This window comes from Thermobia domestica, chromosome 3, assembly GCF_964235325.1.
Source record: "Thermobia domestica chromosome 3, izTheDome1.hap1.1, whole genome shotgun sequence".
Classification (NCBI taxonomy): domain Eukaryota; kingdom Metazoa; phylum Arthropoda; class Insecta; order Zygentoma; family Lepismatidae; genus Thermobia; species Thermobia domestica.
Window position 1 is genome coordinate 83,545,372 of NC_137456.1, and position 144,179 is coordinate 83,689,550.

The following is a 144,179-nucleotide window of genomic DNA, read 5'->3' on the forward strand; positions in this document are numbered from 1 at the left end:
TCCTGGTTTTGATAGAGGTTTTACACGCAATTGGAGTACAGAAATTTTTCGAATTGCTAAAGTTTTCTTAACTAATCCTCCGACATATCACTTAGTAGACTCAAATAATAAACCTATTGAAGGAAGATTTTACGGACACGAATTACAATTAACGAAATTTCCAAAAACATATTTAATTGAAAAAGTGTTGCGAAAGAAAAATAATAAGGCCTATGTGAAATGGTTAGGTCTGCCAAAAAGTGAAAATCCTTGGATCGATTTAAAACATACTATATTGTAAAAAAAAGAAGTCAAGAATTTATAGATGAAGCATGTCGTCTCAAGTATTTCTTGTAGATTTTATAATTTCAAAAGGTGAATTTTATATTTTAGATTCTAGCAACACTGTAAATTTTCGTTGCTTAGTTAAATTGTCATCATCATCATCACGAGGTCTACCAGTATCACAAGTAAAAAGTATATTAAATCAAATTTGTTCTTCCACAAACGCTGTTTTTTTTATGTAAATGAGAAAAGAAAGCAAAATATTTAAAAACGCTATTTAAAATAAATGCAATATATCTGTAATAGAGATGGAATGGAAAATTCCTTTTACATGTATGGTAGCAGGTCCTACAGGTTGTGGAAAATCATATTTTGTTAAAACATTTCTTGACCATTATAGTAAGTTATTTAAAAATATTGTATGGTGTTATGGTGAATCGCAGCCGTTGTATGATGCTCTTTCAGACTGTACGTTTAAAGAAGGTTTACCTCAAAATAATGAATTTCAAGCACATGAGGGTCCACATCTTGTCATTATTGATGATTTAATGCGTGAGTGTGACCATCGGATTGTAGATATTTTTACTAAGGGTAGCCATCATAGAAATATAAGTGTAATATTTATAACACAGAATATTTTTCATCAACAAAAAGGAATGCGGGATATTTCGTTAAATTGTCATTATATTGTTTGTTTTAAAAATCCTAGAGACCAAGCTCAAATTAATTATCTCGCACGACAATTGTATCCAGGTAATACAAAATTTATTCAAGAAGCATATCAAGATGCAACTCGAATTGCACATGGTTATTTACTTTTTGATTTAAAACAAAATACTCCTGATGAGCAGCAAGTTCGAACAAATATCTTTCCAACAGATTCTTTTAATTATGTTTATGTACCTGTAAAAAAATAATTGTAATATGGTTTATTTTCTAACAACTATTTGTGCTTTAATAGCCGTAAAAAAATGATTAGTAAGGAAAATGCACATTTGTTAAAACTTTTAGCAAAGTCAAAACCGAAAGCACGTAAGGCAATTTTACAAAATGCAGATCCTGATTTAATTCGCTCTATTTGTGAATGTTCCTATAACGTATTACAGGGAAATTTTCCATTAAATAAAACAGAGATAAATAACCTAAAAAAATATAAAAAGGAACTGAGATATTTGGTGAAAAAAGGTCCGTCATTAAAACAAAAGAAAAAACGAATAATTATACAAAAAGGTGGTTTCCTTACTGCTTTGCTTGCACCTATTATTGAAGGTATACTATCTAGTTTAATTAAATAATTATGCAAAACGCACAAAAACTTAATTTAATCTCACCAGAAAAATTACATCATTATCAAACGATATCTAATCTTGATGATGAAATGAAAGAAATTTGAAATAATAAAAGTTTAAATGCAGAAGAAAAATGGACAAGATATAGAGAAGTCTTACAAAAATATTTAAATATTATTCAAAAACCGGCAGCAGTTACAACAACAGCAACTACTACTAATACGGAGGAAGAAGAAGAAGAGGATGGTGAGGAGGATGATGATGATGAAATAATATCTACTCTCCCTGAAATTTGTAAACGTAAAGCAAGACCTTTATTACGTAAATTGAAACAAAATCCAAATATTCAATGGGACGATAATGGAAATGTGAATATTAATAATAAATTAATTCCAGGTGCAAATATAGTGGATTTGATATCCGATTTTGTTAGATGTCGTAAGAAAAATATTTCAGTTGCCGGCTGGAAACCTTTTGCTACATTATTAGCAAAAGCCAATATACCCTTAGAGTACATTGGTAATCCTCAACGAATAGATTATATTAGAAAACTAACAGAAGACGAAGAGGACGAAGAAGATGGTCCTCCACCCCGTAAACGCAAATGGTGTACTTATAAGCAATAATACTAATATTCTATTGTAATCTATTGATATATTTAAGTATATAGAAAGATGAATGAGCCCTACCTTAATTATTACATACATCAAGCAGGAGGTAATTATAACGTGTATAGAGGTACAGCATATCAAGAAGGTTATGGCATTGGTAGTTTTCTAGGAGGTTTATTTCGTACTGTATTTCCTTTATTAAAACAAGGTGCAAAAACTGTTGGTAAAGAATTGATACGTACAGGAATTAATGTAGCAGGAGATGTACTAGATAATAATAGACCTATTGAAGATTCTTTGCATTATCGATGGCAAGAAGCTAAAACAAATTTAAAAAATAAAGCTCAAAATAAATTAAATCAAGTGTTGGAAGGATCTGGAAGAAGAAAAAGAAAGAAAGTTCATTTTAGTGGTGGTGGTGTGAAATGGATAAAAAGATCCAAAGATATTTTTGATTGATTAATTATGGAGCAAAGTGATAGTTTTTATCTCACACTTCCTAGCAATAGTTCTATGAAATATTTTCCTCAAAATACTCTTGCTTGTTATACTACTAAATTATATCAACCTATTGTACTGGAGAAGGGAGTGTGGGAAACAGCTGTTGTTGAAGTACAGTATACAAGTTCATTTCAGAATGTTTCCAAATATACAAATAATATTTATTATCGTCTCATGAATACAAAAAACTGGAACATAACTCAAATTTTACCAGGCCACTATTGTCATGTTGATGATATTCTATCTCAAATTAATCATAAAAGTTATATATTAAATTTACAATTAAAAGTCAAAACATCAGTGAAACGAATTGAGGTTAATAGAGTAATAAAAGATCAAGAGAAGCATATACAAGTACGCCTATCTCCTGAACTAGCCAGAATACTAGGTTTTGATCATATTCAACAAGAAGATATTGCAGTTGTTCATCATGCTCGTTATCCACCTGATTTGCAAAAAAAGCTACCTACACTTATGTATATTTACAGTGATATTGTAGAACCACAAATGGCGGGTGACACCGTAGCTCCATTGTTACGTATTATAAATACAAATATTACAGAGCATGGTATTAATAATGTACATATTTTTGATAATCCTCATTATGTCACTGTGCAACGTAAACAATTTAATCAAATTATTATTGATTTAAGAGATAGTACAGGTAATCCACTTCCTTTCCAATATGGCAGTGTATGTGTAAAATTACATTTTCGTAGACGTAATATGGTATTGTAAATTTTACCATGTGTGAATATTAATAGTAAGAAAAATGCAGTGTGAGTGTATGAAATCAGAATTATATTTATTTGCTGGTTTACCCACTCAAACCAGTATTATAGGTAATAAAATAGTTCCATATAAGCCTGTGGCTTCAATAGCTGATAATGCACCAATAGAATTTGTAGTCCCCGGTCATGGGGATGACTATATTGACTTACCGCACACAATGTTATATGTTAAAGGTAAAATTACTAAATCAGATGGTTCTAATTTAACCTCTGCCGATAAGAAAATCGGCCCTGTAAATGATTTTCTCAATGCAATGTTCAGTGAAGTGCAATTATATTTAAATAATCAAATTATTTCCTACTCTTCACATACATATCCATATCGATCGTATATTGAAAAACTACTAAATTATAATGCTGAAGCTAAAACAATGCATCTTCAAACATCAATGTGGTTTAAAGATACTGCAGGGCATATGGACAGTGTGGCCGATGCTAATGTAGGATTTAAACAACGTTTTCTTCTCACTGCTTTAAGTCAGTCATTTGAATTATTGGGTTATATTCATGCTGATATTTTCAATCAGGAGAAATTTTTACTGAATGGTCTACAATTGCGTATTAAACTAATTCCAGCTAAACCTACATTTTGTCTAATGGGTGACGCAGATGCTGATGGAAAAGTTGTAATTACAGATGCAACATTGCTTGTGAAAAAGGTTGATGTATCACCAGCAGTTAAAATAGCACAAAATAAAGTATTACAAAATCCTAAATTTAGAATAAAATATCCTATAACAAAAGTGCAGGTGAAGACAGAAACTCTGCCACAAGGAATTATGGATAGTACACTTCCAGATCTGTTTTCAGGCATAGTGCCTAAACGTATTATTATTGGTTTTGTTACTAATACTGCTTTCAATGGTACTTATCAAACAAATCCATTCAAATTTCAACATTTTAATGTCATTTTTTACATTGTATGTTGATGGAAATCCAATGCCCTTCAAACCTTTACAACCAGATTTTGATAATAAGCCATATATACAAGCATATTCTACGTTATTTACAGGTTCAGGTATTTATTATTCTAATCAAGGTAATAATATTTCACTCGCTGAATATCCTAATGGTTATACTCTACTGGTGTTTGATTTAACTCCTGATTCAAGCGCAAGTGCTGCATTTCATACTAGTCCACAACGGCAAGGAAGTGTACGTTTAGAGGTTCATTTTAAAGAAGCACTGCCATCTCCTGTAACAACAATTATTTATGGTGAATTCTCTTCAGAATTAGAAATTGATTTCCAGAGAAAAATATATATTAATTAAAGAAAATGTTAAATACAATTGAGCTTTATGAAGCATTACAACAAAATTTGCCTAAAGATCATTTTATTGGTGTGTATGCTGCTGATGAGTTACCTTTGTTTATTCATACATTTCCAGCCGCCATAATTATAAATACTGATTCTAGTGATAAGCCTGGTGAACATTGGGTTGCTGTTTATATATCTAATATGTGTGTGGGAGAGTATTTCGATAGCTATGGTATACCTCCCTATATACAACATCATATAAGGTTTTTAAAACGAAACTGTCTGCATTATACATGGAATAATAGACGTATTCAAGGTGATTTATCTCAATTTTGTGGACATTACTGTTTCCTATATCTAGCATGTCGTGCATCTGGTTATTCACTGCACGATTTTTTAAACAAATTCTCACTCACTACTATTGATGCTAATGATATTATGCTTTATTCATTTATGAGAGTATGATGATGTTATTTTTTTAAACTCCGCCATTGCCGGTCCCGAGCCCTGGATGAGAAAGGAGGAGGGTTGGGGGTGTTGCTACCCCCGTAAAAGAAAATAATGTTACATTAAAATAGGGGTTGGAAACGAGTACACTTCTATTCTCTGCTATGTTAAAATAAGGGTTGGAAAATATGCTCATAAAAGGGAACGAGTACACCCTTGTTATGTTACGTATTCTTTTGTGTTATCTGCTTTGCTGTGTGTTCATAGTCTCCATGTAAATAAGGGTTGAAAAATATGCTCATAAAAGGGAACGAGTTCACCCCTTAAAAAGTGGTCATAAAAGGGAACGAGTCTTATGTATTATCTGTTCTGCTGTATGTTCATAGTCTCAGTGTAATTTGTGCTATGTTAAAATAAGGGTTGGAAAATAAGCCATGCTCTTTTATTAGCTGTGCTATGTTAAAATAGGGGTTGAAAAATGTGCTCATAAAAGAGAACGAGTCTTATGTATTATCTGTTCTGTTTTGTGTTCGTAATTTCTGCTATGTTCAAATAGGGGTTGAAAAATATGCTCATAAAAGGGAACGAGTTCACCCCTTAAAATGTGCTCGTAAAAGAGAACGAATACACCCCCTAAAAAGTGCTCATAAAAGGGAACAAATTCACCCCTAAAATGGAGGTCGTAAAAGACCGTGGGCTCACGGTGTACGGTTGTCAATTTCCCAGGGGCTTCTGAGTTGTCCTAGGTTGTCCTATGTTGTCCTATGTTGTTCCAGATCGATCCATTTTCTACTACTCACCAGTTCTTTCCAACTATGCAAAGATTTTCCTAAGTACATCATAATATGTTTCTGAGGAGAAATAAATGAATAGTTCATATACCTATAAGTATTATATATGTAAAGTACTGAAACATGTATTAAATTATTTTAAATGAAAAACCAAATGCAATTTCGTAACTAATTTTAAGGAATTCCAATATATGAAAATCTAATTATACTTCCAATCCCCACATCACCCTCGAATTTCCATTTTTTTTCCTTGTAGATCATATATATATGGTCATCATATCATCATCATCATCATCATAGATCATCATATATATAGATCATATATATATACAGTATTAAAAAACAGAATCATAGATAAATTATTGAGACGTTCAAATGCCAAATAGCGTATCTTAACACAAATATGTCTAAAGGATATCTCAGTCCTTTAAACATTTTAAGAATATTCTTGAATGCTCTACCGGTCTTATTTTTATTCAATTCTAAAGTTCAACAAATACATTCACACTGACACACACTACGTAAGCACAAAATAACAATATTGGAATACCATCGTGCTCTGTAACACACCTCTGAGTTGAAAAGTCAGATGCGTATAATATTCTTGTTCAGTATTCCTCCCTTCTTTCTACCTTCTTTTTGACTTTTAGTTCCATTACAACCTTTTAATATACGTAGTTATGTAAGTCTAAATAAAGTACGAAGCTTTAACAATACAATTAAGTGAAGAGCTATCAAACGCTGTAAGATACACAAGAGACCAAGTGAAGAAAGACGAAACATAATTGAAGACTTTGCGACGAAAAGCCGTCAAGTCCAAAAACTGAAAGTGTAAAGGAGATAGCTTCACAAGGGTTTCTCGTTGTCCGAATTTCTTCAAACTTACCACATATATTCTAGACCGAAAATTAATCGATGTGTATTTTTTGTTGTTGTTGTTTCTTTCGGAACATAGGTTAAGGGGAGCAAAGACTCACCTTGACTAAAAGGGCCACACTAAAGAAACGAAACTCCCGATTTAAAGATGACTTCAAAGTAGGAAATACGGTTTTGTCGTTTTCGCGAGAAAAGGCATTCAGGCGGCAATGGCTACCTTCGATGACAAAGGACCCCGCACAATCCTTACGGAAATTAGATTTCGATGGAATTGCTTAATACCGTGATATGTTGTAAATATTGTGTACCAGAGAAAAAGTATCTCTGGGCACAACCAAAAATCACTGATCGTTTGGCCACTTTTTTAAAAAGAGCTGAAGATAACGATATTCTGGATTTCAGTAAAAATGACAAACGGTGATATGTTGTAGATATTTTGATAATGAGAAAATTTTTTAACAGACAGAACCACCAATCGTTGACCGTTTGGCCACTACAGGACCACTTTTTTGAAAGCAGCTGAAGAAAGTGATATTCTGGATTTCGATGAAAATGACTGAAACTATGGTATATTGTAGATATTGTGATCCTGAGAAAAAGTCTCAATAGGCACAGCCACCAATCACTGACCGTTTGGCCACTACAGGGCCACTTTTTTTTTTTAAAAAAAAAAAAAAAGAGCCGAAGGTAACGATATTCTGGATTTAGGTAAAAATGGCTGAAATCGTGATATGCTGTAGATATTGTGATCCTGAGAAAAATTCTCAATGGACACAACTACCAATCACTGACCATTTGGCCACTGCAGAGCGACTTTTAAAAAAGAGAAGAAGGTAATGGTATTCTGAATTTCGTTGGAGTTGCTTGAAAGTGTTATATGTTGTAGATATTGTGATCCTGAGAAAACGTCTTAATGGGTAAAACCACCAATTACTGACCGTTTGGCCAGTACGTGGCCTGTTTTATTAAAGCAGCCCTGCCGCAGATAGTAATATGCTGGATTTCGGACAAAATGACAGAAACCGTGATATGTTGTAGATATTGTCATGCTGAGAAACAGTCTTAATACACACAACCACAAGTCACTAATCGTTTGGTTACCACAGGGTTACTTTCTTGAAAACAGCCAAATATAACGATGTTCTGGATTTCTGTAAGAATGAGTAAATTTGTGATATATCGTAGATCTTCTCAAAGCGAGAGACAGTGTTAATGGACACAACCATCAATTGTTGACCTATGGCCACTACAAGTCCAGATTTTTGAAAACAGCCGGGTATAACGATATCTTTGATTACTGTGTAAATGAATGAAACTGTGATGCGTTGTAGATGTCATGATCCTGAGAAAAATTGTCGAGTGCTTTCCAGGGTTTTCATTTGTCTTTCAAGATGAACATCGAGATATTGTCTATGCTTAAATGATGTTAGCCGCTACTCTCCTCATCCCTTTTCTGGGTTGTTAAATAGAACTTTTCGTGGCTTCATACAATTCCCCCAAAATTCCAGAATATTCTTATTTTCAGCTGTTTTAAGAAATGTGGTCCTGTAGTTGCCAAATGGTCAGTGATTGTGGTTGTGTCCATTGAGACGTTTCCTCAGGATCACAATATCTACAATATTTCACAGTTTAAACCAATTCCACCGCAATCCAGACCTACCTTCTGCTGTTGTCAAAAAACGTGGCCCGTAAGTGGTCAAACGGTCAGTGATGGGTGGTTGTGCCCATTGAAACTTTTTCTCAGGATCCAATATTAACAACATATTATGGATTCAAGCAATTCCACCTAAACTCAGAATACCTTCCAGTTACCTTCTACTGTTTTCCAAAAAGTTGCCTCGTGGTGGCCAAACGGTCAACAACATATCACAGTTTCAAGCAATTACACCGAAATCCAGAATACATCTTTTGCAGGACAAACGGCTCAAATGTTGAGCCAGCGGTTTAAACCTCCATCACTTCCCTCCTAATTAACCTAAAGAGATGATTTTAGATGTCTATCGTTTTAGGAAGGATCATACTTTCCAACGGTGTTCATTTCGTCCACATCGGGAGTCCAGCGGCGGAAGGGTAAGGGGAGAAGTTGGATGTTCTAGTTGCCCCTCTCCCTCAGCATTTGGAGGAGGAAGACTCTCCCTCCAAAGGAGCTATACCTTAAAAGTGTTATCAATAAAGATAAATAAACATACTAACTAATGATACCCTGTGTATGGTCATTCTTCCACACAATAAATAACAGTGTTGCCAAATTCGAGAAAATGTATTTTTTATTTCAAATTTTTTGAATATCTTCTTGTTCTTCTTTTACGGGTTGGACACGAGGGGCACAAAAGTTTCCTCGTTGCAATCTATGTATCATAAGCTTTAAAACGAGGTATGGTTTGTATCTCTGTAATGATTAGGGGCGTCGGGGTAAAGGAAAATATTTCGAATAATATGTACAGGGTGATTCTCGTAGGAAACACATTAGGCATTTTTTCTCACTTGGTATTGACTTTCGAACTTCACTTTCTTTTTACATGATTGTACCCCATGTCTGGCGTACACGAGAAAATATTTTTCCTGCGTACGATAAGTAACAGTATCGCCAGCTTTTGACAAATTTCCAAAAACAAAAAAAAAAAATCTCATTTTCATCATTAAAGGTTTCGTCTTCTTCTTGTTCTACAAGTTTGGTGCGAGGAGCACAAAAGTTAGCTTGTTGGATTCTGCATTCCATAAACTTTACAACGAGGTGTAGTGCATGTCTCTGTTACAAGCAGAAGGGGTATTAGGGCCGCTAACGTAAAGGTCTACGATTTTCTTGAAATTCCTATCCGTCCCTTAAAAATGTGGAACTATAGTGGCCAAACGGTCAGTGATTGGTGGCTATGCCTATTGAGACTTTTTCTCAGGATCACAATATCTACAACATGTCACGGTTTCAGCCATTTTTACTTAAATCCAGAATATCGTTACCTTCGGCTTTTTTAAAAAAAGTGGCCCTGTAGTATCCAAACGATCAGTGATTTTTGTTTGTGCCCATTGAGACTTTTCTCAACTACACAATATCTACAACATATGACGATTTCAAGCAATTCCATCGAAATCTAATTTCCGTAAGGATTTGCGGGGTGTTTTGTCATTTCGAAGGAAGCCATTGCCCCCTGAAACTCTTTTCTCGCAAAAACTATAAAACCCGTATTTCATTCTTTGAAGGAAATCTTTGCATCGGGATAGTTTCCTTTCTTTAATGTTGTCCTTTTAGTCAAGGTGACCTTTTTCTGCAAAGGGGCCCTTTGCCCCCCTTAACCTATTTTCCGAAAGAAAAAATACGTGTCTAATGCGGTCAATATCTTTACTTTTAGTTTGGAGTTTAATCTGGTTGCTCTTCTTGAATGAACAGAGTATGTCTGTGACCATTAATATCCTATAACAGTCTACAAATTCTAGGCAAACTGAAGTCTAACCAAGTTTTATAAATATATCATTTAAATTACAAAATATCGTTGGATATAATTTATTTCTTCAGATCTGTTTGGTTCTTACCCAAAGTAAGAGGTGATGTTGTTGCATGTATTTTCCAGTGGAAATTATAGGTTGTCTCTCGTATTAAAACAAAGAAAAAGGTGAACTATTGTAAGTATAATCTTATTACCTAATAGCAGAAACATGACTATTCATGTTGCACCAATCACTATTCACATCTCTTCTAAGATTGAATGACGATTTGGAAAGCGTGAATGCTTCGAGTGATTGGGAAGAATCCATTAATTTTTCTGTATATATGAATAAAAGTTATCTTTTATTCATATTATAAATGGTTTACTCGATACTTCAGATTAACTCCAAATTTTCAATATAAAACCCTTAGAGCTCTTTGAACGAAATGATATTTTATGATCAGACAGCCTGCCTGCTCTGCCAAATTGAATCCCACCGAGCATTATAAGTATTCTAAGAAGAGACGTTCCAATATACTAAGCATAATCCATAATTCTCAAAATGCTAGCTAAGTAATGAAATTCCATATCACAAGAACTACCTACTATTGAACAACATCGTAGTGTATTGAACAACTCGCTGTGGTGGTCAAGCAGCATTTAGAGGACAATTTCACTTCTCCTGTCAAGGATTATTGCGAGTTACAGTGTTTTTAAGTGAAATTACTACCTACGTACAAAAGTGCTAATTTCTTTCTTATAATTACGTGTTCCTTAGTGTTGTTTCCTGTATTATGTTGTAAGTCCAACTTTGTGTGTAAGCATGACATTTTACGTCCTAAGGTTGTGAACATTAGTGTATTTCTTAATGACTAAAATGCAAAAAATAATAAAAATAGTATAAACAAGCACATAAATTTCGTTATTCTGATAGTTAAAGAAATAAATATATATACAAAAAAGTAAAAATTAAACATTAAAGATGCAGACATTAGATTATTTGAGAGAGTTAAATTAGGTTTTGCTTATGAGTATTTAAAAATTATTTTGTACTATTTTAATGCACATTGCATTTGGTGAAATCATTCTGCATATATTCTTAATAGCATTTCCAGCTTCAAATGCATACAAATTTGTCTGACCTAAAGATGTATTTGCAAATCTATTTATTTTTATAGCTGTACAAGATACAAGAACATTTTGTACGACTTACACTCTACTTATGATATTTCATAAGTAACTTATTATTATACATAAGCAATATGAGCTAATGGAAACTTTCGTTCTCAAATGTGAAACAATCATAATTTTTGGATGTACTCATAAGATTTGTGATGCCTCCAAATGATAAAGAAAGAAAGAATTATTTAAATTTCTTATAATTTGAACATTATCAGTTAAAGGTTTATGATATTGAAAACTTAGCAGAAAGCTTAGGTAAATTTGACATTTATCACACCTAATTCTTTAGATATTATTTGCAAAATTATACATATATCTTACCATATACAAACACATATTTTAGCTTTTCCAACCTGAAAGTAATATTTAGTTATAATTATGTATGAAAATATTACAAAATTTACTTCCAACATTATTCTAAATGTTTATTGATGTTTTACATAACTTAAGAGAAATTACAAGGATATTGTAAGCAATGCATTTCATTACTTAGCACCATTTTATATATAAATCATGATATTCAGTATGTTATAACAAAATTCTATTTAAATTAAGTAGTAAATTAAATGAATAAAAATTTGGTTTAGAGTTTAAAGCAGTTTCGTTCTTGTTTTTTTCGAATATGATATGCCACATTTACCTTTGAATGTTAACGGAAGGTCCTCTGATGAGAATTTGTTTCCTTCACACTAGATAATTTATTTGTACTACTCCATTAAAGGAACTAAAAAGAACTCAATTTCTCATGCAGAGATTTAATTACAAATATCAAGTGTGTTTTATAGTATTAAAGACTGACTAAAACTGGATGTTTTAATAGTGATTGGGCTCAGCACACTATTGTTCTGGAGGATTGTATTGCTCTGTACTATCGTCTAATACTGAAGGATCGTTTTGAAGTTCAGGATTGTATTTTAAGGAAGTAGTGTATTGTACACATGGCTGTTGCCCAGTTTTAGAAGAATGCAGTGATTCTTCAAGTTCCTTATAGAAACTAAACACAACATAAGTCATATATAAAAATACACCTGAAAAAAAAAACAAAAAAATATAAAATGAGCATAGTGAAATAAATTACTAAATCAAATTATTATTTTCGTCGAAGTTTCTTCATAATTCGTGACAGGTGTAATATATTTTATACTAGCCTATCAACATATATTTAAAAAGCCTTTAGACACTACGTGACTGGAAAATGGGGAGTGATAGTCTAAGATGTTACAATAAACTTCTAATAGCAGAAGTAATGACCAGGGTAGGTTATTTCTCTTGATTTCATCCGAATTTTAGTTAGGATAGTTAGGAAGAAAATAACTAAACGCTGAAAGAGTGTACTATGCAAGAATACACATTAAAGAATATCGTTTGTTATACTCAGTAATACCACAAGATTAACTGATTGCGAACCAAGCACAAAAACAATCTATTCAATCGGTTCTTTCTTTGTTTCCTAATATTATTGATTTCAGTATTTCTTTTATTATAGTGATTAGTGTCTCATAGCCTGTGATACATAAACTAAAACTAATTAAAGAGAGCTTTCATAATCTATATTTGTTTTAAACACTTGTTCTCCGCATAAATATAGTAGGCTTAAACAGACTTCCCTATATGAGTCGCTCAGTTCCGAAACGACTTTTGTCCACTTACAACAAATCCCAGTCTGTTTGGTTTGTAGAACTGGGAACACCTCAGTGTGTTCATGTAAAAAACTTGAACATCCTCAAATATTTCCATTTCTTCAAAACACATCTATCCCACAGTTTTTCCATCTGTTTTCTGGGATTTGATATAAATGAAGAAGAACCATGTAGGAACTCAACGTCTCATACATGGACACAAATAACGTTTCAGTGTTTTAACGTGAGGGAAATATATTCACCAAACTTTTTGTGGTAGCGATCGATTAAATATTTTAAAAAAGAAAACAGTTTACAATACAAATCGAATAAGCAATTAAAATTTTATCATTATATTTTACCCCACTCATCAACATTGGAAATCCGTTGCTATGAAGATACCCTGAATCTGGGAACTCTGGGAACTCTCTAAGAAACTTAGAAGTAAACCGTAAAGTGAGTCACAGTGTATTCGTGTACTAAACATCATCAAAATATGTGCAACAGCCTGAGACAAGTACATCTCTAAAGATATTAGAACAGTAGTTAGTTTCAATATGAAGACCGTGAATGAGAATATGCGCAGCGTAATCATCGGCAACTGCTATTGGTGTTAGAGTAGGCAAATGCTACAAATGGAGTTAGGTAATAACCATTCATGCAATATTCCAATAATGTTTATTTAAATAATATCATTCTTTTTAAATAATATCAATACTTTTTCTTCCCTGTGCTTGTAGAGAAAACTGTCCTGCTCTTATCAGTAAGTGCGTTGTCTGATATAAGGGAGCAAGGCGAAGGCTGCATTCCCAAGCTCTGATCGAACATCTTACCGCTTACCTTATTCTTTCACGTTTTTCCTTTGATAGTAAGACGTTCAATAAGGCTAAACTTAAATGCAGTCATTGAAGTCATTTTTGCGTAAGGATTATTTTCCAAAGAAAAAAGAATTATTTATTTATTATGATTTTTTATTTATTTATTAACTTTTATTTTTATTAAAGATATACATATTGTGTATTAATCTTTTTGGCAATCATAACTGATTGCTCCCTTTGTCAAATCTGATAACTGATATCACTCCGCGCTAGAAGCTGGCATTGTACGTATCAAATGGGAAGATAAATAGTATCTCTTAGGATTGCCATATTCTTAAGAGCGAGAGAAGGAATAACTTCGACTGTTAAATAAAAAACAAGGTATATAAAATTGAAAGTGTACATAAACCAAAACATATGGTTACCAGAGGTAACTTACAAAAATATTGAAAACTGTTGCACTTCCATCAGACACAATTGCAAGATATAAAAAAACATCTCTGATGAATGTCACGTTAAGTCGTAGGTCCCGGTCGTGTATATTCTCCGAGCAGAGGTTATGGTCAAATCCAGCAAACCAAGTATACTTGAGAAACTGTCGGTGCCATTGAAAGGTGTTTAAAAAATGATTGCTTCTCAAGAAACCTACATCCTTTCTCCAACGTTCTAAAATCCTTGGAGGGAATATCGAAATTACAGGAAATTGGAAATCTTTCTTAATACGTAGTAAATTGTGTTTTTGACATTGGTATATAACGATCGTTATAAGCTGTTGTATGATCAGGAAGATATTACAACGCTAACGTTGTATGTTTCATTGGCAATCTGTGCCTATTCTCAGAAAGGGGATCAGAGGCGAATTATGTGAACATTATAATGTATAAAAGAGAAAGAAAGATATATAGAGATTATTATTTATGTAATTAGTAACAAAAATAAGTGTTGATGTTTCTATAGTAACGACATAAAATAACTGTACTAATACGTAGGCATCTTGTGTAGAAAAGTCGATTATGTACGCTTACAAGTGATCAAATATTAAACGACAGTTAAGAAAGTGATACAAGGCGTGTAAATTATTATGAAGATTAACTTTTAAGATTAATTACGAACCAGGTGACCCCTTACAAAAATTGGTGCCTCACCACGGGAGTTGTATAAGTGTCGTTTCGAAGATCAGTAAAAACGGTATTTCAACACATTACAAAATTGCGAAGTGGAAAAATAATTAGTCGAAATATGAATATGAGTACTGAAAGTAATTACATGACTGGTGAACAGAATGTGACTGGTGAACAGAATGTATATCCCAAATCAACTTCGAGTGACAATTTGGTTGATATCCTAAAAGATTTGGGTCAACAGATGAAAAATCAATCGGAACAAATTCAAGAAAAATTGGACCAGAAATTATCCCAGTTAGCCCAGGACTTTGATGAAAAATTAGTGAAATTAAGTCAACGTAATGAAGACAAATGGGAGCATGTGTATCATCAACTAAGTCAGATCAACCTGCAGGTGACGGAAAAATTCGAGAAATACGAAGAGAAGATAGAAAAGGTGGTACAAAGAAGTACAGAAATAGAAGAATCCATGGATGTTTTAAAATCAACTATCAACGTCCATGATAATCATATTAAAGTGTTGCGAGATGAAGTTAATTTCCTCAAATAAAAATGTATTCCCGGAACTTCATTCCAGGATACCGAAGGCGCGAGTCATCATATAGATACAGGTTGGGTACCTGATCACCATCCAAGAACAAAATTGGAATTAGAGGGATCATCCAGCGATGCCGAGGGTAGTGACAGAGAAGAACAAGAGAGACACATATCCAAGCGGCGACACATCTCCAGTAGAGGTTCGAAGACATCCACAGGTAATCGGTTACGGTTTAGCGAAGTAAAATCGCTCACCAAGTTTAGTGGCGTGCCAGGAGATATACCTGCTAGGTCATTTCTCGAAAAATTCCAAGATGAATGCGAGGTCATCGGTGTAAATGAGTCTCAATACTTAAAATTATTATCCCATATCTTGTTGCCACCTTGCCTAACGTGGTTTAAGGCTATTAGAGGTAGTATTCATTCGTATTCAGATTTTAAAAATGCTCTTTTGTCAAACTACGAAAATGATTTTATGGTAGCAAATAGAGATGTTGTTTTGAGAACGAACCACTACAATCCTAAGCTACACCGTAGTATTACTGAATTTGTAGTGTCGACATATCATGAGCTAAGATCATTAAATCCTAACCATCCTGAATCACGAATTATAGCTTCGATTAGGATCTTGTTGCCATTTAGACTACAACAGTTGCTAATGTCAGCTCAGTGCATTAATTTCAATCACTTAATTATGCTCACTCAAAGTTTTGAGAGTCAATCTGCAATTCAAAATAACAATAAGATGCAGGATAGAGGTCAGGGTAATTATGCACGTAATCAAACACAATATGTATCTGTACGTAATGTAGATATACAACCTGCAAATGATTCTAATGTTCGTAGCCTGAATAATAGAATGAATAGTTATAATGGTACCGGAAACCAAACACAACCTAACTATAGAAATGGAGCTAGGAATTTCAGTAGGAATAATAGTTATCGCCGATTCTCACAAAACCAATTTGCAGATGGCAGAAATTTCGTAAACAGGAATCAAAATATGGTATAATCTTATGAAAGACAAGCACGTACACAAGATTATGCTATACAATGTTCCTTAAATGAACCCTTCGAACGTATAACTTGAATTGACAAAAAGGCGTCCGATGGATTTGTATTAAATTGACCTTTGCTTACGTCTATGGTTAATGTGTTCTTCGTTTGATTTATTATTAAAATGTACGTTGAAAACATATGTAATTATGAAATAGTTTGATTATGGGTAAAACTCATTATTTACGGAATGTTGACGAAGTTAATTTATGGTAGTTAACTGAAAATATTATCGAGTTAATTCCTTAATGTTTTATTGCAATTTCCTTTTTATAGCATTAACTGAGAAAATGTTAATTCGTGTTTCATGATAAGAAATTTATCTAAGAGCTTTATTGTAAGAAGCTATTATTGTTTTCGTGTTTTTATTCCATTCGGATTTCATTTGAATATTATGAATATTTAAAATTAAAAGATCATAATTTTAATGTAAACTTATGAAAGTAATGACAGATATATCAAATAGATACACCTTATTATATGGAAAGAATAAGAATAATGAATATCAAATCTCTTGATTTTTCAAAGTTTATTAATGTGTGTATGACATCAATGCGTTTATATGTTTCAACTTTGTTGATTTCTGATCCTGTCAATATTTAATATTATGAAGATCTTTTGTTTGTGAAGGAATAGTTAATTTTGTACCCTAGAAGAAAACTACCAATTAGGTTCAATTTGTGAATAGCCTTACTTATGATAATTGGTAATGCGTCGTTATTAATATTGAGATATTTTGACAGATATGAAAATGTGTTATATTATAGTATATTATATATGGAAAAGTAGATTATGTATATTAAAGGTGACATTATATATATGAGGGGTATTCGAAAGATAAATGTTATATGGTAGTTAACTCAGGGTTCTTTCCTTCATAGTAAATCTATTATGAAAGTCCCGTTCGAGGCGACATCTACAACGCTAACGTTGTGTGTTTCATTGACAATCTGCGCCTATTCTCAGAAAGGGAATCAGAGGCGAATTATGTGAACATTATAATGTATAAAAGAGAAAGAAAGATATATAGAGATTATTATTTATGTAATCAGTAACAAAAATAAGTGTTGATGTTTCTATAGTAACGACATAAAATAACTGTACTAATACGTAGACATCTTGTGTAGAAAAGTCGATTATGTACGCTTACAAGTGATCAAATATTAAACGACGGTTAAGAAAGTGATACAAGGCGTGTAAATTATTATGAAAATTAACTTTTAAGATTAATTACGAACCAGGTGACCCCTTACAATGTTCAGAAACGAAAGCTAAGTTATAGAACCAAATTGTTCTTAGTCTAATGGTTGAGATGGCCGCTGGATAAAGGTAAAAGCCCTAAACTTTTGCATTTTCTCTTTGGCTACCGACTTTCACTTTCGGTCTGCTTTTGTTGATAATGTATGAGAAATGAAAATATAAGTTGGCCAAATGAAAATAGAGGTTACACAAACAAAATCTAATAAAACGTATTTAAAAGGTGCAGGGCTTATGATTTATTTTACTTATTGAAAACGGAATAAATAGTTTTATGAGGAAAACATAAAGGTATAACATAGTACATGAAAAAAACAGAAATTACAAGGAAGATGTAATAATTGGCAATTTTAATAATATAGAAAATAATTTATAACTGTTAGAAACATTAGTATTTTTTCAAGGAAAGAATATTTCAATTATCTACCGGTATATTGTAAAAATTTAACTATATTCTTATGTTTTTCAGTCCTAAAAGCTTACGTAACTGAAACAAGTGTATTCCTTTGCTTTCCAATTGCAGACATATCCGCATAACCTAAACAAAACAATATCGTTGAAGAACATATCCGCTCACGCAAGTAACACTTAATTTTTCCACTATATTTCAACACCATAGAGTAGTCAAACTGCAAGAATTAAAATACGCGTACCTCACGTCTTTTGCGCAGTCCTTTCAGTAAAACAAATCACAAATATTGCAGTTAAATAATTTTCTGTAAACTAAAGCTGTCAGTGACAATTAACTCATGAAAGAATAGTTTGACGTTTTAGCGGAATATTATACATGAATACGCATAGGTTATTAGCGCTTGAAATAATTCACACAGCAACACGAATATGATTCCACGCCACTCCAAAGTGACGAAAACAGTGTTTATACGTGTAATCTAAAATTGTACAACTCATCTCACTCAAGATGTATTATGATTACCCCACTTTTCAGTTACTTTCTGTTACTTACGAGAAAGCATACAAATATGGATAGCATTTGAAGGGTTAGACAAGAGTTTTTTTTTTTTTTTTTTTTTTGAAAATCCGTTAATATTTACAAGCAATTCTCAGTTGCGTAATGGAATGGGAGCGGGTCTTTGTTGCGTGATAGCCCCGGATCACGGTGGAGAAGCGTTGAACACAAGACAGTGGTTCGAATTCCATCTCAAACTGTATATTTCCGTTTCGAATTTTCCATGTCCAAAAGAAATTACAAACTTTAATATACGACGACTATCATTTTCATTATCATATTCAAAAGTCGTAGGAACGTTTCAGTGTAGATTTGCTATTTAGACAGCACGAATACACATAGAATATTTGGAGGTTACTTGAGGAAACTTTTGTGTCGCTAGGTACATTGCTGACGTGGGGTGGGCATGGAGTATATACTTCATAGAACCATCTCTCATCAAAATTTTGGGGATATGCAAGTTGCTCCACTCAAGAGGAGTGCATATAACTGCTTATGTATCAACAGAAATTTCTATGTAATCTTCTTCCTTTTAAGGGTGTAAAATTATGAAAATTTCTAATATAAATATTTTTGACATAATATATCCTGTTTGACGATATTTCGTTTATGATTGAGCATACTGATTCATTGAATTTAATAATATAAGGACAAATTAACATATCCCTCAAAAATTTCAGGACTACAATTTTTAGAACTACTGTTTACCCATTCGGCTGAGACCTCTAGTTGGAAGAGTGCCAAGGAGAGCCTATCTTAATGAAAGGAATCGACTGTAAAAGAAAAAGAAAAGGAAGGAAGGCGTTGGTTATTCGAGTCGGCGGTAAAGGTATTGTTTGCAGTGTTACCAACCCGGTGCAGTAAATCTATACCTGATAAGATTTTATAAGTAATAATATGAGAATGAAATCAAAGTGGGCTACAGCACTGAAAGCAGATAACCGATTATTATTGTCCGTAGGGCATGACTGGAGATCTACGGTGCAAGATGGACAAAAAAATAGAGGAATCCAAAATTTGGAGGAGGGGATAAGTACAATACTTTGCCTTCACTGGTTGACGGTATTTGCTCCATCATAATAAAATAACAAAACGACGCGCATACACACACACGCTCACGCAAGCATAACCACGAAACAGGTAAGGAAAAGAACTAGCAAAATACAGTAAACTGCACACGCACAAGCATATGTGTACTGTAAAGAAAGACAATAACTGAAGTTCTCCCGCGGGTTGTTGGCGCGATCAAGCGAATGTCGAAGCTCTTAAAACACAATGCTAGGCTGCATTTAAAATGCGCGCGCTCTGTTCACTGTGTGACATCATCACCTGACCAGAATGCATTGCTGACCTGGGACCAATTTACGTAAGGTGGCAACTATGTTTAAGCTTCCAACCTTGTTTCTCTCGCTCCCAGAGGAGAAAACGAACACATGTTGTCCGTACATATTCATACCCATTTTTCGTAATGAACTCTTCTACTTGTGTCATGCGCAGAAGTGTCGAGGGACCTAATGTCCGAGGGTAAACAGTACAATTAAGTTTGGAAATTGCCAAATCGCAGTATAAGGCTGTAGCACTTATCTCTATAAATGTGGTTGGGGGTGTGGTAGAGCGTTCACCTCCGGTTCTTGAGGTTCCTGGTTCGATCCCAGCTCACGCCGTGTGGATTTTGTGGTGGAGAAACACCGTGCTCTTGGGTTTTCTCGGGGCTCTCCCGTTTCCTCCCACTTTCTTCATTCCACCATTTCACTCATCTGTCATCATCACACTCTTCTTAAGCCTAACCGGCATAATCGTGGCACGTAAAACTTAAAGATTTCATTTAATTTTTTCTCTATAAAATTGGGTAATTCATATCGATCCTTCTCATATGTAAGAAAATGTTGAAATATTTTGTCAATTTAACAGCTGATAAGAAATAATATGTTCCTGGTATTACAAGAGAAGGTCCCTAGGTATCGACAAAACGGAAAGAAAAAATGGGTTATATTCATGTTGGTAACTTTGAGAAGTACTAGCGCGGTTTTCTGTTAGATTAGAGCAAATGTTAATCTATTATTTAATTTCTCTTACTCAAAGGAGCTGGAAAGACGCGTAAGACGTAAAGTCAATCACTTATTAAAAATATATTTTTTTATTTCTTCTTTAAGTTTGTTATTTTTTTTATTATCCTTATTAAAATACATAATCATCTGATTTTTCTATTCTGGTTTCTATGCGACAATTATATAGTGTTTCTGGCTGTTAAGATTAGCCTTTGAAGGAAAACCTATATATGTATTGCTGTTTTCGTGTGGTCCATTAATTGCACTGCTAAAGGTTTATTAATTAATGGAATTCACAGCACAAAAGGAATTATACAAATATGGCCCTATTTTTTTAGATCTCTGTATTTAGAAATGTAATAATTAACGTAGACTCATTGTTTAATTTTAATGAGTGGTATTACGATATAGTCCAGGAAATCTAGAGCAATTTTACCCTCAACCTGGGCAAAATTGCAACACAAGCTTTTTAAACAATTTTCGATTCAGGAATTACTACTGAATAACATATTCAAAATCCGACAAAATCGGACCACGGGAACACCCCCAAAAACGGTTTTCAAAATGGCGGACCATGGTTTTTCGAAAAAATCGTAGACCTTTACGTTAGCGGCTCTAGTAGCCCTCTTAAATGACACAGAGACATGAATGATACCTCGTTGGAACGCTCATAGACCACAAATTCCAATGAAGTCACTTTTGTACCCATCATGCCCAACCCGTAGAAGAAGAAGAAAAAGAAATTCGACTTTTGTTTTTTTAATTGATATTTCTTAGACCCTGGCAACACTGTACGTCCTCATACGCCGGCAGAAAAATTCCCACGCGTAGACCAGAGTTTGGTAACAATGATATAAAGAAATGAAGGACGTAGGTTCAACAGTAAGGGAGATAAAAATTCGAAACCGGGCACCAAGGAGGGTCACTCTGAATATTTTCTACTGTGGTCTAACTTCTGTTTCTTAGATCTAGCATCCTCCCTAATTGTCACAGAGGCATGAAGCATACCGCGTTGAAAAGCTTATGGAATCCACTTGCCAACGACGTATCGTTTGTGCCCCCTGTACCCAACCTGTAGAAAAAGAAGGAGAAGAAACCTTGAAAAAATTGGGAAAATTTACACTTTTACCTTTCTTGGGCTCTGGCAACCCTGATAATGGTTGGGTACAGGGGGCACAAACGATACGTCGTTGGAAATTGGGTTTCATAAGCTTTTCTACATGTTATAGTCTTGCATGAACCTAGGCACTGAAGAACCATGGCTGATTCCCTTACTCGTTTGTGTATCATCTGCAGAAGCCTAGATCCTGACGATAACCTCATCACACTTCAAGAAAAGGGAGCTGAAGGAGTGAACAATGTCAGTAAGGCTCGCGGTAGTAACATTCTCGCCGCTGCAGATATGGTGGTTCATGTCTCTTGTCATCGCCGATTCAAAAACGAGTTACTCGCTCGTTGGATGGGTCCTTCAACAGCAACAGTGACTGCCTGTTTTGCTTAGCGTCTGTCTTATTTGATGACCGTCACGTGTTGAAATCAGAAAATGTGCGAGTGAAAACACAAGCATTTCCACAGAGCATTTTAAAGTGTTGCAATGAACGAAATGATACCTGGTGACAAACTGTCCGAGGTCGAATTGAGTACTTCTCATCTGATCTTCATGCAGCAGATTGTGTCTATCACAATTCATATAGTATCAACTTTCGAACAGATAGAGCAATTCCTCAACAATACTGCACCGATAGTCAGTCAGCGTCAAAAAAAATTCCAGGCTAGGCGACCTACAAATGATGAGAGAATCCGAGCATTTCAGTGCATCTGTAGTTATTTGGAAGAGCACGATGATGAGCAACTAACTGTGGGAGAACTTGTTACAAAAATGGGCACATTTCTCGAAGGGACTGATCACATTGCATATGACAGACGGCACATGAAGCGTCAACTAATGGAGTACTTTGGTGAAAAAATTATAATTTCAAGTGACAGTGGAAAAAACGACTTCATTACACTTCGAGAAACTGCCGATCACATTCTACGGGCATATCGTGATTTACCACGGGAGTATGATCAAGAAAAGGAAAAATAGAATAATAGAAACCGTAGCTCGACTGATCAAAAGCGACATAAAATCCAAACTACAAACTGGAAGTAAAACATATCCTTCACCGCAGCGACTTGACCATTCAGGAATCCCTTCAGTACATTCCACCTTTCCTTAAACTATTCTGTTCCACACTTTTTGCCGGAAAGGACAATGAAAACAAAATAGCATCGATTGGCCAGTGTTTGATGCAAGCAGCCAGACCAAGAGCTATATTAACTCCTCTGCAGTTAGATGCTGCTTTGCAGCTGCACCACCACTATCGATCGAAACATCTGATTGACACGCTGCATCACCTGGGATTTTGCTCTTCATACGTGGAAGTGCAGCGGTTTGAACGCTGTGCTGCATGCACATTTGGTACTCATGTGATCGAAATGTCAGCAGACCAGACTCTCCTCTTTGCAGTGGATAATGTAGACCATAATCTCCAAACGCTGAGTGGTTTAGGCACATTCCATGGTATGGAAATGTTGGCGGCCATTACTCCATCCACTACTACCAGTCTAACCATTCTTCGGAAGCCATGTCTCTGATGCTGATGTGAAGTCCATTGCCAGTGTTCCCATTCATGCATACACTGAAGCTAAAGCTATTCTTGAAAAGGTGAACTGTGAACTGGTAACAACACCATCACCGAACGAAAGCTCCCAGGATATTTTTTGGAAACTTTCCTGGCACTTTCCGTCAAGCACACCAAACTGGTCAGGAATGATGCAGGCCATTCACGCAGATCCATCTCTTCATCATCTAGGGAAATCCACTGTTCTCTGCTTACCGATTATTGACCTCCATCCATCTGATATGTCATGCATCTATTCCACTTTAGTGTACCTGAATAATCTTGCGAGAAAATATAAAGTCACACCAATCATCACCTTAGACCAACCACTGTTTTGGAAAGTTACACGTATCCTGCATCACAGAGCACATAACACCAGTATTAAGGACACGGTTCTCCTGTTGGGCTTATTTCATACTCTGATGAACCTTCTAGGAGCAATTGGTTCCCTGATGGATAGTATAGGCTTACGTGAAATCTTGCATGAGGTTTATGGAGAAAATTCGGTTGTACATATGTTAAGTGGCAAGTCCGTAGCAAGAGCCTTCCGTGCGCGCATGATGGTTGGCCTCGCATTAAGTGCATTGCTTATGGAGAATGTTTTTCTGGAGACCGATAACGGAACACACAGAACTATCAACGATGCTTACTCTCTCTACCAGAGCCTGATGTCGGGTTAGATTACTGTAACTGGAGCTAGTTCTTCACCTCTTCTTCAAGAAGCCCGAAAAAAATAGAAGAACGAAAGTCAAAACTTATTAACACATCAAAAACAAGTCAGTTGTGGCTTGCATATCAGGGCATGTTGACTACAGCAAGGAAACTTGTGGCAGCAGACCGAACAGGAAGCTGGGAGGATCACCTTGATGCTATAGCAGAGTGCATTCCCATATTCGCTGCAGCAGGACACTTCAATTATTTGAAGTCGACGTGCTTGTACCTGCAAACAATATTAACGCTGTCATCGGTTAATCCAACAGTTCGCGAAAGCTTTCAAAATAGGTTCGGAGTTATTAGAAGAAGCAACGGTTATTGGGCTGGGTTGTCCTTTGATCTAGTCATAGAGCAGGTTCTGATGAGATCGCTAAAATCTACTGGGGGTCTAACCCATGAGAGTGGAATGTCGGAGATGCAACGATCTTTGTGGGTGCTCTCAATGCCAGCATGCTCCGAGTACAATCTGGCGATGCAAACTCTTACTCACACAGCATATGTCACTAGCGAACAACATAAAGAAGCCAAAACGTCAAGAATGTCACGTGATATCAGTGACACACGTCGCATTCTTGCACGACTGCAACCCATCTCACCATTTGACGGAGACAAATCGTTGAGAAACATTGCCACTGGCGTCACAGCGGATTCCTCGGTCAACGTCCATAATTTATTTTCAGTTGGGGCAGAGGTTGCGAAGAAACTATCTGGCAAAGACCTGTTCACTGTGAAGTGGAAACGTGAAGATAAAGTCAAAACTCTAGCATCCCGGAGTAGTGTTAATATCAGCAGCAATATCTCCGACGATTCGAATATTTTGATTCAAAGACTGTTAGTTGTCGCTAATGCAGGCAGCACATCTTTAGAGGAGACCTTAGCGCATGAATTATGTGCCTATCTACCAGCTTTATTTGAGTCACCCAGCATGATGCGTAAGGCAGACAAAGCCCCACTGACCCATGCGATACTAGAGTTCAGCAAGCAGCAAACCGCACAGTTTGAGGAAATGGAGCCAGACAATATTCTGTATATCTTAGACGGAGGATCTCTGTTACATAGACTACCATGGTGTAAAGGCAGTTCGTACGACAATATCGCTACATCATTTGCTGAGTATACGGTTCATAAATATGGCACATCAACCATCGTGTTTGATGGGTATGGAATTTGCTCACCATTGTTCATTGCAACTGTGCTACCAGGTGTGCAAGAACGTATTGTACTTGCAGAAAGCATGGCCTTCCATGTGCTATTGCTTGTGATGAGTGCCAACAAACTGAATGTTTTAACTGTTTAAATGAATATGGTGAGGACAGTGTTAGCGTAGGCGATGACGAAGTATATGTGTAATTTGCCTCCCAAAGTCTTTCGTCTTCCCATTCTTTTGCTTTATATATCGGTGTTATGTTTCTATAAAACGAATTGTCTTGTACACTGTATTATGGTATGACCTTCTATTTCCTATTGCTTGTGGTGTGTGACAAGAAACTGAATGTTTTAACTGTTTAAATGAATATGGTGAGGACAGTGTTAGCGTAGGCAATGACAATGTAGATGTGTAATTTGCCTCCCAAAGTCATTTTATGTATAGTACTTATATTAAAGCGACCTTTAATTTAAAGAAAGAAACAAGATTTTTTCATGCGTAGAACGATTATCAGGGTTGCCAGAGCCCAAGAAAGGTAAAAGTGTAGATTTTCCCAATTCTTTTTCAAGGTTTCTTCTTCTTCTTTTTCTATAGGTTGGGTACAGGGGCACAAACGATACGTCGTTGACAAGTGGATTCCATAAGCCTTCCAATGCGGTATGCTTCATGTCTCTGTGACAATTAGGGAGGATGCTAGATCTAAGAAACAGAAGTTAGACCACAGTAGAAAATATTCAGAGTGACCCTCCTTGGTCCGCGGTTCCGAATTTTTATCTCCCTTACTGTTGAACCTACGTCCTTCATTTTTTATATTGTTGTTATCAATGTCTGTTCTACGCGTGGGAATTTTTCTGCCGGCGTATGAGGACGTACAGTGTTGCCAGGGTCCAAGAAATATCAATTAAAAAACAAAAATCGAATTTCTTCTTCTTCTTCTTCTACGGGTTGGGCATGATGGGTACAAAAGTGACTTCGTTGGAATTTATTGTCTATGAGCGTTCCAACGAGGTATCATTCATGTCTCTGTGTCAATTAAGATGGCTACTAGAGCCGCTAACGTAAAGGTCTACGATTTTTTCGAAAAACCATGGTCCGCCATTTTGAAAACCGTTTTTGAGGGTGTTCCCGTGGTCCGATTTTGTCGAATTTTGGATATTTTCATCAGGTGAGGTACCTAAACAAAATACAGATGTAAAACTAAAGGTTGCAATTTTGCATAGGTCAAACCGTATTTTGACTCGACTAATATAGATGAGCGTCTCACCGAAACTAAAATCTATAACTACAATAATTAATAGCTATTAAAATGTTAACAATGTTTGCTTATTTTTATTTTTTTTTCAGTGTTCCAGCACTATTTCTTATAAGAATTATTCAATTCACCTGTCCGGAGTAGTTAGATTCTCCCATGACGAAAACATTAAACGAAAACATTTTTCGAAACCTTTTTGAAACTTTTTCTTAACCAAAGTCTTCTTCTTATGGGAAAAATTTTAATAGGAAACATTTTCTGAATTTTAAAAAAGCAAACTAGAAGTTTTTGAACAAAATTTTAGTTTTGAAAAAATGCTTGTGACATTCTAGATTTTTTCATAATTAAGAAAATGATTTTTTTAATTAAAAATTTGAAAAATATATTTTGCTCAATATTGACATTTCAAATATATCAATTCAGGAAATTTTATATATCCAAAATTCTGTTACTTAAATCTTAAAGTACATGTTCTACTTTTTTGTGGTTAAATATGGTTCAGAAAAACTAAATTAATTTTATTTTAGGTTTAATTCGAGTTTTGTGACATGAAATGGAGCAGGTCAAAACTGCCACGCTCAAGAAATGTCAAAACGCCCACACAAACGGTCATAACCCCCACACAAATGGACAAATCTCACAAATTTACGAACGGCCATTACTCCCACAGCTAAAACTCCCACACAGGTAAGCGGTCATAACCTTCAACGGCCATAACTCCCACACAAATGAACAAATCTCCCAAGTCCACGAACGGTCATTACTCCCACAGCCAAAACTTCCACAGAGGTAAGCGGTCATAACTCCCGAACGGCCATAACTCCCATACAAATGGACAAAAATCCCACATATACCAATGGTCACAACCCTCACACTTTGAAATGATCCTGGTTGCCAATGAAATGATCCAAAAAGCGCTTATGATCCAAAGTGGACAAGATGATAGGTGGCCAAATCCCTTGGAATTTTGATCATAAGCGTTTTTTGACTTCTTTTTTATTATTTTCAGCGTGTGAAACTTACAAGACGTGCAACCAAGATCATTTCAAAGTGTGGGAGATTTGTCCGATTGTGTGGGAGTTTTGTCCATTTGTGTGGCGTTTGTGACAATTTCTGCGTGTGGGAGTTTTGTCCATTTATGTGGGGATTGCGACCGTTGCTATGTGTGGCTGTTTTGTCCATATGTGTGGGAGTTATGACTGATTTTGTGGGCGTTTTGACATTTCTTGAGTACGGGTTTTGGCTGTGGGAGTTATAATCGTTCGTGCATTTGGGAGATTTGGCCGTTTGTGTGGGAGTTATGACCGATTGTGTGGGCGTTTTGACATGTCTTGATTGTGGGAGTTTCGGCTGTGGGAGTTTTGACCGTTTGTGCATTTAGGAGATTTGTCCATTTGTGTGGGAATTATGACCGATTTTGTGAGCGTTTTGACATTTCTTGAGTGTGGGAATTTTGGCTGTGATTGTTTTGACCTAAACCCCTATGAAAGAGAATATGGAATTTTCTTAGGTGTTTGCTAAAAGAAAACCTGCTAGTTCTTCTTTATTCTAGTCAACAGCAATTTGAAATGTTAAAAATAGGATAATTCTGTTTCTCCGTACTTGTTGAATCGTATATAGAGGGAAGGGGGGCAAGAGTACGCAAATTTCAATTAAATTTATATATTTTGCTAAAAAAAATAGTTACAACGGAAAACTTTTACATGAAACACAAAGCTTGAGCTCTGCTTTGCAAAATGTGAACTCAAGTTTCACATACCTCTGTCCTTGGAGGAACTAGAACTCATAAAATAAAAATATTCAAATTCGTACTCTTGCCCAAGTATGTGGGGCAAGAGTACGAAATCAAAGGGACAAGAGTATGCACCCGAAGGAACATTAACACATCACAGATGAAGGTGCCCACTCCTTCATATGAAGTGCATTGTTCATGCCACTATTCATTGCATCTTGGCACTGTATCCAATCTTCTGTTGGAGGATTGCTTTAGATGATATTGCATAATGGACACTTGTACAATACTCTTTCACTGACCTGAGGAGTTATCTTCGGTTGTAGTTTTCTTGGCGTAAGTTGATGTTTGACTTTGCTTTTTGGAGGGCGCCGTTTCAGAAGTAAGTTCTGTTTGAAAGGAGAGCATGTCAGACTCTCTAATTGACCTGTAGAAGATCAAGATTTACAGGTTGAGGGCTTGGTGGCAGACGGAGAAGGATTAAAAATTACAGAGGAGTGTATGATGTGGACTGTCAGCATGGGCTCCTGACTACTTCTAGTGAAGATCCAACTTTACTGATTTAAGGTTTGATAACAGATAAACGAGCAACCGGCAGAGGAGTGTTTGATGTGGACAGCCCGCATGAGTTCCTGCTTGCTTCTTGTGAGAATCCTGCGTTACTGGTTGAAATTTTGGTAACAGATGGGAAAGAATGAGCAACCGGCAGAGAAGTGTTTGAAATGGACATGCTCATGCTTGTTTATAGTGAGAATCCAGAGTTAGTGGCTGAAGCTTTGGTAGCAGATGGAGGAGAACAAGCAACTGACAAAATAGTGTTTGATACGGATGTGCCGCATGTGCTCCTCTTTACTTCCAGTGAATTCTCCGATGGAAGATTGTAGGTTCTATTCAGGTATTCTGCTTGATTCGTTGCTTCAGGAACGCTTTTATCTTCTGAGCTGGCTTCTACATTTAAGTCTATGACATCCACAGTAGAAGGAAGAAAATCTTTTTCAGTGAACACATCTGGATTCAGTGGGGCAATTCCATATTCTTAAAAGCCGGATATTGCAATACCAATGATTGCAGCTTTGTAGTAAGCCTCAGTGAACAAACTAGTACCTTGGAATTGTGTAATTGGTCGGGACGGATGATTCCTCATCCATGTATAATACGCTGTTGAATACCAGGACTTCGGCGGGCCAAAAAGGAGAGATCTAATGTTTGCAAATTATGGCTGGTATGGGGTGGTAAACTTAACATCAGAATCCCATTTTACTTGCAGAAATCAATTGCCTCGATCGAAATGTGAGAGCACTGATTGTCAACAAGTAACAATAACGTTTTCGTGACCAGATTTCATCGCACATATTGGTCTAAATAATGCAACCATTGTACGAAAAGTTATGAGTTGATTAAACCAGAATCAGATATCATCCCCACAGAACCCAGTGGATATCCATCGACTAACTCATGCTTCATTCGTTTTCAGGGAAATATCAACGCAGGTGGAATAAGGAACCAGGTGTACTCACGCAGGAGGTAGCTGTGATGGTAACTCCACAATCACTAGATACAATTATATCCACAACTGATATTTAGTCACTAACACTTTTGGAACTTTATGCGGAACCGTATTTATGCCAGTTTCGTACATATTGTAGATATCCTGTGGAGGGAAACAGTTTTCTCTTACAAGATCTTGCAGGCAATTAAAAAAGCCTTCAACTTGTGGCTTCCTAAAACCACAAGCTCTTCCCATACCACTCTTTGAAGACTGTCGCAAAGCAATAGTTGGATGTCTACGACGGAAAGACTCTAACCAATCTCTTCGTGCTATTCGATTCACATGGCTAAAAACATCGTATATCACTCTTCTTAGATCTTTAAAGTTCAGCCATAGAAAAATTGATCCCGTAATGTGACATATTGCACTAATTCGTTCTCCATTTTTTCGGTAAATACTGGCTTTATTGTGCCCAAAGGCGCTGCAGTTTCTCTCTGCAAAACAAACGAAAGAAAATCCTTAATTCCTCTTTTAGTGATGACAATGCATAGGATACAAAAAATCAGGTAATATTTAGACCATTTACAAAAATAAATTTTCCAACCAGCTCATTTCATCAGTTTCACGTAGTAAATAATTCTTGCCATCTACGAGGGTAACTTGAAAAGTTCTCGGCCTACCCTGTAGGTCACGAAGCTAGGTACTGTCAAATGTTAGGTTAGAGAAGCTTCATATATGTTTATAGGATCTCATACCAAACATTGGAATAATAGAATTATATTAATGAAGACTATTGATATTTAAGATAAAAGAGGACCAAATGTAGCATTTCTGAAACCTGAATAAAATAAGTAAGCATGCTGTTATTCAACTACTTGCAGATTTAACTTCCTGAGACTTTTGTCTGTTACGAAAACTCAAACAGCACCTTAGATATTGTTATGTAACGAATGGTATTTAGAATAAAAGTTTGCCCCTCGTATTTAGAATAAAAATTCTTAACGTTATAGAGTACATATGGAAACCAGTATCCGTAAGGTTTACCGTGACTGTCTATTACAACCAAATCTACATTCTTTTTAGATTGTTAGATCTAAAATCAAATTGATTTTTTTAAAATAGAAAAGAAGGGGCAAGAGTACGCACGCGTATTCTTGCCCCGCCGGTATCTGCGTACCCTTACCTTCTAACTACACAACGGACTTTCCAATGATGTTGCACTGCTAACCGTTGGAAGAAAGTCCATTTACTCCATCCCGTCAAACAATGGATATGTTGGAAACTAACGCTTTACAGTACTTTGAAATCGTTAAAAAATTGTCTAAGTTATTCCTTAAGTACTCATGTCCCAATATTATATCAAAGCATTAGGAAAACATACTTACCTATATAGCTTGTATTTTTTTGCAGCACACTCAAACGTGTTTAGATTCTAGACGCCATTAACACCAAACTCCACATGAAGCATTATTGCCATACGCGAATATATTCCCCTGTTTTTAGGGAATCGTATTCTTGCCCCCCGCGTACTCTTGCCCCCTCTACTCTATGTGTCTGTGATTCATCTTCTGGTTGTACAGGAAAGAAATTCTGTAAAAGAAAAATTAAATTGTTAATGTCCATGGTAATTGTAATATTTTTTTTTTTTGAAATTGAAAAATATATCATGTATGTTGACGAAGTGTATGAATAATTGAAACACATACAAGAAATCAAACGACCATTGTAAAAGAACTAACAAAGAGATGACGTGTTGTTTTTTTAAAAGTAATATTAAAATAGTTAATAATTCAAAAAAACTTTTGAAATACTCCTGAAATATTAAACGGATCCAACCAAACTATTTTTAATGTTTTCTTTCCTTTCCAAATAGTCTACACAGACTGCTGTACCGTATAAAGAAGGTGCATTCAATCGGTTTTCGTTAATTTGAAGGAATGGAAACTAAGGTCATTTAGTTTTAAATCCTGAAATATGAATATGTATTTTAAAGATATTAAACATAATTTAGTGTTTTAGTTGAGCAGCACTAAAGATTATTAAATATGTAGATAGTACGGTGGATCAATGGTAGGACGCTTACATCTGGTGCGTGGGGTTTCTTGTTACATTCCGGCAAAAGTAATTTTGTGGCAGTCCAAATCGTGTAGTTTCATTCGTACACTTCCGTTTCCTCCAACATTCATACTGCACAATCCTTCCATTATAAATAGTCTTAATCAGTCGTCTCCCATATTCCAACAGCATGATCCTAAGGCATTAAACAGAAATATCAAATTTATATTTTCGTACTGAATTTGTTTCACGGTTGGTCTGCACTTGGCAACGGAAGAAGAAAAGACGGTTTGTCTTTGCATTCGTCACAGTTTCCTGCCAAATGTGGAGGATATGACACCACGGTTTGCAATCTGGTCTTATTTGATAATTATTGACATATTCTTCTTTCCGTGTGCGTGGGTTTCCTCGGAGTTGTCCCGTTTCCTCCCACTTTCTTCATTACACAATTTCATTCATTACTCATCATTACCGTCTCCTTTAGCCTAACCGGCATATACGTGGGACGAAAAACTCAAAGATTTCATTTCATATGTTCTTCTTTGTCTTATTTATATGTGATGATGAAAGAAGAAGCAGACGAGGAAAACGTAACGAAATATCACTAGTGTACATTACGGTGGAACGATTTTTAACTTTTTTCTAAAAATCGGTTTGGCATGATGTACCAGAGTTTTTTTTTTTTTTTTAAGAATATTTAGTCAAAGTCTTCATGTGCCGCATCGAGGTATTATGGAAAAGTAACGCAACACTCACTGCACAGTACTTTATTTCACGTTTTGGTTGCTTGAAATACATATATTCTTCTTTCCTTAGTGTCAACATTGGGGACAGCTTTAACTATAATCAATTCACTTTCCCAAAGGCCACTTATGCGTAGTTCTTCGCTTAAATTGACCAAATTTTAAGGCTCAAAGCAAAAAAAAGCTTGTAGTTTATTGTGATTTTGGGTATATTGATTTTAGTTTTTAAACGCACCTGCAAACGTACATGTTTCCACAACAAAGGTTGTGTCAATGCAAACATCAAATCTGAATAGTAAATTTGTGATAAATATTGAATGTTAAATTTTGGTCATTTTTCTGTTGTTGTAATATATTTTAGTTCGCACTTAAATGAAAAAGAAAAACGAAAATAGAAAATTTAGTGCAGCTGTTCAAGAAAATGACAATATAGCCGTAAAATCTGTTAGAGGAGTCTTCTTCGATGGCAGAAAAGACCGGACCCTAGCGTAAGTGAAAAAGCGGAAACTTTGATATAGACAGAAAACCGAAGAACACTTAACAATAGTAGAAAAACCAGGTTCACATATTCGAGCAACATCATGCCGAAGCCTGGTATTGGAAAGGACATCGCCGCGTCGGTGTACGAATTTACTGATGAAACGAAACTGATGCATCAACGTTGGTAGCAGCTGGCTATGACGGTACAACAATCAATACGGGATGATTTCAAGAGGCTTTGCCTTGTTTAAAAGAACTAAATCCTAAACTTCAATGGATCGTTCGTCTTCTTCACGCAATTGAACTACCGCTTCGTCACTGAACAAGATATCTCGACGAAGTAACATCGGGGGCAAGAATGCTTTCGAGATCCACCGGAAGAAAGCTCGAAAAGTGCGAGAAAGCGACATTGGTAAAATAGCAAGCAATACATCTTGACTGATTGGATGGATTTTCACAAGTTGAAGACCTCAGTGCGAACAAGAAAATTTACTAACACTGTAGAAACAATTCACTGAGAATACTGTTCTTCAAACTTGGCGAACAAGAAACCCGGTCCAGAGGTCGTGTTGGCTTACCACGGCATGTCTTATTCTTCGTTTGCACATTAGCAGAGCAAGCCCTAGCAAGGCAAAGATGTGTCTTGTACAATACATCGTTAAGGTGTACAACTGAGTCTGCTTTCCCGCCAAACAAAATCCACCGTTCTACGAAGGACTGCGACCTTAAACAATTTCGAACAATTAGCCCAATTTCTACCTACGGAACCTAAGCACATAGCATTCTCTGTATTGCAGACGAATGGTTTCTTCACGTGCCCGAAAAACTTGCTTGTTAGGATGATCACAAATGCTTGTTCAAAAATTCGTAAACTTGGCTGAAGGAGAATTAAAAAATGTCCTCCACATAAAAAAAGAAAAAGTAATCCTTGAATTCACAGTTCCTAACATAAACTTTCAGGGGAGCAATCACTGCAACATGGTGAAGTGGATGACCTTGTGCCTATCAGAACTTCCACTCACAAAGATACTCTTCAACGACGAGATTGAAGAAAATATTAAGTCACCTGCAATACTCGGAAAAGAAATACCAGGTAACTGCATTTCTGTGCCATACACAAGCCCGAATGGTGACGTTGATACACAAGCTTCTCAATCCGTCTGTGGGCCGCAAGACACGATGGATTCATACGTTGTGCCTTATTTTCTCGCAAGGAAATGTCAACATTTGGATAGAAAAGACTATGACATCTAGAAAAGTAAAACAAGTAAGAGAGGACAGAAGAAGGCCATGGTAGAAATTTAAACTGGTGGGTGGGCGGAATTAAGTGTGGGCGGAACTCAAAGTGCAGTCACCTCTTCATGGTGAGTTCTGGGTTATATTTGGCAAAGAATATATGATCGAAAATCATAATAGTGAACTGCATTATAACAAAGTAATATACTGAGCTCTTAAGCTAGAAAGTCCATTTTTATACACACATATAAAAATGCAACATTGTGGATAATTTAATCGAAGAACAGCACATAAGTGAATTTTGGGAAGGTAAACAGCGTATACTTAAAGCTTCCGTAAGGTTGAATCTAAAATAGAAAACGAGAATATATTAATTTTACGTCATTTATCCCAAACGTGAAATATGTTACGGTGAAGTGCGTGTTGCATGTCTTTCCGAAATACCTCGATGTGGCACATGAAGGCGTTGTCAAAAAATTCTAAAAAAATCTACTACTCTGCGCATTAACCGTTTCGTCTTACCAATTTTCGAAAACCAGCTGAAAATAAGTTCATCCGATTGTATATTATCTGTTTTCACTTTCATATATCCATAAGTGGCTGTTTCTTTTGTATTAATCTATGTTACCTACAATTGAAAACGACATTTCTCTTCTTGCTTCCTAAAAATAATACGGTTTCTTCTTCAGAAAATTGCATGTGGCGTATCAATTAATGTCATATCATGGAATCTATTTAGAACATTTTGTTCATGGCTATTGAAGTTTAACTTTTAGCGTTAACTTGACTTTTAATATAAATCCTCTAATTTTACTAATCTACTTCCCATTACCCGTGATTGATTTTTTAGATTTTCAAGAATTACTGTGTAGGTCTTCCAGAATCAAATTCCTAGATGTACATTTTTTCAAAATCATAAACCTCATTTGACGTAAGCCAAGCAATATTTATGGATCTATTGTAAGTTCAAACAGGTGTTCTTTAAATACAATGAAATATGTGTCAAAATAAAATACTATTTTTGAAGGGTTTTAAAAATATTTATGTAGTACCAATCGAGCCTGGCTAATAGTGAAATCTCCGAGGACAACGTTAGAATTTGATTTTGAACTTTAATATCTTCTTCATACTATCAATAAAGGAATGATATTGTTTCTTTCACTGAAACAATTTGATCCACCCGTACGTCCATAACCGTTAGATTTCGATATGTTCCTATTAGTTCTTGTGGTATGGCTGAAATTAACACACATGAATTGTGTTCAGTTGTATTTTGAAACACGAAGCTATGTGTTAAGGCAATGAACAATTTGTGTTAGAACTCAATAACTGTCACTGTTGTATAATTTGGAAAATCTTAAACTTAATACTTTGTCGCTGATCGTGTAATTAGGAAGTAATAAGCTAATAAATGAAATCATTGAGAACCAATCAAACAACGCTTATAAATATTTCAAAATTCTAATAAATCTTCCATATAACAGTATAAAAACGTAATTTTCCTCATAAATAACAAAAATATAGTATATACAATAAGAAATGTGGTTGATCAAAAGCATTCGGGAATTCATGAAACATTCAAATAATACATATTTATGATCTGGTTTCTTCTAGATACAATATATATACGATTCTCACATCACCCAAACACATTTTTTTTATATGAACTCACTTCATTTACTCAGAATAATTTTAAAAATATTTACCTCTTTGGTTCTTATAGCATTCCATTAATAAAGATATTTTTTCTTCCGATGACACCATATAATTAACAAAATCTGAACCAAAACTTTGATTCAATAGTATATTACGATATTCAAAGTTAAGACATTGGAAAGTGATTCATAATATAACAACATACAATTTTAAATTTATTGATATATACACAAATTTTATTGTAAGATTGTCTTCATTATGTAATTCAAATATATTGTTCATCGGTAATTTGTATGGAAAGATATTTTTAGAATATATCTACAGAAGAACTAATCACCAAACTTCACATTCATTGAAGACTCTTTTTGTTTTAATGCTGAACTTCAGAAATATATCTTTGCCCTTTATTACTGTTAACTGACTGCTCTGAACAAAATGACGAAATTAGATCCAATAAAAGAACTCACGTCATTCGGATATTGTACTCTTCATTACAAAGTCGGCTATACGAAAGTAGCATAGGCCTACATGGAGAACATAAAATGTAGATATGAGACAAATCGTGAATTATTAAACTCAAGTAGTCCTAAACTTGACGTTCTTTTTAAAAACAACTAGTTGGTATATTTATGTTCAAACACAGAGAGAGATACGTTACATGAACTTATAGGATAATATGAGGGCTGCTCTCACAGGAAATCAAACTATTAATTCTTAAAAGCTACGTTAACGCATCGAACTCAGAGTATCTTCATTGCTTGAACATCTAGGGACCTTCCATTGTAGTAACAAGTATACTAATCATATAAAAATATTATTGAACAGCAAACTCTGGTTCTATACGCGTCTGTTAAATTGCTAAATGGTCTTGGATTTTATTACCCATAAAAAGAAGCAAAATGGACCACCCAACTTTATAGAGGTTATTACTATACTTCTATACTGCCATAACAATGTTAAAAATTTGGAGATTTCCAAAAATTTAAGACTAAGGCCGGACGTTCCCCTCTCAATATTTCAGAAAGTGCGTTAATGCACTGGTATCATATAAAAAACAATAAACTCCTATACTCATTCATAGCATGTTAAAATATCTTAAAAGAAGATCAATTACGTGAGAAATTTCCTTGTTTTGCGTCTTTACTCATTTTAAAACAGTAAAGGGAAAGATGACCAAAGAACTTTTATTGGTATATATATTCAGATCCTATACACACCTTTTTGGATGGTTCAGAGTACTCATTGCATCTTGTTTTGGATAAAGATGGTCTTATTCATCCCTAGACCATTACCTCTAAGGCAAGTACTGAGGAATATAAAAGGTTCCTCAAGTTAACTCATAGTATTAAAGATAAATTATTTATTATTATTATATGAAGAATCTGGTTCTACTTCATTTTTAAATTATAAGATCCACCTCCGGTTGTATCTCATGCATAGGTAGGGTCTGCATTATAGGTAAGAAAGAAAATGTCATTAAAAGTATAAACCTAGAAGCATTTGTGTGATTTACACATAATATGTAAGAAAATCAGTCCAGCAATAAAGAAATATTTTTCCTTGGCATATAAAAATAATAATGGGTTCCTGTCACCACGGCATGGCGCGTCCTCAGGTTGCGGATCGAGGAGAAGGCCTCTAGATATAGAGGTTAGCTGCGAATATACTGAATAAGCAGTCGCGGACAGACGACTAGGAGTGGTCCTCCAGCTTGGGGGTTTGGGTAAGGCTAACACCCTCATCCTGTAAAAAAAAGATACTTGTTCAGAAACATTCACAAAAGCCTCGGACAAGGACTGATAACTTGGCACGACATCAGCAAAAGAAAATGGACATGAGATTTGGAACATGGAATATTAGAAGTCTTTATAGGGCAGGCGCGTTAAAATCTGTAACGAGTGAGTTAGAGAAATACAGGATGAACTTAGTAGGAGTTCAGGAAGTTAGGTGGGAAGGAAAGGGATCTGAGAATTCCGGAAACTTTACGTTCTTTTACGGGGAAGGAAATAAAAATCACCAGTTAGGAACAGGGTTTTTCGTTCACAAACGAATATTACCAGCAATTAAACGGGTTGAATTTGTTACTGACAGACTTTCTTTTATTACTCTTAAAGGACGGTGGTGTGATATTATTGTTTTAAATGTACATGCTCCAACTGAAGATAAGGGTGACGATATAAAAGATAGTTTTTACGAAGAAGTGGAACGGATATTTGACCAACTCCCGCGACACCATATGAAGATTCTATTAGGGGATTTCAATGCGAAGGTAGGACGAGAGGATATTTTCAAACCGATTATAGGGAACGAAAGTTTGCATAAGGAAAGTAATGACAACGGTGTTAGACTCGTGAACTTTGAAAACATCCAAAAACCTAATCGTGAAGAGTACAAAATTCCCACATCGCGACGTTCATAAATACACTTGGACATCACCAGACGGAAAAACACATAATCAAATTGATCACGTTTTAGTAGATAGAAGAAGGCAATCTAGCATAATTGACGTCCGGTCGTTTAGAGGGGCTGATTGTGACACTGATCACTACCTGGTAGCAGTGATAATACGGGAGAGATTATCGTTGAATAAAGGTAATACTCAATGTCCGAAAACGGAGAGATTTAATTTAAAGAAATTAGAAGAGAGCCAGGTAAGAGAGGAATACCAGATTGAAGTTTCGAATAGATTCTCGGTTTTAGAAGACTCGGAGTGCACTAGTGTTGAGGATACTTGGATTGAAAGAGAGATAGCATTAAAAGTTCAGCAATAGAAAAATTGGGACACGCGGAAATACGTAGGAAAAAAACCATGGTTCGAACAAGAATGCATTAAACTAGCAGAGAAGAGAAAACAAGCAAAATTACGGTGGCTACAAAATCCGAATGAAATAACTACACAAAATTTCGCAGATATCAGGCGGGAAACTTCCAAAACTTTTAGAACAAAGAAACGGGATTTTTGAAAGCTAAAATTAAGGAACTTGAAGATAATAGTAAAAATAAAAATATTCGGGACATGTATAAGGGGATCAGCGAATTTAAGAAAGGCTATCAACCTCGTGCTTATATATTAAAGAAATCTGACGGGACAGTTCTCACTGATACGGATAGCCTCTTAAATAGATGGAAAGATTTCTTTGACGATTTGCTGAACACGCAGCCAAAAACTAATGTGCGTGGAGAAAAGGAGATACACACCGCAGAACCGTATATTCCAGAACCCAATCGAATAGAAGTGGAAGCCGCTATAAAGAAATTAAAGAAACACAAATCTCCGGGTGTAGATGAAATTCCGGCTGAGTTAATTTTAGCTGGAGGCGAAACATTGTGGAACAAGATACACAAACTCATTCTCCTTATCTGGAACAAGGAAGAATTGCCACAAGAGTGGAAAGAATCAATCATTGTTCCAATTCACAAGAAAGGCGACAAAACTGACTGTAATAATTATCGAGTCATTTCTCTTCTGTCAACATCCTATAAAATCCTTTCAAATATTCTGTTAGCAAGATTGACCCCATACGCAGATGAAATTATTGGAGATTATCAGTGCGGATATAGACGAAATCGATCAACTATCGACCAAATATTTACCATTCGCCAAATACTCGAAAAGAAGTGGGAATACAATACCCCGGTACATCAACTATTTATTGAGTTTTGAAAGGCTTACGACTCGGTTAGGAGAGAAACATTATACAACGTTCTTACAGAGCTTGGAATACAGAGAAAGCTAATTAGATTAATTAAGATATGTTTAAGTGAATCCCAAAGTAAAGTCCGGGTAGGAAAATTTTTGTCCACGAGCTTCCACGTCGAAAATGGCCTGAAACAAGGAGATGCGTTGTCGCCATTATTATTTAACTTTGTGCTGGAATACGCCATAAGGAAAATCAAAGATAGCAACCAGGGCCTAGAGTTGAACGGCATTCACCAGGTTATGGCATACGCTGATGATGTAAATTTAATAGGGGATGATAGGAGAACAGTAGAAATAAATGCAGAGATCTTATTAAACGCTTGCAGGGACATGGGTTTAGAAGTAAATGCAGAGAAAACTAAATACATGGAAGTGCGTCGGGACCGTAATACGGCAAATTGTGGATGCGTTAAAATATTAAATAATACTTTTGATAAAGTGGATACTTTCAAATATTTAGGATCAATATTAAGAGAAGAAAATCATATTCACGAAGAAATGAAATGTCGACTAAAAGCAGGGAATTCGTGTTACTATTCGGTTCAAAATCTCTTGTCGTCGCGAATTCTGTCGAGGAATTTGAAGCTTAAAATATATAAAACGATAATTATGCCTGTTGTTCTGTATGGTTTCGAAACATGGTCGCTTACTCTGAGGAAGAACATAGACTGAAATTATTTGAGAACAGGATCCTGAGAAGAATATTCGGACACAAGAGGAACGAGAATGGGGAATGGCGGAAGCTTCATAACGAGGAACTACATAGTTTATACGGTTTAACCAACATTGTTAGGGTCGTCAAGTCTAGGAGGCTTAGGTGGGCAGGTCATGTAGCTAGAATGGAAGAAAGTAGAAACGCTTTCAAAGTCTTGACTGGTAGACCCATAGGAAAACGACCATTAGGAAGACCTACGCGCAGATGGGAGGATAATATTAAGATGGATCTCGCAGAGAGAGGAATACAAAGTAGAAACTGGATCCAATTAGTTAAGGATAGAAGTCAGTGGAGAGCTTTTGTGAACGCGGCACTGAACCTCCGGGTTCCATAGGCCATAGAGTTAGTTTTTTTAGTTATATAAAAATAATAAACGTTCTTCAAAATTCCGTTGATTCCATGCACTGAAGTACACGAAAATTCAAATTGCGTATATCGTTCGGAAGTCATTTCTAAAAAATTAAGCAGTGACGGTAATGCATATATTGTGAAGCTATACTCTCAAATTATGGAATAAACATGCAGTTCTCACATCATTTCTTTCCCACCGATGCACTCAACTTTTACCAGTATCTGAGGACATTACCTAACGTATCATAATCAGAAAAAAGCTATTATATAGATGATGTATTTGTGTTCACTGACGAACAATGGAAACATTAGATCATATTTTGGCAAGATCATGAAAACTATCAAGGTTTCTAAACCGCCAAAATCACCTAAAGAATTTAAGTCCTTCCTTCGTTTAACGAAATATGTTCTTAGATATTGCAAGGATTACGCGAAACTATCGTTACCCTTTCAAAAATTGTTACGAAGAACATCAATCAGATTTTTAAAAAATAGAAGAACTATTATTACCAGCACCTTTTCTATGTGCTTGTGTTCAGAGTCGTCCATAAAAGAAATATCCATTCTATATTCTCTAGTATGGGATATTATGTGGTTAATTATTGCTTCAGTGCCACAAATGCTTCGACTCAGAAAGTTTGAATAACTTACCGAGTGATGAGAGATCTCAGTTGAAATCAGAAACACATAACCACATAATAGAAACCAAATATAGTTATAATTGTACATGCATTGAGTTCTTAGCATGATTATGAAAACAGCACGTTGCTGCGCGCTGTACATTCTAACGAAAAATATGTCACATAGAATATTATAGAATGTTATATACTACTAGAAAATGCTGAATTACAGTAATACGATTTCCAAAATATGGTTTGAAATTTTTCGCGTACTTTTAAGATTGTTTCATGAAATATTGATCAACCGAAACCGTCCCTGACATAATTCTTTTTGACATTACAACAAAATAAAATATTTTTCAACGTGCTGTCGAAAGGTTCAGTTCTTGAATGCATACAGAATGTACAAAATCTTTTCAATAACGTAACAAAATAGTATATACCATTGACATGCAATGCCAGACTTACGCTTGTAACACAAACTACGTAATAACAGATGTGAGACAAAAATTTTCTAAAATATTGCTAAAATATGTTTTCACTCTACTGCAATCAATGTTTTTGCACAAAATACACAAATTTACGCTAAATGGAAAACACTTTGTAATGCTTTACACTATTGTTTTATCTGAACACTACAGGTTTTTCCTAAAACGAAGTTCATTTCTTCACTCACTCCCATTTTGACAATTTTTATATCACAAAAAGATGGTAAGTCTGCGGAAAGACATCTTTCCTCTACTCCCATTATTTCCGTTCACCTTGGTGTTATCGCAGTCGATGTCTGCATTCCTTTTAGGACGGTGTGACTGTCGAAATTTTAATTTGGCCGTAAAAGTTCTGCACAAGGGTCTAGAAAATCATTAGTCGCAGGGTAAAATAAGTTCTGATTTTTATAATTGTAATGATTTCCGATGGACTACCTCTTCGTGGGGTTTGCGATACTACTTTAGTGAGACAGAAGTCAGGAAATAACGCCCAATGTACACGGGCGTAAGTTTTGGTCGGCATCGATACAATTCGGATAAGCAAAATGAAATGGAAGACAGGAAGGAGAATTCTTTTCATCTGTAATATCCAGCATATGTGACTTCTCCGTAGGGCCAATAGCGTTTAGTGAATCTTCTATCTTCTATAGTGAATCGTCTATGTAATGCTTTTTTTGATAATAGTTCATCTGTGTTCATTGCCTTATACATAATAAGCAGATTAAGTTTAGTGAATATTCTATGTGTAGTGCTTTTGTTGATAATAGATAATCTGTGGTCACTGCCTTAGATATAATAAGCACATTAGGTAGATTAGTGCATGGATTCATATTTCCTTTCTTCGCACACTTCCGCACTTCCTTATAAATATAATAGAGATTAGTACAAAAATAATATCTAGGGCTGTTACGACGGCTATGGGTGTTAATAACATTGCGAAAAATCTACATATTTCGGTTAACAAAGCCTTGACACGGAATCTGTTGGCGACTATAGCTCTAACATTTATTCTTAGATAACATAAGTATTACCTGCTACAAATGGATTAATAAAGTAATTTTTATTTTCACCCAAGAAGTTTTACACATACGAAAAACCATGATAATTTGAGAAGTTACCATGGTACTATATTAAGTACTCTGACGAACTAGAAATCTTTAATAGCATTATAATATTTTTCTTAACACCATTAACAATAAAACCAGAAACAGCGTTATTTTTTAACTTAGTAATACTAGAATCAGTAACCATTGTCGCAGGATATTGTCTTACACGGCTGCATCCTCACATATTTTGACAATAGAAGTGGATGTATGTTACTATCACTTTCTGATTCGCTGTTGAACGTTAAGCGATCTGATTTAAGTAAGGGTATCTTGGCTTATCCTCATGATATATTAAGGTATACACGGAACTACCCAATTATATTTTGGAGATTGCCCAATTTAAAAATTTGGAATGGGGTATCTGACCGAGGTATGCGGCTCAGTAACTTAAGGTGGCCCATCTTGTTCCCTGTTCTTGGTAACAATTAGCCATCTATGTAAATTTATGTAACTATTAACCTATTTTATCTTCGTTGATGAGACTATGAACTTATGTGTTCATATGGGCAAGTTGAGGGGATTTCTCCATTCCATACAGTGGGTCTACACTGATGGTTTACTCTTAAAATTTATAAAGGTTCTGATAACCAACTATTAAATTTGAGAAAAGTCAAAAAATTATTAAATGCTCTCTAGATCCCAAGTATATTGCACTCTCAATTTGAGTGCTTTATCGTGTTTCTTGTTATAAATACCACATAATCAAGAACTTACAATTTAGAAGTGTTTTACTTAAGTTATTTATTACATTATAAGGTTATATATTACATTATGCGGATATATATATAATTGAATACAGGATTCCATTATATTTTATGTGACACAGCAATATTGTTTACTCTTCTAAATTTCAAGAAGTGGTGCATTTGCCAATCATTAACTTTAGAAATTTAGAAAATTAAAAATTAACTATGTTCTAGGAGTTGTAAGCCAACCTCGCCTCAATGGGTTCAAATTATGAATTAACTACTCGGCAGTAAATGGTATTCCAAATAACGTAATTATGAAAGTCTCATTCTTAAAATTCACTGAGTCCCATCTAGTATTAAGATATTGAAAAATAATTAGTGGTTTGAGGATGGACGTCAATTTGTATGCTTTCGTTACACGACGAAAAACAATAAATGTGAAATTAGTACATGGAGCTATCTCGAATAGAAAAGAAAGAATTAGGTTGCAAATTATTCATAATTATTTATACAGCATTTGGGGATGTTTGATAAATATCTAATCGAAATCGAAATTTACTTCTTTAAGGTTGATGAATTTGAAATCATATTCATTATGAAGACCTAAAATAATACCATATGCATAGTTATGGAGTCGTGAATGTACTGATGTAAAGAGGATTCAGGAAGAAAGCTTGTTCATTCTACCAGTCCATTATTTGAGTTAGTGGTAAGGAGAATGCTAAAAGTAAAGTTATGCAAAAGTAAAATGGACCAGTTTTAGTGGTAAGAAGAATGCTAAAGAAGAGTTCTTATCAGACACGATCCAGAAGAAATATAACAAACACTTTCTTTAAAATAAGGAGACAGTTAGGTATGATAGTTGTTTATTGGTGATATAGAGAAAATAAACATAACAATACTATTGATGATGACAAGACAATCGAAGTTCACCTGTAACAAAGGATATTGTTGATAACTTGCTTTTCAAGAATTTTGAGGCTTTTGTTAAAACTTTATAGAACGAGTTTTCGGAAATTATAAATCAGTAAGTAAATTTGTTTAATTATAGGAGCAAATTGTACTTGCATAAGAATAAACGGATTTAGTGCAAATGTTTATTTATTTATTTCATTTATTTGCAAAAGGTATTGTGACCGTCTGCCCGGCCACAAAACTATGTTTTTGGACGACCAGCATATTTCTTTCTAACTTTTATTCATGCAACGAAATTATTATTTTACTCATAGAAACGAACAGATGAGAACTTCAATTCTTTCTGTTGTATGCAGGTGTTCTTCAGTCGTTATCGTTTCTCACGATAGAACAAAGAAATTGTTGTTTTTCAATGCAACTCTTATCGTTTAGACAGAGCGTTTCGTCGCAGAAAACTTATTTTTTTCTTTCCTTAAAATAGTTTCCAACTTATAGTCTTCGTCACCATGACTGTTCCGCATATATATTTTTCTTAACAACATTTATTAAGATTGGGAATATTTTTGGATACGAAGTTGATATTGTGTGTGTGAATGATATTGTGTTTGCCATGTTCTCACGCATTCATATTACGTCATCCTTCCTGCCATGAGAACAAGTGTCCATATCTTGCAGGAGTCGTAGGTGGAACGACTCATACACACAATTACCATCGTTCGCTTCTTTCCACTGAACCGTTTTACTTATAACAGTAGTGCATAAAAATCTATAACCATGGGAAGAATTTATTAGTGTAGACTGCCACACTTTTTTCAACTATTATTTCCAAGCTTCTTTCCCACGGGATCAAATCAAAAGTTGCCAGTGTTCTCTATTATAACATCGACCTATTGACATTGTAGATGAATGCAGAAAACCTTACCATTTCTTTATTATTTTAAATAATGCATTGTCAACCCTAAGTAAGCGGATGGGTTGTTCCCGAGCGCGAGTAGAAGCAGGGAGTTAGCAATAAGAAGCGTAGAAGCGAGGAGTTAGCAAAAGTTCGTCGCAGAGAGAACCAGTGGAAGACCTCGTCTGAAGTGATAGTATGAAGAACATTGCGTCCCCACATTAATATATAGAATGTGAAGCAAAAGGACAAACAAACATCTTCTGGATGTGTAGCGTCCTTTCGGAGTCAAGATACTTCGTTGACCAGCGTTTTTCCAGCATTTCCCCTTTCCCTTTGTCATTATTAAATAGTGAAAGTCTTGATTCAGTACGAAGAGTTAATTTATAGTGCAAGTGATATTCAAGCAAGGGCTATGTTTCTAGTGTTCGTGAATAGTATGTGCATATCTACATTTACCATGCAGTGTTAAGAATTTATTCTTCATTTCGCTTATTCGATTGCCTCAGTGCAATTCCTTCTGTTTGAGCATTTAGCTCTATAAAGTGAGAATTTTGTGTGTTGTTATATATATATATATATATATATATATATATATATATATATTATTCCGCTCCGTACCCACATATATCTATACTCAATAAATAGGAATTTACTTAAGTAAATATCATCGTCTTCATTCATGTGTGTGTGAATTCCTGCGAGCAGACGGCTTGTCAGTTGAGTATATGTATGCGTGTGCGTACGCAAAAGTAAGTATAATACAACCTGACTCTCAAAAGCACCAACGTGGCTCATGTCAAACCACTGGTCATATTTCTATATTATCATCTGCGCCCAAACAGAATATGAGCCTGGACCATAATTGTTGTCATCTGTTTTCTTAGGGAGCCAGCACTCAAGGGAAACGGTAGGTAGCAGCATACAGGATTACAATCCTACAATAACCTTATTAACATAATATTTTAATATGATACCGTTATTCTAAAATAAAATAGAGAAGAAAGTAAAATAAAATAAGAAAGCTACAGACAAAACGAGACAGGATATAAAAGATAAAAAATGTTTCTCTAATACAAGGGAAAGGCTAATATTAATTGAAGTGGTAGGGAAAGAACATATGAGATATGAATTTCTTGTTAAGAAAGATCATACATATTACGTGAAAACGTTACTTATAGTGAAATATAGATGCATCCGTAGGATTCGTTGATATGTTTTCTTTAAATGAGAAATGTATTTTTCAATTTATCTTTTACAAGTCAAACATGAAGGAACGTTTGTGAAATTAACAAGGTTTTGTTAAATTTAATTTCTATTCTAAGAACTCGTTTCAAAATACTCTTCTTAGAAACGTAAATTAAATTTCACCACTATGTTAACACCTATAAGATAAATTCAAACCGTAAAGTTGCTGGTAGGTATTACAATGTAATCAGGTGCTTAATTGAAACAAATGAGTAACATTTGAGTCAATTTTGGTTCTCCGGAAGTTTAATATACTTTGATGATGAACTGATAACCAACCACGGCAACGAGAAAACAACAATTTCTCAAACTATTTCTTGTAAGATATATAGATAATGTTCTATTCACATTGACTTTCTGTGGAAAGAAAATACCTAAGTACTTAGATTTTAAAGCAATTGGTGAAAATATTATAAAACATATACTGATTCACTTAGAATTTGTTATGGGTCATGGAACAAAAAACGAGTTGAAGAAGTTCTCGAGTATATGTATTTATGACGGTTTTGTTAATGAATTTTAAGATGTAATTGCATACATTTCTGAAGTAAAGTCACTGAATTAACATTATTGTCGAAAAAATAAAAAATGACTCTTTACGAAATTAATTTGTTATTCCAAGAAAATTAGATTAGATACCTGACGTTTGACTAAATTTTTCATGTACCTAGATAGTTCAAGGGATGGACAAGGTTTTATCTCGCAGTGAGATTGTAATGTGTTTCTGAGATAACTGAAAGAAAATATACCACAGTACATATGAAGGCGAGAAACTTTTCTGATAAGAAACGTTTTAATTTTAAAAGTATATTTATTTAACTAGTTGATTAATTGTTTAATAAGCTGGAAACCTGTCCTTATGGTGGAAGAATTGCTTTCTGGATCGGCAAGGCAAGTACCTCAGCAGTGATATGGGTTATATTTACATTAGCTATCAAAGAGAATGATTACCTCGTCAGTAAAAAATGCGCTATCATCGCTAACAATTATATCATATGGGGCCGCGATGGCTCAGTGGTAGAGCGTTCACCTCTGGTGCTTGAGGTCCTGGGTTCGATCCCTGCCCCCGCCAAGTGAACTTTGTGGTGGACAAACACCGTGTGCGAGGGTTTTCTCAGGGTTCTCCCGTTTCCTCCCATTTTATTCATTCCCGCATTTCATTTATTACTCATCATCACCGTCTCGTTAGCCTAACCGGCATAACCGTGGGACGTAAAACAAAGATTTCATTTCATTTTTTCATTATACCATGTGCATCATATTTACAAATCCAGTTATAACAGACGCTTTGTGGAATAACCCTTCCTGTTCCTCACTATGCCTTTTTACACAATGTGGACAAGTCGTATGATTTATCGTTAATATTTTGTATTTGCAATATAAATTATTAAGGATAATATAGAACCTTTTGGATACTACATAATCACGTGAATTTCATTTAGCACTGATTTCCCTAACTGCTGGTTTTATTTTTTTATAGATTACTCGAGAACAAAGTTGAATAGTAATAGCGACAAAACATTTCCTTGTTTCAGTTTATTCTCCAAGTGTGAGCTCGTGGACATGAAATTTCTTAATCGAATTTTACTCTGGGAACTTACTTTTTCGGCATTCAAAATTACGTAAGAGTGACGAGCAATGTTTCCCTGCTACAGGTTTTCCAAAATCAATAAATAATTTGTGTACCGCTGTGTTCCTATTTCTTTCTGAACATTTCTCGAATGGTAAATACCTGATCGACAGAAGACCGACTTCGCCTAAATCTATACTGATAATCTCGAGCTATTTCACATGTGTATGGAGCCAATCCTTCAAATAGAAGGTTTGAGAGCGTTTTATAGGATGCCCACAGAAGATGCCTAGGTGATTATTAAAATCCGATATTGTCTTTCTTATACATTGTAACAATAATTGATTTTTCCACTTTGGCAATAATTTCTTCTTGCTCCATAATCTTTCCTTTCCAGCTATAATTAACTCAGTCGAAAGTCCATCTGTATGAGAAGATTTCTGTGTTTAATAGGTTTATAAGATGTATATTGCTGTTCGGTTAGGCTCTGGAATATACAGTTCTGTTGTATGCAATTGCCTTCCTCCACCAATATTATTTTTTATTGTGTGTTAAACAATAGTCTAACATATCCTTTCATCTGTTCAAGATGCCATCTTATCAGTGACAATCCTTGTGTTCGCGATTATAGTAGATCTTTCTTGAAGCATAGTATGTAGCGAAATATCTATACAAGTTAACTTTGATGAGCTTGTTGGGTTATGTAACTTTAACCATTCTTTTCTGATCATGAACAGACAAAACTTTTCTTAACAGAGCTAGCTTGTGTAACAAACGCAGTGAATAAGCACAAATAATATGCAAGGTTCTTACCACATGCAACTAAGAGAAAGAACAAAACTCCAATTCCTGTCTTTGTCGAACCAGATTTAAATAATGGCGAAAGAATAAAACACCCATTTATTAGCATGTATCCATTTCCGCCCGACATGAAGATATAGCCCCAAGTGATATGTCTAATACTTTCCTGTAATGTAAATTGAACAATTACTTTTCAAAAATACATTTATGATTCAAAATATTTACTCACACAAAACGAAAATTACTATAAAAGTAACCAAGAAAGATGTGTCGCATTTTTCACCCACCACCTTCCAATTCCGATATCTCATTTAACACACACCTGTAAGATCAAAAATAGTCCCCGTCAGCATCGACGGCCCTCTGCCAATGTTCTGGGAGGCCATGTATTCAATCACCGTAGAACTTGGTGGGCCGTGAAGAGAAGAAAGTACCAAGTGCATTTTGCATCTCTACTAGGGATTTAAACTGGCGACATTTAAGGAGATTGTTCAATAGGGTGTATAGAAAAAACTTTTTTTTTCGAAATCTTATTACCCTTAGTGGCCATTTTTGTCCAAATGTATTTAATATATCATAAAAATTTTCAAATCGATACTTGAATGTTTTGAGGTGCCGCCATTGACTTGAAATTCGAAAAAAGTGATGAAATCGTAGATTTTTTAAAAAACAATGAATGAAATGTTTATTACTTACAATATTACCCATAGTAATAATTGTTTTCCAAATAGTTCTAATATAATGAGAAAAGAAATTTAAAATCGTTAGCCCTTGTTGATGAGGTGTCGCCATCCCTTTGACTTGATGAGAAAATCGATAAATTTAAAATGTTTGTGTCGCATCTGCCTCCCCTGCAACTCAATTATCGAAACAAATGGAACTTGCCTTGCTCAGACAAAAAAATCAGTGTTAGGTGAATTATCACGTTTGAGTGTTGTGCTTTTGCTAGTTTGGTAGCGTTGAAACATGATACTGGTTTCTTACTTGATCCTATTGTCTATAAGCCTGTGGCTTTCTCCATATAAGTTTGTGAATGCGTCATTATGTTGCTTGTATCAACATCGAATTAGAGAATAAGACTCTATTACTGTCAGAGGACACAAAACAACATTACTCACTATGTTATTGTGTCCAGGCCCGTATCCAGGGGGGTCTAGGGGGGCCGCCCCACCCTAAATTTTTACTGGCCCCCTCTAAAATTTTTACGGTAGGTTTGCAAATGAACTATAATATGGGATGAACTACTATTTTTGGATCGGGCCCCCCTTAACTTCCACCGGGCCCCCCTACATTTTATAGCTGGCTTCGGGCCTGATTGTGTCCCCAGAGGAACTTGGTTGTGTTCAACTGCCTACAATAGAAAGTGTGCTGAAAAAATCCTATGAGGAAAGGGAAACAAATAATAATTCCGGTTTTAGAAAAGATATGCCAGCCTAGGACATTACTTACATATGCTTCCTAAAACCTCAAGTTTGGAAGAAGCCATCTTTACGTGGAAAAGCTACTTTAAGTCAACAACAAATTGTTGCCTTAATTCTTCACTATCACGAGTTGTCTTAAGTTCGTCAGCTCCTAAAATCAGGCAAAAAAATGCAACCCTACATGTGATGCTAAAATAGTAATATTTCAAAATTTTGCTGAAGAATCCTTATTTGATGTTGCTTGGTGTAAAGGTGCTGATCCTCTGATTCACTGTAAATGTGAAAGAGAAAGACGAATGCCAAAGTTACAAGTGCCATTTCTTCTTGACCAAAGAACAAAAAGGGAAATGATTATAGGAGGAATAGACAAAAGTGAATCAAAACGGGTTATGAAGCGGTATAGACCAAAGAACCAAAAACATGGAAATGAACACTTAAAACAAGCTGAACAAACTTTAAACGATGACCAAACAATGTCTACATCAGGGGAGATGGGTGACAACTGCTAGTAGAATTTTGCGTTTTACATCGGAACGGAAAATCCGTCAAAAGAGCTCAAGATTATTGTTTCCTACATAATGAATATTTATGCTTCTGTATGGTACTATATCAAAAGTGAATCATCGTGCACACAATGAGCTAAACATTTATGGAAACTTATATCATTTTCTAGATCTATAGATTCAGATACTAAATCAATCATAGATCCAGTGATAATACAAAATGCATGGTTTAGCTATCCCGAGAATTTACTTCAGGCAACGATATCGGTCAAAGATGCAAACATAAGAAGGCTCATTTGGAGAAGAATTTTGAAAACAAAAACGTTATCCTTATCTATCAATGTGAGAGAATTCAAAGTTAATGAGGTCAAATTAGTCGCGAGAGCCTACATTGATATGATAAACTGGTCTGAGTGTGTCTTGACGGAGCCACTACTAACATAACACCTAAGCAAAGATGAGCTGCAACATAACATAAAAATTGCCACAGTGAATAAGTAACAAGTTTTCGTTGCCACTCGATCAGTAGAGCGCAGGATAAAATTAGTGGCAGCTAGTTCTGTGTAGAGTGCAGACGCTCACCATGGACTTACTTTGGCAACTTCAATATCTCGGGAGCGGAAATTTACCACAGTTCACAAAGAGATCAGAATGAAAATTAGAAATGAGTAGTTGAACGTAAATATTATACATCTGCAACTACAAAATTAAAGATAAGTCCAGGAAATCGAACTGCAGCACCTCATCGTGGTGTGTTTTGGGTTATTTCCAATGTAATAAATTTACTTGGAAATGAGATAAGTGCTGCAGGAACTACAATGATGTATCTCAGCAAGTTTTCTACAACTTTTAAAATATTATACGTCTTCCAAATGTATGCAAACTTGAATACATCTCATTTTATCGATTTTTGACTCCACTGTGTCTGATCTCTGACAGCAAAATAACTAACATGTTTAAATATTTTATGCGAAATTTTTACAAATATACATTAATACACAAGATCATTCACTTTTCCCCTCACAGTTCAGAAGGGTGGTGGCAACTCAAAAAAATTGAAATAGAGTCTTGAAATCTTTTTACATTATATTGGGACTATCTGGAGAACAATTATTACTACGAAAGTGGATCATAGTGTAAAGTTATAGTATTTCATTTACTGTCTTGAAAAAACCTACGATTTCGTCATTTTTAAAAAAATCTAGCCGATGGCGGCATCTCAAAAAATTGAGATATCGATTTGAAATCTTTTCTGTTTTATTAACCACATTTTGCCAAAAATGTCAACTAAGGGTAAAAAGATTTCGAAAAAATGTTTTTTTTTCGATACACCCTATTGTTTAAGGAATGGAACAGGTGATAATTGGACAGTGCAATGTCCGGGGAGTATGAAGGATGCAATGGTGTTTCCTATCCTATAGGACCCCTTTGCAATTCACAAGTGTTGGGTCCAGAGTTTTCAGTTTTCCTTGAACATGGCTTAACTGCTAATAGCACACACCCACACACTGTACGGATCCTCGGACCAGCTGTTAGCAGTTCCCTATGCAGGATGCAGTGACTAGTCCACCAAACACACGGGAGGAACTTCTTTTGGTGCAGTACCGATTTTGTAACCGGTTCGTGAGATGCAAACAAATGACGACGTCGCTGTGGAGCTTCCTACAGGACCCACTTCTCATCACATCTCAACACCCTGTCCGGGAAGGGCTCCTTCCTTAGACGAGACAGGAAATAACACAGTTGTCTGCTCACGTTGCCTTCTGGCTCGAAGTCAAATCATGTGGGACCCATTGACACATCTTACAGTGCTTCCCAAGTTGGTGGAGGTACTGCCGAAAGGTTTCTCCGCTCACACTGAACAGTAGTTCCAGTTCCTCACGTATTCTGTCCAATGTTCGCCTGAATTGCTACCAGAAGATTTTCATTTTTTACACGTGTACATGACGTATCCGTCAAGTGTTGCGTCTTCGAATGTTTCGTCACCGGCCTTAAATTTTTAAACCGCCACTTCACTGTCCGCTTAGTGACATCCTCCCCATACTTTCCGTCCCGCTGGAGCGGTTTTTAACCCTAGTGTGAACTCGTACAGCATACAATACCTTAGATGCTCTATGGAGGTCCCATGTCCAGTCTGTCCTTACACAAGTTCCCGATGTAACTTAACTTCCACAACCAGGTAGTATGTTAGATATACCCACACTAACAACTGTCCTTCTCCTTATCTCCATTTGCATTCAACTCACGGTGTGAGGGATAACAGAACACAGACTTCCACAAAGGGCGGCAGAACTTTCTTAGTTACATTTATAGTACCTAAATTACAAATTTATACTAATAAGATGGATAACCGTAATTCTGTAGTTATATGTAATTAATGTTCAAATCTGTACTTAATTATTTACAATTGCTTATTACGTAACTTCCCTTCCAAATTGATATAATGTTCATATACATATACCAGATCTTTATATATTTTAAAACAATGTTATGAAATGCAACAAACCGGATAGTTTCAAGATAAAAACGATTGTTCTTTAGACATACGAATAAAATTAGTGTGCAACATACATCTGAAATTTATTCAACTGAAACTAATAATGCAATCAGCAAAAATGATTATTTAATTCTGATAGTATAAAGTAAAGAGCAGTATTATTGTTCTCTTGCTTTACAGTCTATGAAACGATATAACCTGATTTTTATTTCTTCATATTACCCAGAAAATAGATTTACTGGCTTTCAGTGACTATATGTATATTAATGTTTACCTAAACTTAGAAAGACAAAATTGTCGGGTAATGTTTTATAGGAACTTGTAATTTTACTCACAAACGGACATTTTATTGAAGCCTATATGAAATAGATACAAGAGATGTCTCTAAAAATATCCGTGCCTTCTTACGTATATAAGCTACGACCAAAATGAAGCTATGATGATTCCTCAGTTTTTTTTAATGTATGTCTTGGGACTATGTAATTGTAACCTCAGTTACCAGCATCCTTTGTTGTTGTTGTTGTTGTTGTCGACATAGTTTTGTCTATACCCATGTTTTTGAAGTTCATTTTTCTGCCTTAACTAAGAGCAATAGAGCAACAAATCAACTTGAACTTTATCTAATGGTTCATAAAATCTCGGGAATCATCTCAAAATACCTATACCGGTGTATAGAGAGAACCCATATCATTACTGAAAATGTGAGCATTTAGAAAATATCCAAAAGAGTGGTACCGCCGTTGCTAAATCATGTCAGAAGGAGCGCTGCATTTACGTTTGTAAGAACATCATGCATGTAACTAAAGAAAACCAGATTTACAACCGGTGACAAATATCTGAGTACACTAATAATGTTTCATAATATTACAGATGAAGGACACTGTTTTTTATTGAACTCGTTTATGAAAACAAACAACCTTATTCATACAAAAATATGTAAATTCCTCTATTGAACTCGTTTATGAAAACAAACAACCTTATTCATACAAAAATATGTAAATTCCTCTATTGAACTCGTTTATGAAAACAAACAACCTTATTCATACAAAAATATGTAAATTCCTCTATTGAACTCGTTTATGAAAACAAACAACCTTATTCATACAAAAATATGTAAATTCCTCTATTGAACTCGTTTATGAAAACAAACAACCTTATTCATACAAAAATATGTAAATTCCTCTATTGAACTCGTTTATGAAAACAAACAACCTTATTCATACAAAAATATGTAAATTCCTCTATTGAATTCGTTTATGTAAACAACCTTATTCATACAAAAATATGTAAATTCCTGGTATTGGTGACATTGATACAAATTTATTCAGGAACGTTGCTTGGCATTAAGCAAATAACTAGTAAACAGACAACTAACTTTGGGATGATGTTTGATGATGGTTCATTTCAATGACACCTAACGCTGTGTGTACGAATCCTAGTCAGTAGTTGTCTCTTTTCTTCACGAACAGTTGAGTATGCACTACTCAATAGTGTCTTTGTATGTTTAGAATTGGATGCTAATCTGCGACATGGGTATTAATGTTTTTGTTAGTTTTAACCAGTTTAATAGTAATAAGAACATGCAAATGCTATAATATGCGGAAGATAAACTGTTAATTAGTACAAGTGGTTGTTTTGACAAGAGAGATGCATTCTCTGTATAAAGTGTTCAGTGATTCGGTGGAGAAGCGTGCTGTAAACTTGAAAGGCAGTCACAAAAGAATGTAAATGCTACATGAAAATCCACTGATCGTCCAAAAGCCACAGCTTCTCCTAAGTACAAGTTAACTAGAAAAAATAAGAAAAACTGAATAGACTAACTTCTCAGGAAGAACTATAATACACTGGAATTACTATTTCTAATTTATGTTCAATATCAGCATCGGGCAGGTCCTTCACATCTTTGGTATTAGGGATAGGATTAAGGAAAGAAATCATCCCTCATCAAGAAAAATACAAAAAGTTACTTCTGGGGTTAAAAATGAATAGGATACTTAAGACCAAGAAGTTGAAATTCCAATGCTAGAAGTGTATGCGTCATCATTCTAAATATTTTATCATTTCATACCAACCGTGTAGCACATATAGCAAGGCACGGAAAGAGCAGTGTCACTGTTTAGGGGTGCTTCACAAAGTGACAAGTTGATCATTTGGTTTGGAATGACGAAGAGAAAAGTAACTTAAAACGGTTACGTGAGGCATCAAATTCCATCAGAAACGAGCATTTTGGGCAGAAACGTTCTACTAAAATAGGATAACGTTTGGAACACTCTTTCAAACTATGCAAGAACAACGTATCTGCAACGAAAATAAAATTCTTGCATCACTAACAAATGGAATAGTAGCCACGATAGCAGACTTTGTTAACCGTCGAACTCCTGTAAGATTATCTTGACAGAGCACTCCATGAATAGATGATATGGAGTACTAAAACCATTAGGAAAGGAGTACTGATTTTTCAGAACAAGTCTAGTAAACTTTTTTTTTTTTTTTTTTTTTTTTGTCTCTTGTGTTTGCCCCTTTTGTTTTTCAAAAGTCCTGATAACACAGTGCTAAGCGCAGACGTTTGACGGTGAAATCCTACTCACGATGACACACAATCCAAGTACCAGAGCTGTCAGTCGAAGTCTCCTTCGTCGCATAATCCGAAGAAAACTGGAGCTCAAATTCAATCTTCTCACATTGTTCAATATGGTAGTGGATCGTTCACAGTGAGTTCTTCCTATATAACCCTATATGAAATCATCAATTCCGGGAAAAGGTAAACATTGGCATTTGTTTCGAGAAGAAATAGAAACCGTATTTTCGTGACTCTGCCTAGGAATGACCTAAGAAGATACTTTTACTTTACTTCATTTTTCCCCTTCTCTAATTTTCACCATGAAGAATTTTTATCCGAAATTACGAATTTACAAATTGCAATTAATCAACCATAACCTATATAATACAATGATACTTCTAGTGAATTTTTCAAAATCTACCTCAAGGGAAATGAAGAGTAGATCAAGAGTATAAGTCGTCCCTCTCGGGACAAATGGGCATGTCTAATATTTTCCACATTTTTAGGAGACAATTTTAAATATTTTGTCATAATTTATTCTATCGTGTTCTGTAAAAGGTTAATTTGATATCGTCAGTTATATACCTGAAAAGAAGGAAAGTCATATATAACTTCGTAAGTAATATACCTTTCGACCCTAAGCCCGAGTCAGACTCGGGTTGGCTATTTATTCCAAAACGCCGAAGCCCGTGTTCAACTCATTTTTTACGTAATATCCCCTAGGTGACTTATTATGGGTTCCGGTCGGTTGTCGGCTGTATTAAATAATTACAGAGATTCAGGCCCGCGACCAGAGGGGGACTAGGGGACCTGGCCCCAGCAGACATTAACACAAAATGCTATTATTAATACAAAAAAAACAATTTAGATATTTGTAAGAAAATTGTTAATAACTTGCCCCCTTAACATATTCAGTTATAAAATACTGAATTAAAAATAGTTCTAGACCGTTGATATTTCTACAAGAGGTGATTTTGTAGTTCAGCTAGCATCTTCGCTTTACAGTATCACTACCACTGTCTTATCGCGTTCTATATTGAACAAGAAACTGCGTTTGTGTATTTTAAAGTTGTATATAGTTAATAGATAAACACAGTTGATAACCAACTTCTGTCTTCTTGGATTCAATTTACCTTTTCATATGTAATAATAATAATAATAATAATAATAATAATAATAATAATAATAATAATAATAATAATAATAATAATAATATCAATAACAACAACAATAATAATTATTTTTATTATTTTAATTATTATTATTATTGTTATTATTATTATTTGAAACTAGCTCTACAAAATAGCTACGTGTTAAATCCCTCTAAGCAATAGAAAAAATGAAATTAGTAAATGACATATATATATATATATATATATATATATATATATTAAAACAAATAAATTATTAAGTTAAATAATTTGTAAGAAGTTCTCCTTGTGAACATCCGTACTGTTTTCGTAGTGGATGGATGTTTATTCAGTTGAGTGCTTATGTAATTATTTCGTGTTTTCTTTGCTGTCGTTGAAGTTCAATTTTTATATTTTATTATGACATCGATGTATTTTTATTAAAATAAATTATAGAAAATAGAGAGGAAGCTTTAAATATTTCGAAACAAAATTTCCCCTTACCTTGTCGTGTACAGAAAAAAATACAACATAAAACATGTTTTCTTACGGATTAATTGATATTTAAGAATATAATAATTATCATGAATCAAAAGTTGAAATCGTCATGTATTTTTTTCTTTCTGGCCCTAATACTCTTACTTGTATTTCTCATGTATTGTGCAGTTAGATATACAACGTTATCTAACCATTTATAACTATATGTATTAAATGCATTTCATTTATCCTAGTGAAGCTAGCAACACCTCTGTTGTATATGTGCATAGTATTAGTGGCCAATATTATACAATAACTTTTCTCCCTAATCTATTGTTAATAACTTGACTCACACCAAGCACTAAGTTTTTAACCAAAAGCACCTTCCATCGCACAAGTTGCTTAGGTTAACTGTAGCAGGAACGCAAATCCCTGCTAACTAGACCTTAATATTGTACTACAGCTATATTGAATAATTACAAATTTTGATAAGTAGTAAATTATTACAAGGAGCTTCATTTAATTAATATTTTCTGTACATTGCTATTGCATCCATCTCCATATGTTAATGACTTTATTTCATAAAAATATTTCATAACTTCAACCCGTATTCAATGATGACACCTGGAAGCTTATACAACCAACAAATCATGTTATGTTTTCATGGTTGAATATACTATACAAACACAGCCAGATACGATTTTGTATTTTTTACTTGAAAAGTATAAGTAAAGACTGTTTTCAACTAAAGGCTATTTTATTCTTTATAGATATTGTTTCTTTATATGCTTAAGTGTTGAATGTGTTAAACATTTTATTTGTGCTCTTGAATTAAAAAACTGAAATTACAAAACAAGAAAATATTATATTTATAAGAGCTCCAAATGCCAGAAAGAAAATTTTTTAATGTTTCGTAATACAGGTAAACAACTAATATGTTCCTTTTAGTTGGAATAGACGCCTATCGTCACTTCAAATTTAATAACAAAAATTGTACTTTTGTCAAAATAAAATTGGAATTTTGACGAATTTAGAGTTTATACCAAGCGATATATATGACTACCGACATAGTATTTAATGATAAATTATATGCATACACAGAGGAGATGTATATTTTGCGTGACTAGCTGACACACAATTATGACAGGAAGTTTGATCTATCTAGGCAAGAAAGAAACTATAATATGTAGTTGTCACTTAATGAATTAATTTGATAATTTAGAAAAGAAGAGTTTTGTTGGTTTTCCAATCATTGGTATGCTATTTAATCGAAATATTGAATTTACTATTTTGAGGAAATTCTGTTACTATTTCGCTGGTTCTTACGACCCGACCCCGAATAACATTACCCGACTAATCTATTCTGAAACACTAACGTCACCGTTAGCATAAGTTTACAGAAACGTATCAATCAATACTCAGTTATAAATACCGCGTTACAAATAGTTTTAGACTGTTGATATCTCTGCAATGTTTGAAGGGAAAAGGTTGGCATAAAAGAGCTTATGTTTAGTTTTAGGCTTTTCACATGAATTTAAATACGATTTTTAGTTAATAAAAATTACGATATAAATGAATTCGTTGTTTACAGTAAAATGAAATGTAGAATTTAATGTGTAATTTTACATGCCATACATTAATTTTTAATGTTAATAATGGTTATAGTTTTAATAAATTCAAGATCAAGACTACAAAAGAGGAGTGGTGCTGTAATTTAAAGTTTAATCTGAAGTATTACTGTGGTTTGAACCGAGGAATCTACATCAACTCGGAAGTTTTCAGAAGTAGGACGAGGCGGACTCCTTTGAAGCAAATGAGAAGTGACCTGTTTCAAGATAGCATTTAATCAACACATCAGTATCATGTACTTTAAATACTTTGGCACACAGGCTACAAAAGTTGTAATAAATATTTAAGTAGCTGCAATGAGAATCACGATTGGCTTGCATTTGTAAATATAATGAAAACTTCGCGCAAAATACTGAACAGTTATGCTACGTGGAGAATAACGTATTATGTTCTAAGTATTTTTATAAGGATGTTTTTGAAAGCGCCTGACATTTTGTAGCAAACATTGCATTAGCAAGCGTGCTGCAGTCTATTAGTACTTGTGTAATTATCTTACAATGATATTTGCAATAATTGAAATAAAAAGGACAAGAGTTAGGTGTAAAATTTGAGTGTTCATTACCTGTTTAAAAATATTGCATTGAAATCGTTCTTTGTTTGTTAAATGGAATGTGGGATGTGATAAGCTCTGCGAAGGCGCAGAAGTGGAACTGTTTTGTCATATAGTTGAAACATCTGAAAGTTTGGCGAGAAATGTTCCACATTGTATTTCTGGATATGAGAAGCGAATTACATAAAAGACAATCGAATACAGAATAAATACACTAAACGCAGTCGTTTAATGAAATTGTACGAATGGGAAATACCAGTTGACGAAAACATGCAGAAGAAACTGGTGGAGACATTCGTTCAGCAGTTCCCTGATAACACCTGAATAGATATAAAAGTTATCCATTTAATATTTAAGCTCAAAGTTAGAACTTTTTATAGCACCAAAATGTACTTATGCTTGGCAACAATAGAAAAGGCTGATAACTCAGACGTTCGTTAGTGTAACTTATTTATTTTACACATCCTAATGTATATTAGGACAGTTTTAGTCTCACACACAACAATCGTATTTACGTTACTCTATTTATGAAAAGAATATGCATCACTGTTTTATACGGTTAATTTTAATTATTTGATAAAATTTGATACTGTACTGAAATGTATATTATTTTATCTACGAAAATACAGTTAAAACGTTTTGTGTTAACTAGACGTTACAAAAGCCGTAGAGTATCGCATTATGAACGTTTTCCTACCTACAGGAGAAGGATGAAATAGAGTCAAGATGAATATTTGTGGAAGAATATTTTCGCCAAAACGGTGACCAATACGTTACAATAAAACATAAAATTTATTACAACGTTATATATTAACTTTTGTACTAAAATCTTTTAGTACAATATTTTTTGTCTAGCATTTTGTTAAACCAAATTTCATAAACTTTTTCTCTTTTGGAAAATTAAAGGAGACACTGTTTCTAACCTTTCTTTCTGATAAAGTAAACTGCAGGAAGTCTTGATAACTTTTGTTACGACAATTCGTTAACTTTTGCACTAAATGCATTTAGTAGAATATATTTGTCAAAAATTTTCGTTAAGACAAATTACAGAATATTTTTATTGCTGGAAATTAAACAACATATTGTTCTGAACTTTAGTCTCATGAAATTAACTGCAGACACTTTTGATACTTTTTTGTAATAACATTATATAATAACGTTTTATACTAATAATCATTTTGTACAGTATTATATCGGTAAGTTTTTGTTAACCCAAATTCCGGAAACTTTTTCTTGCAAAAAAATTACAATACATTTATTTTAAAATATCTAATAAAATGTATAAATTTATGTAACTTACGACATAATATAAATTTTCCGCATTCTTTCTAAATACCCGTTTCTTCTGTGCGATTTCGAAGGTTGCACAGAGGGACACACACAGAAACAGAAATAAAACTATTGATACATAAGACTGTTAAAGAAAACAGAATAAAATATCTATTCACTTCTTATAAAGAATAAAATCTAATAATTATGGTGCTCAGGTCTCATTATACACCTATGACACTAAGATGATAACTACGATGATACAAAAAAATACACACTGCAAAAAGTTCAAAGATGTAAATGAACCGTTCTTTCAGACAATACGGAACAAGGAAAATAGAAAAAAACATTGGTTATTATTTTCTGTTTTCCGTGCGTTAAAAATGAAAGTTATTTTACATCCCTTCTTTGGATTTGCTGATCCCTATAGAATTCATTCGCATTTTTCCTCTTTTCCATCCAAGAAAAGAGAATTACTGTGATATATCAGTCGAACCCAATACAATTCAATATTAAATTAAGTGATTACTAATTCTTCGTAAATGTGCTATGTACTTGAATGCCGTCATTACACGCAACAAAATAATTCTGAAATTATGTAAAAATAGCAATGGGATAATTGCTACCAAACAATTACAAAAGATGAATAAATATTATTTCACTCAGAAAAATCATTTCCATATATGAGTGTAAGAAGATACTAAGCAGTTAAAACGATCAGGTTAGACCTTGTCAATTCATCGCTCTCAAAGAAGAAATAATGTTTCCTGCTATCCTGGAAGGGTGAGCATAAATGATAAGTGTCTTTTAGTCGTATATTGATGTCAAAGGAAGGTTAGTAATTACCATAGCATCACAACTTTGAAATATGGGATACATTCCAGCTCTTGCAAAATTCAATTATGGTTTGCAAATGAAATTACATATACGGAAATGTAAGTTAAATACGAGTGATGAGAACGTATATCTTCAAGGTTACATACGTACTGTACAAAAGCTTGCAAAGTAATGAGACTATTACTACATAAAAGAAACTAAGTACTTTCAATGTTACCTCGTTTAGCCTAGCCGGCATAACCCTGGGACGTAAAACTCTTTCAATGTTGCATACACGAAAAGGCGACAAAGAAATAATAAGTGTACAGACCAGCACAGCGTCATTAGAACCATATGTAATTACATGACAGCTATTGTTCCTAAACTACCGGTAAAAATTTAAATAAATAAAGTTTATTTATAGTTAAAACCTTGTGCTTCAGTTAAAATATTTCTTATTTCAACTACAGTGATTAGAGTGAATGTACTTAGAGCATTTAGAGTAATAAAATCGTTATTTTCGTTGTGGTCAAAATTTCCTGCGTACATCACTATCTTACTTATTTTTCCTGTTCTCTCTCTTTCTGTATAATTCGTCTTTCTATCTCTCCCTCGTTCTTCCAGATATACCATGACGAAAACTCGATTTATCCATACTTACATCCTAACACAACCGAAGCTGAAAATCGGTGGATAGGAATATACAGGTATGTACCCTGAGAGGTAGACGATTGTGTATACATGTATGCAATTAATTGAACGTGAATAACGAATTTTCAAAAATTGATTCTTGTGGACGAGCAAAAAGGAAATTCTGTTTGTAAAGTGTATAACACATATAATAATATTTAAAGGAAATTAAATTACATGCAAGATAACATTAAACATATTCGTTTGTCGAATTTAACCTTTTAGGTGGCAGTCTGATTCGTTGGAATTTTTAATGTACTCACTGTAATCTTCGACCGGTCAATCCAGGTTGAGGTCGTTGTAGTCCTGATGTCGAGTCCCAATTAGGTGCGGGGGTCCATGGCAGGTTCCATAAGCGATGACTGAAGCTCGTCCTGTTGTGTTTTCGACTTCACAATTACTACTCCGGATTTTCACTTGCGGTAATCCCAAACAACGCACAATTGCTTAGGATATGGGAGCGTAGATAAGTACTAAGACGCGTGAGAGTAATATACGACACACAGCGTATGATATTTCACAAATTAGAAAATTAATGATAGGTAAGGAGGTTCACTTCAGTATTCAAATATATACGTTCAATTTTCAAATTAATATCTCATCTTTATATGCTCAACCAGAGCAAGGGAAACTTGCCTCCCGCGACAGCACACAAAAACTTTGAGCAGCAAACAAAAGTTATACATACGAGTGGCTTATCGCAAAGCAACGACCAGCATGGGTCGTGCGCCGAAACAAGCATACACACCAATGAATATTTCCGTAGCTAACAACAGTATGTATATGGGCAGCCGGGGAAATCCCGATTTTCATTTGTAACATAAGGACCAGAATCATGGCTACAAATATCGATAAGTCTTTCCTGTGGAACGAACACTGAGCAATTTTCTTTCTTTTCTTTATCATATAAGGGAGTCCTGGGAGATTTGATTGAAGCCCATACACAAACATATCAAGGTTCATACGAGGTTCGTTTAATAAGTTAAACGTTGGAGCTGTTTTTCCTGTTTTTGATTAAAAGTTATAAATGAGTTCAGGAAGCCGGTGACAGTAATTAAATTGCATGTACTTTATTTACTTTCACTGTCAAAATGGAATACGGATGCTAACTATTCTACTATCCGCATATGTTTGACATAGTACTGTCAATTACTAGATTTCATGAAGAAGACGTGGAGTGTGCAATAACAAAAAAGTCATAACCGCAATTTACTCACTTGGTCACAAAGGAAGTCCATCCCACCAAGCAGTTTTCAAAATGCTGAAATCGATTATAGTCAGTACTACAAACGTAAACAAAAACCTATGGGTGATAAAAATTTCGCATTGTAATGCATGGTTTACCTATAATGTATTTTGAGCAGCATTTCCGTTAGTAACATGAGAGCACTCTTTCTGTTGAATATCTCATGAATACAACTCTTTTGTGGATTTTATTAGTTCAGGTATGCAAAAATCCGCAGTGATATTCTTGTTCCATGATGAACTGCAACGTTGATCATCTTAACATACACAAGAAATTTTGCGAAACATGTGGTAGCATTGAAAACTTAGTAATATTTTGATCACATTTCAAATACAGTTTATACTCTTTACGATTCTAGCATACCAATTGTTCAGGAAGTCAGGAAACTTTTCTGGGAACTTCATAGAATCTGTACACTTCCTGACGTCGACCCTTGCTGACTCGTATCAACTCACACGACATCTTGAAATTATTATTATTTACAATGCTGATTTTGCCTATAAACAGTGCTTTGGATAAATGCATTGGTTCTTAGAAATTCCGTAGACTTTCTTTTGAGGGTCATCATACATCACGTTGCTCACAAAATCATCAAAACATTTTTGGGGTTGGTTACGCAGGGTCTCATTCTTGAACGTTATTGAAGTGTATAAAATTTAACAAATCCACAACCCATGCTGTAGTAACCCATCATTCCTATAACAAACCAAGTGTTCGTGCTTTTCCTGGTTAGTATATATGCCCCAATCTAAACATATAAAAAAATTACTCTCAATTTTGTGTTAGTCATACTGTAGTTCCTTAACGCGTACAAAGCCCACTCTGTCAGTATTTATTAAGTTTCTGAAATTGTAGAGTTGTAGAGAGTGGCTACATTAAATCAAACACTTAAATCCAATACAATGTTATAAGAACATAGATATCAGTAAAGATCCAGATGAAACTAAAGATCAATTATACCATGTAAAAAAAAATACAAATACGCTATTGAGTAAGGACTGTTGAAACCATGTCAGCTAGAAAAAATCAACTGAACTGAACTTACTATTTTCCTTCGTACCTTCCCTTTTCCTATTTACCTAGTTATTTAAAACTCTTACTTTGTACGCTCCAATGAGATTAATGATTCCAGAAATTCCAATAATAAGAAAACATCCAAGAAATGATTTGACTGAGTCACGAGCGTCTGTAAAAAGGAACAAATATCGAAAATATTTCTTAGTATACTATGCTGGCAATTACTATTCTCTAATTTTGGTATTGAAAAAACACTAAAACGTAATTATGTCAAATACATCACAGCCTATAGTTAGTTGATAATACTATTTTTTTTGTCAGAAAATATAACAGATTTTTATATAACTTATATATGCGCACATTGTACAACATTTCCTCAAAATCTTACTGCTGTTTCTATTTTTAGATAATACGGAAAATGAAAGATACAAGCCACTTTGCACAGAACTACTATAGGGTAATTCTATAAATAAATATAAAACTACTATTGTTTAAAGAATATTAATGTCAATGTAGACTAATATATTATTGTGTACCACAATGTAATGAAACAAAATATTTAATTGATTTTTAAAATGTGTATAAAACAGGCAATGTATGAAGTGGAGGCAGTTTGAATATTCTTTAGGATTCATAATCCAATGGAAAATTTAGAGTGCCTTGACTTCTACAATGCAAATGACCGGCTATGACTTCTAGAACTAGGAAGACTCAGAAAGAATGTGCAAGAATGTTGACATGACGGAAAAATCATATAAATACTACCGGATTCTCTTCCGGGTAGGAGAAGTTCTATTTTGACGTCGAAACTCTGCGAGTCAAATTATTCATAATTAGTTTTGGTCACTCCGTCATTCTGTCCATCAGAGGTTCTGCTCGTCATCGTTACCAAAAGTAAGTGATTATGCATTGTCTTCTCTAGTCTTTAAGTCATACCAGTCCACATCATGCTCTGTAGTTATTCAGTCATTCAAGATCAGTTCATTAAATTCTTATTTTAAATTATTTCTGTGTTGTCGAATTTTATCTTTGAAATTCTACTCCCATGTTTCTAATTCTGAGCTACGCTATCTACGCCCCCAAGACTTGCATTAGTTTAAATTACTTCTTGGAGGAACTAGGTGGATGTTAAGGCAATTCAGTAGTTTTCATGTATGAGAATTGTTTGGGGTTCACGACCCAAACAAGAGGTCTCCGTTCGACATGCCTCCAGAAGTTTCTAACTGCCTTTTACGTCACAAAACCGGTCACGTTTAAGGTAGATTGCAAACCTATTTTTAAGGTTTTAGCAATATGAACAAAAGTTCTTGCAAGAGTACCTGCGAACGATCAACAATAAAATAATCATAAAGCAAGTCAGATTGTCAAATTAAGTCACTCATAAATAGCAATATATATCGTAAGAATCTTTAAGCTGTAGTTACTTTTGTAGTATTTAAAAACTAAAGTAAGAATTACTGTTAGAATGACTGACAACAAGAAAGAAGCCAAGCCATTTGTTGTCGTTAACTTTCTTGTGATATGATAACCACACAGTTCTTGCTACATCACTTTATGGTGGGAATAGAATTAACTGAACTTGGGAATCATCCTGTAGAGTTTAGTCAACTCAACACAAAATTTGGGCTTTAGTTTCAGTTAATCGTTTTATCCAGTTACAATTGCCATGTTACTTTTGCGATGGTATCTACAAATTTTGTGATAATCGATGCTTAAAGAAGCCTCTCCTAATATGTTTTAGTACTTCAGTTACTTTTTTCTTGGACTTTTGTTCTGTTTTTCTTATTCGCATTCTTGGGAGACATTCGGTAGCAATCCCCACGACATTCTGCGTAAAGTAACACTACGAAAAAAATGCAAAATTAGTCATAATTGCTATGTCGGTTTTCAGAAACTAAATTTTGCCTTGCGTTGACGTAAACTTCCAGTTTATTACTAATGTTGCGGTCATTGTTACTCTGTCATAATGAATTTGTTAGTGTTGCATCTTATACAACAATTTTGTTAAAACCAATGAAATCAATATTGTGATATTCTTGAGGAAAAGCTTCAAATTCATCTCTGTGTAATAAGGAGGAAAATAAGAAAGGAAAAAAACTTGTTCTACCTTTGAAAAGTTGTTATTGAATGTTTACTTTTCGATGTTTCGCAGAAATAAAAACCATTGAAAGTCTTTCAGAACTAATTCAGATGAGGTCCTAAACAACATCATTTGGTATCACAAGTATAATAAAAATCGACATGACAATGAGAGCGCTCTTCGAAAAGTGATATATATATATATATATATATATATATATATATATATATATATATATATATATATATATATATATATATATAATATGGAGCCAAAAAACCTTTCACTTGCTGGATTTACAAAGGGAATTACCGATATTATAATTATAAGAGTGATTGCGTTTACGTTTCCAGTACTACAATCTACGAGAGAAATCGCTCCCCAAAATTTATTTTAAAAACTCCCGCGATCTAGTAAGTTAAGCATGTATTTCTTTTTCTTAATGTATTTGGAAACAAGGACCCTTACGATAAAATCTTAAAGAATGATTGACTTTTATTTATTTAGTTAGTTAGATAGGTTTTAAATACAACGTTAACTGACTTCTGTCTAGCTTATTCGTCCTCCCATATCCCAAAAGAAATTTTCGAGGTATATTAATGTCTCTTAATGTTACCACAATAAAATAAGATAACTGAGCTTGTAGTTCCTGCCTAAGCCATGTATTTTTCCTCCAATCTTCCAGCAAACATAAGTTAATAGTATATCAATGTGAGTTAATGCTAAAGCAATATACACAGGTAACTCTGAGGGTTGTTTCTACCTTGATAATGCATATTCCACAGCATATTTTAACAAATACGAGATACATCAAAGTAGCATCAGACTATCATAATACAAATAGGTTACGCAGGAGGTAGAAAATATCTGATAAATGTATACATCCTCACATACCTGGGCAAATTAAAATCGACATTATCTACAAGGTGATTTAATGCTATGAAAACATAATGACATATGACAACGTTACATCGTGTTTAGGCGACTTATAGCAATCACACACACACACACACACAATTATATATATATATATATATATATATATATATATATATATATATATATGCAGTAAAAGTTGTTCAAAGAGATGACAATTCAAAGGGAGTGAACACAGGGTATTTGCTCCCTAAGCAATGTATACTACCCTCACATATTCCAACAAATGCAAGTTGATGATACAGTCATGTCCAAAATGATTGTCGCATATCTATAACTGTCTTCTTGTAAGAATATAATTTGATAATGATTTTGCAGAGTACTTTTAATACTGAACCTATGTGTATAATCTTGAAATGTATATTTGTTTTAAGTTTCATGCGAAAAGAATTAGAAATACAAAAATTAGAGTTAGTAAAACAAAATGTTGCTAAATGGACAATGAGGCTTTATTTTCATTCTATTGTTCTTATTTACTGCTTTTCTGACTTGAAACTTGACACATACACCTCTTTGCCGATTATGCACATACTAATATTATAAGAAATACCAGGGAACTCGTTATCAAATTATATTCCTGCAACATATTTATAAACATGCCACAATAATTTTGGGCATGAATGTACATTAGTGAAATCTTAACGTTATCACAACATAATGATATGACAAAGGGAATACGATCTGCTTAGGCAATATATACACTTTCCAACACTCCAGGAAATACAAATTTGCAGAACGTAAAATGATTTAATGGCAAGGATTATTCATATGGTACTGTCTTCCTAGATAATTTGTGTTTTCATTATCTTGGTTCATTAAAGGCGTTGCATCAAAAGTAGCTTAATATTACCACGGCATTCAGAGATTCGTTAAAGAATGATTCTTGCCAAGATAATTTATATCTTTTCAAAATACGTCAAACACAAGTTGGTTGATAGATGCTTATTAATATTATAATAATGCAAAGAGATCACAATGACTGTACTCTTAATCTCACGAATATATACTACTGGCACGTGTCCTCCTTTGAACTATTAAAGAGGGCTACTTTTACAATACAAAATATTACAAATGGAATCACAGACCTGCACCCTGCATAGTCATAGACCACGTTGTGCATTCCATCAAATATGAATTATCATTACTCACATATTGCCTAATGTTATCACAGCGCCAAAAGGTTTCATAGAAGAAAAATAATGGCTATGTAATTCATAACAACTTCCGCTATCCAACCACTACCAGTAGGAGGTACATCAAAGAAGTCTGAAAATAAATTTCCCTGACTCCATCCATATCTGCTTATTTGCTACAACATATCTGCTTGCAGACGATTTGATTAGTCATTGGTTATGACAATGTACTTTGTACCTCCGCCATAATTACAATATGACCCATATTGTTTGGATGATCTACTGGGATGAGAATATTTTGATACTGTCCCCAGGACTAGAGGGTGACTCTTGCTGACGGTATCTTATCCGAGTAAAACGCACGAAGTTGTTCGGAATAAGTGGCTGCATCAAAATCAAATTATGACAAAACATGTACCAATGCATCCCGAATTAGATATGGGAGTATCTCGACATGTGCACCGTACTTATTCTAGAACTACTGTAGCGTATGTACAATTGAAGTAGGCACTGCTGAATTTCAACAAGCAACATCCGGCACTCCTGAGGTTCTTGAATTGATTGGCCTCGGCCTTGTTGTGCTCCTACCCTGGGATTTGGTAACTTGCGTAAGATTATCCCAGCAATCTGGGTAACGGCGAACATGGACGGAAGGCAAACTTGCTTAAACACAACAAGCACTATGGCTGCAAATGTCGTGACTTGCTAGCAGCACATCTTCGGTGAATAGATTAACTGGTAGGTAATGATGACTCCAGTCTGGTCGCGCAATAGGTGTATCCTACTCCCTTAGAGAATATGGGTTACTTCGTGATTTGCAAATCAAGTAAAAGGGCACAGATTAATGGTGTACATCGTGTATAAGGACAAAACCTCTAAGCTTGAGAACTATGGTCCGAAAGCATCTAGCTGGTTTGGTCATAAACTTAGGCCGAACGGCTGCAACACCTCCTGTAAGGCGTGCAAAGAGTGAGAGTAAACCATTTTCATTTAATTTTCAAGCATAAACAAGTTGATGGAATATCAAAGGTTAAGTTCAACGAAATAATGTAATGTTGATGTAACATGTAAAGTATTATATAGGAGGCATTTCTTGCCTAATCCCTAGCAATCCAATTTGATCCAATTAATACAATATTGGCATGCAATTTGTACCTCTTCGCACTTTATACCAGGGGATATTTAAATCCCTTAATATCTTGAAGTAAATAATAGTTGACTTTACGTAAAAGTGACTTTCTGTAAGAACAATATATACATATCTTACGGAAAGATACTTCTGCCTTGGGAAGTTATTAGCCTCTATATCCCAGAGAACACGATTTGGAGGTAGTTCGAGGCTAGCTTAAAGTTTTCAGAATACAAAAAGACTACGTCTTGGTAGGCTAGAGCTAGTTCCTGTGTAGCCAATTTCCAACCTTATTTGTTGACGCTACGTCAAGGAAGAACTGTTCATATAACGTATATTAAGATTTTTCTGCTCAGACAATTTATACTTCCTCCCATATTTCAAGAAATTAGAGTTGACGGTACAAAAATTTAGGCTTAATGCTATTCCAACAAAAAAATTACCTTTTCTTTCTTCCTAGCAATTAATACGTTTCTGCAATTCTTATTTCTCTAAGTATACCGTTCTTATTTGTCTTTGCAGAAATAAAGTTTAACAAATGATTGTGTATATACAATCTACCCAAACAAAGTAAATTCGCTGTCGTACATATATTCACTCTTGAAGGTTGATACCAACGACATGAAGTTTTTCTTCGGAATATATAAGTGTATCCTGACGCATGAGTGTCGTGGAAAGGAACGGTTGAGTATTTGGGGAAAAAGGTATTCAAAAGCAACTATTAATTCTAGTCCTCGATCTCATTCCATACAGGTTTCTGTTAACTTATCGCAAAATTTGTGTATTGATTTTTATAATTCACATGGGAGTTATAATTAATTTCTGGACGTACTGGGTTTCCATTGACACTCATCTTTTTCTTTTGCAAAGAGTAGTAGCGAATAAGCCTCTTTACTCGACCAGTGTTGTTTACTAAGAGGAAATGCGACAAGGTCTCTAGTGCAATTTGTATCTATTGGCCATTTGAGCAATAATAGAGACATTAGATTTCACTTGAGCTAAGAAACGAAGGTCAATCTCCGTTATTGGTTCAAATACTTACAATGCGACACACAAATAATTTCTCTTGTGCGGTCACTATTATTTTTGTCATCTAATCGTTCAAACAGGGATTACAGTAAACTCTACGATGATATATACATGAATTAACACTTACTGCGTTTTTCACTTCTGACCACATTATTTTCAATGGAAGACTGTATTTTACCGAAAAGCCATCCTACACTTACCAATGAACTGACTCCAATAGTCTGAAAAGGTAATAAAGTATAATCATTTGAACATAGTGCAGATCCGTATCCAACACACTAAAACACAATTGCTATCATGAGCACACCTTAGTTTAAATTATTGTTTGTTTCATTCTAATTGTAAATTGAAGGCAACATGCTTACATCTAATGACAGTGTTCAGTAATATATATTACCCGAAATAAGAGACACCCTTATATATATATATATATATATATATATATATATATATATATATATATATATATATATATATATATATATATATATATTTATATATATATATATATATATTTATATATATATATATATATATATATATATATATATGTGTGTGTGTGTGTGTGTGTGTGTGTGTGTGTGTGTGTGTAACCTAATTCTTTATTCTAAATACTCAAAATATTGTTTACTTATTTTAGATGTACATTATATTGTTACGGTTACGGGGGGTACAGGGTAGAGTTTACCGTTTATACCCGGCAAAACTCCACCAAACTGTTACTGTTAGGTGGGTGTAGGGTGGCGCGGTCCACCGGTTGTAAGTCGGTAGCCGATCACTAACACTTCGCGGGCTCCATCGTAACTAATGAGTGTGATAGAAACCACAGTGTGTATTCGTGGCAAAGCGTGAGCACGCACTCTTCCATTTAAGACAATTTTCATCAAAGAGCCTTGCCTTGTAGGGAGTTACAAATCGATCTCCCTCTCTTTCTTCTTACAGCCAGACGAGACTGTAATTACTTAACATCCCGTATATGATCTCAGATATTCCTATCCTCTTCGATTCGCTGGTATGAAGTAAAGCTTAAAGAGAAAATGTATCGAAGTCGTAGCTCAGGTATTTATTGTTTGTACCTAAATCTACCCAGTATCCGTTCTACTGTAGAAGAAGTTCAATGAAGAGAGAAATTTCAGAATACTAGAGTTTATTACAATAATAGAATAGTTATTCAGAACGAGTACAAGAAAGGAAACATAATGGTGTGAACACTAGATCCTTACAAGTGTCATGATTTCTTGATATAATAACGTTAAAGTCTAGCATTTAGTCTTTGACTATTCCAAACGGCTATTATATAATACGTCCACTACTCAATTATTCCTTTAACTCGTTGTTCAAAATTCGCGAAAAAGAGGAAAAATCATAAAAGATTCAAACTATACCGAAGGGACATAGAAGTCTGTCTGACCCAGGCTATGTGAAGGGCGAGGCTGATTGCTGATTCTAAGTCCGACTCTACATGTTACAGAAAAACTCAGCGCAGAGGCTAAGTCCTATCATACCTGACTGGTATCGGAGACTGCTTCGAAGACGTCTGTTCGTCTTGAAAGACGGTTAAAACTGATGACCGGAACTAATCAAGACCGTTTTCGAGTCTTTATATAGCACCTGTTCAAGGTCGACCTTGAACAAGAATAAAATAGAGGACTTGGAGTTGGAGTGGGGTAAAACGGCAAAGAATCGTGGTGGGAGCTGGAATATGAAGTGCATCCAACCAAGCTACACTAGCGTCTCGTTTCTACCTTGTGGCTTGATAGCTAATCCAGCCGGCTTTATTCGCTACAGAAATGCTTCGCCAAGGATGTTTTTGATATTACACGTTTTATATATTTCTTTTTTCACTTCCTTTGTTGTAACCATTTTGTTTAACAGGACATGGTTTATTTTAATTATTTATGCATAATTTCCTTAGTCCTGAAACCCCCTCTGTGCTTCAGCCGGCAGTAGGCCCATTTAACCAGGCTAACATAAGTAAATAATTAGTTTCCCGATACGTTCATTCCCAACCTTCTCCGTTCCATTAATGAATCCAAGTTCCCCATAATGAGCGCGGAGTTCAGAATTCAGAAATCGAAAGCCGGCCATCAGGCTTAGGCGCCTTATGTAACAAATTTTCCTCGACTCATTTAAAAAAAAGAAAACAATAAAAAGAAAAATGTCAAAAGTTATCTCCTCTTAGAAAAGAGGTGTAATACTTATGCATGACCCTTGCAAATAAATATTCACGGCCAAGCAGACTGTTAAAGGGAACACCGGATAAGGCAAGAGAAAATATTCAAGAATAGAGTGGAAATGTTTTATTCTATTCTTAAATGGCATATCCTCAAGGTTAAGTTTACTTCTTGCTTTCCATAGTCACTCGGAAAGAAACAGTAAATTCAAACAAAAAGAACGGAAATGAATCACTAGCCATCTTGCCGTTAGTATTAATACGCATTATCAAATGTTTGAGACAGAAGATCAGGTTAAAGTGTCGACGGAGTTAAGGCAAAAGTGGCCAATCCTTGAAGGATTGACATGATTGCTTGCAATAGCCTTCTTGATGAAAGGTCTTACAAGCACTTTGTCTTTATATTAGAGTTCATGCATTTGCAGTAGCCATAAGATAACCCAAGTATTAAGACAGCAACATATACATGGTTTAAAAGCTCAATACCTTTCTGGAACACAGAGCTCATAATTTAAAGTAGCTTTTTATTTTTAAAATTAGTATATATAGCAGGTATGCATTAAAGGTTTGCATTACTAATGTTCTATTTACAAATAGTAACAAACTACCATAAGTTTACCTAAAATTTACCTATTTTATCATAATTGAAAGAAATGTCTGTGGAGCAGTACAACACGTTTTAATCATGATTATTTTTGTAAGGTGACCTTTCATCATAATACCTTCTTGGCATACCAGTCAGGGACAAGATCACATTAACAGACAAAATTACAGAACAGTAAGTCATCAGAAGTTAGTACAGGCTGTCCCCGTATCCTGGCTAGCCGATCTAATAATTACGGGAATGCTCCCGTTTATAATATTACGTTACAATGAAAGATATTATTACCTGTTATGGGTATTATTAGTAGTGCATTAACAATTTCATTACCAACATTATTACATCAGCGGAAGAAAACAACAAATGTGACTGCCTAACTTTAGACAGGCATAGTCCTATAATACAATACGCTAGTTTACAATAATCCTACTGGAACGCTTAGATAAAAGCAATGGGTTATTTATTAACATCAAACGACATAATCTGGTTATGACATCAGTAGCTGTTACAAAACTGTTAACTGGTTACAAACTTTAAGCAATGTCTATAAGTATAAAGAGTTAATATGTAACCAGTTTTACAAAACTCAGGATGCAACCTAGAGAATCCTCACACGAGGACTTTACAATGAAAGAAAGATTTCCTTATTTCTTACAACATTAGCGCTCTTCTACTGACAAGAGCTCAGTTTGACATATGTCACAGTTGTCTAAAGGTGTTTAATCCTTTTGGAAATGATTCAGGTGAAGAATTTGAAAAAGATATCATACTATTCCTTTCATGCCTCAAGAGCTTGGCTGTAATTAGTGGAACTAGCTGTTGTTGGAACCGTTCTTATTGTTAGTAGACATTTTTTCTCGAAGAATAGACAATTTATAGTTAATCATGTTACGATTTAAGTGGTGAATGGCTGTGTGAGGGACTGTAATCATCAATACCTATTGACTCAAAGGCTGTTAGTGTAGTCTGCTCCGGTATTAGAAATACGGTGGGTTTACCAATCGACGGACTGTTTAACCATTGCTCTGTTCATGTGACGATATTAGTGAAACATAATCGAAGTGCTTAAAGCGACAGTGAATTATCACAAAAGTTTGGAGGTTTCTATTTCACTTCTTTGAAAGTTCTTTCGACCACTCAATAAGAGAATTGGAGTTTAACTCCGAACTGCGTAGATGGGATTAACGAAGTGTGTGCCTAGTACCCAAGTATAGTAAGGTTCTTTCGCGTATTATTATTCCGTCCTGCGCGACCAATTACCAGAATACTTGATTGTAATTTTGTTTGGATATTCAGAAATATTATTCTATACTAGTGATGCGTTAATGAGAACTATTACATTCTCCGACAGTACACATTGATTTGTGTTCTGTGTGATTAGAGTTGACCACTTGACATGCGGTGTCTCAGAATGCTAGAAAGTTTGAAACAGGTGTGTTGTTTTTCATTCCCAACGTCGAAGTATGTGAATGAACTTTCCGTGAGCATACGTGGGTTCTACTAGCGTTAACCTAGATTATGAGTAAAGGCACTTAAGAAAAGTAAACTTCGTCAAAAGTGAAACATTGGGGGGGATTGTTGTTCAATTGAACTAGTTATAACAGGAGGACTCCCCTTTTTTATTTTTAAACGAGACCAGTGTCTCAAATGAACTTAGATGCAAATCAACAGACGTGATCAGTACCTCATAGCTTGTGTAAGATTAAGTCATACCTTAGTGGTTCTTACCTTTGGTTAATCGCCATTTATGCCCATTAATGTCAGTTAATCAAGGTCACATCTAATTCCATTACCACTCCCATTTATGTTTTTTTATGTGATTATATTCCAATTGCAGGTTGTAGTGCTCAAATTATTCTATTTTGTTTTATTTTCTTCTAGGTTTTGAAATAATAATTCTCTCAACAACAGTTCTACCTTATGAGGCAAACGTGTATTTTCCTACTACATCACATATCTCAGTATTACCATTCTATACAAATAAGATTAATTCCACCTTCCCACTCCCTTTTGGCTTGGATAGTTGTTCACACTTAATTACTCCTACTTACCAACTACATATATGCATTTTACTCCGTGTAGTATATGCTATAGTATTATGATTGAACTAAACATAGTGTACAAGATCTAGATGCGTGTCGTTTAGCACAGACGTACCAGCTTGGTAATAGTGGCACCTGCACAGTGGCGTGGCGCCCAGGATTACTACATTATGGAGGACTAAAAGTATAGTCATGCTTAAAAATATTGTACCTTCCCTTACATTTATGATTACATCCTTAATAAATAAACTTACACTGCGAACGGATATACCAGACTGAGAATAAGATAGTAACAAAGCGTTCACTGAATCTCACAATGCATTTTATTTACAGCAACTCTACATTTTTCAGGCACGAAGCATACAGACAAAAAAAACACTGAAAAAGAACATATTCGTTCTGGAAAACCGTTTTCATATAACACCACGTTTCCATAACACACTTTAGATTACATTTCCATTATACTCTTTAAGTTCCAAAAACACTAAAGCTGTCCCAGGTCTATACACTAACACCACTGAGAATAGTGGAAAGAGGTGGACAAAGTGTTGTCGTAATGAAGACTCAGTATTTCGTATAATCCTCCCCGTAAAAGATCCATTCCACGAACTCCTGGCGGGGGATCACCTGGAGGACGCCCACCTCGATTCGATAGTTGGTTCTTAATCCAATCTTTTTACGTCATTCAGATATCGAGTACATCGTAGCCGGCCATTATGACACTGTCGCCCGGATTCAGCGTGGACTGCGAGAAAAAGTGCAGCTGGTAGGGTAATGCTACTCTTAGAACCAGGTTGGGGTAGCACCCCTTGGTCTATACCACGAAGGAAGTCCCGCCTGCCTCAGCATCAGCTCACGAGCTTCAATGGACATGTTATGGGTTAAGTCGTAAAACAGCTAGGATCGTACTTTCGCTTACCCAACGTCTGTTATAGTTACTGAACAGTTGCAATCTTAAGTCTCTATGGGTCACAGAAAGAAAATTACAATAAAGGATTTCAAAGGGGGATGGAGATGCCAGGAAATCCACATACGTAAAGCTTACGGAATTGGGAAACCGCAGAGGTCCACACAAGAAGTGAAAGCCTAAGGATTTACCAAGGAATATTCATTCGTTTATAGATTTATTTTTGCTTTTAGTTTTGAGCACGTATGTTAGCGCCTCGTGAATGAGAGGGCTCTATATTCGGTGCTCAATTCCGTGGGGTAGTTGCATGATATGCATTATTTTCTTTTCCAAAGGGCTAGTTAGGCTAGTGTAATCACGTTAAATTTGTAATATGCCATTACAGCCTAATGATATTATGTTTTTAACAGGAGGGTGCCCGAAATTTTTTGCACCGACTGTACTTGACGTTTAACAAAAAATTTCTGGCTGTTCATATAATTCGTAATATTGTTCGTTATTCTATTCCAAATTAACATGGAAAACTGTAAAAAAATTCATTACGGATTATAGTTTTGGGAATCAATACCTTTATTTATATTTTAAATTAGTTATAAGTCTTGCATATGTATATGTAAATGGATTATTACAATTCTTACGGTGTCAGTGCTATCCGAAAATATAGATCCACTATTGGACGGAACTTTCCAGATCAAATAACCAATCTAAAATTCGACAGAATTTTCAGGACCACCCTTCACCTCTCTTTTAGATACCTAGGTCCTTCTAAAATCTAGTTTAATCCAGATTTTACCAAATTTTATTCGTTTCAAAGCCCCACCGCCAAAATGCTTTGTTTTGATTGGCTGATAAACCCACGCTATGATATTAGGGCGCAATTATTCCATTCCTTGCAAGAATTTTACTGACAACAGCCGGACTAAGATCTTCCCAAGATATAAAAAGTCAAAAGGGAGCTCGAAAGGCTGCAGTAAAAGGTAAAATAGTATAATAGTTGAATAACTACCAAGCAGGAAGCTAAGGAGCCATAAATTTGCTAGCTTTTCATAGTAAAAACCAGACTAAAAAAGCAGAAATAGGAAGTGCCATATAGGAACGCCATGATTGCATCCACCGATGGCTATGGACAGGATCCCGAAGTATTGTGATTTCTGTTTTTCTTCCTAAATCCGGTTCTGAAGATCAGTGTTTCCCTTGATATTTCTACCTCCCAATTTTCCTACTAATTGAGGGTTACAAGACCTGTCCATTATAGATTTGTTTATGTAGTTAGCGAGTGATTTTTTTTTTAACATACATGGCGGCATTTAATTCTGTTGTAGTTAGAATAGTAATCACAATGTACGTGTAAATTAAGCAAAGGGCTCCTATCTGACTCCCAAATTGGGAGTACGGCTTCCAGCGGGATGAGTTGAACATGTAGTTTGTTTCCGGGTTTCTGCCCCTTCAGGGAAGGGGTCCTATTGTTAGCTAATACTTCGATATGTCCCCTCGGGGGCATTGATTAAACAGTTAAGAATGTGATTTAGTAACTACAGGGCCAGTTGGCCCTGTTCCTTTCTTTCCCTTTCCTTTCGTTACCTTGCATAGAGCCGATTTAACATGGTAAAATATGAATGTTTTCTGTGTATATTTATTAGTATAACATGTATTAATGTAGTGTGTAGTATGAATGTGGCATGTATGTGTATATTTGTAATGTAGAAACATGTTCTAGTATCAGTGGTAGTGGTAGTTAAGTGATGAAAGAGTGTGTGAGGTGGTTGAGTATGGACGGTGTAGTATTTACTATGCAATAAAATTTTTATTATTCCGTCATTAAGTGAACTCATACACAATATTTAAGAGTGAACGTAATATAGTACAATAATTCCGTGTACAAGGTCACATTCGGTTGTTCAAGGGTTGATTATATCATCGCTAGCCTCTAGTGTCGAAAGTCAGTACTAACCGTCATTCTCATGTCGACGTGCTTAGTGATTTAGTTTTCATGGAATTGACCTTTCTTTTCGAAATAAAATCTAGAAGGTATAATTCACAGCCCATATGGATGTACAGTTAGGTTAAGTGACCCAAAATTAATATTTCCTGAAAATTACAACATTTTGCTCAGTTTAGAAATCGAAATATTTAAGTAGATAAACAATCCGTAATTTCTTAACAGAAGTCGGGCGATATGATGCTAGTTCTTCGCTTTGAAATTATATTAAATGTTCATTTTTCTTCGTGGCTGCAGAAGTCCATTGTTGCTGCAGAATTTCATAAACATTAAACATTATCGCAGATAATTCTATTTTCAGTGAACATACGTAGGATTTTTTTTCTTTCTTCTTAATAAAGCTACCGAGTATTACATAGTATTGTGTGTGGGATGAGAGTCTTGGGTTCGAGTGAGGTTGTCGTGCGGTGATCGGAATGGGAAATGTTTGTAGTGATTATAGATTTTAAAGTGTTAGGATGAAATGCGTATATAGGCTGGGCGTAGATAGAGGAAACAGGGTGTTTGTAGAATATAGCGTCGTGGCAAATGAAAAGAATGATGATATGAAGATGATATGAATATTAATGTGAATATGAATATAAAGTATATGAATATTGTAGTAAATGAATATAGAATATAGGACACCCATATAGTTAAATATATAGTAGCCCAGTGAATACTTCGCCGCGTGTTGATATATAAATATTGAATAGATATGTGTAACTACAAACATCTCAGGTTCTGACCCCTGCACCATGATATCACGCGGACAGGAGGGCGATATATAGTCGGACTATGGTAATACTTTGTAGTTTTATGTGTTATAATAATAATCAACCATAGTAATACCATCTGATAGAATGGGTAGCATCATATAATCGCTGACTAGACATATTGAATAATAAATTATGAAAAGACAATAGTAGTTATACAACAGGGCTGTAGTGAATTATATTTTCTGGTCAGTTTTAGAATAGAATATCCTGCTCCGTGAGATTTTTTTTTCCTTCACGTTACCTACTCGGGCTAGCTTGCAATGTTCATGGAGGCGACAGCTCTGACAGGGTTACAGAATCAAAACAGTTAATTGTTGAAATTTATTAATCGCGTACCCGGATGTCGACCCCTAGTCCCTTTAAGTACTTTCATTTCTTTTCTTAGTTTAATTAGACGAGGGAAATTAACGACATCCCAGACTGTGGCGTGTCTGCGCAGGGTAGCTATCGGTGAAGTTTGGCAATAGAAATCACCGATCCAAAATTCAGTTTATTTAATTTTTTTATTTTGGCAAATCACTAATTAGGGATATCTTAGCTATTACTCTAATTTCATTACTATCCTGGAATCTTCTAGTTTCCAAGAGGTCGGATGATTTTTTCCCCCTCTTTTGAAATCCTAAATTAACGCCGTCTCTAACCTTCCGGAGGATTTCGGGGTCTGCAAGGGTGTTGACCGGATACGGTGAGTGGTGGGATTTCCCTAAAGCCTTTGTCTTTCCGAAAATCCCATCGTGGACACAGACTTGTCTCATCTTCGCAGACAGTTTTATCGGCTAGTTATTTGGTAAGCCGAACCCCTTATGGCATGTTAAGAATATTTTGGCTATGGATTTTGTTGAGAGCGAAATTCGACTTCTATCTTTGTAGCGTTAGTTATTTCTCACTTAAGTCTTTGACGCCCCTATTCTTCGTCTTCCTTCTTCTCTATCTCTCTCTCTGTCTTCATTTCTTCAAGTTTTTTTTTAATTTTTTCAACCTCCCCCCCCCCCGATTTTGAACTTGTTACTTACGATTTATTTAACATACAACTCTGATCTGAAATTACCAGCTGAGACGTTGCAAGACACGATTCATGGATAGAGTAGATAATGATTGGGTCCTCCATCACATTTTGACCTATCGCCGAAATGAACAAAGACTTCATATTTGACGACACTTAAATTACGTTCTTTCACCGTCGTCCCTTTAAGTTATTTTTTTTAATCCGTTGGTCACTTTCCTTCCGTTTTGGTTTTTGTTTACCTCGTAGTTGATCTGGGCCCAGAAATTGTATTTTAGGTTATCTAGTTATATCTTCAGAAATGCTCTATGTTACGTGCCTGCCTTCCAAAGTTTTTTTTTTCTTCATGATTTAAACACGAGTTGATTATATAAAGGTGAAAAATTTATAGACGCGCGGTATCAGGTAAAAAATCCATTTTCTTTTTCATATGTAATGTCGGAAGTCATTTGTTTTCTTGGACAATGTTTGCAACCTTTTAAAAAATTATTGTTGGGGTGATTAATTTAAATGTGTGCGCATTTATAATAAATATATATATAGAGAGAGAAATGAATACGTCGAATGTATATGTACTTAGTATGTGAATATGATTTTAAAGTAAAAGTATGATATTAAATGTATTATGAATATATGTAAGAGCGCTCGTGTCTGTCCCCCTAAACGTGTATTGGTTGCTATAGTTTACCAGTGAGTTTTCCGACGAATATAAGAATGTAGATTTTGTCAAGAATACCGCCGTGCACTTAAGTAATTTTCCTTTTATTTTGAATAAATGTAAATGACAACTTCTGTAATTATGTAATGGCATGTATTGAAAAGTAACGGCAGGTCAAAACGTAACTCATATCACAACGAATATTAACCCTGAACTACCAACCTAAAGCCATTGTGGAAAGTGCACCGTGAATCCTTCTCACCTTCATATGTGTCCTGTGACTTGACCAGTTTTTTTTCCATCCTCCATTTGAACCATCATACTCTGTACACCTGTGGAAGATTGTTTTTTTTTTTTTTTTTTTTTTTTTTTAAATCCGAACCATGTATACATATATCCAAAAGTGATCTAAAGGAAAGGTCTCATGACGTGTCCCAGTGTTGAACAAATAAGTAACTTGAAATTACTCAGTTAATAAATTCGTAAATGGACTGTCTAAGAGGAGAAACATCCTCTGGCGAAAGTGATTTTCAAAATTCCTAAATGGGTATAAACATCGCAGTGGGCGAGTGCAGATATAAACTGCGAAGAGTTACAAACTAAATATAGTCGATGAATGGTTTTTTGTAAACCAATAGTTATATATATAGATATATATAGAGAGAGATATATATAAACACAAACTAAGTTAAATGGAGCGAAATGTTCTGGACACTACGAGTAGTGCGTGATTGGTGATTTGAACGCTCAAAATTATTGATATTTCATTTCTCAATGTGAGATAGAGACTCATACAAGTTTTAATGCACCTAAAAGTTTTTTTTTTCTTTCTTTCCTCTTTGTCCAATATTTTTTTTAAAGTGAAATAAGTGTTTTTTTTTTGCGTATGTCGCTAATCCTAATTTTGATTTAGCATGCCTAAGATACGATATATGTAATTATTTTTATTTGTCAAGATGACTGAATATATAAAATTTTACTAGAATATAACACTATGTACTCTATTAATCTATAACCAATAACTTGTGCTTGTAATATTTTCTTCATAATTATCTGTTTGTCTTTTCTTTTCACTATGGATGTAATAAATTATTTGTAATTTTGTAGTTAGTTGGTTTCCTTTAACCATATATACACTGTCCTGAGTGAGTGAGTGTGTGAATGCATGATAGATTTAATTTAGGTAATTTTAGTGATATCCTTTGTCATATTAACATCTGTAATATATGTGTCATGTTTTAACGTATATGTTAAGGTAAATAACTTAGGTCATGAAGGACCGTCACTAATGGTTTAAATCGGCTCTAGGAGTGAAACAAAAATAGCAGGATTAGCCTAAATACGACATCTTTCTTCCAGGAAGTTGAAATTCTTATTGATGCGATACATGAATTCATATTGAGTTTATAAGTCTGATTTTTTTTTTCCTCTTGGCTAATTCATATGTGTGGTCGATCCTAGAGAACAGAGTTCAGATGCTGGATGGTTATCAATTACCGGTTGGAATAACAGTACAAAGAATTAAATTTCACTTTTCTCATTTCCCAGGTCTAGGTCTGGGCAACCCCATGATCGTGGTGCCTGGAGCTAGGTCTGGGTGGTATGAGGGAACATGTGTCTATTCCGAAGCATTCCAAAATTGATTAGTCGTTAATAACATTTAGAATGATTCATCTTTCAACGACTTTCCCGACCTTTTACTATATTTCCGGAATTATCCAGTAATCTGGTTTATACCCTATTTCTTTTCTTTCTTCTTTTCCTACCTCCTTCTTTTACCCTTCTACTTTCTTCTCTTTCTTTTCTATTTCTAAATGAAAGAAAACGAAGTCATGATTGAGAGTAGTCGCTATTGGCACGGTCAATAAGTTGTTTAGATGAGTTTTCTTCGGGAGTCCGATATGGAATAATTAACGATAACAAGAAAGTTTATTGAAATTTACCGTATTGGAAAATAATCATGACTTCAATTAGTAGATGATGTTTCGTAAATCGTCCTCGTTAAAGAGAATTAATTTTAGCGACTTCTCTCCAGTACATTTGGCACTTTATTATTATTATTATTATTATTATTTTAACGTTTTCTTTCAATATTGGCTAACCATGACAGGACTTGTTGCCCTGGAAACGGCGGTTTCTATGGCAACGGACTAAAGTTTTCTTTCAAAATTGGCGACCGTTGACATCGGACAGTTACCATGGAAACAATTGTTTTCCCTGGTAACGAATCTGAAATTATTTATTAAACACTGTTTAGGATCGAGCACATATTGACTTGGCCACAAAAGTGCATAATTAAAAAGTTACAGTGGGATTAAATAATAATAGTCATTGGCTGTTCTGCTATCTTTGTCTCTCTCTGTAGAAAGGGGGAAATGAAGGAATTTGCTAAAGTGACTTCTAAAATTTGAAAATGCTGGAAGTTGACCCAAGGAGGGAATTAGATAGGAGTCCCTTAATTTATGAATAGTACCTGATTAACAAGTATTGTTAGTTTATAAGGATATAATTGCATGTGTTTATATTGTGTCTTTTTATATGGAAACTATGACAACCAATAGGGAAGTAGTATCACACGAGAACGCGGAAGTCTCATGTACGCAATGTACTTTAGAAAGTAGTGAGAAAAGAGCTCGCGTCTCTCGTAGGCTAGTGAGGTGTCACGAATGTGGGCTGAAATGGATCCATTTCAGTTGTATTAATTTAGAGGATACTGCTGAAAATGCAGAAAAGGTCCGGGCTGGTGAAATAGTTAAATACTGCAAAGAATGTGAGGGGAAGCTCCACCAGTCGCGTGAACCCATGAGTTTATCCTCTGAAAAAGGAAAGGAACATCCCGATTCAGACGGTGAGCGAGGGTATAGTACCCCGAAGGACCGAGGTCAAATATCTCCAGTGGAGATATCTGACCTCGATGATGACGAAAAGAATAGGGATCACATTGGTGATTCTCAAAGTAATTTGAATCGCGATCAGACAACCAACCCAAAGGAAGTTGCATCATCGGGCGGGTCTGATATGTTTGCCTTATTTCAGCAGTTCGCTGAACAAATAAATAAAAATATGGCCCAAATGAATCAGAATCTAATACATGAAATAAATGAGAAAATAGACACCTCGAACCGAGAAACCGAATCTCGATTCGAGGTACTAACCCAGAAAATCGACAACATATGTTCGGACTTTGCTTCCTCAATAACTACGTTGAGAGAGCAAATGTCTACTGAAATTGATTTGGTCAGATGCGAGGCTCAGCAATCTTTAAAGCAACTTCAGCAGGAGACTGAGGGTAAATTCGATCATGTAAATTCCGAATTTAAACAAGTAGATACCAAATTGCATAAGATCAACCATAAACTAGAAACTCAGCAGGCCGAAATTGATAGTTTAAAGTCAACCTTGTCAGATTTATCATTGGAAACCAAACTGGAAGTAACTGACCAAAAAATTTCGAAAATTCAGAACGAAATAGTAAACATTCAAAAAGAAATAACGAAACCTAGTCGCGGAAAATCAGAGGTAACCTATCCTTTCCCCGGTAGCGATTCCTTAGAAATATTACCTGCTATAACAACTACCTGTAGCGCAGGAAAAGAAAATTTAATGTCAGTTGATGCACGGGATATTGCGACGCACTACCCCATGCATCAGTCAGAACCAAAGTTGTGGTTCAATTCCAATAGTGTGCCGAATCAGTCGAGTGTTGTGACGACTACGGTCACTAGCGTGAGTGCTCCCTCCTTACATGGAGGTATACAATCACATAGCGTGTTGCCGGGAAGAGGAGATGGGTACCATTCTGAGTCGTTGTTCACGGGTGCAATTGGTCCGGGGATGGAGCCCAACATAGTCAATACGACCAACAGAATCCCTTTTAATTATATGGGTAATTATAACACCGCTACGACGTCGTCGGTGGTAAATCCGGTGACGACTCCGATTGTGCAGGATAATATGTTAATTCCCAGTAACTATTCCCCTGCTTATGTTAGCATGAGTTCCAAAGTTTCCCTCCGGGATATTGAACATTTTCCCACTTTCGATGGGAACATTGCTAACTGGTTACCTCGTGTTTTCCTGCTACCTAAAAGGTGAACTCACAATTTCCAAAATCTTAAGCTTTTCAACTGTACTGAGGACAAAAAACGGAAACTTCTATCTCAATACCCAAAGTGAATGTTACACTGTCTCATTTGAGTGCATGAGAGTATGAGTGAGTAGTTAGTTTATTAGTATTAATACATGTTAATTCTATTCAACAAAATTTTGTTATTCAAACAAAATTTTTTTTAACGACGCCGGGGAACTGTAATATGCCATTACAGCCTAATGATATTATGTTTTTAACAGGAGGGTGCCCGAAATTTTTTGCACCGACTGTACTTGACGTTTAACAAAAAATTTCTGGCTGTTCATATAATTCGTAATATTGTTCGTTATTCTATTCCAAATTAACATGGAAAACTGTAAAAAAATTCATTACGGATTAGTTTTGGGAATCAATACCTTTATTTATATTTTAAATTAGTTATAAGTCTTGCATATGTATATGTAAATGGATTATTACAATTCTTACGGTGTCAGTGCTATCCGAAAATATAGATCCACTATTGGACGGAACTTTCCAGATCAAATAACCAATCTAAAATTCGACAGAATTTTCAGGACCACCCTTCACCTCTCTTTTAGATACCTAGGTCCTTCTAAAATCTAGTTTAATCCAGATTTTACCAAATTTTATTCGTTTCAAAGCCCCACCGCCAAAATGCTTTGTTTTGATTGGCTGATAAACCCACGCTTTGATATTAGGGCGCAATTATTCCATTCCTTGCAAGAATTTTACTGACAACAGCCGGACTAAGATCTTCCCAGGATATAAAAAGTCAAAAGGGAGCTCGAAAAGCTGCAGTAAAAGGTAAAATAGTATAATAGTTGAATAACTACCAAGCAGGAAGCTAAGGAGCCATAAATTTGCTAGCTTTTCATAGTAAAAACCAGACTAAAAAAGCAGAAATAGGAAGTGCCATATAGGAACGCCATGATTGCATCCACCGATGGCTATGGACAGGATCCCGAAGTATTGTGATTTCTGTTTTTCTTCCTAAATCCGGTTCTGAAGATCAGTGTTTCCCTTGATATTTCTACCTCCCAATTTTCCTACTAATTGAGGGTTACAAGACCTGTCCATTATAGATTTGTTTATGTAGTTAGCGAGTGATTTTTTTTTAACATACATGGCGGCATTTAATTCTGTTGTTGTTAGAATAGTAATCACAATGTACGTGTAAATTAAGCAAAGGGCTCCTATCTCACTCCCAAATTGGGAGTACGGCTTCCAGCGGGATGAGTTGAACATGTAGTTTGTTTCCGGGTTTCTGCCCCTTCAGGGCAGGGGTCCTATTGTTAGCTAATACTTCGATATGTCCCCTCGGGGGCATTGATTAAACAGTTAAGAATGTGATTTAGTAACTACAGGGCCAGTTGGCCCTGTTCCTTTCTTTCCCTTTCCTTTCGTTACCTTGCATAGAGCCGATTTAACATGGTAAAATATGAATGTTTTCTGTGTATATTTATTAGTATAACATGTATTAATGTAGTGTGTAGTATGAATGTGGCATGTATGTGTATATTTGTAATGTAGAAACATGTTCTAGTATCAGTGGTAGTGGTAGTTAAGTGATGAAAGAGTGTGTGAGGTGGTTGAGTATGGACGGTGTAGTATTTACTATGCAATAAAATTTTTATTATTCCGTCATTAAGTGAACTCATACACAATATTTAAGAGTGAACGTAATATAGTACAATAATTCCGTGTACAAGGTCACATTCGGTTGTTCAAGGGTTGATTATATCATCGCTAGCCTCTAGTGTCGAAAGTCAGTACTAACCGTCATTCTCATGTCGACGTGCTTAGTGATTTAGTTTTCATGGAATTGACCTTTCTTTTCGAAATAAAATCTAGAAGGTATAATTCACAGCCCATATGGATGTACAGTTAGGTTAAGTGACCCAAAATTAATATTTCCTGAAAATTACAACATTCTGCTCAGTTTAGAAATCGAAATATTTAAGTAGATAAACAATCCGTAATTTCTTAACAGAAGTCGGGCGATATGATGCTAGTTCTTCGCTTTGAAATTATATTAAATGTTCATTTTTCTTCGTGGCTGCAGAAGTCCATTGTTGCTGCAGAATTTCATAAACATTAAACATTATCGCAGATAATTCTATTTTCAGTGAACATACGTAGGATTTTTTTTCTTTCTTCTTAATAAAGCTACCGAGTATTACATAGTATTGTGTGTGGGATGAGAGTCTTGGGTTCGAGTGAGGTTGTCGTGCGGTGATCGGAATGGGAAATGTTTGTAGTGATTATAGATTTTAAAGTGTTAGGATGAAATGCGTATATAGGCTGGGCGTAGATAGAGGAAACAGGGTGTTTGTAGAATATAGCGTCGTGGCAAATGAAAAGAATGATGATATGAAGATGATATGAATATTAATGTGAATATGAATATAAAGTATATGAATATTGTAGTAAATGAATATAGAATATAGGACACCCATATAGTTAAATATATAGTAGCCCAGTGAATACTTCGCCGCGTGTTGATATATAAATATTGAATAGATATGTGTAACTACAAACATCTCAGGTTCTGACCCCTGCACCATGATATCACGCGGACAGGAGGGCGATATATAGTCGGACTATGGTAATACTTTGTAGTTTTATGTGTTATAATAATAATCAACCATAGTAATACCATCTGATAGAATGGGTAGCATCATATAATCGCTGACTAGACATATTGAATAATAAATTATGAAAAGACAATAGTAGTTATACAACAGGGCTGTAGTGAATTATATTTTCTGGTCAGTTTTAGAATAGAATATCCTGCTCCGTGAGATTTTTTTTTCCTTCACGTTACCTACTCGGGCAAGCTTGCAATGTTCATGGAGGCGACAGCTCTGACAGGGTTACAGAATCAAAACAGTTAATTGTTGAAATTTATTAATCGCGTACCCGGATGTCGACCCCTAGTCCCTTTAAGTACTTTCATTTCTTTTCTTAGTTTAATTAGACGAGGGAAATTAACGACATCCCAGACTGTGGCGTGTCTGCGCAGGGTAGCTATCGGTGAAGTTTGGCAATAGAAATCACCGATCCAAAATTCAGTTTATTTAATTTTTTTTATTTTGGCAAATCACTAATTAGGGATATCTTAGCTATTACTCTAATTTCATTACTATCCTGGAATCTTCTAGTTTCCAAGAGGTCGGATGATTTTTTCCCCCTCTTTTGAAATCCTAAATTAACGCCGTCTCTAACCTTCTGGAGGATTTCGGGGTCTGCAAGGGTGTTGACCGGATACGGTGAGTGGTGGGATTTCCCTAAAGCCTTTGTCTTTCCGAAAATCCCATCGTGGACACAGACTTGTCTCATCTTCGCAGACAGTTTTATCGGCTAGTTATTTGGTAAGCCGAACCCCTTTTGGCATGTTAAGAATATTTTGGCTATGGATTTTGTTGAGAGCGAAATTCGACTTCTATCTTTGTAGCGTTAGTTATTTCTCACTTAAGTCTTTGGCGCCCCTATTCTTCGTCTTCCTTCTTCTCTATCTCTCTCTCTGTCTTCATTTCTTCAAGTTTTTTTTTAATTTTTTCAACCTCCCCCCCCCCGATTTTGAACTTGTTACTTACGATTTATTTAACATACAACTCTGATCTGAAATTACCAGCTGAGACGTTGCAAGACACGATTCATGGATAGAGTAGATAATGATTGGGTCCTCCATCACATTTTGACCTATCGCCGAAATGAACAAAGACTTCATATTTGACGACACTTAAATTACGTTCTTTCACCGTCGTCCCTTTAAGTTATTTTTTTAATCCGTTGGTCACTTTCCTTCCGTTTTGGTTTTTGTTTACCTCGTAGTTGATCTGGGCCCAGAAATTGTATTTTAGGTTATCTAGTTATATCTTCAGAAATGCTCTATGTTACGTGCCTGCCTTCCAAAGTTTTTTTTTCTTCATGATTTAAACACGAGTTGATTATATAAAGGTGAAAAATTTATAGACGCGCGGTATCAGGTAAAAAATTCATTTTCTTTTTCATATGTAATGTCGGAAGTCATTTGTTTTCTTGGACAATGTTTGCAACCTTTTAAAAAATTATTGTTGGGGTGATTAATTTAAATGTGTGCGCATTTATAATAAATATATATATATAGAGAGAAATGAATACGTCGAATGTATATGTACTTAGTATGTGAATATGATTTTAAAGTAAAAGTATGATATTAAATGTATTATGAATATATGTAAGAGCGCTCGTGTCTGTCCCCCTAAACGTGTATTGGTTGCTATAGTTTACCAGTGAGTTTTCCGACGAAAATAAGAATGTAGATTTTGTCAAGAATACCGCCGTGCACTTAAGTAATTTTCCTTTTATTTTGAATAAATGTAAATGACAACTTCTGTAATTATGTAATGGCATGTATTGAAAAGTAACGGCAGGTCAAAACGTAACTCATATCACAACGAATATTAACCCTGAACTACCAACCTAAAGCCATTGTGGAAAGTGCACCGTGAATCCTTCTCACCTTCATATGTGTCCTGTGACTTGACCAGTTTTTTTTCCATCCTCCATTTGAACCATCATACTCTGTACACCTGTGGAAGATTGTTTTTTTTTTTTTTAAATCCGAACCATGTATACATATATCCAAAAGTGATCTAAAGGAAAGGTCTCATGACGTGTCCCAGTGTTGAACAAATAAGTAACTTGAAATTACTCAGTTAATAAATTCGTAAATGGACTGTCTAAGAGGAGAAACATCCTCTGGCGAAAATGATTTTCAAAATTCCTAAATGGGTATAAACATCGCAGTGGGCGAGTGCAGATATAAACTGCGAAGAGTTACAAACTAAATATAGTCGATGAATGGTTTTTTGTAAACCAATAGTTATATATATAGATATATATAGAGAGAGATATATATAAACACAAACTAAGTTAAATGGAGCGAAATGTTCTGGACACTACGAGTAGTGCGTGATTGGTGATTTGAACGCTCAAAATTATTGATATTTCATTTCTCAATGTGAGATAGAGACTCATACAAGTTTTAATGCACCTAAAAGTTTTTTTTTCTTTCTTTCCTCTTTGTCCAATATTTTTGTTAAAGAGAAATAAGTGTTTTTTTTTTGCGTATGTCGCTAATCCTAATTTTGATTTAGCATGCCTAAGATACGATATATGTAATTATTTTTATTTGTCAAGATGACTGAATATATAAAATTTTACTAGAATATAACACTATGTACTCTATTAATCTATAACCAATAACTTGTGTTTGTAATATTTTCTTCATAATTATCTGTTTGTCTTTTCTTTTCACTATGGATGTAATAAATTATTTGTAATTTTGTAGTTAGTTGGTTTCCTTTAACCATATATACACTGTCCTGAGTGAGTGAGTGTGTGAATACATGATAGATTTAATTTAGGTAATTTTAGTGATATCCTTTGTCATATTAACATCTGTAATATATGTGTCATGTTTTAACGTATATGTTAAGGTAAATAACTTAGGTCATGAAGGACCGTCACTAATGGTTTAAATCGGCTCTAGGAGTGAAACAAAAATAGCAGGATTAGCCTAAATACGACATCTTTCTTCCAGGAAGTTGAAATTCTTATTGATGCGATACATGAATTCATATTGAGTTTATAAGTCTGATTTTTTTTTTCCTCTTGGCTAATTCATATGTGTGGTCGATCCTAGAGAACAGAGTTCAGATGCTGGATGGTTATCAATTACCGGTTGGAATAACAGTACAAAGAATTAAATTTCACTTTTCTCATTTCCCAGGTCTAGGTCTGGGCAACCCCATGATCGTGGTGCCTGGAGCTAGGTCTGGGTGGTATGAGGGAACATGTGTCTATTCCGAAGCATTCCAAAATTGATTAGTCGTTAATAACATTTAGAATGATTCATCTTTCAACGACTTTCCCGACCTTTTACTATATTTCCGGAATTATCCAGTAATCTGGTTTATACCCTATTTCTTTTCTTTCTTCTTTTCCTACCTCCTTCTTTTACCCTTCTACTTTCTTCTCTTTCTTTTCTATTTCTAAATGAAAGAAAACGAAGTCATGATTGAGAGTAGTCGCTATTGGCACGGTCAATAAGTTGTTTAGATGAGTTTTCTTCGGGAGTCCGATATGGAGTAATTAACGATAACAAGAAAGTTTATTGAAATTTACCGTATTGGAAAATAATCATGACTTCAATTAGTAGATGATGTTTCGTAAATCGTCCTCGTTAAAGAGAATTAATTTTAGCGTCTTCTCTCCAGTACATTTGACACTTTATTATTATTATTATTATTATTATTTTAACGTTTTCTTTCAATATTGGCTAACCATGACAGGACTTGTTGCCCTGGAAACGGCGGTTTCTATGGCAACGGACTAAAGTTTTCTTTCAAATTATTATTATCTTGGTTCAAGTTATCGTATATGGCCATGCATGACCTTCGTCTGCATCTATTACTATGAGAATCGTTCATCCATTTGCTACGTTACCCATCGATCCCCTTTCAGTGGTTCAAGTAATGTTCGAATTCTTTAAATAATCAATCTCTTCCGTAGGCAAATTTATAACACTATGCTTAATACCACAATATTCCGCCAGAAGTTCCCAGAAAAAAATTCAAAATTATCAAAAATGGACAATGGAAAAAGGGAGAACTATAAAGGAAAGGCAATGGCGAGGGAGCCCAATTTATCGAATAAGGGATGTAGATAGGGGACATGTCAGACATGTCGCTTATGTATATAGGGCTAAACCTGTACTAGTTAAAAGAAAGCCAGATACAGCAAAAAAAAACTTATAGTTCAGGCCATGGGAAGTCGAACGCCCACGTGGAAAAACTGTGAAACAAAACACAACTGTACAGGACAGAAAATGTAGTTCAGGAAGGAGAGAAGAATGAGTGGAGAAAAATACGTTAGTACAAAAGCTGCTTCTTAATTCTAGCAACAAGCCAATATGGTATGCCAAAAGCGAGCCCGAGGTAGTAATGTGCAGTATTACAGGTATACCTGAAGGACATAACCCGCCGGAATTGGAGGTTACGCGATGAGATTTTCTCGATTTACATGTGTATAAGTTATTGAGTGACGCGAGAATATAAAAAGTAGCAAAAGTCCGCGAGGGAGGATAGAGACAACGAGCCAAAAATTGAAGCAATAAAGTAAATACGCATAATACACAAAAATAGCCAGGCAAGCGCGAAAGATTCGCAGCCAGCAAGAAAACAACTGGCGAAACCGGTATGTTTGCAATTTAAGGATCAGGTATTGGCGGATTAAAGACCGAAAATGCTGCGCAAAAATAAAAACAATTTAATGGAACGGTACAAAGTGGGAGAGTTGTACCCATAAACTCGTCTCAGTTTCCGCTATAAAGTCCCAAGTCCGGCGAGTTAGGGTGAAACCTTTCAGAAACATCAACCGGGGGAAAGGTTAGTTTCCCGGACAGGAGGAGGAGAAAGTCGCGGCAGTGCTAAACAGCAAGGCATGATGAGTATATTAGAGCAGCAAGCTAAAAAGATATAAGTGGTACTCACACTCGTCAGAGATGAGCAGGTTCACTCTGAAGCAAAACAGAAGTACATAATTGCCCATTGTTGGGTATAATTGTACATAAAAATACAGGGTGACTACTAACTAGCGTTCAAGGAGGTAGTGAATGAAGGTCGCACAAAAGGGACTCTCTACGAGCACATATGAGCGTGTTATAATTTCAAGAGGGCTATGGCCTCACAGGTTTCCCGATTTTCGGCCAGAGCCGCAGCCGGAATCCCGAAGATGGCGGAAGAAAACTTCATCCGGTACACTATGCGTAAAGTGCGCAGGAATTATGTCGGCCAATAATTCAAGCTCACGGCTGCCTAACACTACTACATAACAATATCACGATGTAGGAGAGAGAGCAATCTCCCAAGTTCGCGATTTTGCTCCAGAGTATTCGGGTCAGGAATGGAAGAAGACAGTTCCGACGTAAGTGAGGAAGGAGGAGCTTTCAGACTCTCATCTTCCTGATTGTTAGATCGGTTCTGGCAATTATCATTCGAGGAGGCCAGGGGGAGGAATTTTTTCGTGAAGTGGACCTAGCATCTGATTGCTCCGGGCGATCACCAACGGGGGCGCCGAATGGGGAAAAAATCTGTCCTCTTCCGGAATGGTGTCCAAGAACAAGGATTGTAATCCCAGCGCGGATTCGTCGGACTCTGAGTCGAAGGACGAATTCCAGGAGTCGAGGGGACTCGTACTGATGTATGTTTTATTTGATATAAAATTGCATGGCTGCAGGCCATAGGGTCAACTCTCTGGTGGCATGTTAGTGGACATCGCAATGGAATGTCCATAGTGGCTTAAGCTAATATCGCATTAATGTCGCAATATCTTTTTATGGGAGTGACGATTGTAATATTGCTGATATTTTGGATCTAGAGAGGTATCGTTACTACTGAGATTTCATAATTGTAAAAGCGTTAAATATGAACTTAGTTCAGATGAAAAGGTTAAGTTTTTGACTGGTATCGATGAGGAACTTATTAGGTAAAAATGCGAATGCCATTACCCACCGAATTTGTATTATCAATGCCTTTGATTACACTATTCAATTGAAATCTGACAAACTTCTTCGCAAGTGCCAATATTTTTTTCTAAAAGGCAGCAACAAAAGTTATGTAAGTTAATTAACCAATTATTCGAAAATAGAATGACACAACCTTCGAAGTCTGAATATAGATCTCCGTGCTTTCTAGTCCGGAATAAAGATTCATCAGCAAGGTTAAAAGTAAATTATACTAAATTCAATAGACTCATCAGTGACCAACTACCCTAACTGAAGTTTTACCAGGACTTTTCCTCAGTTCCACCAGATAAGTAAGGAGTTAGTTCTACCAGATAAGTGACGAAATAGGACCTGACCGATTTCGATTCACTCCCTTTGTCATTGTTACTACTGTAGTTACTCTTAAAATTTTCTGTCTTATGAGTGTCATTTGAAATTTTGTTAAATAAATAAATATTGATAGCAGTATTTTTGACTTTTGAAATGAATTGACCAAGTGCGTTATTACTGTAGCAAATACGTGCTTTTAATTCATAATTATTGAAATTATTTTATTTGGAAATTCGTATCCTTTTTTTAAGTGTCTGCCTATTGTCCATCGGTAGCGTAATTGCGGAATGTAATTTGAGAAACACTTGTATCTTGTATTTAGGTTTCGTGATATTGGTATGTGACAACGTTGAATTCCACAGATAGAGGAATAGAAAGTGCCCTTGTCATTTCGAATATTTTTTATTTATTTATATTTATTTCATAAGGACACCACAGCAGGCTTAATGCCCAGTTATAGTGTCGCATACATAAATATTTAACATACACTACTATTCATACATTATACACATACACAAATACACGTCGTCTAATTATACTGAAGTCATTGTCTGACAATTCCTTTGAACTTATTTTCTGACATACTAAATACATCTACTACATGAAATCTAATCATTTCGCTACATGAAGCACACATTCTCCACAGAGGAGTCTTATGTAATATGTTAGTTCTTGTTTTCCTACATTAAAATATTCCAGCTTTTGCTGTTCTAGTCTTACCTGTTGGGACACGTAATAACACTTCTGAAACTAATTCTGAACAATCAATTTTACCTTTTATTAATTTATGTAAGAACAACCAATGAAAGAACCCATCTCCTTTTTTCTATGTACGAAAACTAAAATTCGATACTAAGTCTTCACTGGGGACATACTTCAGATAGAAACAGTTTTTTTGTATGCAAGCATTATTAAGAATTTAAACTGTATATTTTCTATTGCATCAGATAATTTAGTGACATTTGGTGTCCAAACAGTACAACAGTATTCTAATTTTGACCTCACATTCGAAAGATAACCGTATAAATTTGATTCTTTGTAGAAATCCTGTCCTATCCTAAAAATTTATCCTGGGTTTCTATATGTACTACTCGTTATCGCGTCGGTGTGTTAAACAAAGATAATTTGCTATCAAATATAACTTCTAAGTCTTTGATAGTATTTCGGGTAGACAAGGAAGTGCCATTTATTTTATAGGTAAAGTTAATTCCGTTTTCTTTCCTCGTGAAAGATCCAGATTTACATTTGGACACATTCAAGACTAATTTACTCTTCTCACACCATATTTGAACTCTCTCAAGATGCTGTTGTAGTTTCATGCAGTAATCAACTTAACTTACTTTGGAGTATAATTTGAGATCGTCGAAGCAAAAAGAAGGACTTGAAAAGTTTTAATACACAGAGAAATATCATTAATAACAAGAAGAAGCAACAGGGAACCTAGATTAGGTTCTTGTGGGACTCCTGATAGAGTACTAAACTTTTCAGTATCAGATCCTTTGTATGAATCATATTGTTTTCGGATATGCAAGTATTTTACAAGATACTCCATTGATTGTTTCGAAAAATTTACATGTGCCACTTTTAGAAGCAAGACATTATGATCAACGACGTCAAATGCCTTGCTAAAATCAGTATAAACAACATCGACTTGGTCGATAGTATTTAATTCTGTTCCAATAAAATTTGTTAAAATAGATAAGTTCGTCAAAGTAGACCTATTACGTAAGAAGCAGTGTTGATAATTGGAAAGAACAGGTTTTACATGATTTAAAATCCACGCATATAATATACTTTCAAGAATTTTGGCAAAGGGCAACAGAATAGCACTTGGCTTGAAATTTTGTATTTCCCTCTTGTTTCCAGATTTTGCTAATGGCCAAACTAAACAACTAAACTTTCTTTCCATTTATGTGGGAAAGTGTTGTTCTAATAGAAATATTGAATATAATGCGAAGTATATATATATTAGAACATATATATATATATATATATATATATATATATATATATATATATATCATATAATTAGAATATAATTAGAACATATATATATATATATCACTACAACTTTTCACAACATAAGGAGGAATGTTATCAGGACCACAAGATGCTTTTGGTTTCAACACTCGTATAGCATTTTCTATTTCTTCGAGTTTTATTTCATTTAATTTAAAGTTGTCATATATTACATTCGGTTCGATTGGCAAGCAAAGAGTCAACGTTGTATGTGGCGGGTACATAGTTGTACACTGAATGAAAGTCATGTGCAAATGCCTGTACTGTTTCGTTGACATGTTGGATATCATGACCATTGTATAGAAGGGAGTTTGATGACAAATGCTGTGTTTTGCGTTTAATAAAGTTTTGTAGGCTAATTTTATGTCAGATTTTATTTCTTTACGAAGTCTCTCAAATTGATCGCGATGATAAAATGTATTTGTTGATCCTTTTTCTGCTTGTTATGGTGGTATGTCTTAGATTTTATTTTCTTAATTATATTATAAGTAAACCAACATGGATAACTTCCGCTGATATGTCTTTTGGGTTTAACACATACAGAAAATATGTTATTAATCTTTTGATAAAAGCTTGTTAACGCAATATTTACATCATCCAATTGCGAAAGGCAACCCCTGTTTACTTTAGTGAGTTCTATGCACATCTATGGAAATCTACTTTTCTAATGTTTCTGCGGGTGTTCAAATGGGAAAGATATAAGTAAAGCGGAGTGATGCCTGACTTCGTTAGTAAAAAAGACCATTCTTTTTTACAGAAACGTCATTAAGATTTGAGAGCACTAAGTCTAAGGTTCGGCCAATGTCATTATGCGACATTAAGCCATACAGGGACATGAAATTATTTAAGTCTTTACATTTATTACATTTACATTTATGTGTTGGAAGTAGGAGGTCAAAATTAGAACATGTTATTTGATTTATATTAAAGTCACCTATGCAAAGAACGGTGCATTCTATTACTCTTAATAAATTCATAAAAATTTATATGTCGTTACTCTTGAATCAAGCAATGTATACTGCACAAATAAACATCTTTAGTGAGTGACTGGAAAGTTTGACAATTACACATTCAAAATTTAGATCATAAGAGTTTATATAGGAGAAATTGTAATTTTGATATACTGCTATTATTACACCCCTCCCTTACAATTATTTGATAGTTTAAGGTTCCTGTTCTGACGAAAAAATTGGTATCTTTTATCAAAGGACAGTCTGTTAAAAACTTTCGTTCATTGTGATTACATCATAATTATGTAATAAGATATTTGTGTAGAATTCTAGGGCTTTGGACTCTAAGTCAAAAGTATTTTGGTAAAACACTGAAAACTTTACAAGTGTGGTTTTGAAGCATGGTTTCGAATAAATAACTGTTACCTACAGAGCATGACAATGAATGAACCTCGGGGCTTGGTAATACAATTAAACTTGAAGATGAAGTTCCGCTTCTAACACTGCTCGCATTTACTAATTTTGTTGTACCTACTAATTGACGTAGTTCCTGAGCACAAAATTCTCATCGGTTGTAGGTCGATTTCCGCTTCACTGACTCAAGGCTCAGTAGTCTGCTTCTAAACAATGGGGAAGGAACATGGTTAACATTCTCAGAGCAGTAACACTTTCACTTTGAACTGCCTTAGGCTAGCTTGGTGACAAGGGTTCACAAGCTGTAAGCTGGAATATGGAGTCTCTTGTTCTGTTTGGATGCTGTCTGTTTCTGCATTCAAGTGCACTTAAAGTGATTTTCCCCATCAATATACACATAATGAAACTGCAGATAAGCATACCTTCTGCGTTGCTTTGCCTCTTTCATGAACACTTGTAAACTTTTGCTGTCATTTCTCACTTTGTTAGAATAATCATGTTCGATGTAAATGTTACTACCACGAAGTTTGCGTCTCCCTTTAAGAACATCTTCTTTTGTTTTGTCTCTTAGTCGACTTACACACTGTAGGTCGACTTTTATTCGCAGTTCTCCCTACTCTGTGAGCTCGCATTATTTTGTCTTCTTTTAATTGAATTTTTAATCTGTCCTGAATTACTTTGCACACTTTTTAATCAGTTTCTGCCCATGTCTTCCTTTCTCCCTCTTCAACATCATACCACACAATATTTTGCCTTCTACTCCTATTTTCGAGGTCGTCCAGCCGTTCTTCCAAGAATTCAGTGCATTTTTGTAACTCACTGACGTCATTTGTGATGGTCTCAAGTTTCTTGTCAATCAAATCAAGTCCATCTATTATTCTTGTCACGATTTCTGTCAGTCCACGCACTTCACTGACAACAGCTTCCTTGGAACTTTTCATTGCATTGATATCAGCAATATCCGATTTGTTTGAACCAGTGGGGCCCGGATTGGTTTCAACACCTCCTATAACAACCATTACAGGAATCACTAGTCCACATATATATAATATAGTTTGTGGGTTTCGTTTCGCGCAACAACAATTTCTACAGAAGATTCATTTCTTGATTTTTCACAGTTGATTAGACCGATAGCGACCCTCCAAACACTGAGCGAGACAGTACGCTCTGCTGCACTTCGGAGCTAGGCACACACACGTCTTTTCAGCACCTCGCAAAACGTACAGTTATCATTCCCACTTGGAAAATGCTAAATTTCTTAAATGAGATTTTCAAGATACTCCCTGAAAATTGAAGATAGTTGTTTCCTGAAATATTAAAAGTCCTTTGTCTTCTGTTTCTCATGATGGCGACATCTAGGGCTCCCAAGACAAGTTTCTCGAAATGGCAGGATCTCTAAACATACCTGAGGTCAATAGTGAAGTTTTTTGCAATCCTTAATGCATATTTTCAAAAACTTGTTTAACTGAATTGAAGGTTTGTAAAAGTAATCACAAAAAATTATTAAAGTGAAACTGTCTTCGTAAGTGTGTGTGCCTTCTGTTTCTGTGACTCTAAAATGTTATTTACTGAAGGGGACTGTGCGATTATAGTTTCGCGTTATTTTCTGTGATGAATATTTATAATAAAATCAAAACGAAAATATTAACATATACTGAAAGTTAGAAGTTAGGTACTTAAACAGAAGGACCAGTAGTCTATGCATAAGATCATATCAAGATTCATATGTCATGAAAGTAAGAGTAAGAAACGTGTGCATCTATGTATACAGAGAGAATCAGGAGATCAGTTACAAAAGGAAAAAATATTATGGGTGCAAGATGTCTTCAGGCTGTGCGTTCTGGCGAATGAGTGCAATTTTGACATTAGCAAAGTTTATTTAATGTTTGTATACCGACATATAAATTGTTGTTTGTTTAAAATTTCGGAAAATGAAAAACTCTACTAGCTTCCTGTCGTGTACATCTCCATGTTGGATACAATGAACACTTTAGAATGTTATCTTTGCGTTACTTAAGTGTGTAATATTTTCACATTTTACTTTAATATTGTTACCATTATTACAACCTTCGTCACACACTCATTCAAACAGAATAAATTACAATAATACTCTAAAGATAAGTGAAAATTACACTGCGGGAACGCCGTTGGAAGAGGAGAACAACACTAAATTTTACTGTACTGTATTTTAAACTTTCTTTTACTTGGATTATTGTTATCGTCTCTTACTTGCTAGATGCCTAAAAATTTATGTGGTTTTTGAGGCGTACATTTCTCAACATATACAGCATAAGATAAAATCTTGTTATTCCTATGTTTGCATAGATCTTTTATAGAAGGATATAGACTAAGAACAGCTTTCCTGTAACATACGATACACTATTTAATTCATTGAAAACGCCTTATGCGTTTCCTAAGATACATTTCAGACTCAAATATTTATACCTGCATACACTTTTGTTATTAATCGAGTGACTCATCTATTTAACTTTTATGTTTTTTCTCATACGTTTGAGATTCAATTCTTGATTATATAATAATAATAATAATAATAATAATAATAATAATAATAATAACAATAATAATAATTTTAAAATATGTACCGATTTTCTAAGATTGCCCTCCTCTTACGCCTGAAGTCTCTTGCACTGTTAAAACGTTTATGCTTAAGTACTACTATGAACATAATAGAACACTAACCAAACATATAAACCCAACAAGTAATGTACCCTCCTTCAGTGCAAAGTCACACAAACTTTTTTCCAGCCTTTGCGCCATGTTCCAGTTTTAAAAGGTCTGAAAAAGGAATAATATTAGTTTTAAAGAATAATACACTAAATCAAGATGATTTCAATTAATTTATTAATGCCTGTAAAAACGTATTATCTTAACTTAAGTTTGATGTATGACGAAAACTGTTGTGAGGAGAAACGTTTACAGACAGTGTACTGTAAATTTCTTTATATCTTTGAATCTAAAATTGTCAAACTTTTAAAGGAAAGAACAATGATCAAATAATAAGAATTACAACCAGCATAACATGAATATATCAAAATGGACAAGGAGGTTAGTGACTTTGTGAGAATTGTACAAAACACATGCGTTGAAGTTAACTAGAAACTGTAGTAATCACCAAGAGCATTATATCTGTTCACTAATTAATATTATCATAGGAAATTATAAAATAATTGGATAGCTGTGGAACGTACTAATCACATTGTTCGTAAGGAACTATATATCTGGATTTTTTCTGCAAAAGTGTCCCAAAAAGATGAAACGGATCACAATGAACCATGGGTGCCCGAGCATGGGCAGGAAGTTGCCCCATCTCCCTCACGAAAATATATATGTAATATCGCAAACCACCTAAATTAAATACCAGACGTAATATAGCAACTATGGAGGTGGACCACCCAAAAAAAAAATTCTTCGGACATCCTTACAAATAATTTTACGTTGTAGTTACACGTGCAATGTTTATACATTTTTCACGTAATATTACGTGTAATTTTGTGAGACAGGAAAAGCTGAAAGGACTTTTATTTGTCCCTAAACTCAAGAATAGACTTCATCACATTTTGCAAGCAATTAGCTCATGCCATCGATGTTAATACATTGCTTCTTTGGATAAAAACACATTTCATTTTTTTTCTCCGATGGTTCCTGACTGTATTAAATTTTGAAAGAAGTACATTAAATAGATTAGTGTTCGTATTGAACGGTCTGCCTCTTATTTGTTTTACAGGAAATTTGTGATTTTCATTTACGAGGGTCATTTAACTCGAAGTGGCAACACTGCTACGATTGGAGTGTCGTGTCGGCAAAAGACAGATGATGAACGTTGTGTGTTCCGTGGATATGTACGAGTCAGTTCAACGCTGCTGCGTTCGCATATTACAGTGTGAGTGGCGTGTAGAGATTATTAAAGTGATTGTTGTGTGAAATACCGCCCTAACGCAATGTTCACACGTGCAGAACGGCGTGTATTTATCAAATTCCAGGTGGCACGAGGATGAAATGCTAGGACGAATCACAAAAGATTAGTAGAGGCCTGTAGTGAAGCTGCTCTACCGTATCGGGCAATGATGAGATGCGTTGCAACATTTCGGGCGGGACGTCAGTCAACAGAAAAAATGCACGATGGAGGGCATATGCGAACGGCTACGGACGAAATTCATCTTGCAAGACTACGGACACTGCATGAGGGTGATCGGTGCTGGACTTGTAGTGAATTGGCGCAGGAGTTGTACATTTCTTCAGGATCAGTGTTCCACATGCTAACACAAGATCTTAACATGCGAAAAATTGCAGCTAGATGAGTACCCCGTGCTCTGACCGAGGTTAGAAAGTGGCATAGGTGGGAATGTACGCGCCTACACCTTTAACTTTACAATGAGGAAGGTGATGACTTCTTGCACCTCATTATTCTAAGTGATGAAACGTGGGGAAGATTCTACAAGCCTGAATTGAAATGTCAGTCGAGTGAATGACCCACCTAGAATCTCCACGACCGAAAAAACTTAGGCAAGAGCCAGCAAACGTGAAGGTGATGATGATAATGTCATACGACCACGACAGCATTATCCTGTCACAGAAAGTTCCACCGGGCGTTGCCGTCAATACTGCATACTATGCTTCATACCTCAGTGACCATTTGTGACCAGCACTGCGGCGGAAACGTCCACATCTCCTTGACTCTGGACTAATTCGGAGACTTCATCGAAGGACTGTAAGCTTCTTGAGTTGAGTGATTCACTACATTCCATTTCACAACTATGTTGCCACTTCGAGTTAATTGACTCTCGAGTAATCTGCTGTAGTTGTTATTGCCTACTGCTTTTCTGTCACAACTAATTGGATTCTTTATTATAAATATGTCAAAACTTAAAATAATGTTAGAAAGATTGAAAAATAAGAATAAAATTATGATTATTAGTATACAAATGAAATCTAAAGTTGAAGACTAGAAAGTACAACAGATAATAAATAAATATAAAAGTTTCGGAAAGATCATTGTCCATCGACGACGACACGACTGAGACGACGCATGCTGGTAGTGGAAATGCAGCTTCTTATACCGCGAAATTTGCATAGGTACACAACATGCCCCCAAGTAGAAGCAATCTTCAGAAGAGAACCATGTACCAACAAGCGGATATCCAGACACAACGTAAATTATCGCTGAAAACAGATATATTTTTGTTTGGACGTCATTAGGCAAACAACGTCACGCAAAAGTGTTCGCTTTACACTTGATAAGAAACGAATTATAACTTAGTCTTCATTAAGGATTGGATTGCGTCTGCTAAGTGCTGGATTATCAGATATGACTGTTTATGCGTATGTCTTCATTGACTTAGAATCTGGATGTCCGAGTCGAGAGGAGAACCTTACCCTTCCTAGTGCATTATCACATAACTGACAATCTTTGGACGAGCCCTACAGTAACCTTTCTTCCAGTAATTACTGAATTGCGTTTTTGGAGGTTGCCTGCTGACCCATAAACGTTATCCCAATCAAACTTCATGTTTTAGTATTATGAAGTTTAACTAGCAAAAATATAATTTTGCTGTTCCGATAATTCTATATATGAAAATATAAAATTTAGTTGCTTTTAAAAACTAGCTTATATTCTTGTTAAAAAATACATATAAATTACAGAGCATCATCCTTTTGATAATTATTCTCAATACCATAACTATATAACGACTACAATTCACAAGAAAAGTACAATTTGTTTTCGATTCACTTCTTTATGTTTCACTTCCATTTTCTGGACAATTTAATCAGCTTTATTAGACTCAAATCAACTTTGTGACTCAGTTACGTTTACCAGGAAAAGCTAAAAATTGTAATAATTTAATGCAAGGCATAATAATAAATAAAGTGAAGCAGAAAGACGGTATGTGAAAGTTAATAGGAAATTACGGAGTGATTAAATATTTTCCATTGTTCAATGCTAACACTACTATATCTCATGCCACCTCACTAGTATTAGTATTACTAACAACAATAACAATATAACTAAAGATATGAAATTATCATTTGAGAAGTAAAGGACACGAAATTATTTTATTTTGTTTCTTCACCATGAGTGGAACCCATATGAGTAGATACATGTAATCTACTAGACAAGCAAGTGGAGCAATGATACACATTTTTTTCACAGACGCTATACTAAATTTAGCAGGTACTCAGGTTACAGACGTTCTTCCTTTAACATGTTTAGTTGACTTACAATTATTGGTGGTTAATATGAAAATGGTATTTCGCAAAGTTACAGTATAATTAAAGCCGGATCTATTTCAATCTTATCATTGAGTAGGAAGTCTAGCTTACAAGCAACATAAAAACGTTCCTTTATATAATCTGACAGCGCAAAAAATGTAATGTACTATTCTTTAAAATTATTAATCTTTACGCGAAAGCAGTGTTCATGATCAGTGGAGGGCCCTGGGAAACTGGTAAATAGCGCTTTCCTTCCTGTATGTTGAAGATCGCATTTAGGGAAACTTCTAGCAAGCTCAGAAATTACAGATTACCTGAACGATCAGTCCAGTTAATCTGAATGACTGTTCTAAAATGTTATTTCTTGTTTTGTGACTGCTGGCCAACCGAAATGCAGCACACAATAAAAAATGATATATTCACACCATGAGAAATGCAATGACAAAATATCTTATGTATATGTTTCTCTGCAAAAAATGAAGATGACATGGAAATGAAATGATGCTTTCAACGACTGGTTAAAAAATCCTTGTTGATTTATCTGCTGTTATTTTATATAATTATTGAGTACTGAGAAAACGGAACCGTAGAGAGGCACATGAAACTGGAAAAATGAATCCTTTAGTTTAGGGTCCTACGATAACTTAACTACTGCTAAACAAAATGGTGACAAATGCAAATGATTGATGACACGAGAGGAAATAGGAAAATCTCCAGAAGACACATGTGAATCCTCGTAATGTAATTACTATACCTCTCGCCTTTAAAAGAAAGCAGCTCCGTTTTCGATTTCCTGTGCAAGCACTCGATTGAGAAGGTATAATAGCTTTCTTCAAGCCAGTAATCTTCATTGAGGTTCTTCCTGCTTTTTTATTTACAGTAGCTAATACCGAAATGGCAGATCTCAAGCCACTTCTAACATGCAGATCTCAAGCCACTTCCATCCTTCCATATTCGTTTCCTCATTCTACGTTTCTTGAATAGACTGTTACCTACGGACGACATCCCTCTTACGTGACAGGTTTAAGGACATAAAGGCTGATACTGGCTAGAAATGCATATATAAGTAAATAAGTGAAACCAGCAAATGTAATGATTTCATTTTATTTTATTTTATTAACTACATTTAGTCCCTATAATTTTATGCAATCACGCCTTCTGATCACACCTGCATATGGACTTATTTCCTAATCTTCATCCGAGAAGTCTCATGTTTCAATTTTTCGGTCTAGTTCATTAACAGCTTCTGTAACTACAATGAAATATTGCAACAAAATGTAAGATATGATTACGAAAATGAAAGAAAGAGTTCATATAAATGTTAGGAAAAAGACATAATTTCGTGGCTAGGGCTGTCCAAAATGATTGAATAGGTATATTTAAACACGAGCTGTTTAAAATTCGACAAAGAGTGGGCAGACGTCAATGTCGCCTTAAGGGAAGTAATGCATTTGAAATCCAAAATACATGTATTTCATCAATGCACAGTCAGTGTGTAAAGGATTTCCTACAGGATATAATTCACTGACATGGTCTGAAAAAGGCTTCCAATTAAAATTTTATTTCAATGTGAGCTCAACGTAGGGAAAATGTAAGCCTTGACAATAGCGAACAAAGAATGCTTTGGTGGGAATTCTTAAATGATAGAAACCGCAAACTCCATGGCTGAAATGTTCGGAATAACTTACGCTGATAAACATGAAGGAAAACATCACAGAACATGTCATTCCGAAGACAAGGGACCATAGAATCCTTCCGACGTCCTACGAAAGCATTTCGTTTTTGCTGTAGTAAAAGCTTATCTTATGCATCTTTGGACCTACGAGAATGTCAGAGCATATCTAAAAGTGCCGTTGAAACTCTCTTGGAATCATATCCTATACAGAATCCGCAGAAAACTATTTGACGATGAGTTATAAATATTTTTGATTACGTATGGGTGACTTCCTTTACGAAGATATGGACTGTCAATCCTTGCTTTCTCATACTAGTAGAAAACTGACTTGAGCAGACATGATTTAGAGTTTAACGTTCCTTTCAGTAGCATGGTTATATGAGACGGGATCTACTGATTAACGTGGAATCCGAACCACATGACCTTCCACCCGGAATCGAACCCGGGTCTCCCACGCAAAAGGCGCCTATGCTAACCGCTTAGCCATGAAGGAGCTCTAGAAGAAAAGTGAGTTTTGAAATTTAGCTTTTGCGTGATTTTGGGGAGTACTAACACTGGAACTACGCATGTTCCTTCACATGTTCATATGAACTTTTCCTCTTACTTTTGTAGAGTGGGCACAACGTTGCTTTTCCCTAAACAACTAAGGGAAGAATGGAAATAAGAGAGCTAGTAGTGAGTGTTTTTCTTTTCTTCCTTTTTCTTGTTCTAGAATTGACGCTACTGTAGCTCTTAGTGTGATTGGGACTGATAATCGTGTTTTATTAGGGTTGTTTACTGCGCAAATTTGTGTCGAGTAATACAGGGTTGACATGAATTCGGAGGAAGCCTTCTTAGGTCTTCGGAAGAAAATAATAAGGTTGTCGGAATACTACTACGTCAAGCAATTATAAAATTGTACCAACGAATTTAGTGAACAGGGTCAACAGTGTCTGAGCAACCTATTTGTAAGTGTAAAATAGATTACATACTTACATAAATTATTTTATTTTATTTCTTGAGGCATTAGGAAAAACGAATTATATATTGAAGTTGTAGAAAATAATAGGATAGGTCTATCTTTGAATTTAGTGATTGTTGAAATTTTGTAGCCAATATATGCGTATATCCCTATTGCAAATAGTAATCAAAAGCAATGTAAATGCGAAAATAGAGTTAGCATCACACTGAAAGTAGCGAATGTGTTTCCTTCCTCTTAAACAAATACACAATTTTACAGTTTTTATGTGATCACATTTCGTTATTAACTTGTATACTTACTTGTATTGGGCATAATTAGTTTTTGCATTGTCTACTAATTTATAATAACACAAGATTACATAAGTGATTTACATTACATAAGTCCTTTCCTTTTTGTGAATTACTATGCTTTTTTTCTAAACACTGCACCATATATTAATAATCTGTACGTTTGACACAGCCGGCTGTATTTTCGTTTTCATAATACATTTCACTTGATAGTAATTTTGAGTATATATATATATATATATATATATATATATATATGTATGTATCAAAACACCTAAAATCAACATACATGTACGCATATGTATGTCACGAGCATACTTGTTATCTTTTATTCATATATTTCATTATGAATGATAGCTCCATAGGTTTTGTAGTGTTGTATAATACGAAGCGGTATAACTTTCTCAGAATTTCAAATATGCAATCAGATTGCATTTAACTTCAATTGGTGAAAAGTTATTGGCACCTGAATGTTATTTGTACTATGACTCTCAGGTCGGCTATAACAACTCACTTCTTGGGCAAACTGTATATTTTCACCGATTTTTAATCACCATGCAAAATTAATATTTATTTATGTGTACGGAACTGCTTTCTTGCTTTGTTCTGAACGATTTCGAGCCGGTGAGAAATTATGTCCTTTCTTTGCACACAGATGTTTTCTAGACAGACTGAGAACGTCAATAACACAAAGAAAGAAGGACAGCAAAATTGAGTTTATGTTTTATAAACAATAAACATAGAACAACTTGGCAAGCGTATGGAATTACGTGGTAAAAGATTACTGCAAGGTAAACACATTACTGAAATTCGAACCTGTTTTGCACGGATTCGCCCATTAGGTGAATGGTAATCACAGTATACAAACTGAAGGGAAGCGAAATATCTGAATTCAATGTTGTAGCTCATGACAAGCAACTATAGAAATATCTAAGAGATAAGGATTTACATAACTGCGAAATTTACGTTAGTTTGGAACACAAATATGCGAACAAACGAAAACATGTCAGGATAATACCCATAACGTTTTCAGTAACATACAAATATTTAATTCATCATGTATGGTAAGTAGTTTTATGACATATAGAGTGATTTGCGCTATCCTCATTTATGTGTATTTGCACCTCCGCTGACGCACCTGCTACCTAGGGAGGAAACTCACTCGCTACCTCTTGGACCCTAATAGTGCGCTCCTGCCCTAATTCGGTTAGATAGATTCTTGTTTTTTGACTGGACACTTAACAGAAGTATTATGCAGTGTACTCTGTGCAATATTTCTTATCGGGTAGATACACTGAAACACCCTTAAAGTGAATATATACGTAACATAATATTAACAGAAATTAGTGAAAGTTTAACATTTTTCAGAGAAAAAGGCGTTTAGTCGGAAACTCGGCGGCCGACCAACTTCGAAATAAATGCCAAATTACGAGGTAACCTAAGTGACATTTAAGTAACAACAACTGCTCTGTGTTACAAGATAACCTACCTAATAGAGCCCACCTAAGTGAATCTGCTAGCAGAAAAGTCAAAACGTGTGTAGGAATGCTCAATCAGTATTAGTAATTTAAACAATATATATTACCTTCTTAAAACAAGTCACTAAAATAATCTGAACATATTGGTTAACAAACACCAAGAAATTAAAGATAATAAGTCTCTCTTCACATAAAAAATATTTAAAAGCAATGATACAGAGTAAACTGTTTCTTCTTTTTCTTTCTTAAATTACAAGCATTCTATTCTATCTTCTACAGGCAATGAAATTCACACGAAATTGACATCTCAGTTGTGTATCTCTCATTGATTATCGGAATTGTACTTTGATTGAACATATGTGCTATATTTTTATTCTTATCCCTCTCTTCCTGAGAGATGTATTATTATCTAAACACGTTTTCAGTTTTACAAGTCTTCATTTTAAAATTTCTTCGGTACAGATTAATTGTACGGATTCATACATAAATTCAAGCATATACATATTTATTTTTCTGTAAACCGACTTTATGTATCATAAACAATCATTTCTGTGGTGTGGACTTGTATTCCTGCACAGATATTCATTTCAGGGGGATTTCAATATATGCACACGATAAGATCTATTGTGCAAAAGAAATTAACTAGCTTCTGCTAATTAGCTACTAAAAACCACGAACGCTATGTAATCGAGTCAAGGCAGAAGCGCAACAGAGAGCCCGAGCGGCTGCGAAGGTGTAAGTCTGTATGAAGCAGGCGTGTCAGTGAAGGTGAATATACACATAAAAGTGGACAACGACAAACATACTCTATATGGTATAAAATTACTTACCCTATGTATTGAGTTATTTATTTGTACGTTACTAAACACGTCATAGGCAATATTGCAATACGCTGTGTTTTCATTCCTTCAATGTTTTCTTCCAAAAAACAAAATATAACTAACGAACATTTCGAAATCATGTGGATCAATTAAATCTTGGATACTTCTATAGCTACTCGTCATGACTTACCACATTGATATCAGATACTTTAATTCACTTTGTATACTGTGAATACTAGCCACTTAATGAGCGAATTCGTGCATAACAAGTTCGAGTTTCCGTCATGTATTTTTACGTAGTTATGCATTTCAAAGATATAAACACAATAAATACACACAAGTCTACTAAAATAGCATTACACCTTTTTTTCTGTAAATTTTACAAATCTGTGTATCAGTACAATAAATCTGCACCATTTCTCCTTCGTTATTTTGTTTTTTTAATTAAGTTTTATATGAAGAGTAAGAAAAACCAACTAAATCATACGTATGATCTATTTAGTAAGTCAAATGTGGATTAAGTTTGAAAATTTCATAAACTTTCGTATATTTTTTCTTTAAAAATTAATACCTATTGACAATATAGTGACTTTCATGTTTCATTTAACTAAATTTTGTTTTAAATGCACATGTAAAGGACAAAGTCGTAGATAATTATGAACATCTAGCAAAAGATTTTGTTCCTGACTTTTAAAAGCTCATATTTCGGAAAACTAATCCGGTAGTTGCCACAACTTTGTTACATCAGCACATAATGTTTTTTTCTTAGTTGTACCTAATTTGAATAACATGCGCGTCTAAACCTGCATTATCAGATCTCTAAGTCCCTCAATATTACCGATGATGGACTGAGCCTCCCTAATATGTCCGTTCTGTTTTCATATCTTTATATCTTCAAAATACTTTTTCCAGACGTAGTTTTAAATCAAATGACTACTCTAGGGAATTTTCGTCTGCAGAATACAATGTTTAGTTTTCTTTATTAAGATTAGTGTTTCCGAAGAACTATTATTATGTTTCAGAATTTTCATTGAAAGGAGGGGTAAATTGTTCTTCATTTTTTCCCGAAAGCTCTCTCCTAAAGTTCTTTACCTGTGATTGGTAATTATTTTCTTCCTGGAACATCTAAACTAACAGAGAAATGTGAATTGCTATCGTTTAATTAATATATGAGTAGAAGTAAAGGACAAATACGGGAAGACCGGGGATGATTTGCAAACATTTTCGGGGTTTAAAGTATATTGTAATGTCTCAAGTAGTGTTGTATATAAACAAATCTTCACGCTAATGTTTACAAACACCACCACGTGTTTTTTAAAAGGATTCTACCCACCAGATGAATCCACTATCACCTGCAGACGACTGACTTCTGGCTCCTCCCACGAAGCAAACGACGACAACGAAGCAGAAGCGGCACCACCGTCTGAGGACCTCTATAAATTGGATCGACGACAGCAGACCAGTACCAGTTTTCTGGTGTGCCACGGAACATTAGGAGTAATCTAACCCAAGGTCTCTAGTCTGTAACGGGACTCTTGGTCTATCCTTTCTCTTTGCTTAGATCCGGGTAGAGATCCTGTTTGCGACTTTACGGATAAAGACTACCTAGATCTAACCTTGCAAACTTGAAGAAATTATCTGTATAGTATTTTTGTAAAAAATACTCTTTCTAGTGAAGTTTTATAATAAAAGACGGTAGTGGGAGTCGATTCCGGAAACTTTTTATTAACGCTCTACCTACAACCCATATGGAACAAAGTTTTACATGGTCGAGGTGTTGACCGGCTCAGTTTTGATCTGAATATTCCTCTGCCGGACAGTATTTTTATTAACTGGAAGTGAACTTTTTTCTCATAGGTATGTGATTTTCTTATCTGTGAAGTTAGTGACTAGGACTTGACTTTATTTTAGAGCCTGCCTCATAGTAGGTCAGGAAAAAAATGTCTCCGGAGGACGGTGCAAACATGGAACATAATTCTCGCTCTTCCTTCAATATCCCACACCTTACAAAATACTCGGGATACGTTACTGAGGACCCTGACAGTTTTTTATGCTATTTGATCATGTTGCGTTATTAATTCTTAGAAGGCAGAGAAAAAGAAAGAACTATTTACCTATGTACCTTCAGCATATGGCTCTTGATTTAGTGTTTAAGTTAAAAGCAAATAACTAATTGGATTCACTTAATTATGAACAATTAAAAGCTAAATTAGTCGATTTAAGTAGGTCAAAATTACCTGCATATAGGGCTGAGTTTGAAATTTTTCAGGTTCAACAGGGTGAAATTGAACCAATTAATGCATATTTTTTAAAGAAAATTAAGAGTTATCTGACAATTTCTGCCTCAGGCCACCGAGGAACAGAAAATAAATTATTAAAGAAAAATGTTTTACAAAAAATCCCATTAGAAACATTTACAATAGTTCAAGCTTTAAGTCACGCCTGCATAATTTGGAAAAGGCGCATGATCTAATGAAAGAACGTGATTATGTAAGGTTACGGGAAGCAATTTATTCGATTTGTGTTCAAAATCCACCAGTCAGTAGTTTAAATTCGTCGGCAGTTGCTAGTGCTTCCTTCCCCACACATAATCAACAACCAACTTATCCGTTGTGTAATCCGGCACCTAATTGGAATCAATAACAACAAACTGCCCCAGTATTTCCTCTACCTTCAGCACCAGCTACAGAATGCCTCGCAACCTCAGTTACCTTTAAATCCTCCCTCTCAAGTTTGTAATACGCAACCCTCACCCACTCTCCCTGCGCCTAGCAAATCTGGTACTTCGAGCTCCAATAATTTCTTTTGGAAGATATTAGTAAATTAGCTAATCAAATGGCCGAATTATCTCTTCTAGTAGCCCAAAATGCTATTAAAAATTCACAATTTAGACGATGCGGCCGTAATAATGACAAATCAAGAAATACGAATAATGGTAATCATAAGAATGGGAAGAAAAATAATTCTAAAGATAACAATAAAAATAATAATATACCTAAACCAGAAAGAGTCACAGTTTGCGGTACGTGCTATAAATAAGGCTACTCTTCTAGCACATGTTATAAGAATAACAAACAGGGAAATGTATAGGTGGCCCCAGCACAATTTCTCACAAGAAAATGTTCTGAGGGCCGAAAGACAGGAAATAAATGAGTAGTCGCAGGTACTAGCTCTAAGAAACAATCAATGACATCAGTTTATACTGTGGCTCCAGTAAAGGAGAGGAGAGAGAACATTAAATTGTTAAATCAAGAACATAAAATGTTAATTAATGTAATAATTAACAAAGAAATGTATCCTGTAATAATTGACACAGGAAGCTCGTTGAGAATATGGCCCAAATCTTGGATTCCGCAAAACACAAAATTGATTCCTTTTAATACCAATCTACGAGGAATTGAGAAATGTAACATAAATTTGGGTTATATAGCTCTAATTAAATTCAAAATTGGCTCAAGAACATTCTCTCACTACTTCCAAATTTTAGAACACGGAGAATTCTTGCCTGTATTTGGAGAAGATATTCTAAATCGTTTACAGGCCAAAATTGACTTGCAAATCAATACATTGTCAATATACAAGGAACCACGGTTACCGCCGTATACAATTGAAGTTAAGTCTCAAGAAGAATTATCAGCAAGTGCAATTCATTCAAGATAACAGCATAAATCGGCTGATGTATTTACTACACGAAAGGTTACCATAGCAGCCAGGTCATATTTCTTTCTACTCATTAATATTTAGAATCGAAAAACGGATACTGGGTATTTTATTATCTCTCCATTAAAGAATTTATTGGATAAATACGGGTTACAGACTGCGTACTAACGTACGGTACCTATGAATAATTTCACACTATTAATATCAAATCCAACTAACAGGCCAGTAACATTAGCAAAAAATACATCGATCGCATATGTTGAGGAGGACTTGCAAGAAGAAATATACAGGGTGATCACCAAATAGACGAACAAAATGATGAAAGTATTTATAGATCTGAACAAGGAATTCAGGATAGGGTGGAGAAAACCAAATCACTTTTTGACAGGGTGGAAACAAATCATGATTTTTTAAAAAATAATCATTTTTGTTGATTTTTTTTATTTAAATCGATTTTTTGATTTAAATCAAATCTTTCTCCTCGTATAATACAAGTTACGAACTGAAGAAAAAGCATTAGGAATTAGTATTAAATGCTAATTATGCCATTTAAGTGAAAGTATTGGGGTTGAATTTTGAATTATCCCCAATCGTTAAAATATATCAATCCCAATGTTTCTTAATCCTTTTAAATTATGGCTCTTTTTAAAGGTAAATTATAGACTTTCAGTCAAGCAGCTACAGCACCATCCCTATTTATCCTAGGATCATGGTACATACATCACTCTCTTTAGAATAGAACCGCTTTTGACACAGAACCATTTACATTTCCTTATCATGTTCCTGAAGCGGGAAATTTTGGGAGTAATTGGCATCTTTTTCACTCTTTTTTTTAATTTTGATCCCGTCTGGATTTCCCTGTGTTACCGCACAGATCTCAAAATCCACTGGGAAATACTAAGGGGTGTACTAAATGTGTGTACAAAATTTCAAGCTTCTATCTTGAGTAGTAAGGGTGAGGAAACTATTTAACAATGAGCTAAGGACATTCCCACAATAACCCAGATGACTCGGATGTAATATAAAAATTTCCTCAGACATCAATATTTATCCTAGGATCATGATTTGTACATTATTCTCTTCAGAATAAAATTTTCAAACGGTACCCTTCAAATGTCTCCATCATGTATCTGGGGCGGGTAAATCACGAGAAAAAAGGAATTTTCTGTTAAAAATATCCTCTTTTTTTAATTTTTACCTCTGTGGGCCCCTCCTCCTGTTTTAAGGCAGAGATCTGAAACAAATTTGAAAAATACTGAGGGGTGCACTGAGTAAATGTGCAAAATTTCAATCTTGTACATGCAAAAGTAAGCCCGCGAAAAATAATATTCCCCAAATACCCCAGATTTCCGTATAAAACAGGATCTCAGGTAACAGTTTCTTGAGACATCCTTATTTATCCTAGGAGTATAGTACGTGCATCATTTTCTTCAGAATAGAACAGCCTTTCAAACGGTATCATTCATATGTCTCCATTTGAGGCGGGAAAATCACGAAAAACTATTTTTTGTTAAAAAAAATATCTTTTTTTTTACACATTTTCCCCCTCTGGACCCAGCTGTTTCCACGCAGGTACTGAAAACATCCGAAAATTATTAAGGGGTGCACTGAACGAGTGTGCAAAATTTCAGTCTTCTGAATGCAAAATGTAACCCGCCCAATAATAATAATAATAATAATAATAATAATAATAATAATAATAATAATAATAATAATAATTAGGAGGAACGAAGAACTACATAGTTTATACGGTTTACCCAACATTGTTAGGGTTGTCAAGTCTAGGAGGCTTAGGTGGGCAGGTCATGTAGCTAGAATGGAAGAAAGTAGAAACGCTTTCAAAGTCTTGACTGGTAGACCCATAGGAAAATGACCATTAGGAAGACCTAGGCGCAGATGGGAGGATAATATTAAGATGGATCTCACAGAGATAGGAATACAAAGTAGAAACTGGATGCAATTAGCTCAGGATAGAAGTCAGTGGAGAGCTTTTGTGAACGCGGCACTGAACCTCCGGGTTCCATAGGCCATAGTTAGTTAGTTTATAATAATAATAATAATAATAATAATAATAATAATAATAATAATAATAATAATAATAATAATAATAATAATACACATGACAAAAATATCTATTTAAATTTATGACATCATCACACACTATGCCTCAAAGTAGAAAGACGTGAAAGCATATGTAACGTGTTCTAAAATGCCTCCAGTCTTGAAGAAAACGAAGTAAAAAGCCTTATTGGTACTTTTTAATTGAATAATGAAGATTCTACCCTATCACCTAAAAATAGGTGATATAATTTAAAAGGTTAAGCATTAAGGAAAAAGTACAGCAACGTTTATCAAAATAACACTTTTTTTTCACAAAAGTTGCTGATATTTAGCAAGGGCCTATTTTTAAAAACTCAGAACTTAGCTTGCGGCATGAAATACATAAATTTCTCCTAAAGTTATAAAATTAACAAAAAAAATAGAGAGGAGATAGGACCCCTCTAAATACGCCCTATTATCTGGGAGCAAATAAACAGACACGCACAAAAAAGAATTTTCGTCTTAAATGTCGATGGTGATTTCCCCGTTGGAATAGTTAACGATTTTAAAACCCAAACCCAATGTTACGAAAAGAAGAAAGCAGGATTGCTCCGTTACCTGTTCAAAACGGAATTTCCCCTATTCTCCTCTGCATGACACTTGTTTTCATAATATACTGTACATTTGAGTCTCATTGTATTATGATTATTAACTTGCATAATCAAAATAACAGAACAGAAACTGGATTTTACTTATTTTCACTTTTAATTAATTTATTTTGGAATTCAATTTAAATCAACGATTTTGGTTTTAAAAAAATAAAGTGATTTAAATCGTGATTTAAATCAGATTGATTTAAATCAATGCATCCTGCTTTTTGATATATTATTTGACATAAACCCGGACTTATCGGATAAACAGAAAAAGGCTGCATATAATCTGCTTTTTAAATAAAGGGTTGTCTTTTCATATTCACCAGCTGACATAGGTTACTTTCCTGGTTAGGTACATAACATAAGGGTTGACAAAGGAGCTTCTTTCCATCACAGGTCACCTCCTATCCCTTTGGCAGTAAGACCGCAAATTGATTTGCAAACTAAACAGCTTTTAGAAGAGACTAGTGACAGTTCGTTCTCGTCGCCACTTCTCATAGTTCGCAAACCAAACACTTAAAAATGACGCCTAGTTTTGAATCTACAGACATGCAATAAGTTTAAAAAATATTTGAGCATTCTATTCCAGTCCACAGGAGACATTTTGCATATACTAAGAGGCAAATCTTGCATTTTGACAATCGATATAAAGTCTAGCTATTTTCAGTTATTATTGCATCCTAAAAACCAAAATACATGATTTTTGAACTTTATCATACTAGGAAGGCGTATCAATTTCAACGCTGCATAATGGGGCATTCTACTTCAGCTGGTGGGCTGACTATAGAAATAAGAATGCTTTTAGAGGGTTTACCATCTTGTATAACAAAGTTTTACATATCTTCCGAACTACGCGAACCGTGTACAACACATGCGTATCGGAACTTTCGTTGTTGTTACACCTGTAAAAAACGAGAACCTCAAGTTTTAGTTTGCCAGTAAACAGACATGAGCACAAATTCAGTAATTTCAATGGTGTCAATTTGCTCCGTATACAGGGGTGGTTGACGTAATATGTAGGGTACTTTCAAACAGTTTTAAAACAATAACTTTCCTTTTGTAACTTCACTAAGATACACTAATGGTACTATTATAACTTTACACGAGAAACCGGCAATTTAAAGTTATTATATGGACATAAAGTAGCAAAAATAAATTGACAAAGTTGAATTATTCTTCAAACAACAGCAGATTAAACCAATTGTAACCCTTTATTTTACAAATTTGATCTTTGAAACTTTTATAAACCTAACCTCAGAAAAATGTACATTTATTGTAGTAACAGAACATTGCAGAGATAAATTAACATTGATTGAAATAACATTAAAAATACTACAGTTTGAAGGGAATTGAACTGACTATTCCTGCGAACCAGATCTTTGGAATTATTATGAAAAAAAATCATAAAAATACATAATGTTTGTAGGACAAAATTCTTTTACAAATATATTGAGACAATTCGAATCGTTAAAGATATAAGGATGAAGAATAAAAACAAACACTAAAAGTTAATATTAAACAAAATATGCATGTCTTATGAAAATGTTTAATTACTGAAATCATCCATAGAATTACAGTTTTAACGAACATAGTAATTTTTTCCATCAGTACAAGCTTCGTGTGCCCAATTCTTGCAGTGAAGAGCTTAATTGATTAACATTTTTCGTATGATTTTAGATACATTTCCCCTCCTTTTAGTTCGTGTATTTTTACACCACAACATTGTGAATGTGATATTTAGTACGTCAGTATATAAACCATCTAAGTTTTAATTGTTAATTTGTGTAAGGAGAGTTTTCTGTGTTTTTTATGTATTTATTTGAGACATCGTTTTTAAATATGGTCAAGAGAACTATTGATAAGATAGTTAAGAACAAGCGTGTCCTTTAGAAGTGTAACATTGAAATTTCTTATATTCAGGGAGCTCCTCCGTGGCTAAGCGGTTAGCGTACGCGCCTTTGGCGCGGGAGACCCGGGTTCAATTCCCGGCGGGAGCTCATGTGGTTCGGATTCCACGTTACTCAGTAGGTCCATGTCTCATATAGCCTCGCTGCTGAACGGGACGTTAAACTCAAAATCAACTCAACTCAATTCTTATATTCAGGCCTCTGCATGAGAATATGACTTGCTTCAAAGTTACACAAGTTAATTTGTTATATTGGTATAGAAACGTGGGAGCACTTCTTAGTACGTAGAGTTCGAATAGTTCAACTTGCTTACACAGTATTTAAAAAAGGTAGGATTGATCCTAGTCTATTGAATCAGTTTTCGATCTAATTAAAACTTACTAATGTTTTCGTAATTTTCTAATTATATAAAAATTGTACCAAAATAAATCCACTTCACTCGCATTGAAAAACATTATATGGAAAGAAAAGTAAATGTGCAGCTCTTCCTTCCGAAATCTCATCAAATTAAATTTATTGAAAACACTAACAAGGGGTAAAAACTTAAGGATTTATTTCGGCTGGTGAATCGATGGTAGAAGCTCTTTATAATTACTATTTGGTAGCAAATTCACATATTTCAGTTATCATAAACCAATTCGTTTATCTTCTTCTAGTAGCTATTTGGCTTGAAAACATAAGTTATATTCTGCAAAGCAACAAACACACACACACACGCAAACACACACACACATATATATATATATATATATATATATATATATATATATATATATAAATATTATATATATATATATATATATATATATATATATATATGTGTGTGTGTGTGTGTGTGTGTGTGTGTGTGTGTGTTTGCGTGTTTGTTGCTTTGCAGAATATAACTTATGTTTTCAAGCCAAATAGCTACTAGAGGATATCTTTGCATTTCCTTTAGCCGTTTCGAAATTACATGAGTTTCTTCCAGATTTTCCCCATATACTATGCCCTGTAATCGGATTCAAAATTTTAGGGCGCTTGGGGCACTATTTAATATTATTCAATGAGCTAATTTTTCTCTTAAGTTAATTTAGTCACATATGGAACCATTTTAGGGGCGAGTCCAAAGAAATTCGTAAATCAAAAGTTATGGACCATCCTTATATATATAAGGATGGTCCATAACTTTTGATTTACGTTTGTGCCAACTAGAAAAGAGAAGAAGAGCTACTTTAACTAGCTCAGAATTTATGTAACTTTTGAACTACTGAAATGTTCTATTTTTGTATCAATCAGAAAAACCCGAAGAAGGATCATTTTAACAAGCTCATAATTCCTGTAACGAAAGAATAATTTCGATGTTCTACTTTTTATACCAACGAGAAAAAAATGAACTAGCTGAATATACGAAATAATAAATTTAAGTGACCTATTCAATTTTGTACCAATGACAAATGGCATTTTAACTGGCTCAGAAAAAGGCGAAGAAAGACTATTTTATATAATTTTACTACTCAAATAAACAATGGAGTATTTAGTTTTGTACCACCGAGAAAAAAAGAAATTGCACCATTTTGGAGTATTCAAATAAACAAAGGAATAAATTTGAGTGACTTATAATTTGTGTCAACTCTAAAATCAATTAAACGAAGTAATGCATTTGAGTGAGCTATTTAATTTGAGAAACCGAAGTTGAGTATTTTATACCATTTTGTATTATTTCAACAAACAAAGGAATAAGCAAAAAAAGGATCATTTTATATCATTTTAAACTAGTGTAATAAACGAAGGCATAAATATGAGTGAGCTATTTAATTTTGTAGCTGAGTATTTTCACGAAAGAACAAAATTGTACTAATCAGAAAAAGCGAAGAAGACCCACTTTAACTAACTGAGAATTTCTGTACCTTTATGTACTATTTAAACAAACGATGGAGCAAATTTGAGTGGCCTGTTTTTTTTTTTTTTTTGTACTAACCAGAAAAATCGAAGAAGGTACCTTTATACTAGCCCAATGAACGAAAGAACAAATTTGGGTGTTCTACTTTTTTATACCAAACAAAGAAGAACCATTTTAACTTGCTGAGTATTTTATACCATTTTGTACTACTCAAATAAACGAAAGAATAAAATTGTACTAACCAGAAAAAGCGAAAAAAGACCTTTTTAACTAGCGCAGAATTTCTGTAACGCAAAAATTAATTTGGATGGCGTAACAAGAAAGAAAGCAAAGATATGTCATATTAACTATTTAAATAAACGAAGGGATAAATTTAAGTGATCTATTCCATTTTGTACCAAGGAGAAATGCCATTTTATCTAGCTTAGAATTTCTAGTGCATGTATTATTTAAACAAAACGAAGGGCTAAATTTGAGAAAGCGAACATGAACCATTTTACTGAAATTTGGATGGAATATTTAGCTTTGTATGAACCAGAAAAAAAGTGAAGAAGGACCATTTTAACTAACTCAGACTTTTATACGATTTTGTACTACTTTTTGTACCAATCAGAAGAAAACGAAAGAAGGGTCATTTTAACTAGCCAAGCAGAAAAAAGGAAAGAATTAATACTTTGTACTAATCAAGTAAACGAAGGTATAAATTTGTACTAACCAGAAAAGGAGAAGAAGGATCACCATTCTATACTTTTTGTGCCATTTATTGGGGTGTCCTATTTCATTTTGTACCAACGAGAACCATTTTTAACTGGCTTAGAATTTTATGCCTTTTTGTAAAATTTGTATCAAACCGAAGAAAGCAAGGAAATACCATTTTTAAATAGCTCAGCATGTTACAACTTTTTGTGTTTTTGGTCTACCCAATTTCTTGACCATGTACTATTTAAACAAACAAAGGAATAAATTTGTGTGACCTATTCACTTTTGTAACAGTCAGAAAAGGGAAAGAATAAATTTGAGTGGCTTAAGCAAAGAAGGTCAATTTATACCTTTTTGTGCTATTAAATTTGAGTGACCTATTGAAGAATGAATAAATTTTGTTTGCAATTAAAAAGCGGAGAAGGTCTACTTTCTGTACAAACCAGAGAAAAAAGAAAGACTATATTCTGCTACTCAAACAAACGAAGGAATAAATTTGTGTGACCTATTCACTTTTATAGGAAGCAGAAAAAAGCCCCTTTTAGTTTTATACCAACCACGAAGGTCCATTATTACAAGCTCGGTATTTATATACCATTTTGTATTACTCTAATAAATTTGGGTGGTCTATTTCATTTTTGTACCAATCAAAAGAAAAGCTCAGAATTTTATACCTTTGTAAGGGATTAAAATAGTTGTGTCATAATTCAATTAAAATTAATTCTATAGAACATACTTTATAGCAATTAGGGTTATTAAGAGACTAAAACGTGCTAAAGAAAACTGATGAAGAACGGGTAATCGTGGCAGCATCCTTGGCCAATTTGAATCACAGCAGAAGAAGAGATCATATCAAAGTAAGAAAAGTTTTCAAAGTTCCATGTTGCTATAGATATTTAAGCAACGTTGCGAATGCGTTACCTAACAGTTGTATTGCTAAGGTACTGTCTATTGCTCAACGATTCAATTATTTTTTAAAACTTTCTTTCCTCGTCTAAGGTAAATTATATGAAGCTTCAAATATATATTTTTTCATTTATGTATTTTATTATAATGGAATATAAGTGTATGGAGTATATTTGGAAATAATAGAACATACATCATAATGTTATATTAGCGAATTGTTTTGTATTGTTTTGAAACATATTATTAAACACGGAGAATGCATAGAATGCTTTTATTGTAGGTATATAAATAGATGTATCACACTTGATTTGTTTTTGCTGAAGAGCATGGAGAATGTTAATGTTTCACCTAGAGAAAAAGAAATTCAGCGTGAAAACGAAAAACCTATACTGTTAATTCACCTGACCCCGATTTGCCAGATGAATTACGTAATAAAGTGAGAATCATATATCCAACACAAGAAATAGAAGAAGTGTATTATTTTAGACGCTATAATAGATATAATGATGAAATACTCCCGGAAAATGATGATGACAGTGTTTCAAATATTACCTGTTTGGAAGTGGAAGCTAATGAGTGCGGGTGTACTAGTGAAAGTATTAGTGATACAAGTGTTATACAATTATTTAATGAGTATACACCAAATTCAGTATTATTATGTGAAGCATGTTCTGAACATAATGAAAATGAAAAAGATCACAACTGTTTGCTGCAGTATGATTACGAATTATTACAAAAGGTGTGGATGATCTTAATTAAATGTGAAATGAGAGAGAAAATCTATAAACTTTATTTAAAGAAGCATTTTAAAGGTTGTAATATTAAGAACACTTATACTTTAGAGAAAAAAATTAATTTGGTATATGAATACATTACAGAGTGTGATTATTATATCAACAAAATAGTAGAAATGTTTTCAGAGTTAGATAAACAATTATTTAATTATGTAAATGAACACTGAGACATTGTAGCATATGCATTTGATTGTGTATGAATAGAAGAACTTGAACTGTTAACTACATTATTTTATAAGTGGATCAATTTGTAGTGTTGTAATATTACAAACATTGGACTAGCACATGTAAATAATAGTTACAGCTAAAATACTGAATTACCGGCAACTGAATTTTCACTGAGAGTAAATTTAAATTGTTCTCTGGATGACACAAAAATATACAAAATGTAGCACCATAAACGTATAAAATTCTGAGCTTTTCTTTTGATTGGTACAAAAATGAAATAGACCACCCAAATTTATTAGAGTAATACAAAATGGTATATAAATACCGAGCTTGTAATAATGGACCTTCGTGGTTGGTATAAAACTAAAAGGGGCTTTTTTCTGCTTCCTATAAAAGTGAATAGGTCACACAAATTTATTCCTTCGTTTGTTTGAGTAGCAGAATATGGTCTTTCTTTGTTTTTCTCTGGTTTGTACAGAAAGTAGACCTTCTCCGCTTTTTAATTCCAAACAAAATTTATTCATTCTTCAATAGGTCACTCAAATTTAATAGCACAAAAAGGTATAAATTGACCTTCTTTGCTTAAGCCACTCAAATTTATTCTTTCCTTTTTCTGATTGTTACAAAAGTGAATAGGTCACACAAATTTATTCCTTTGTTTGTATAATTAGTACAACATGGTCAAGAAATTGGGTAGACCAAAAACACAAAAAGCTGTAACATGCTGAGCTATTTAAAAATGGTATTTCCTTGCTTTTTTCGGTTTGATACAAATTTTACAAAAAGGCATAAAATTCAAAGCCAGTTAAAAATGGTTCTCGTTGGTACAAAAGGAAATAGGACACCCCAATAAATGGCACAAAAAGTATAGAATGGTGATCCTTCTTCTCCTTTTCTGGTTAGTACAAATTTATACCTTCGTTTACTTGATTAGTACAAAGTATTAATTCTTTCCTTTTTTCTGCTTGGCTAGTTAAAATGACCCTTCTTTCATTTTCTTCTGATTGGTACAAAAAGTAGTACAAAATGGTATAAAACTCTGAGTTAGTTAAAATGGTCCTTCTTCACTTTTTTTCTGGTTCATACAAAGCTAAATACTCCATCCAAATTTAAGTAAAAAGGTTCATGTTCGCTTTCTCAAATTTAGCCCTTCGTTTTGTTTAAATAATACAACATGCACTAGAAATTCTAAGCTAGATAATAATGGCATTTCTCCTTGGTACAAAATGGAATAGATCACTTAAATTTATCCCTTCGTTTATTTAAATAGTTAATATGACATATCTTTGCTTTCTTTCTTGTTACTCCATCCAAATTAATTTTTGCGTTACAGAAATTCTGCGCTAGTTAAAAAGGTCTTTTTCGCTTTTTCTGGTTAGTACAATTTTATTCTTTCGTTTATTTGAGTAGTACAAAATGGTATAAAATACTCAGCAAGTTAAAATGGTTCTTCTTTGTTTGGTATAAAAAAGTAGAACACCCAAATTTGTTCTTTCGTTCATTGGGCTAGTATAAAGGTACCTTCTTCGATTTTTCTGGTTAGTACAAAAAAAAACAGGCCACTCAAATTTGCTCCATCGTTTGTTTAAATAGTACAAAAAGGTACTGAAATTCTCAGTTAGTTAAAATGGGTCTTCTTCGCTTTTTCTGATTAGTACAATTTTGTTCTTTCGTGAAAATACTCAGCTACAAAATTAAATAGCTCACTCATATTTATGCCTTCGTTTATTACACTAGTTTAAAATGATATAAAATGATCCTTTTTTTGCTTATTCCTTTGTTTGTTGAAATAATACAAAATGGTATAAAATACTCAACTTCGGTTTCTCAAATTAAATAGCTCACTCAAATGCATTACTTCGTTTAATTGATTTTAGAGTTGACACAAATTATAAGTCACTCAAATTTATTCCTTTGTTTATTTGAATACTCCAAAATGGTGCAATTTCTTTTTTTCTCGGTGGTACAAAACTAAATACTCCATTGTTTATTTGAGTAGTAAAATTATATAAAATAGTCTTTCTTCGCCTTTTTTTGAGCCAGTTAAAATGCCATTTGTCATTGGTACAAAATTGAATAGGTCACTTAAATTTATTATTTCGTATATTCAGCTAGTTCATTTTTTTCTCGTTGGTATAAAAAGTAGAACATCGAAATTATTCTTTCGTTACAGGAATTATGAGCTTGTTAAAATGATCCTTCTTCGGGTTTTTCTGATTGATACAAAAATAGAACATTTCAGTAGTTCAAAAGTTACATAAATTCTGAGCTAGTTAAAGTAGCTCTTCTTCTCTTTTCTAGTTGGCACAAACGAAAATAATCCACCTAATCTTCACTTCTTTTTTTCTGGTTGGTATTCCTTCGTTTATTGGAGTAGTACAAAATGGTGTAAAAGTCTGAGTTAGTTAAAATGATCCTTCTTCGGTTTTTTGTTTATTTGATTAGTAAAAATGGCATTTCTCGTTGGTACGAAATTGAATAGGTCATTCAAATTTATCTTTTCGTTTGTTTAAATAGTTAAAATGGCATATCTTTGCTTTTCTTCTGATTGGTACAAAAATTATATAGACCACTGAAATTTGTTCCCTCTATTATTTGAATAGCACAAAAAGGTATAAAATGACCCCTCTTTGATTTTTTTGTGATTGGTACAAAAATAAAATTTCGTTTATTTGGGTAGTACAAAATTGTATAGAAATATTGAACCTTCTTCATTTTTTTGGTTCATACAAAGATAAATACTCCATCCAAATTTGAGTAAAATGATCCATGTTCTCTTTCTCAAATTTAGCCCTTCGTTTTGCTTAAATAATACATAGTTAGTTAATATGGCATATCTTTGCTTTCTTTCTTGTTAATCCATTTGAATAGCCCAAAAAGGTACAGAAATTCTGCGCTTGTTAAAATTGTGCTCCTTTGATTTCTTTCTCATTAATACAAAAGTAAATAAGCCACTCAAATTTATTCCTTCTTCACTCTTTCTCTGCTTTGTACAAAATTGAATAGATCACACAAATTTCCTAAATGAGGAAACGTTATCTCAATATGTGGTTCCGGCGGGAGCTCATGTGGTTCGGATTCCACGTTAATCAGTAGGTCCACGTCTCATATAGCCTCGCTGCTAAAAGGGACGCTAAACTAAAATTAAATCAACTCAACTCAATATGTGGTTTCATTTACGAGATTGAACTTTCACCTCGATGACCATTATTTTTGAAACTTGTAGTAGTTGATGACCAATTACTAGATTTGTAAACAGCACCTCAATATGTGGATCCATTTTCGAGTTATTATGTTTTAACTACTTTGACCTTTGACCTCGATGGTTATTATTTTTGGAACTTCTAGTAGTTGATGACCAATTACTAGATTTGGAAACAGCATCTCAATACTTGGCTCCGTTTCCGAGTTATTAGGTTTTAAGTATTTTGACCTTTGACCTCGATGGTCATTACTTTTGGAACATCTAGTAGTTGATGACCAATTACTAAATGTGGAAACACCACTTCAATATGTTGCTTCGTTTACGAGTTATTGGGTTTTAAGGATTTTGACCTTTGACCTCGATGGTTATTATTTTTGGAACTTGTAGTAGTTGATGACCAATTACTAAATGTGGAAACACCACCTCAATATTTGGCTCAGTTTTCGAGTTATTAGGTTTTAAGTATTTTGACCTTTGACCTCGATGATCAGTATTTTGGAACTTGTAGTAGTTCGTGGCCGTGGAAACCACCTCAATATGTGGCTCAGTTTTCGTGTTATTAGGTTTTAAGTATGTTGACCTTTGACCTCGATGATCATTATTTTGGAACTTGTAGTAGTTGATGACCAGTTACTAGATTTGGAAACAGCACTTCAATATGTGTCTCAGTTGTCGAGTTATTGGGTTTCAAGTATGTTGACCTTTGACCTCGATGATCAGTATTTTGGAACTTGTAGTAGTTGGTGGTCGATTACTAAATGTGGAAACAGCACCTCAATATGTGGCTCTGATTTTGAGTTATTAGATTTTAAGTATGTTGACCTTTGACCTCGATGATCATTACTTTAGGAACTTGTAGTAGTTGATGAGCACACCACCTCAATGTGTGGCTCCGTTTAAGAGTTATTGGGTTTTAAGTATTTTGGCCTTTGACCTCGATGGCCACTAATTTTGGGACATGTAGTACCTAATGACCAATTACTAAATGTGGCTCTGTTTCCGAGTTTTGATTTTTTACCTTGATGGTCAGTACTCTTTTAACATGTACTAGTTGATGACCAATTGCTAAATGTGGAAACACCACCTCGATATGTTGTTTCGTTTTTGAGTTTGACCTTTGTTCACGATGGTCAGTAGTTTGAGGACATGCTTGTGTCATTTCTGCTATGTTAAATTAGGGGCTGGGAACGAAATCAGTGCTACGTTAAAATAGGGGTGGAGAATGTGTTCATAAATTTCTGCTATGTTAAAATGTTCAAATAGGGGTTGGAAAAGTAATCATAAAAGGGAACGAGTTCACCCTTAAAATGTGCTCATAAAAGAGAACGAATCTTATGTATTATCTGCTCTGCTATGTAATTTCAATTAAGGGTAGAAAAATGGTCATCAAAGAGAATGAATGAATACACCCTCTAAAATGACTATCTTTGCTCATTGTCTGCTCTTTTTGTTATGTTAAAATAAGGGTTGGAATGATTACACCCCTTCTATGTTACATAGTCTTATAAGGGTTGAAAAATAAGTCATAGTCTTTTATTATTTCTCTTATGTTAAAATAGGCGTTGAAAAAGTGCTCATAAAAGGGAACGAGTTCACCCCTGCTATGTTACGTAGTCTTATGTATTATCTGTTCTTCTATGTGTTCGTAATTGTATGTGTTATCTGCTATGTTAAAATAGGGATTGAACGAGTACAGCCCTGCTATGTTACATAGTCTTATGTATTATCTGCTATGTTAAAATAGGGGTTGAAAAAAAGTGCTCATAAAAGGGAACGAGTTCACCCCTGCTTTATGTATTATCTGTTATGCTCCAATAGGGGTTGAAAAAGTGATCATAAAAGAGAACGAGTACACCCTTGCTATGTTTCGTAATTAAAATAGGGGTTGGAAAATATGCTCATAAAAGAGAACGAGTATACCCTTGCTATGTTATGTGTTATCTGATCTGCTGTGTGTTACGTAGTTTTATGTGTTATCTGCTCTTCTATGTGTTCGTAATCTTATGTGTTATCTGCTATGTTAAAATAGGGGTTGAAAAATATGCTCATAAAAGAGAACGAGTACACCCTTATTATGTTACGTACTCTTTTGTGTTATCTGTTCTTCTATGTGTTCGTAGGGGTTGGAAAGTATGCTCATAAAAGAGAATGAATACACCCCATATTCTTATCTGTTATCTGATCTTCTGTTATGTTACGCAGTCTGATGTTACGTAGGAGTTGGAAAATATGCTCATAAAAGGGAACGAGTTCACCCCTTAAAAAGTGGTCATAAAAGAGAACGAGTACACCCCCTAAAATGTGGTCATAAAAGGGAATAAATTCACCCCTAAAATGGAGGTCGTAAAAGACCGTGGGTTCACGGTGTAACTTGCTAAATTTCCCAGGGACTCCTGATTGGCTAATGTTGTCCGAAGGTGGCTCAGATCGATCCATTTTCTACTACTCAGGATCATCTTGAAATGAACATGAAGAATATTCTTTTTCACGGCCTTTCTTATCTCTGGTTGACACATGCAGAAAATCAATGGTGTTAAGTTTCACTTCCCCCCAATTTGCAAGTGCACTAGGGTGAGCCACATTCTTTCCTAAGACATAAATATAAGTATTTTTTAAAAAAGATTGTTAATTTACTAGCTTTTATATATTATTACGCCAAACAACAAATCAATAACTGAAAAAAACTGCCTCCTATAGTGGTGGCGAACTGTACGGCACGTAATGCTGACACGAGACGAGACGGAATTTGGAAATGAGACCGGTCTATTATTTTCGAGACGAGGTAGTGTTTTCACGAGACAACCCCAAAATATCGTCTCGTCTTGCAAGACTACCCAGCTGCATGAAACAGAGGCTGGCATTGGAAATGCGAGACTGTAGTATCTTATAAGGTTTGTTAGGGTCTCGATCAGCTTCGATCACGATCTCTCAATAGTGAGCTTTTCCCATTATTTTATCAAGAGTTTTGTCTTGAATTATTCTTCGGGACGAGACGAGACCGGCCTATCATTTTCGAGACGAGTTTTCTCTATTTTTAGTTTTTCGCACATAGAACTTTTTTAAATTTAAAGTATTCAGCTGTATACAGGAATTTCATATATATATATCTTTATTTTTGGAATATCTTCCTTTTTCCACTCACCGTCAATTATTACTTTATAAAATTGATGAATATTATTTACAATCTTTTAGTTGATAATTTTTCTAAAATTCAATTAAATATACACATACTTGCATAATTTATATTTCAGCTTCTCAAACGTAGAATATTAGTAAAGTAACTAAACAGAAACTGATACTACCATAGGGTGACTCTCAGAGAGAGACTGGCAATGAATTAATTTCGATGTGGAGTTGCATTCGATCACATATTACCCTTTAATGACCCATCAAAAATTCCCAAGGCAAGGCTAGTAGGCAGTGGTATGGGAGCAACGCCTGAAATATGAAATTCAAGGTCGTTGCCCAGAAAAACGAGGGTGTAAGACATATAAAATGTTCACATGAGGGCGTATTCCAAGAAAAACGAATCACTCACTTAACCTTACCATTTCCGATTTTCATGATACTTTCCACAGGACGATTCTTGATGTCATAAAAAATGCATTTTCCCGGGTTTTAATAATTACTCCATAATTTGAAACAATGTTTCTTACTAAACAAGTATTTTTAGTTATACAGTTACGAAAAATGATTCCTGACAGTTTCATTAACAAATTGGAAATTATCAGGTAAAGTCAATATTTCTTTTTTCTTTTTGGTTCATTAGGAGTAAATGTCAGTGCAATCCGAGCAAAGGAGTGGAAATGAGAAGAAAGTTCCCAGCTGGATGAGGCAGAGGCTGAAATATAGCAGCTTGCTAGAAATTTGTATTATTATTATTAGTAGTAGTAGTAGTAGTAGTATTACTTCTACTATTATTATTAATAATAATAATATAATAATAATAATATAATAATAATAATAATAATAATAATAATAATAATAATAATAATAATAAAAGGATCTATTCAAATATTACGTAATCAAGTTAGGGGTAGGGGTGTCTGGTATTTGATTACAAGGGGAGGGGAGGGAAGGGGTATAAGAGCTGATTACGTAATCGCAAAAATTTAGTTTAAATTTTAGATTTGTACTATTCAACCCTATGATTTCAAGCACGTACCGTCGCCAACTCTGCTTGTGATTCATCAAAAATCGAAAAAATTCTAAACATTGTATTATACCTATATTTTAGAACAGTTTAGTGTAACTTAATCCCAAAAATATTTTTTTTTTAAATATAGTTTATATCTTTTGATTACGTAATTTTAGGGAAGTTCGTCTGATGATTGATTACTTCTGATTACAAGAGGGAGAGGTGTCTAAAATAGCCAAAATTATGATTACGTAATATTTGAACGGCCTATTATTATTATTATTATTATTATTATTATTATTATTATTATTATTATTATTATTATTATTATTATTATTATTATTATTATTATTAAGATAAATCAGCGAACACACTGATGCTCTGGGAGAGTCTATGTATAAATATATAAATTTCTCATCAGACCCAGCAGCTGAATGCTGGATCGTTTCTTTCATCGAGGTTCGGAACGATTTTATCATATTCTATCACAAGTTCTGTGTGCTGTAATACTATATATGAACAAAAACACCAGAGGTGCAAAAAGTGCAGCCAAGTTCTTCAGCCTCAAAAAGTGTTGAGATGAGGATGGATGAGCCAAGTTCCTTGGCCACTGCATCTGAAAGGGACCTGGAACTTGGCGCGAGGTGTCTAACATATTCGAATACATTAAGATGTCTGTTCCTAGTTTCACGGCCGGGACATTTCAGTCCTAAGGCTAGTGGTGACCCCCAAATCCACCACGCTCACAAGCACCATTCCTAAGGTTTGTTAACATCATTTACTTTGACACTTCGTGGAGGAATATAAGTTTTCCTTGTCTGGGTTTCGAACCACTAATCTTACTGCAGTATTCTGTATATGTGCTTTAGCTCATTAGCAAAGTTGATATTCCTAAGATTGATGGTGGTCCCAAACCCACCATGCCCACCACCACTATCCCTAAGGTTCCTTAACATCATTTTCCTTGACACCTCGCGCCAAGTTCCAGGTCCCTTTCAGATGCAGTGGCCAAGGAACTTGGCTCATCCATCCTCATCTCAACACTTTTTGAGGCTGAAGAACTTGGCTGCACTTTTTGCACCTCTGGTGTTTTTGTTCATATTTCACTTCTTTTTGTAGTTTACCATGTCAATATCGTATATTGGAATTCTCAATTGTGGCATACTGCTGGATTTAAATTTAAAATTGTACATTTTTAAAGGAGTCATAATGTGTCACATACAACATTAGTTCCCAAGGGCTCTCCCACCGGGAATCGAACCCAAGACCTGTACAAGAAAGGCGCACATGCTAGCCACTAGAACAGCGGGGAGGATTTATTCTCACATATATTTATCAGAGCGTTATGTCCAAACGAGATTCCAATTCATTTACCCGAACTACAAAATCACGATCGCTAACATCTCATCTTTCATTGCCTAAATACGAAGAGTATCAACAGGGCCCAAAACCCTTGATGCTGAATCCTCGCTGCTACATCACTAGACATAGCTGGTGTTTCAATATACCTAGTTGTTCTCTACGTTTTCACATTGCGAAATTACGGAGTTCATTACATGACACGCAGTTTCATACTGCCTCGGGTTTTCCTTCCAATGATATACACCTTTCAAATAGCTTGTAAACTTAATAATATTTGCTACCAACATATCCTAACTGTATATAAAGCTACATGAACTGGCATAAATTAAAGGGGAGCTTCCGGTTGACGTGGAAAGTTGAAATGGTGAAGGGGGATGAAGAATTTTCCCATGTTATTTAAATGGGTCTTTTTTTTTTTTTTTTTACATATAATCTCATGTTTTAGGAACTTGGAATTGGAATAAAAAATTGAAATTCGGTATGCTTGTACGTTTTCATTAGTATTATCTAAGTAAATCAGTAAAAATAAACAATTTCAACTTTAGAGTTGTTTTCTGGGGAACTGTAAAATCTTTCCCATGGTACGTATTTATATGGGACACCTTTTACACCCCAAATTATACGGCACTTCTTGTAGGGCTACAATTTGACGTGATTGTAGTTTTTCGGAACTAACCGAAAGAAAAATTGCCAAAAGTGAATATTTTTAATTTTTAGGGAGTCTAAAGGGGAGATGAAGAAATTCCCCATGCTATTTAAATAGGCCTTTTTGTGACAAATAATCTCATATTTTAGGTACTTGAAATTGGAATACAAACGTGAAATTCGGTATGCTTCAACGTTTTCGTTAGTATTACCTAAGTAAGTCAGTAAACGAAAATATCCAAATTTAGAGTGGTTTTATGGGGAACAGACAAACCTTTTCCATGTTATTTATATTGGACGTCTTCTAAACCCCAAAATGTTTAGGCACTTCCGGCAGGGTTAGAATGATGAAATTTGGCACGATTGTATCCTCCCGGGACTAACCAACAGGAAAATTGCTAAAATTGAATATTTTTAATTTTTAAGGAGTCTAAAGGAAGATGAAGAAATCACCATGTTATTTAAGTAGGCGTTTTCCTGGAATACAAAATCTTATCTTTTAGATAGTCGAAATAGGAAAAGAAACTTGAAATTCGGGAATTGTAAGCTAAGAGGTGTGAGGAAGTAGGACGAGCAAAGGCGAGGGTGTGGGGGCGAACCCCCAAAGGGCAAATTCAGAAAATATGAAGAGCAAAAGGCACGAAATTCACTGTTGATGAAAAGTCTGATACGTAAGAGATTCTCACACTGTTCACAGATAGAGACACGAAGTATCAAGAACATTTTTACATAACAACTGTGGTAACTATAACTCTGGTACCAATATATTTACGAAATCGGTTACATTTTGTTGCTGGTCTAACATAAATTCGAACAATTGGATTTCTCATTTCTTCGAAAACTTCATTAATTTTAAACATTCTCACCTCTACATTATCTTACTTATCAAATTAATTTCAATATCTATTTAATAGGAATGACTGCAATAAAGGAAAAATATTCACCGAAAAAAGACAAAATATTGGCTTTCCTTGTCTGGATTTCCAACCACGAAATTTACGGCAGTATGTACGTGTCTTAGCCCACGGTTTTAAAAGTTAACTGATTCACAGAACGTGCCTCATTAACTTGCTTAACTACTTATTACTAGCTTTCACTTATTTTACTCACACACTGAGAAAAACTGTATGTGGCGTACGTAAAAACGTTTGCTACATGTCTAAATCCTGTAGTTGTTGGACTTAACGTACACTGAACGTATAACTGAAAAGTATATTTGAGCGTACCTTCCGTATAAGTGTTCCGAATAAACGTACTTTTTACACGAACGAAAAGACTGTACGTAGGCGGTCAGGATCTCACATACAGATGGCCGTATGTAACTTATAGCTGACGTACGTAATGTACGGATGACTGTTAGATATCAGACATCCTGCAACGACATTGTGTAACATCTAAGCGGGAAAGAGGTATGGATAACGTATGTTAAGTATAGCCAATACACCAGCGAGGAGGGCACCAACTCGACCACTCAGACGATTGACAACATTATCACTATGCACATGATGTGTTCAATAACGGAATCATTCCCGATTTCTGATTGTACATAAGGACCGTTTTTTTTTTTTTTTTTTTTTTTTTTTTTTTTTTTTTTGCTAATGAAAAAATTTCCGTAGCAAATTCCTCAAATTTCATTTTCAAGCCGTTATAGTGTACCTTTATGGAGAGTTTCGCATCTTTATCCCATTAAGAAGTACCTAATGGCTGTGGACAGTTTTTCGCCCATAAAAATTTCCACAGTACATTCCTTAAATTTGGAACCTTTATTTACACAGGTCATTACATAAGATAGGTACCATTATGCAGAGTTTCAAATCTCTATCTCATTTAGAAGCACCTAATCAATGATGAGTGAGTAAATGAACCTATCTCTCTTTGAGAAAGGCAAAATTTTTCACCCATAGAAAATTCCATAGCACATTCCTTAAATTTCGGATATTTTTCATATTCAAGCCATTATAAGCTACCTTCGTGTAGACATTCACATCTTCATCTCATTGGGAAGCTACGAACAATTTTTCGTCTATAAAAAATTTCCCATAGAACATTCGTCACATTTCGGACTTTTTCCATACTCAGGTCATTATAAGATACCTTTTTGCAAAGTTTCACGACTTATCTCATTGGAAATACAAAATCAATATGATGAGCGAGTGAGTGAACCGATTTCTGCTTGACTAAGAGACAGTTTTCACCCATAAAATTTTTACATAGCATTTCCTTAAATTTCGGACATTTTCCATACTCAAATCATTATAAGGTACCTTTATGCAGAGATTCATCCTTCTATCTCATTCAGAAGTCCTAATTAATGCTATGAATGAGTCAATCATTGAGTAAATCGATTTCTGCTTGGATACGGACAGTTTTCACCCATAAAAATTTCCTTTAGTACATTACTTAAATTTCAAACCTTTTCCATACTCAAGTCATTATAAGGTACCAATGTACAGACTTTTACGTCAATATTTCATAAACAAGTACTTAATCAATGTGACGAGTGAATGAATGAACCGATATCTGCTTGGCTAAAAATAGTTTTTCACCCATAAAAAATTCCCATTACACATTCCTCACATTTAAGACTTTTTTCACACTCAAGTCATTATAAGGCACCTTTATGCACAGCTTCACGTCATTCCCATTGGAAACTAACAAATCAATGTGATGAGTGACTGAATGAACCGTGCTTTGCTAAGGACAGTTTTTCGCCCATGAAAAATTTCCAATAGCACATTCCTCACATTTCGGAATGTTTTTACACTTAAGCCATTATAAGGTACAGTACCTTTATGCAGAGTTTCACGTCTCTATCTCATTGGAAAGTACCTAATCAGTTTGATGAGTGAGAAGACGAACATATGTATGTTTGGCTAAGGACAGTTTCTCGCCCATAAAACATCCCATAGCACATTAATCACATTTCGGACTTTTTCTGTACTCTAGTCATTATAGGATGCTTCTATGCAACGTTTCACGTCTATACCTCATTGGGAATTATCTAATCAATTTGATGATTGAGAGAATGAAACGATTTCTACTTGGCTAAGAACAGGTTTTCGCCAATAAAAAATTTCTTATAACACATGCCACACATTTCGGAATTTTTCTATGCTCAAGTCATTATAGGGTAACGCTATACAAAGTTTCACGTTTCTATCTCATTGGGAAGTATCTAATCAATTTGATGAGGGAGAGAATGAAGCGATTTGTGTTTGACTAAGGTCAGTTTTTCGCCCATAAATAACTCCCATAGCACATTCCTCACATTTCGGACTTTTTCCATATTCAAGTAATTATTAGGTACCTTTGTGCAGAGTTTCACGTCTCTGTCTCATTAAAAAGTACCTAATCAATTTGATGAGTAAGTGAGTGAAACGATTTTTTTCCTGGCTAAGGACAGTTTTTTTGACTATAAAAATTTCCTATAGCACATTCCTCAGATTTCGGACCTTTTTCGTACTCAAGTAACTATAAGGTACCTTTATGCAGAGTTTCAAGTTTCTATCTCATTGGGAAGTACCTAATCAATTTGATGACTGAGTGAGTGAAATGATTTTTTTCCTGGCTAAGGACAGTTTTTTGCCTATAAAAAATTTCCCATAGCACATTCCTCAGATTTCGGACTTTTTCCATATTCAGGTCGTTATAGGGTACTTTTATGCAAAGTTTCACGTTTCTATCTCATTGAGAAGTACCTAATCAATTTGATGAGTGAGTGAGTGAAACGATTTTTTTCCTGGCTAAGGACAGTTTTTTGCCTATAAAAAATTTCCCATAGCACATTCCTCAGATTTCGGATTTTTTTCATACTTAGGTCGTTATAGGGTACCTTTATGCAAAGTTTCGGGTTTCTATCTCATTGGGAAGTACCTAATCAATTTGATGAGTGAGTGAGTGAAACGATTTTTTTTCTGGCTAAGGACAGTTTTTTGCCCATAAAAAAATTCCCATAGCACATTCCTCAGATTTCGGACTTTTTCCATACTCAGGTTGTTATAGGGTACTTTTATGAAAAGTTTCAGGTTTCTATCTCATTGAGAAGTACCTAATCAATTTGATGAGTGAGTGAGTGAAACGATTTTTTTCCTGGCTAAGGACAGTTTTTTGCCTATAAAAACTTTCCCATAGCACATTCCTCAGATTTCGGATATTTTCCATCTCATGGTGTTATAGGGTACCTTTATGCAAAGTTTCAGGTTTCTATCTCATTGGGAAGTACCTAATCAGTTTGATGAGTGAATGAGTGAAACGATTTTTTTCCTGGCTAAGGACAGTTTTTTGCCCATAAAAAAGATCCCATAGGACATTCCTCAGATTTTGGACTTTCTCCATACTCAAATTGTTATAGGGTACCTTTATGCAAAGTTTCACGTTTCTATCTAATTGGGAAGTACCTAATCAATTTGATGAGTGAGTCAGTGAGTCAGTGAGCCTGAAAACTGCATATTTTGGGGGTCCAGTACTCGAATATGGTTTAAGATAGGAATGTGAGATTTTGCATATGAGTACATCTGTGCAATATCTCCTTATATTCTAAATTTCATGTTTCTACCCTTAATAGAATCGTTTTTACAAAGCCTCGAAATCGGCGATTTTACCCAAAACTCTTGTTCGTGTATAATATGCTCACGGCAGTGCAGGCCAGTTTTCATTTGCTTCGCGGAACTTGGCTGCCATGCACTGCCGTGCATGTTGATATCCATCTTGATATTAGGTCTGTGTTAAGGAAGGACTTGGAAGACCATCTAAATTTTCTGTTTCCCCTCCCACCCATACATACACACAGCAAAGCGTTTTTCACAAATTGATTTGTTACCTCACCTAACATACATTTCCCAATCTCCTCCTAAATTTGAGGACTAGTTAAAACCGCGCCTCAGTCAGTTTTCTCAAGAAATAAATATTTAGTAATATAAAAGTTATACAAACCTCTATTAACCTTCTGCTCTTCGGCACAATTACTTTCTTGGTCTTCTTTCTTACGCCAGGAATCGAACAATGTTTATATATATATATTAACATTTAAGGAATTTTCATTCGTCACACAAGTTCATTGACAAAGAATTAAAAAATGAAATAAAACGTTGACATAGTCACAACGTCCCCATCGTGTACATTTGAGTTATAACCTGACACACAAAACGGATATATATACTTCCCTTGTACATACTCTTGTCTCAAACAAACTGCACGAACAGTTGCACTATTAATGAGTAGGATAAATGAGGCACTCACCCAGTCAGAAATAGGAAAAAAAGTGTTGTTGCTGCGTTAAGAAATTCCAGGAAAACACGGTATTCTTGTTTTTAGTTTCAATGTGTCACGGGATCAAACAAGAATCAGGGCATACTGTAACAACAAAAGGCAGACATCTGTATAGTTTTAGTCAGTCGTCCGTGACCCATACTCAACATGGGTACTCGATCTGCGGCGAAGATGCTGAAAGATTATACTTTCTTTCAACCAGAAAGTTTTAAAGATCAATAGCATTCTTCTCAACAGGGAAGAGTAGTCTTTTGTATTGAGTAGCATAAAAATAGTTGTCATACTCCATTCCATTGAAAGCTGTCAGTCGGAAGATGCCTATAATGGTATGTCAAATTCTCAAAGAGCGGAATCTCCAGTTTTGATGATAGATAAAACCTAGGGCATTCCTTTTACGTATTTTGGAAACAATCTCTGTGTACACTGAAGAAGAGGAGATAAAAGAAATGAACTCTACATTCAAATTATAAGAGTAAAACCCCTCTGCTTTTAGATTGGAGAGAGGGAACAGAAAAGCTTCGCCCCCTTTTAAAGTCAGAGCCTACAGATAGTGTGTTAGGTGTGTGTGTGTGTGTGTGTGTGTGTGTGTGAGTGTGTGTGTGTGTGTGAAAGAGAGAGAGAGAGTGAGTGAGTGTGTGTGTTATGTCTGGGTATAACAAACGGTACTGTGAACTGGAAATATTTTAACAACCGGTTCTAGGGAACCGCTGCGAACCGGCTGAATAGCACCACTGATGAAGAAGGAGTTCATATCAACGTGAAAGTAGATCACATTATTTAGTCAAATATTGTATATTCCATTCAATATTTTTGCATCCAGAAGTAATGGAACATATACAGAATATAATGATAACACACTTTCAATTCCCCAATAATTTTGCAAAAGTAACATTTTCAACTGTTTTGTATTACTTTTCTTCTGATCATTTGAGAAATGTAAAAAGCAAGGTAACATTGTAGTGAATAATCCAGTTTACAAAGGATAAACTAATTTTAATATGGATGGAGGCATATTGTTTCTGGCACCTGCTATTATGCCAAATAAGTGTCACCAGCATTATCTTCCGCACCTATTATTTCCGTGTTCTTGGGTAGTGAGTTTGCTTTCGTTGCATTTTTTCCCTAAGTGGAATTTTGTTGATGGTAAAAATACTCAATGCGGAAATTTGCAGGTCTAAGTTTCGATTCCCTTAAAAGTGGCAGGCATTAAAAGGAAGATTCATCATGTGGTCCCTAGTTTATTGGGGATATTGCAAGGGAAACATATTTAAAGCTATTTACAAATAAGGAAATATTTCAAAGAAAGTCTATAAATATAATTTTGGCTGAAAAGTTTCAACATTTAGAGAAAATGTTCTCGTTGTTTAGTGTGAAAGGCCAAAGGAGAAAGAACTTAAAAATTAAAACTGTAAAGAGGCAATAGTGTGTTTTGACACAGGTATAAGAATTACTTTAACATATTTATTGATCCAACTGCGATTTGTGATCTAACATTCACTTGTGGCTGTTGATAACATCAATCATCTGAAAACCAAGATCGGGTCAAAATCATCAGGACACCCAGAATATTTTTCTGTATAGTAACTAAACATACAAGAGACTCGAATACTACTTTATATCAATATAGAGTAAAAATTATTATACAGTTTATTGTGATATGTATTCAATACTTTCCTACATTTATTGTTTCACATACAGTAAATATTTTTTTATCTCCATAAAGGTTATAGTGTACAGTACATAATTTAAAACTGAACAGGAGTTTTAAATATATACTTTTCTTTTTCAAATTTATAACTATATTATATATACAATAAATAATAACTGCCATTCAGCAAACCAAGTACAAAGCAATATTTTTTGACTTTATGATATAGATAGGTAGATAGATATAGATATAATATTAAATAATTATTCAATTTGAGAAGAAACTTTAAAACTCTTCATTATAAACTAATAATTGTGTTACGTACAGTAAAAGATATCTCAACTACAAAATGTCTTGCTCCAATAGTTTTAACTGCTTATTATAACAATCTCAAGAACCTTAAAGTAACGGCTCTTCTATTGACGAGGTTTAATATACAATAAGTCATTCGTAATCTAAAAAGAGTCTCTTAAATAATATTATTTGCATTCATGATTGTTCTATGTACAGTATTTTTAATTTGCTAAGACACTTAAACATTTTTACATGGTATAAAAATTCGGTAATTTTACAACATCAAATAATTTTACATACATCACGCTGAAGTCATAATTTACATTAACAATAGCTTCCTACCGTCTACTTTAGCACAACCGCGCAGGACGGTAAACTAGAGAAAATAGTTCTCTCCACAGGGAATATATATTTTAAGCTACGAAGAGATGTTAATACTTTTTCGTTGATGGTTGTTTCATAGTGTAAATAATTTTTAATATTCAAAGCAACTTAGAAATATCTTGTATTGATTAGGTTGTATAAAGTGAAGAATGTTTGTTTAATCACTCAGAATTTCGTTTAATGTGAAGTTTAGATCATCTGAAATAGTATCCATCTGAATTTAGATGAAGAATAATATTTCTGTTATATTTTTGTACGTTTTATCTTTATCCTGAATGCGTTTATCATAATTAATTTCTCATTCTATAGTACCAGCAAGAAATTTAGCTGAACGCTTTATGAAATATGAGTTTTACATGTTAAGCTTTTGGGATAAACCTTTAAGAAGCCCCATCAAGGCCAAATGAAAATACGGCTAATTTTACAGTAATTGTGTGATGTCATCAAATAGATCAAAGATAATCGAAATGTGGAACAAGAGCGCCCTAGGCAATATTATTTTACATGAGATACTGTTATCACGACTCACTTTATCTGTTTTCGATTTCCTGCCATTTAGAAAATCGGCATTTATTTTCGCGTTTCTAAATGGCTGCAAACGGAAAGCTACTAAGTGACTCGTGATAACGATACCTCATGCAAAATAGTCTAATATTGTCTAGCGCGCTCTTGTTCCTCATTTCGATTATCTTTTATCTATTTGAAGATATCACATAATTACTGTAAAGTTAGCTGTATTTTAATTTCGCAGTGATTAAGCCTTTTAAAACTACAATTAATTATGTACTGATACGCACTTATTTGATTCCTTTTGAGTCACTATCAAGTTTCAGTTGAAGTCTTGAGAATTTTAAAGTACCAATATTGTAGAAAATTGTCTTGTTATCTAAATTGAAGTATTAAAAATACTTGCATCACAGTCTAAAATGGGCTACGATATGAGATAATAAACGTTATTCCTTTTATCACGAGAACATCGAGATTGATCGAAATTTTTATAATTTCGAAGAGTAGACATTGTATGATTAAAAGTGAATGTCACCCGGAAAAATACCAAACTGTGAAAAATAAGTTATTATTGGTTTGGTTAAAAACAGGAAGAAGGACACCAGGAAACTGAATAATACCCATACGACAAAACAATTTCTTCAGTGAAAGTGTAAAAGCTGTGTTTTCCATGCATACGTCACAAAACTATTATTTCATAGTCTAGAATGTACTGGCCCGCAAGGACATGAGAAAGAAAAATAACAAATGAGGCAAATATAAAAACTCCTGGTTTCTAAACCAGGGGAGTTCAGTTCAGTTTTGGATGCAGTCTCGGTCGGTCTTGACTCGCATCTGAGAACGCGTTTTAGTCTCGTCTCGAGTATACGCGAAAGTCTCGTCTTAACGATTCTTGGTTAAGTCTACAGTCTGATGGACCAGAACATGTAAGTTGTGTATTTTATGGTTTTTCTTAATTTTACACATCAGTATGGTCAGGCAATGCAATTCTCACAGTCCTCGTAACCGTAGGTTATGATAAACCCGAGTAATAGTATAATAACAGCAATAATAACAATTGTAATAGCAGTATTCTATTGTAATGCTATGCATTCTTGATTTATTTATCAGTTCATGTATTGCTGCTGGATAATTACGTCTGTTATTTAGAACATTGAGATAATGCAAATAATCTATTCACAAGTGGGTGACTCACATATTAATCCGTCATCATTATCGGGTCTAGAATAGCACTGTAAGAGTCACACCCACACCCTGTATAGATAAGCTCACATAATAAAATGAGATAGCAAAAGGTAGATTATTGAGTACTCATTGTCTCTCATAAATAACTATAACCCCTTTCTCCTGTGTCAGGTTGAGTTCACATAGTAAGTAAATACTATATGACCGAGGTAAGCACGAGTAAGTTATAGTAATGAATAAATTAGATCAATCATCAATTATCTATAACAATAGTAATGATAATGTCTGTAATATTATATATCTATGATTATAGTTATGTTTTATCTGTGATATGGCTCCCCGGAAATGAATAAGAGGACTTACGATTGTACTGCCTGAACATAATTATGTGTAATGCATAAACCTTATTTCTATGTGTAGTATTGGTTACTTAAACTTGTGATTCGCTCTCAGTGCAATTTTCATATTTCATTTTACTACTTTCACTAGTTAACTATGGCTAATACTCGATCACAAAGTAGGTCTAATAGTGCAACACCGGTTTCCATGATCCTTCCCCCTGTCTCCTTAGATGTATTTTCCGATGGACCGTCTGAAAGTGTTGACAGATTTTTGGCAAATTTTGAACGTTTGGCCGAGATCAACGCGTGGACACCCGATCGGATTAAAGCTATCTTTCCCACATGTCTAAGTGGACCGCCTTTGTATTGGTACAAGACACAGGAAGAGTCTTTACGTAACAAAGACTGGGCGGGTTTGAAAGCAGCGTTTGAGGAGCAATTTGGGTCTTGTCAGATACCATTAACAGCACTTAATGCCTACAGGTCGCGAGTTCAAGCCCCGGGCGAACCACTAACGCACTACTTATTTGAGAAGAAGTTCTTGGCAGATAAGTACAATCCCACCCTTCCCTTTAAAGACTTTATGGCAGATGCTGTTATTGCTATGCTTCCCCAACACATGCATTATTTTTCTCAAAAGACGTTCGCGAATTTTGAGGCATTAATTAAGGAAGCATTTACTAGGCAGAAGGCTGACCTGTTATTACACCAGCGCATTGCGGAACAACAGCGGGTCGTGTCACGTGACCCTCAGCTTTCCCCAGTGGCCCCACAAGCTACTGCCAACCCAACTGTATATTCTATTCCCCAGGTTAGGCAAGCAGACCCATACGCCGAAATAATGGACAAGCTGGACAAGTTACAGCTCCAGTTCAATTCCCATAAGGCTCATGTACATTTTGCAGAAACTTCATCCAGACTCCCCACCCCCCGCGCAACTTCTCCTGCTCCGTCCTATCAACAGGATTACCGCAGAAGCCAGGAAGCATGTAACAATTGTGCTAAGTGTAATCATCGGCACGATAAGCCTCCTGCGACTAAAACTAAACAGAGCAACAAGAACAAGGAATTGAACTCGGCCCAGCAGGCCAAAGTAAAGCACCAGAAGAAGAAGAAGAAGCAAAATAATACATTTCCTAAAGGCAATGATAATTACCACGCGTATTATGGACAATTTCCGCCGGCATACCCTCCATATGCCCCGCCATATCCGTATTACGGATACCCCCCACCGACTCCTTACGCTTTCCCACCCCATCCCCCTTCCCCGATAGCCCAACCACCTAAACCGTTCGAACCTGTTCCCGATCCAAAAAACTGAATTTGCCTCAGGAGCCTTCAGCTCCTGAACCAGCCCCTTCAAGTCCATCTCAACAGCCAGTCCCTAATCATGATACCCTACCTCCTACCATTCTCACCCTACCATTACAGTCTGAAGGCCAATTATTCTACGTTCAGGGTTCGATAGGGAACGTAAAACGCCGTTTTCTGATTGATACTGGAGCAGAGAGCTCCCTGTTACCGTGGACAGCCTTACCACGCAATGTGACTGTATTTAAGATGGAAACAAATCTGTATGGTGTAAGCGAGAAACCGTTATCGCTTAAGTATGCAGCATATATTAAGATTAATTTGGCCGGAAAATCATTTACGGTTTTATTTAGGCTTATTCCAATTCCAAAATTTCCTATTATTTTGGCTAATAATTTTTTGAAAACTCATCAAGCCGTAATTGAATATCAGAATAATACACTCACATTACGTCATTTTGGCTGTCGTCCAAATTCAGATCAGAATACACCCGTAGGCTCTACTCAATTGCCTCCTGCAGTTGCTTCGAAAGTGCAGACGAATCAACACTTTACGTTGGTTTGTAAACAAACCACGACCGTCCCTCCGCGCTCTGTTGTATTCATTCCACTTGATATACCGTTAGGTGTCAATTTTAGTGCTGTTCACATACATACACCTATCAACAGCAACCTAAAACGTTGCTTTATTGCTCACACAGTAGCTAGTACGAATAACATAGCGGTTCCCGTTGTAAATCTGGCTTCCACGCCCAAACACTTTCACAAGGGAACGCCTTTGGCTATTGCGTCTGTTTTACCAGACATTCCTGAGTCGCTACATGTAAATACTGTACGTAAGTTGTTTACACCGACTGCTGAGCATGCACAACAGAAAACAAAAGAACGCCTTGCGAAAATTGGTCACCTTATTGATTCACAACAATTCAAAATTAACAAAGAGTTGAGTAATGAACAACAACAAAAATTAAGGGATGTGCTTACTAAATATGCTAGTGTTTTCAAATGGTCTGACACTGATTTTTCCCATATAGATGCATATGAAGCCACTCTTGACTTAAAATCTAGAGAACCTTTTCGATCCCCTATGTTTACGGTGCCACACCGATTACGGCCTAGGGCAAAACAACAAGTACTGAAATTATTAGAGATGGGTATTATTGAATTAAGCGATTCAGCAACTCGGAATAATATTCTAGTAGTTCCCAAACCTAATTGACGATCTGCGCATTTGCTTGGATTTACGTAGACTCAATCTTGCCTGCCATCCAATCCGGGATTCTACAGCCAATATGGCGGACGTTATCGAGAACCTAGCAGACGCTACGTACTTCTGCTGTTTCGATTTATTGCAGTCGTTTTTTCAGGTCCCCTTAGACCCTGAGGACCGTCCTTTTACTGCATTTTCCGTACCGTCCCTAAATCTTAAGCATTCCATGTACCAACTGACAGCCATGCCCATGGGGCATGTTAACAGCACGATTATGCTCCAACGCATTTTGCGTGACATTTTTGAAAACGTGGATCCCAACCACCTTACTATGTATGTGGATGACCTTTATTTAGGGGCGCGCACGTTTGAAGAACTGTTGGTGAGTCTAGAGAAAGTACTAGCGACTGCACAACGTTACTCGGTTTTGTTCAATCTCAAAAAATCAATGTTTGGCGTGACAACGCTAAAGTGTCTTGGCTTTATAATCCGTGCAGGTCACATTCAACCAGACCCAGCGAAGATTGAGGCTATTTTGAGCATCCCCAAGCCCCAAACTGTCAAGCAATTACGGTCTTGGTTAGCCTCGGTGAATTTCTTTCGAACTTTCTTTGCCAATATCTCACTGAACCTAGCACCGCTTTATCAAGCTCTAAAAGGATCTCCGAAGAAATTGGTGTGGACAGATGAATGCGAGAGTGCATTCCAACAAATGCGCCAGGCTCTAACTAACCCACCCCTTCTTCAGATATATTCAACCCAAGATACGGAGCATGC

The 144,179-nt window shown here is 34.8% G+C and overlaps 1 protein-coding gene across 1 annotated transcript; it reads right to left on the reverse strand.

The window, feature by feature from the left end:
- Nucleotides 1-31,287: 31,287 nt before the first annotated feature.
- LOC145680558 (uncharacterized) lies at nt 31,288-108,589 on the reverse strand. Its single transcript, XM_081751190.1, has 6 exons — nt 108,486-108,589; nt 100,450-100,545; nt 71,361-71,454; nt 65,010-65,095; nt 49,134-49,287; nt 31,288-31,446 (listed from the first exon to the last, which is right to left on the reverse strand). The coding sequence occupies exons 2-6, from the start codon at nt 100,525-100,527 to the stop codon at nt 31,418-31,420; spliced, it is 441 nt and encodes a 146-aa protein (XP_081607316.1). The 5' UTR covers nt 100,528-100,545; nt 108,486-108,589; the 3' UTR covers nt 31,288-31,417.
- Between the last annotated feature and the right edge of the window lie 35,590 nt (nt 108,590-144,179).

What these genes read in the sequence shown, in the direction of transcription:
- LOC145680558 (XM_081751190.1), bottom strand. Translation starts at nt 100,527, where the DNA reads ATGGCGCAAAGGCTGGAAAAAAGTTTGTGTGACTTTGCACTGAAGGAG. An exon ending in GGTCAGAAGTGAAAAACGCA is followed by an intron (nt 65,096 to 71,360) that starts GTAAGTGTTAAT and finishes TCCTTTTTACAG; the next exon opens with ACGCTCGTGACTCAGTCAAA. An exon ending in ATCTCATTGGAGCGTACAAA is followed by an intron (nt 49,288 to 65,009) that starts GTAAGAGTTTTA and finishes TTTACATTACAG; the next exon opens with GAAAGTATTAGACATATCAC.